Below are 137,288 nucleotides of genomic sequence, written 5' to 3'. Positions count from 1 at the left end.
AACCACTCCAGGTGCTGAAGCCGCTGCTCCCTCGGAAGGGTGGACACGGAGGGGACAAGGGTGGGGGGGTGGCAGTGGGCACCTGTCCCTTGTGGCCCTGGGTGCTAGTGAAGGAAGGAGGTGGCCGGCGGAAGCAGCGCCTGCGGGGGAGGGCGGGGAGGGTGGGGTGTGGGGGGACCCAGGCTGACGGCAGTCTGGCACACACAGGCTGTGCTGAGGGCTGGCTCTCAGCAAGCGAGTGGGCAGAGGCCTGTTTCCACAGGAGTGTCACAGAAATCCCCACACATGGAGGACACAAATGGGGCAATCAGCCCGGTGAAGATGGGGCACAGGAATGGTTGCCGTGGTGGCAAGGGGACACACTGAGCTGGAAGGAGCTGAGAGGCCCCAGCGAGAGCCACATGGCTGTGTCTTTCCTCTTAGAAAACAGGACAGCAGGAGGGAAGGAGGGAGAAGAGGCCTGACCGGGGACTGAGCAGGGCAGCTCTGGCCTGACAAGGGGGGGGGGACTGAGCGGGGCAGCTCTGGCCTGGCCGAGGGGGGGGGGGCTGAGCGGGGCAGCTCTGGCCTGGCCGGAGGACTGAGCGGGGCAGCTCTGGCCTGGCCGAGGGGGGGGGCTGAGTGGGCAGCTCTGGCCTGGCCGGAGGACTGAGCGGGGCAGCTCTGGCCTGGCCGAGGGGGGGGGGCTGAGCGGGGCAGCTCTGGCCTGGCCGAGGGGGGGGGCTGAGCGGGGCAGCTCTGGCCTGGCCGAGGGGGGGGGCTGAGCGGGGGAGCTCTGGCCTGGCGGGGGGGGGGACTGAGCGGGCAGCTCTGGCGTGGCCGAGGGGGGGGGGGCTGAGCGGGGCAGCTCTGGCCTGGCGGGGGGGGGGGACTGAGCGGGCAGCTCTGGCGTGGCCGAGGGGGGGGGGGCTGAGCGGGGCAGCTCTGGCCTGGCGGGGGGGGGGGCTGAGCGGGGCAGCTCTGGCCTGGCCGAGGGGGGGGGGGCTGAGCGGGGCAGCTCTGGCCTGGCCGAGGGGGGGGGGGCTGAGCGGGGGCAGCTCTGGCCTGGCGGGGGGGGGCTGAGCGGGGCAGCTCTGGCCTGGCGGGGGGGGGGGCTGAGCGGGGCAGCTCTGGCCTGGCCGAGGGGGGGGGGGCTGAGCGGGGCAGCTCTGGCCTGGCCAAGGGGGGGGGGGGGCTGAGCGGGGGCAGCTCTGGCCTGGCGGGGGGGGGGCTGAGCGGGGGAGCTCTGGCCTGGCGGGGGGGGGGACTGAGCGGGCAGCTCTGACGTGGCAGTGGTAAGGTGGTGCAGGGACCCTGAGTCCTGCAGGGAGTGAGCAGCACGAGCAGGGCACAGCCCGAGCATCTCTGAGTCCAGAGCAGGCTGCTCACTCCCTGCAGGTGCGGCAGGGCCAGGGTGGAGGGAACTGGAGCCGAGACGACCCTGTCCTCCGTCCTGCGTCTGACTCACGGTGCTTTGTGTCCTCAGAACCTTCCCGGGAGCCAGGGTCGTGCTTTGGAAGGTTCCGAGCTCAAAGAGCCGGAAGACACGGGGGTGCACGGCTTCCGCCTGCACGGCTGCAGAGCCCTGGTCCAGACCAAGGTGAGCCGCCCTGACGGCCACGCTGGCCGCCATCTCCGCGTCTGAGCGCTTCCTTTCCCATTGTTAGAATGTACGCTGCCACCACTGAGGGCAGACAGGAGCGTCACTGTCCCTGCAGTACAAGCAGGTCACCCGCACAGGCCTACAGGGCAGGGCTCCCGGGCTGGCAGGACCAGCGGCTGCCACCACTTCTCTCCACGGGCTGCCGTTCCTGCCGCAGCTGCTGTCACCTGTCACGGGGCTCGCGGCAGGAAGGAGGGGCAGGAGAGGCTTCTTGCAGAATCCCTCTTGTTGGGGTCTCCGCCTGCCCTGGAGCGGGTGGTGAGGAGGGGCACCACGACTGGCCACCAGCTGCGGCCAGAGGGGCCCCTGCCCCTGCCAGGAGCACGTGCTGCCTGGGGCCCCAGAGCACAGTGGGGTTCACTCTGAGAGGGTGGGAGTGACAGGTGGTGAGGGGCGCACCGCAGGGCTGTGCCGTGACAGTGGACATGGAGAGGCTGTAGGAAGGGGCAGTGGCAGTGGGGACAGGCACAGAGGGCTCAGCGAGAACAAGCTGGGTGTGAGGAGGTGCTGCCCGGCAGGCAGGTGGCAGGGGCCACAGGGCATGCAGGAGAGCCCCCTGCAGGGTACCCTGAATGCCAGTCCATCTGCTCTAGGAAAGCACCTCAGGGCAGGAGGTAGAAACTTCTAGAAGTACAGGGCAGAGGCCATCTTAAAGCACGATACAGCTGTCCACAGTGGCTGTCCAGTGGGCCCTGAGGAGCAAGAGCAGGAGGGTAGTGGTGTCCTCCATGGAGGCCAGAGAGAGCACTGGGGTTGTGCGACCCCTGGGGACAGGTCACCAGCTGCATGCTGTGTCCTGGGCACCTCTGGTCACGCTGTGGGGTGCACTTTCTGGCAATGCAGGAGAAATGCCAGCAGCCCCGGCCCTGAGGGCATGTGGCAGGGGATGGGGACAGGCACAGCACTTCTGTCACCTGTGCCCGACTGACCCTGACTGTCCTGTCTCGTCAGCTCTCAGGGACACCGGGCGGCAGGCAGGGGCACCTGACCACATGCAGCCTGTCTCTGCAGACCTCCTCCCCCAGGAACGGGCGGTGTGTCCCCGCGCCACGGAGAAAGGCTTTCCGTCCACGTGACCTGAAAATGACATTGTTTCCTAGTGACGTCGCCTGAGTCAGAGTGATGGTCATCTCCATGAGGAAGGTCACATTCTGTTACTGTTCTGTTGGTGGTGGAGCCCAGAGCTGTTTTGTGGGGGTTTCTCAAACCTCAGATCAGGCCCTGGATCCTCCACGGAGACCTGTCTTGGGCCCACTGCATCCGTTTAGATGGAGGGGCCTTTGGCAGAGCCAGCCTTCACCAGAGGGCCACCCGGGACTCAGGAGCTGCCCCAAATAGGTGCTTCCGGCCCTGGGGGTGTCCTATGAGGAGCCTAGGCCGGACTGCCTGTGTGGGCTGCCTGGTGCACCCCGAGGACCCACCCAGGGCCTCTCATACCCAGATGACATGCTGTCCCTGGTTCTCAGCTGGGGAACCGCCTTCCCACAGAGCCAGCAGTCAGCACAGACTTCTGTAAATTTACTGAATAAAACTGCCCGGGGAAGCCCAGGTTCTTGTGAGTTCATCTGCTGTGTGGGGACTGGTGCCAGACTCCACCAGCAGCCCCTTCCCATCCCCCGGGAGGCCTGGGGTCTGAGGCCGGCAGGGCACTCAGCACGTGTGCCGTGACCCTGGCCATCATGGTCCCACCAAGGCCAGACCTGCGGCCAGGAGACCACGTGCAGGGGCCGGCCTCAGATGTCAGCACCTTGTACCCAGGTATCAGACCCAAATGGTGGCCCAGCAGGGGCCACAGGGACCGGCAGCTGTCACCTGTCACTCACCCCAGGCCACCCTGCCAGGCTGCAAGTGTTTTGGGGTCCTAGGTTAAGGGGTGACTCAGATGTTTCCTTGCCACACGTTTGGGAAAGGTACATGAATTTCCATTTTCAGCCAGAAAGAGGTGGGAGTTGGGGGCTGCTCCTCTACCCCTCTGCTGCACACCACCCGGGGGCCTCCAGGGCCCGCTGTGTCCTGCCTCCCCCAGCCCTGCCACCCAAGCACCACACTGGGATGCTGGCATCGATCTGTCCCCGCAGCTCCTCCCTACCTCCTCGTAGTAAATCACCTCCCCCTAACTCAGCCCAGCAGCAGCTCCAGCTCCAAACTCCACCGCACCCCCAGCAACACCCCTCCACGGTCTCCTCCAGTGAATGCTCCTGCCACCCCCGAGGCCCCCAGGCCGGGGCCACCACGTGCCCCTCACTCCCACCCAAGCAGAGCTGCGTCTGGCTGTGTCCCGATGTCCAGCCAGTCTGATAAGGGGGGGCTTCTGACCTGGGAGGGACCTGGACAGGGAGTGCCCACTGGTCACCTGATTCAGATGCACGTCATGAGAAGCCATCTTCCTCCCCTGACCAGATCAAGTCCTGCCAGCCACAGTCAGGGTGTAGAACCGTGGAGAGCCACGTGGGAAACCCCGCAATGAAGTCGGCAATGGCAGAGGGGCGCGCCGTGTGGCCATGCGTGGACTGCCCTCCGGCCCCGCTTGGTGCAGAAGGCCGAGGCAGTCAGGAGGGGCAGCTGTAGGCAACCCCAGGGTCCGGGCCCCAGGCAGAGGGCGCAGTGCCCATGCTGGTCTGGTTGGAATCCTGAGGCAGGTGGGACCCCTTCACAGGTGTGCCTGGCACTGCCCTGTGCCCGCCTAACCTTCCCACTTGGAAGGTTCAAATCTGCATTCTGCTCGCCCCTGCTTCCAAGGGCTGACCGCAGGGGGCTTCTCCCCAAGAGTATATAAAACTACAAGCACAAAATCAAAGGTTGAGTTAGAACAAGAAGAGAAAAAAACAAAGAATTGCATAAAAGGTAACAGTAATGAGTAGCACAAACTCCACGCAAATAAAAGGACTTGAATTACTTCCTGACTCATCTCCATACTGTTTCCTGTTTCTTGACTGAGATCGTTTCAATCACCCTCTCACACAACAGAAATGTCTCACTGACTGTCTGGAAAGAGCCTGGAGTGTTTATTACTGATGGCTCAGAAGGCCAGGCGGTGACTGTTGTGACCAGGGAACCCTCTGAATCTCCTTTTCTCTAACCCCCCTCCCACCCTCCTCCCAGCATGGTGCCCAGCCTTTTGGGGGGGGGGCAGGCACACCCCAAGTCCTCCTGGCCTAGAACTGGCCGTAATTTAGCCATGCAGGAAGCTGACAGAAAGGTGACCTGCAGTGCTAGGGTCCAACCACCCCTCCCCCACCCAGCACTGCAGAGCTTGGCCAGCAAACCAGGCCAGGGGACTGGAGGGGCAGTGGGTGGGCAGCAGCTGTGCCCAACACACGTCCCCTTGCAGTTCAGAACCCACAACCATGTGCTCACAGGGTCTCGGAGGGCCAGTCCTGGCTTACGGTAGTTCTAACCTGTCCTCAGCACCTGGCACCAGCCTGTTCCTCCCTAGAGGCCCATTAACCAGGACCAGCACCCCAGGGGGCTGCAGGATGAGGGGGAGGCTGGGAAAGAACCAGAAGTCAGACTGGAGAGGTCGCTGCAGGGTGGGGAGGCCAGCAGCAAGGTGGGGCCCTCCCTGAGAAAGCTGGCAGGGAGCTTCCCACAGCTACTCCAAAACTGGACAAATATTTTTTAAAAGATATAAATTCTGTAAAAGACACAACACTGACTTAAGTTTACTGCTTCTAAGACACACTTTAAACCAGTGGTCTTACCCTGCTTACACGTGGGGACTGGTGAAAATAGACTTCGGGGCCTGCTAATCCACATCACCCAGAGCGTGAGCCAACTTGACTGAGGTCACTGGATCTGTAGCCTTCACACATCAGCGGTAACGCCTTTGCAGACTGGCACAGAATTTCTGGCAGACCAGCGGCTGAAAACCACGGCTTTAAACTATCTCCCACCAGAAGAGAGTATTTCAAAATCTGAAAGAAGCAATCATGGTTGCTGAGGGCCACACACCCACCCTGCACGTCCCATGTAGTCACTTCCTGCGCCCAGCCAGGCCCAACCATCCAGCCTGCAACTGGCTCCTGGGGGGGGGGGGAGGACAGGGAGGGGGGCAACTCCAGGGGCACCCCTGCTCCTAGCCTCGCCCCTCTTCCTTGGTCCCCATGTGGTCCCATTGCCCACTTAACACGTCCAGGTGAAATTCCTTCCTCAACCCTAAATGAACCAGGAAAAAGGTCCATTCAAGGAGAGCCGTAGACAATTAACACTCATCCCCATTTTGTTGAATAATTTTTAATAAAGTGAGGTGTTCATCATAGACAACGAAGAATGGCCATACGCCCAAAATAAAACAAACCTTCTGGCCAAGGGCCGGGAAGGAAGAGGCATGAGAGGCAGGCAGCGTGTGAGGAGAGCAGTCTCCCCTGTCAGCTGAAGAGAAGGCGTGAGCGGTCTGGGACCCATGCAGGGTCCCCTGGACCGGCTCCACCCCACCCACTCCACCGTCAACTGCCCTCAAGACTGAGGGGTCAGAAATGACATGTGTCCGTATTTCTTTAATTCTAAACTTAATCTTAACACTGGGTCCCCGCACCAGTCTACTAGAGCAGGCGTGAGCATGGTCCAAGCCTGCGCATGCCAAGCACACGTGCTTGCACACACGCCTGTGCTGGGGCCTCTGAGGGCAGCTGAGACCAGACAAGTATCTCCCCTCCACCCCGATGACATTTACATATAAATACTCATAAATTAAACCCTGCAAAATCCACACTTCGTGCTACACAGATCAGAGGCCGGCTGGACTCCCTCAGCAGCTCTGGTCCTGACTCAGGCGCAAAAGGGGGCCCTCCCACCAGAGGCCCGACGGTGACAGCCCATGGACACGTTCCACGCAGGCCCCAGTGACAGCTCTGGTCCTGACTCAGGCACAAAAGGGGGCCCTCCCACCAGAGGCCCGACGGTGACAGCCCATGGACACGTTCCACGCAGGCCCCAGCGAGAGCCGAGATACACACTGCTGACTGACTCGGGGACTGAACATCACATGAACAAACCTTAAAAAACTAAACACACCAACTGCAAGTGTTCAGGTTATAAAAGTTTCTAATTAGCAGCAGAGGATGTTTATAGAAAAAATATACTTTTAAGAAAATAGCTGAAAAAATCTAAAGAGAAAAGTATAAAAAGTTAAAAAAATATATCTTAAGCCAAAATATTGCCCAAAACATATAAAACTTAATTTTAAAACATTCACCTATCTAAAGTTAAACAAGGCAGATGCAGCTGGCCGCTGCCCACACCCTCTGTGGAGCTGTGGGGGGACTCAGAGTTCAGAGTGGACAAGGCCCAGGGCAGGCGCAGGGTGGTCAGCCTGCAGGAAACGGCCCAGTGCCTGGTCGGGGAGAGCGGCCGGCAGACTGGGCACAGTTCTGAGACGTTCTTGTGATTACGACAGAAACCAGGGCTGACCCTGCGGTCAGCTGCTGCTCCGGGCTGTCTGTGGCCTGACAGCTCACTACAGGGCAGGCTCAAGTCTCCACCAGGATCTCCACCACGTGGTCCAGCTCGCCCAGGTCCCGCTTGCAGCTGGAGCCAGGGGGCGGGGCGCCCACAGAGGCCAAGGCCTCCAGCCCATCGCCAGGACTGGCCTTGCCGCCCACCATGCCTGTCAGCACAGCGTCCAGGTCATAGTAGGGGCTGTCCACCTCCGCAAACAGCCCTTCCACCGAGCTGGGGGCTTTGCTCTCAAGTGTTTCGAATATTTGATCCAGAGACTTCTGAAAGCTTCCTCTGTTTTCCCGAGGGCTGTCCGCTTCCCAAACACAGCTCTGTGCACCCCTCAGCGCCTGCGCACAGGGGGCCGTGGGCAGTTCCGGTACCAGGTCCGGCGCGGAGCTGCCGGCTGCGTCAGGAGCAGGACACACCCCCTGCTGCTCCCAGGCTGCACGACACAGGATGTCCGTGGAGACGAGCCGGTCCAGAGGCCCCCGCCCTGCAGTCTGGGGCGCTGGCACCCGCCACGTCCCATCCTGGGCCATCTCCTCCTGGATCTGCCGGACCGTGTTGGCTATGAGGACTGAGCGGCAGAGGTTGGGCTCGACCAGCATGTGGCACAGCTGCAGCTTGACCAGGGACATGTCCAGCAGTGACTGCCGCTGCAGGCTGTAGGAGGGCACGGCCAGGGTGCCCTCCACCTCCTCGCCGTCAGGGCACTTTCTCTTCAGCCCTCGTGCAAACATCATGTCCTGCGGAAAGTGAGGGAGAGCCCCTTAGCACGTGTCAGAGCCCCTTGCAGACACCGCCGAGGGCCCTGGGAGAGGGGCACCAAGCGTGGTGCCCTTCCTCTGCGCAGCCTTTCACTCACAGCCACTCGGAAGCTGTGACCGTGTGCACGAACCACACACCTCTAAACCAAACCCGTCTTCACTGGCAAAAACAAATAGGTTAAACATGGGAGGAATATGTTTAAGGAGCTGGGGCTGAAAACCTTCAACTCAACCCCAAGTTCTGGTGCTGGAGGGAGGAGGAGGGAAGCGAAATGACCCTCCAGCCCAGAGAGCAAGGGCGGGCTGCCAGGACAGGGTGCAGGCAGAACACACCCGCCCCTCTGACAGCACGCCCGCCACGGACACCGAGTTACAGCGGGTCCTGACCCAAGCCAGTGCTGCACACAGGGGTCTGCGCCACGCCCCCGCACCGGTCCTATGAGGAGCTAGAGAGACCCACAGTGCAGAGGACAATGCCGCATGTCCCCTCAGAGTCCCCTGTGGGGCCCAAGTCCCTGGACGATGTTCACCACCTTCCAGGCGACCAGGGGCGCAGCCACCTGCCTCCACCTGTGGGTCCTGACGCTCTGCCAGGCCCTCCCTGGTCCCCTAGGCTCCCAGATAGACTGGCTGCAGGTCGTGGATGCTCAGGGTGGCATTGCCGGCGGTGAGAAGCAGAAGCACAAAGACCTGTTCTCCAGTGACTCTCAGCTGAGAGGTGTTAGGGTTACAAGGCAAGCACCCCGTGGGCACCTCCCCCCACCCAGGACCACCCTCTCTAGAACAAGTTACACTGCAACGTTAAGTTTTTCTCTTCTCAGGTTTGTTATGTAGCTAAGCGTTTTTATTTCAAATGATTCATTCCAGTTATTCTTAAGGAGGATAAGAAGCTTTTTACGATGTAAATTTTTGGACTTCCTTTTTCAAAATCACCAGTCCTGCAGCTCCCTGTGGGAGTGCTGGAACGGGGGGCGCAGGACAGCCACAAGGATGGGGCTTCTGCACGAAGGGGACCTGGCTGCAGTGCCCCCCAGCACCTCTCAAGGTTCACCAGGGCCAGCCCTGCCCTTAGACAGAAAACAGCCCCGTTCTCTGATTTCAACACTGTAGCTCTCACCTCCTGTGTACTTCACACTGTAAAACATTAAGTGTCCCTGGGCATGTATCCCCGAGGAACGGAAACCCAACATTCCAGCAAAAACATGTACAAGCACGTTCACAGCAGTCACAGCCACACACTGGAAGCAAGCCCGCAGCCACAGGAGGCTGAGGTGCTGTGCCCACCCCGCACTCAGCAGCGGGAGACTGGCCAGCGACATAATGGCATCTTCACGGACCTCACAGGAACTGCTGTGTGGGAAAGCCACCTCACCACTGTGACATTCTGAACAGGGCAAGGAGATGGAGTGGGCGTGGCCGCGCGCGCGCACACACCCCCCCCCACCCCTGATTGAGCTCTGTAGCCACCTGGGGGAATGACACTAGGGACAATTCTTTGCAACTTCCTGTGAATTCATAATTACTTCTAAGTAAAAAAATTTTAAAACTAAGTGACCACAGCTTCTTCTCCCTACAAGACAAAGTTCCCCAGAACGGCAAGCAGGTCTACCCCATCAACACAGCCTGACACCTCCCAGCCCTTCTGTCCAACACCTCACACACCAGTGCACGGACTATTTGTACATAAACCATAGTTTACCACCAAGACATAAAAATATCCCAATTACTTCTGGAAATAAGGATTCAAGTTTTCTGTCTTAGCAGCAAATTCAACTGTCACATCCCATCCCCATCACTCATTTAAAAGTCACTAGCTTAAAATCGCTAAGTACTATACTGAGAATGTGAGATTATGTCAAACCGGCCCTGGCCGGTTGGCGCAGTGGTAGAGTGTTGGCCCAGCATGTGGAAGTCCTGGGTTCGATCCCCAGCCAGGGCACACAGGAGAAGCGCCCATCTGCTTCTCCACCCCTCCCCCTTCTCCGTCTCTCTTTTCTCCTCCCAGGATGCATGTGGGAGTCTGTTTCTCTGCCTTCCCTCCTCTCACTAAAATAAAAAAATTATGTAAAACTATAAAAAGACACCCTGTAGCCCTGGCCGGTTGGCTCAGCAGTAGAGCGTCGGCCTGGCGTGCGGGGGACCCGGGTTCGATTCCCGGCCAGGGCACATAGGAGAAGCGCCCATTTGCTTCTTCACCCCCCCTCCCCCTCCTTCCTCTCTGTCTCTCTCTTCCCCTCCCGCAGCTAAGGCTCCATTGGAGCAAGGATGGCCCGAGCGCTGGGGATGGCTCCTTGGCCTCTGCCCCAGGCACTAGAGTGGCTCTGGTCTCGGCAGAGTGACCCCCGGAGGGGCAGAGCGTCGCCCCTGGTGGGCGTGCCGGGTGGATCCCGGTCGGGCGCATGTGAGAGTCTGTCTGACTGTCTCTCCCCGTTTCCAGCTTCAGAAAAATACAAAAAAAAAAAAAAAAAAAAAAGACACCCTGTGCTAATAAGGAAAAAGATGAAGTTTCAAGGGTTCTTTTGTGGCAAGTCACGTCACCTCTTTGGCTTTTAGTATTTTCAACACTCAAGCAAAGGGTTAGTCTGCTGAAGGCCCACGGTCAAGGCACATATGAGAAAGAAATCAATGAACAACTAAGGTGTCTCAACGAAAAACTGATGATTGATGCTTCTCATCTCTCTCTGTTCCTGTCTGTCTGTCTGTCCCTGTCTATCCCTCTATCTGACTCTCTCTCTGTCCCTGTAAAAAAAAATAAAAAAAATAAAAATTTGGCCTGACCTGCGGTGGTGCAGCAGGTAAAAGCATCAACCTGGAACACTGAGGTCGCTGGTTCAAAACACTGGGCTTCCCTGGTCAAGGCACATATGGAAGTTGATGCTTTCTGCTCCTCCCTCCCTTCTCTCTCCTCTCTCTAAAATGAATAAATAAAATCTTTAAAAAAATGATTTTAAAAAAATGAAAAAAATAAATAAAAATAAAAAAGTATTTTCAACAAAACCTAAAACTATGTTGCCTGATGACTGATTGAATTTAGGATCCAAACCACACTCAACGGAAATAGCGTAATTGGATCCTCGTTCCCTATTAGGAGCCAGGGTCCCCAGAAGGTCAGGATGCCACAGAAGTGGGGGTGGGCGGGGTGGCCTCTATGCCTGTGGTGAGGTTCCCTTACTCCCGCCCTCACTGTGACCAATGGGGCAAGCCCCCTGCCCGCGGGGGCCCTTGTCACCAGGCTGGCTCCCGTGCTCTCTCTAAGCACTTCCTGGTCTGTGGAGTTGAGCTCATCACAGGTTCTGCTTTCCTGCTGACCACACTGCGCACATCAGGTACATGTTCCCGGTCACTTGTGACAGTGCACGTTTACCCCAATGCACAAACACTGTCGTGACCCCACGCACGGCACGGCCCTCACACCGCTCGCCATCTCCCTAGTTTTGGTGACGCGGGTTCTTGCTCAGGCTGCGTTGACAGTCCCAGCCAGAGATCCCTTGGGGCCTCTACCAGGACAAGGGAGCATCTCGGGCACATGGTGACCTTCCCCAGGTTCTTCTGCACTGACCTGCCCTTTAGGACTATCCCAGCACTACCGGTGCCCCCTTTCCCACAAGCCCACTGTGCTCCACAGGCCTCCACCACCAGCTTGTTGCCCAGCAGAAGCCATGGGCACACGATGCCATATTTGACAATGGAACACGACTCGGCAGCCACACCACAATACAGGCAAATGAACTCAAAACATGCTGAATCAAAAAGCAAGGACAAGAAGCAGGTCCCATGGGAGCCCACTTGCACGGCCTGCAGACCAGCAAGCTGACAGGTTGCAGAGCAGCAGAGCGGACCACAGAGCTGGCTGGAACAAAAACACACCTAACAGCACGTGCACTCGTCAACCTGCACACAGCATCCGTTCAGTACCCCGTCCTAATGACACCTGATGACAATCAAGACAGACAGACAATAGTGGGTGAACCCACTATTCACCTCAGTCTAAAGCAGGGGTCCCCAAACTACGGCCTGCGGGCCACATGCAGCCCCCTGAGGCCATTTATCCGGCCCCCGCCGCACTTCTGGAAGGGCACCTCTTTCATTGGTGGTCAGTGAGAGGAGCATAGTTCCCACTGAAATATTGGTCAGTTTGTTGATTTAAATTTACTTGTTCTTTATTTTAAATATTGTATTTGTTCCCGTTTTGTTTTTTTACTTTAAAATAAGATATGTGCAGTGTGCATAGGAATTTGTTCATAGTTTTTTTTTGTTTTGTTTTTTGTTTTTTTCCTGAAGCTGGAAACGGGGAAAGACAGTCAGACAGACTCCCGCATGCGCCCGACTGGGATCCACCCGGCACGCCCACCATGGGGCAACGCTCTGCCCACCAGGGGGCGATGCTCTGCCCCTCCGGGGCGTCTCTCTGCTGCGACCAGAGCCACTCTAGCGCCTGGGCAGAGGCCAAGGAGCCATCCCCAGCGCCCAGGCCATCTTTGCTCCAATGGAATCTTGGCTGCGGGAGGGGAAGAGAGAGACAGAGAGGAAGGAGAGGGTGGGGGTGGAGAAGCAAATGGGTGCTTCTCCTATGTGCCCAGGCCGGGAATCGAACCCGGGTCCCCCGCACGCCAGGCTGACACTCTACCGCTGAGGCAACCGGCCAGGGCTATTCATAGTTTTTTTTATAGTCCGGCCCTCCAACGGTCTAAGGGACAGTGAACTGGCCCCCTGTGTAAAAAGTTTGGGGACCCCTGGTCTAAAGCATCCAGACCTGGCCCCACGTGTCTCAGAGCTGTGACCCCAGCCACACTGGACTGCCGAGGACATGTTCAGTCTTACTAAATCACTCCCCCATGCTCCAAACCCCTCAGCAGCAAAGTGCCTGCAGACTCATTCATTATCACGGGCAGCCGGTCCAACCCCACCAGTGCAGGCGGTCACCCAGAGCCCGGGTTCAGGGAAAGGGGTCAGGCTGAGCCCAGAAGGTAGCCTGTGAGGACCACCTTCAGACACTTGTGTTTGGGACAGAGTCAGCACAGTATGGTTCTGTAGGGACCCTGAGAGGTGCTGGGGCAGAGGTGGGGACGCAGACCCCCCAGGCGGGCCTGGCCCAGCATAACGCTCTGCAAAGTCCTCACCTGAGGGTTCTTATCCTTTCTAATAGGGGGACGGAATCTCCCACACTCCAAGGGCGTACTAACTGCAAAGCCCGACTCTCCACTGAGTTATGAACAACACATTATTACCTTTATCCACCTCCATTACCTCTGCAATCGGCCAGGTCTTGCAGGATGTGTAAATGCCCAAATCCCACTCAAAACCTGCCCATATCACTGTGCTCTACCCTTAGGTCTCCTGCAGACTAAATACTGACCAGACAGACAAAAAGGAGGAACAGACAAATTGAGTTCTCATAGGGGGTGGAGCCACCCAGAGAATCTCCAAGGCAAAGGGAGACCCAGGCCCACCACACCCATCTCACACAGTGATGCCAATACCCCAAGAGGCTGGAAGAAATACAGACCCCCAGATTCTAATAGGAGGGTTGGGACAGGCTCGGCTCTGACCCAACCAGTCACTATGACTGTCAGCCACAGCCAGGCGTGCCTCGGGTTTTTTTTGTTTGTTTTTTTTTTTAATATTTTATTTATTGATTTTTAGAGAGAGGGGAGAGAAAGAGAGAGAAGGGGGAGGAGCAGGAAGCATCAACTCCCATATGTGACTTGACCAGGCAAGCCCAAGTTTTCAAACCGGCAACCTCAGTGTTCCAGGTCAACGCTTTATCCCACTGCACCACCACAGGTCAGGCCCATGCCTCAGGTTTTTAAGGCAACTCAACACTCTCAGTCTGTCACAGGACCAGCTCTGCTGCGAGACACTGCATCAGAGAAAAAACAGGGAGACGCAGCCAGCCGGGTCTGTCTTGAGACCAGTGGTGTCCAAGTCTGGGTATGAGGCCAGCACCCCACACTGTGGGTCTGACATTTCTCACCAGCTGTTGCTATAAAGTGAATTTCAGGCACTTGTTACCTGGAATAAAACACACACTTTCTTTGACTGGAAACATGTTCCAGTAGCAAATTTAGGGAACTTCCCTGCCCTCTCTTTCAGCTAAAACCTGCAAAGGTCATAACCGACATTTTATTTTATTTTTTTTACAGTGAGAGAGTCAGAGAGAGGGCCAAAGACAGACAGGAACGAAGAGAGATGAGAAGCATCAATCATTAGTTTTTCATTGCGCGTTGCAACACCTTAGTTGTTCATTGATTACTTTCTCATATGTGCCTTGACCGTGGGCCTTCAGCAGACCGAGTAACCCCTTGCTGGAGCCAGTAACCTTGGGTTCAAGCTGGTAGGCGTTTTTTTGGGTTTTTTGTTTTTTTTTTTTTTTGCATTTTTCTGAAGCTGGAAACAGGGAGAGACAGTCAGACAGACTCCCGCATGCGCCCGACCGGGATCCACCCGGCACGCCCACCAGGGGGCGATGTTCTGCCCATCCTGGGCATCGCCATGTTGCGACCAGAGCCACTCTAGCGCCTGAGGCAGAGGCCACAGAGCCATCCCCAGCGCCCGGGCCATCTTTGCTCCAATGGAGCCTTGGCTGCGGGAGGGGAAGAGAGAGACAGAGAGGAAGGCGCGGCGGAGGGGTGGAGAAGCAAATGGGCGCTTCTCCTATGTGCCCTGGCCAGGAATCGAACCCGGGTCCTCCGCACGCTAGGCTGACGCTCTACCGCTGAGCCAACTGGTAGGCGGTTTGCTCAAACCAGATGAGCCCGCGCTCAAACCAGATGACCTCGGGTCTCGAACCTGGGTCCTAGGCATCCCAGTCCGACGCTCCCATTGCGCCACCGCCTGGTCAGGCAATAACCTTAACCGACATTTTATTATGAATTTCACCTTTAATTACAAAACATGGCTGGCCCTGGTCAGGTAACACAGTTGGTTAGAGCGTCGTCCTGATCTGCTAAGGTTGCAGGTTCAATCCCTGCTCAGGGCATATATAGTAAGTGCATGGATAGGTCAAACAATAAATTGGTGTTTCTCTCTCTCTAAAAAGGGTAAAAATAAAACATGGCAATACCTGAACATAGAGCAGTTGTATGAAGTTGATATTAAACTTAATATACTGCTCACAAAAAATAGGGGATATTTTATTGCTTCATATTCATTTTGAAATATCCCCTAATTTTTGTGAGCAGTATATTATTTTTGGCCATGGCTAGTGGCTCAGTGGATAGACTGTGAACCCAGTGTATGAACATCCTGGGTTTGATTCCTAGTCAGGGTACACAGGAGTAGCAACCATCTGCTTCTCTCCCCTTGTCTCTCTCTACCCCTCCCATAGCCAGTGTCTTGATTGGTTCCAGTGTGTCCCTGGGTGCTGAGGATAGCTTGATTGGTCCAAGCATGTCAACCTCAGGTGCTAAAAATAGCTTGGTACTCCAGCATTGACCCTAGATGGGGTTGCTTGGTAGATCCCGGTCAGGGCGCATGCAGGAGTCTACCACAGTATCTCTCCTCCTCTCACCTAAAAAATATATATATATTATTCTTGGCTTGTTTTAGTTTTAATTTATTTTTAGAAAAAGACACACAGAGAGAGGGAGAGAGAGAAGAAAAACATCGGTTTGTTGCTCCACTTATTCATGCTGTCATTGGCTGATTCTTGTATGTGCCCTGACCAGGGATCCAACCCACAACTTCAGTATGGGAGGAAAAAGTTCTAACCAAACAGCCATGTGGCCAGGACCCTTGGCTCTTTTAGAAAGAACAGTGAACTGGGTCCCACGTCCTGACCTTGCAGCACACAGGCTGCCAACTCAGCAGAGGAAACCCAGCAGGGAAACCCTCTATTTGACCACAGCTCTCCCTGCAAATTGTTACCTGGGGGCCTCCTTTCCTGGTAATCCCATTTTGGGGACAATGAGCTTTTGAAAATGTAAAGCTAAGCTGGCCTCCAAGATGTGGAAGCGAGTTCCTGGTACTTTTCCGAGTCACAGCATGTCGCCTCCCGGGCTGACTGTGCAGTGCGGCGGGGCAGGCACCAGGAGCCCACCGCAGACAGTTCTCGTGCCAGCCAGGGTCTGGGACTGTGGTGTCGCCTCCTGCCCACGCCCCTCCCCGTCGGTCTCCACTGGACTGGGAAGCTTAAACGAGATTGTACCAGAAGCCAGGCAGAGCGCCAGCTCTGAGGACGGCATCATCCTCGCCGGCCCTCACCGACCGTTAAGAGCCAAGTCGAGCAGGGAAACCATTGCAAAATATCCTTAGCATCCCTTGACAAAGCAACTAAAACCCAGAGACAAAGTGGAAAGCCTCTCAAATCGAACACTGCGGGAGGCCACCCTGCCCTTTAGGGCTCCAGAGAAATGTGCCCCTGACTGGGTCGTCTTGGAAGACATTATGCGGTCTGCAAACTGCGTTTTGCTACAAGGACCTAAGATGAAATTCACGTGTTCCATTGCTAATACCCACCACCCACTCCTCGTTTTACAAGGCCCGGAGATTAAGAAGGAAACCTAGAGTCACCGCCAGGATAGATCACAATGGGTGTGGGGCAGGGCAGGTGGATGGACAACAGGAAGGATGTACGGGTGACTGACTACGTGGCTGCCTGGGTGGATGGGAGGGAGGGTAGGAGAGAGGATGGAAGAAGGAATGGGTGAGTTGGTGGATGGGTGGGTGAGTACGTAGACGGATGGGTGGATGCGTGGGTGGGTGAGTACGTAGACGGATGGGTGGATGCGTGGGTGGGTGGGTACGTAGACGGATGGGTGGATGCGTGGGTGGGTGGGTACGTAGACGGATGGGTGGATGCGTGGGTGGGTGGGTACGTAGACGGATGGGTGGATGCGTGGGTGGGTGAGTACGTAGACGGATGGGTGGATGCGTGGGTGGGTGGGTACGTAGACGGGTGGGTGGATGCGTGGGTGGGTGGGTGAGTACGTAGACGGATGGGTGGATGCGTGGGTGGGTTCATAGACAGATGGGTTGCTGGGTAGGTGGGTGGCCGAGTGGATGAGAGAGAGGGGCAGCCACGGGGCGCTCTGGTCAGAGATGTAAACTGAACACAGAGGGTTAAGAGGCTGCCCAGAGTCTCCCCAGGTCTTCAAGGAGGGTCCCTGGGGTCAGGAGGAGGAGGAGCCTGCCCTGACCTTTTCCAAGTCACGCGGAAGAAGGGTGGGGGCTTCCCTACGGACACCATCACGTCACAAACAGCCCGGTAAACCATTTTAAGCGCTTCTCCTATCAAAAAAGAGCTCCCAATTTGGTTCCAGCCACGAAGTTGTTGTTCCTTTGGGGTTCAAATGGGGCAGGGCAGCGAAAGTTGAGGCTGCGGCCGCACCAGAGGGAATCCCAGGCGGCTGACGACTCGACGGGCCGGGCGGGGGACGGGGGGCCACGGTTAACAGGGTCGCGCCTGCTCCTCCGAACCCCCGCCACCCCCGGACCCCCGGCGGGCCCCCCGTGTTTCCTCCCCGCTGCCCCCGACCCGGGAGACCCACCGCCCCCGCGCCCCGCCGCTCCCCGGGCGGCGAGGGCCGCCCGCGAGTGCCTACGCGCCCTCCGGGGGCCGCCGAGGCGGAGGAACCGGGAGCCGAGAACGAACGCTCACCTGGCCGTCCGCCGTCCTCGCCGCCGCCATCCGCCGCCGAGCGAGGGGCGGGGCCACTCAACGCCCACAAAGGGGTCGCCCGGCGCCGGGCTCCCCTCCCGCTGATTGGCTGAGATCAGGGGCGGGGCCTCTGATTCAAACCGGGGGTGGGGCCTGCCGCTAGTGTTCCCGCGCGGCCGCGTTGGCCGTTGGGCCCACGCCTTCGCTGCCCCGCCCCCGCCGGCTCCCAGGTCTCCGCGCGCGGCCCTAGTGCGCTTGCGCAAACCACCTGGGGGCGGGGAAAAGGATGTGGGTGGAAGACGACTGGGAGGGGGAGAGCGGAAGCGAGCTAGGGGCGGGGCGTTAGGGAAAGGGAGGAGCAGAAGGAGGGGCGAGGTGTGGCGAGAAGTAAGGGGAAGGAAGGGAAGGAGACCGGAAAAGAGGGAGGAGGCGCGGGGGGCGGGGCAGGGGAGCAGCTCCCTGGACAGCCGGAGTCACTACAGGGGCTTCCAAGTTTACATGTAACATATGAAATTATAAAAGTGGAAAGAAGGGGAGGTTTTTGTGGGGGTTTTTTCCTTATTGTTTAAAGCCTTAAATAGGATAGAAAATCATAAATGCGGCCCTGGCCGGGTGGTTCAGTAGATAGAGCGTCATCCAGGTCAGGGCAGGTACCAGGAGCAACCAGTGAGTACACAATGAAATGGAACAACTAAGTGGAACAATGACTTGATGCCTCTCTCTCTCTCTCCCTGTTTCTCAAATCAATAGAAAATTTTTAAAAAGAAAGAAAAAAATCCTGAAGGCGTTAATCCAAGTAACATTTCTGAGTCCAGGGGAAGGTGCAGATTGTCCTGTGTTCTGTGCTGGGGGCTGAGGACCTGACCGTGCAGGACACACGGACCTCCGGGATGAGGAGGCATCGAGAAGACCCCCACGGGAGGGGAGGGAGAGAATTCCAGGCAGAAGGACGGCTGGGACAGGTGAGGCAGGACCAAGACTGGTGCAGTTTCAGCGGGGTGAGGGGTCAGAGCTTTCCTCCAGGTGCGGCTGAGCCCGACAGCGCTGGTCAGAAGAGGGGCCAGTCCTGAGTTGGGCTTGAAAAGAATCACTGTTGAGAATAGATTGTAGGGGTTGGGGGGCCCGGTGGAAAGTCCAACGAGATCGCAGTCCTGGAGTGAAAGGCTAAACTGTGACAATACTCGAATTTAAAAGGTGCGCGTGTCGCGGTCCCGCGGCCCGCCTCCTCTACCCCGGGGTGCCCGAGGAAAGGTAGCAGGGATGCTGGTCCTGGCCAGCGAACCGGAGCGGGATGACGGTCTCACAGGGTCCGGACGGTAACCACAGCTGCAACTGCACTTGGAGGGTGTCTGCAGAACTTGAAGTGGGCAAACTATATACATCTGAGTTGACTGCGCACGGCCCTGGTTGGACTCCCACGAGGAGCATGCAACGATGTGGTTTGGAATGAAACTCTTTGTTCACTGATATTTTGAATTTTGATGACCCACTGGATATTGAAGCTGCAAGAACATCACTTGAGGGACAAGGAGGACTTCCCGAATAAAGGGGGGAGGGCTACATTAAGCGGTACGCCAGATGATAGGAGGGAGATGGCGATCGCAGACTGTGCTAGAGGGCCATCTCCCACTCCCCGCCCCCCGGGGCCTCCACCTCAGTCTTCCGCTGCTGCTCCCACAGCCCCACTGGCCCTGCCGGGTGCTTGTGACCTGTCCTGCGGAGGGACCTCTTCACGACTGCCCATTGTAGATAGAGACTTCCACATAAATATAGCAAGAAGACGTTTGGGCTCTGTAGACTTATGTCTGCTCGCCGTAACTTGCGTACTGTTTTGAGACGGTTCTGTATAGGCCGAGGAGATTCTCGAGACTTTATAATGAACTCGGGATCGAAAGAGAGCTTGCTTCTTCCTGTGCCAGCAAATCACGTCCTGGCAAGGATGCTAATCACGTGCAGGTGTGACTGGCAGGTGGGAGGCGAGCCCGCTCTAAACGGTGATTGGATGAGCAGCCGCTTAGCTCCTCCCACGAGCTGGCGGGGACCCCCCCCCCCCTCCGTGTTGTGAGCTTCCCAGAATGCAGCCATTCATTCACTGGAGATCTCTTACTGAAATGCGTATTTTATTGGATGTAAGTGTATTTTTGAACGGATTTGTAGTTTGTACGACTTAATGCTTTAATTCTGATCTCCCTTAGTTTGTATTTTCATTGCACAGAGCAGACAGAAAGAGGTTGGGTCAAGCAACTATTGAGAAATACAAAGAAAATACAGAAGACTAGATAGATTAGATAGATAGATAGATGATAGATAGATAGATAGATAGATAGATAGATGATAGATAGATAATAGAAAGAGATGCGCATGTGTGGAAACATGAGGGAGAATTAATTCTAATCTCCCTTAGTTTGTATTTTCATTGCACAGAGCAGACAGAAAGAGGTTGGGTCAAGCAACTATTGAGAAATACAAAGAAAATACAGAAGACAAGATAAATAAATAAATAATAAAAAGAGATGCGCATGTGTGGAAACATGAGAGAGAATTTTTTTTCCTAACCATGTGCCATACAAAAGATTAAATTCCTTAATACACAGATATTCTGCAAATGAAAACAAGATCAATGAACCAGTAGAGGGTGAGCAAAGGATAGTAACACAGTTCAGAGCAGAGAAGAAAATGCCCTTGAGCTGGTAGGAAGGTGTCTGGCCTCCATATAAGAGCAGAGCAGGGCTGACCTGGTGGTTGCACAGTGGATAGAGTGTGGGACTGGGATGCGGAGGACCCAGGTTCAAGACCCCGGGCTCGCCAGCTTGAGCGCAGGTTCATCTGCTTTGAACCAGGCTCACCAGCTTGAGCCCAAGGTCGCTGGCTTGAGCAAGGGGTCACTCGTTTTGCTGTAGCCCCCCTGGTCAAGGCACATATAAAAAAGCAATCAATGAACAACTAAGGTGCCACAAAGAATTGATGCTTCTCATCTCTCCCTATCTGCCCCCCCCGTCACTAAATAAATAAAATAATAATTAAAGAAAAGAGCAAAGCAGGTTAGAACTACCCTGGAGGAGGGCTTACAGTATCAGACTAGCAACACCAACAATGCTGTCTCAGGTAAGGTGATACCTTTCAAAGCCACCATTCTTTTTCATCCGTGATATCCAGCGTAAAAAAAAAAAAAAAAGGATTAACAACCATGCCAGGACACAAGAACAAAAATCCCCCCCAAAAAAAGCCAAGGGGGGAAAAAACCACAAATAGAAATAGACTTAGAAGTGGCCCTGATATTTGAGTTAAAAGTTTTTTAGAAACAGTAACCATTGATCAAGAAAGTTAACAACAGGAGAACTGGAATTTGTTTAAAAGATCAGAATGGGACAAACAGCATTACCCTGGCCAGGTAGCTCAGTTGGTTAAAGCATCATCCAGATACAACAAGGTTGAGGGTTCAATCCCTGCTCAGGACATATACAATATTTAGCTAATGAATGCATAAGTAAGTGGAACAACAAATCAATGTTTCTTTCATGCTCTCTCTCTCTCTTCCTTCCTTCCTCTGTCTCTCTCGCTCTAAAATAAATTTAATTAAAAAAATTTCAAACAAAATCATAGCAAATCAAACTCAGAGATATATAAAAAAAGAAAACACCTCACACAGAGTTAAGTTTATTCCAGGAATGGGAGGTTGGTTTAATATTTCAACCAACAAATGTAATTCACTATAATAATCAAATGAGGTAGAAAATAAATGGAAAATCTCAGTAGGTGGAGAAGAATTATCTGATAAAATTCAACACACATTCGTGATAAAAGGAAACTGAATGCACAGGTGCAAAGTGAGGACCAGTCCACAAAGCACTCTCACTTCTTTTTTTTTTTTTTTTTGTATTTTTCTGAAGTTGGAAACCGGGAGGCAGTCAGACAGACTCCCGCATGCGCCCAACTGGGATCCACCCGGCACGCCCACCAGGGGGCGATGCTCTGCCCATCTGGGGCGTTGCTCTGTTGCAACCAGAGCCATTCTAGCGCCTGAGGCAGAGGCCACAGAGCCATCCTCAGCGCCCGGGCCAACTTTGCTCCAATGAAGCCTTGGCTGCAGGAGGGGAAGAGAGAGACAGAGAGGAAGGAGAGGGGTAGGGGTGGAGAAGCAGATGGGCGCTTCTCCTGTGTGCCCTGGCCAGGAATCGAACCCAGGACTTCCGCACGCTCTACCATCGAGCCAACCGGCCAGGGCCGCACTCCACTTCTGACACTCGCTGCAAGGGGCAGGGTCACCAAAACCCCTGTCAGCGTCCATAATTCCCTAGAAGGACACACAAAACTTACGGAAAACCGATGCACACACTGTTATGGTTCATTCCCATGAAAGTACAGAGATTAAAGTCAGCAAGGGGAAGAGGCGTGTGGGGCAGCACCCCGGAGTGTTCCATGCACGGGGCTTCCATACTGGAAGGTCTGAGGCTCTCACTCGAAATCACATCTTCGGCTGTGTGGTGTGGCCCCAGTCTGCCGGCAAACAGACACTCCTAGCAGGCAGGATGTCCCAAGGGTTTCGAGATCAACTCCCAAGACCCCAAGGGCAAAGAGCAGACCTGTCCTCGGCGGGGATTGCTTCTTGACTGCTCAATAGGGGCACTCTATTCGCTTGAGTAAAGTGTATTTACAAAAGGCTTGCAGGAAATCCTAGAATGTGTGGATGAAAAGGCCACATACCGAACCTGACAAGCTCAGGAGAGTGCTAGCATAGCAGGCCTCACAAACTCAAAGACCAAAGTAACCACATGGGATGGTCTGAACACAAAAATTCCTAACTCCACGCGGGCCACGGCAGGCGGTCCTGTCCTAGGCCAGTGGCTTCCTAGACAAAGGTCAAGCTTACCTTTCAGTGAGCCTGCCTGTGGTCTTTGTGCATCTGAGATAACATAACTTTTGAGATGTCAGAGTGATCTTCTCCAGACCCCTCAGGGCGCGCCCTCCCACCAGAGCAGAGGCCACAGAGCCCCCCATTGTTGCCTTGTCCCCCAGCACCATCTCCATGCGCCGTAGATGTCCACCGTCCGGCCCCCACCGACGTAAAAGAAGTTATGTGTCTCTCCGTTCTCCTCCTCTCCCAACCCCAGAGATTCCCCCGCTTTGTGTGTGTCCACCTCGCTGGTCCGCCAGCAGAATTCGTGTGACCCCCTTGCTGTCTCCAGCTTTGATTCTGATGTACAGGCTGCAAAACTGTCACTCTCTGGAGCATTTTCTCAGTTTGTTTAGACTTTGCTTCCTGGCTACTGTCATCAGTTTGGCTCAAATAAACTCAGAAAAATTCTCGCAGGCGTGGTTGTCTCTTACGTGGACAAGTGCACAGTGAAGTCGTGGGAGTGTGAGGGCTTCGTCCTGTGATCGGGAACTCGAGGGCAAGGTGTTCGCTCCACCACGCCCTGCCGAGCGGGCGCTAGAGGGCCTAGCGTGGGCCAGGAGGCGAGAGAAAGAGTTAACAGGCAAAGGACTTGAATAAGAACTAAAATCATTCTTCCCAGAGAGAAGGTTTCCAGCGTAGAAATGCAAGGAATCTTGTCTCAGCCGGCTCAGGCGCCGTAGCAGAATACCACAGAGAGCACTTGAAGCCACGGACATCTACCTCTCACAGTTCTGCCTATGTTCGGACTTCCGAGAAGGCTGGGCTCTGCGGAGAGCTCTCTTCCAGGGTTGCAGACAGATAGCGATTCCTCTTCTTCTTCTTTTTTTTCAAATTTCTTCATTGATTGCGGGGGGGGGGGGGGGGGAGCATCAACTCACTGTTCCACTTGGTTGTTCCATTTAGTTGTGCACTCATTGCTTGCTTCTCGTATGTGCCCTGACTGGGGGTCGAACCCATGACCTTGGTGTGGTGGGATGATGATGCTTTATCCACTGGGTCACCCGGCCAGGGCTGCTCTTCCTCTTCTTATAACGGTACTAGTCCTATCAGATTAGCATCCCACCCTTATAGCCTCATTTGAACTTAACTACCTCCTAAAAGCTCTGGCCTCAAAAATAGTCACATTGGGGGCTAGGGCTTCAACATGACTTTGAGTGGGGCCCAGCTCAGTACATAGCAAATCTCCAGATAACCATGACCCACCAGATAACCAGTTAATACAGAAAAATCAATCATAGCCCTGGCCGGATAGCCCAGTTGGTTAGAGCATCGTCCTGAAGCATAGCAGTTGCTGGTTTGATCCCTGGTCAGGGCACATACAAGAACAGATCTATGTTCCTCTCTCTCTCTCTCTCTTCCTTCCTCTCTCACTAAAATCAATAAATAAAAATTAAAAAAATAAAATTAATTATATTTATATAAATAATTAACCATTTTTTATTTTTAAAGTTTTTTTTAAATATATATTTTATTTTTTAATTTTTTTGATTTTAGAGCAAGAGCAAGAGCCTGCCCTGTGGTGGCGCAGTGGATAAAGCGTCAACCTGGAACGCTGAGGTCGCCGGTTTGAAACCCTGGGCTTGCCTGGTCAAGGCACATATGGGAGTTGATGCTTCCTGCTCCTCCTCCCCTTCTCTCTCTCTCTCTCTCTTTCTCTCTCCCTCTCCTTTCTAAAATGAATAAATAAAATCTTTTAAAAATTTTTAGAGAGAGAGAGAGGAAGGGAGAGAGAAAAACATCAATTTGTTGTTCCACTTATTTATTCATTCACTGATTGATTCGTGTATGTGCCCTGACAGGAGCACAGCCTGCAACCTTGGCGTCTCGGTACGATGCTCTAACCAACTGAGCTACCTGGCCAGGGCAGTAGAGAGTTTTCCACGAGACCGTTTGCAAAGCATCAAAAACGTCAGCACCCAAGGATAAATCTAACAGCAAATATGCAAGAAAGAACTGAACCTGGAAAAGTGCAAGTCAGTGCCGAGAGAAATGAATGACTCTCTACATAGGAGGAGTATTCCAGGTCCTCAGATCAGAAGACTCCCCATGGTAAAGGTGTCAGTTCTCTTCAAACTTATCTTTAGAGTCAACACAATCCCCATCAAAACTCCAGTCTGTTTGTGTGGAAATCAACTAGTTGATTCTAAAATTTATATGGAAATTCATGCCTGACCGGTGGTGGCACAAATGGATAAGGTGTTGACCTGGGATGCTGAGGTCCCAGGTTCAAGCCTCAAGGTGACCGGCTTGAGCACTAGCTCACCAGCTTGATGGCAGGGTTGCTCGCTTAAGCGTGAGATCATAGACATGACCCCATGGTCGCTGGCTTGAAGCCCAAGGTTGCTGGCTTGAGCAAGGGGTCATTGGCTTGGCTGGAGCCCCTGCCCCACCCTATCAAGGCACCTATGAGAAGCATTCAATGAACAACTAAAAGTGCCACAACCATGAGTTGATGCTTCTCAGCTCTCTTCCTTCCTGTCTCTCTGTCTCTCTCTCGTTAATAATCAAGTAAAATAAAATTGATATGGAAATACAAAGAGCCAAGACAGTCTTGAAGAAGATCAGCAAAGCCTGACATTGTTGGGGGAGCTCTGGAGACCAGGGTGGCAGGAGCACACAGCCTGTGACTCAGCGATTCTGCTCCCAGGGATGTGCCCATACCAGTGTCTACATATGATACATTTCCAAAAGATCTGGACAGGAAGGTTTACAGCAGGGCCATCCATTATAGTCCCAAACTGAAATCAACCCAGATGCCCCCCAAACAGGACAATGGGCAGCCCCTGCAGGGCTCTGGGGCTGCAGTCTGGACAGAGGGGTCTGATATGCCTTGTTTTTGTTTTTTTAAACAGCTGCACTGAGATGTAATCACACACCATACAACTCCCCCTTTCAAGTGTACAGGTCACCCCAGAAAGAGCCCTGTGCCCCTCCACTCCCAGCCCCCGGCAACCACAAATCACTTTGTGTCTCTATAGACTTCCCTCTGCCAGACATCTTATAGAGGACGCGTCACAGTGATGCGGCCTCCTGTGTCCAGGGTCTGTCACGTAGCATGGCGTTTTGGGGGGCCGATCCACATCGTGGGGTCTCAGTGCTGTTGATGCATTCACAGGTGGGTTGGCATGCAGGCGGTCTCCCCTTCTGCGCTGCTGTGAGCATGGGCGCTGTGTCTGTGTGGGCTGGTGCTTCCCTCTCCTGGGTGGGTCCCAGGAGGGGGACCGCTGGGTCATGGGCCACGTGTGATCATTTGGGGAGCCTTGGACCGCTTTCCACAGCAGCTGCCAAACCTTCCGTCTGCACAGAGTGGTGGCCCAGGGGTCACAGTGTCTGAATTTCTGACTGTGGCCATCCGAGGGGGTGCAGAGGCAGAGGGTCCCGTGAGAAGCACCCGGGCGCCTGGGTGACGGGTGGCAGGTAGCAGGTGTGAGCTCCGTACTCCCCTAGGAGGGTGGGCTGCCCCTGCCCCCTGGTTCCAATCCCACCCAGCAGAGGACTCTGGGCTCCGGGCTCCCTCTCCGAGCTTACGCCCTCAACCCGGTCCTGATGCCCACCCTGCCCTGCGCGCGGGTCCTGCGAGTTGGCACTGAAGCTCGGCTCTGGCCGGTTCTGTCACCAGGAGCTCGGGGTTCTCATATTCTCAGACGTGGCTCATTGTGCCGGCCCGGGGCCAGCGCTCTGGGGGTGGGGGGGAATGCTGCCCCCCGGTGGCCGCACCCGACACTTACGGGCTCTCCCAACCGCGTGGCGCCCTCTAGGGGCTGCCACTGGGACACACGGCCTTTGAAGTGACAGTCCTGGGACCCCGGGCAAAACCACGCCGGGGAAGCTGAACAAGGGTCTGACTTCACTTGAGAGCATCCCTATGTGTCCCACAGGGCGTAAGCTCAGGACACGCATGATCTGAATGAGTGCCTCCCACACACACAGCCCTGCGGGCAGGTGCAGCGGCCATTCCCAAATTACAGGCAAAGAAACTAAACCACGGAGGGGTGAGATGTCCACGGGGTCCCGTCCTAGGGCGGTGTGGGAGTAACAGCAGGCAGCTGGTTTCTTCCCCACTAGGACTGAGCGCTGCCACTGGCTTCCACACCCCGTGGACGCACAGCCACCCACCAGTGTGCTCAGCACCCCAGGGCGCCTGGCATGGGCAGAACCCAGGGCCCCTTCCCTGGAATGTCCCTTCCGCTGCTGGGCCAGGCCACCCCTGGAGACCAACCCAGATGATGGGAACCCAGAATCCCCCAGCAAACCATTTCGAGCCCACCTCCCTGGGTGGGCTGCCTCTGCCCCCCACCCCCGGGGATCCCCCAGGTGTGTGACCTGTGGTCCCCAGCCCACCTGCAGTGCCAGGTGGAGGGGGGGTGCCGCCAAGCAGGGGCCGCACCACCCCAGATGTGCAGGTGTCCTCTGCAGGTGGGGAGCTGGGGGCGCATCTGGTTGAGAGTTCCCTAGTTGGCTGACAGCTTATTAAATGTGGGGACGTGTGTGAATGCTAAAAACATCATGGGAGCCTGGGTGGGTCTCCGGCTGGCATCATCTGTCCCCATATCGTGACCCGGGGAACATCAAGGGGCCACTCAGTGAACAAATCGCAGATGTTCCGCACCCAGGGGACCCCTGGGGACCCTGTGGGAAGAGCCAGGAGTATAGGTAGCGTGCTCCGGTGCTGGGGCCACCTGGAGGTTCTCAGGGCTCCCTCATCGGTTCCCACCTCCCTGCACAGACCTCACAGCTGCGAGGGTGGAGCTCACAGTGCCCACCTCCTTCCCACCTCCAGGCACCATGGGGAGACAACAGACTTCAGACGGAGGAGGGAGTGGACTAGGGAGCCAGTGAGTGAGAGAGTAAATAAACGAATATGGCTGTGAGAGAGAAAGGGAGAGAGAGAGTGTGTGTGTGAAGGAGTGAGGGAGAAAGGGAGGCAGGGAGGGAGGGAGACAGGGAGGGAAGATCTCATAGGTGGGCCATCCAGGGGGCTCTCACCTGGGAACGCCGCCTGCCAAGTTTCCATAAGCAACGTCAGTCAGGTGAAAAGGCAAAAGATTTGTGGTCAGTGGCTGTGATACAGTCACGAAAAGGTCATCATTGCTCACCGTGGGCGGTGTGGGCAGGGGCGTGGTGTGCACATCACGGGGATACGCAGACCATGTCTTAGGGAACTGTGCACTTGAAACTTACCATCTTATTAACCAGTGTCATCCCCGAAAACTTAAATAAACAGGTGAAGGAACAGAAGAGACGGGCGCACAGAGGAGGAGGCCACGTGAGGACGGAGGCAGAGCTGGGAGCCAGCAGGCCACGGCTGGCCGGCAGCCCTGGAGCGGGCAGAGGCCTGGCACAGGCTCCCCCTGAACCTCCAGGAGGAACCAGCCCTCCAGCACCTCGATCTGGGGCTTCCTGCCCCAGAACTCTGGGAGGAGAAGCCACAGGTGATTCGTTGGAGCTGCCCCAGGAAACGCATCCACAATTCACCCTCAGAGCATCCCGTGGGCCCCCGCGCCGCCTCGACTCTCCCCCAGACAGTTTTATCACACCCCCATCCCGCCCCAAGAGAGCCCTAGGGGGAAATGTTTGCCGGAAAAGGCAAAATGACATCATTTTCATTTAAAGAGGAAGTTGGGACGGGCATGCGTGTGTTGCGTTTTTATTTCTACACGTATTTTTTATATGTGTCTTCTCCACGCCTCTCATGGCGCAGACGGATGCCTCGCCCGCTGCCTTATGGAAATGAGAGTGTGACTGAGCTACATGGGCCGCCCAGCCTCCTGGGAAAGGAACCCCCAAAAGGGGCCTGGGGAGCCCGGACCCACTCCTGGCTGCTGCCACTTCTGTCTTCGCGCTGCGAGCGTGTGTGAGTCCCCGGGGCAGAGGGAGTGGGGCAGCCCCCTTCGCTGACCCGGTGAGGCAGGTGTCGCCGGCCCTCTTGCAGATGGGGAAACTGAGGCAGCGGCGTAACCTGACCCAGAAGAGGCTTGCTGGGGCCGGGCCTGGATCTGACGCTAAGCTGTGCGTTGTCCCGGGAGCTCACTCTCTCTCGGCCACACGGCGAATCTGGACCCGCGCTCGCTCCGTCTGTGCCTTGCGGAGGGGCTGGAGGCCAAGGGCCGTCACCGGCTTGCTCCTGATTCGTCCCTGTCCTGGCTTCTCCCCCGGCTTGCTCCTGATTCGTCCCTGTCCTGGCTTCCCCGGCTTGCCCCTGATTCGTCCCTGTCCTGGCTTCTCCCCCGGCTTGCCCCTGATTCGTCCCTGTCCTGGCTCCCCCGGCTTGCCCCTGATTCGTCCCTGTCCTGGCTTCCCCGGCTTGCCCCTGATTCGTCCCTGTCCTGGCTTCTCCCCCGGCTTGCCCCTGATTCGTCCCTGTCCTGGCTTCTCCCCCGGCTTGCTCCTGATTCGTCCCTGTCCTGGCTTCTCCCCCGGCGATGAATCCAGGGAAGTCTCAGAGTGAAGGAATTCCAACCGTGTCTGAGCCTCGCTGGCACAGTCGCCACTGTTCCTGGGGGCCACCGGCCTTTCCAGCTGACACGAGCACCTGGGGCTCCCTACGGGGGACGGTTGGCACCTGCCCCCAGCTCTGTGGAGGGGGCCGCGGCAGCCTTCGGCGGCAGACCTGCTCGGCACAGAGCCAATGCCAGCCGAGGGCCCCCGGTGCCCCACAGTGACCAGGCACTGTGTGAGGGCGCTCACTTGGCATGGCCGACAGATACTATCATGGTCATCCAAGCAATGCCCACAGGAAACAGAAATAAAGGCATCACGGCGGATGCTGACTGGGCACCTGCTCCGTGCTTGGCACGCGCCAGCTGCCAGCAGCACCGGGTAGGCACGTGGCCTCTGCCAACAGCCCTGCTGTTTGCTAACAGCCGAGCGAGCCAGCCGGAACAAGCCGTGGATGAAGAGGCCCTCCTGCCTGCCACATGCTGTCTGAGCTCTTGTGCCTGGGACCATCGCCCTGACCCCGGGCATAACTTCACCTGCCCAGCGGGAAAGCCTGGGGGGCAGAGGCCTGTGGAGGGCATGGCTCCAGGAATAAGAAGTGGGTGGCATGTCTTCCAGAGGGGGCTTCAAGGCCTGTGCCGTGGACACTGGCTGGAGGGCTCAGTGGATGGGGATACCACGCAGCTGGCCCTGGACTCCTGCGCTAGCTGACCTGCCCTGCAGGCCACTGAGCTCAGCAGGGCTCCTGGCTCAGCCTCTCCAGAGTGCCCAGCGGGGTCCACGTGCCCGGCTGTGACCCGGGGGGCTGGACAGGCCTGGGAAACGCGCAGCTGTTCGTAAGTGACATGGGCGGTCGCACCTCCTCCGAGTCCTTCGACCACGTGAGTTTGACCGCCTCCGTCTTGGTGGACCAGTTTTTCCACTTCCGACGGATTCTGGACACCTCTTGCCGCGAATGGTCCGTGGCCAAGACGTAGATGATGGGGTCGGCCACGCTGTTCACGGTGGTCAGGCAGAGGAACACCACGGAGACCGTGCACAGGCTGACCTCGAAGGCGCAGGTGGAGCCGCCGTGGCCGCTGTAGTAGGAGAAGGCGGCGGCCTTGGTGAGCAGCACCAGGTGGTAGGGGGCGAAGCAAGCCAGGAAGATGACCACGACCGCGATGGCCGTGTGCCTGACCCTGGCCTTCCGGGCCGCGCTCAGGCCCTCGCTGCGCTTGATGCTCTGGAAGATGCGGTGGTTGGTGAAGGCGATGACGGACAGCGGGAGGGCGAACCCCACGGTGAACCGCGCGTAGTAGTAGCGGGCGGTCCTGTCGTCCAGGGGCACCTTCTCGAAGCAGGTGCCCTCGTCCTCCATCTCGAAGACCGGGGAGTGGACCAGCCCGACCAGCAGGAACACGGACAGCGAGATGAGGACGGCCGTCCTCCGGCGCCGGCGGCCCCGGCTCTCCAGGGCGTAGACCACGGCCACGAAGCGGTCGCAGGAGATGCAGCACAGGAAGAGGATGCTGACGTAGAGGTTGCAGAAGAAGACGTAGCCGGTCACCTTGCAGGCCCACGGCCCCAGGGCCCAGCGGTGCTGGTTCTGCACGTACAGGACCCACAGCGGCAGGGTGCTGGCGTAGAGCAGCTCGCAGAGCGCCAGGCAGAACAGGTAGACGGCCAGCACGCTGCCCTGCAGCGCCTGCAGCAGCGTCAGCCAGGCCGTCAGGCAGTTGGCCGGCAGCCCCAGCACGCACACGGCGCTGTAGACCACCACCACCAGCACCCGGCTCGCCTCGTAGGACGCGCTGCAGTTGGCCACGCTGCAGGCCAGCGACGCGTTGCAGGGGGCCGCGGCTGCACCGCCAGGGGGGAGCAGCACCATCAGGGGGGCGTTGGCCGCGGGGGCGGCGTTTCCTGCGGGACAGAGACAGCCGTGAGGACAGGTGAGAGGGATGCAGGTCCCCAGGCACTCAGAAGCGGCCAGGTGTGTGGCAACTGCACACTAGACACACTGGGAGCTTCTTATTTCCAAATGGGGTTCTTCTCCAAGTGACACTGAGGTCCTCGATCTGCACCCCGAGGACATCGCGGGCAGAGGTCGCCGGCTGTGCCGGGCCAAGGCCTGCGGCTCACCCGGGTGACCTTTCAGAAGGGTTGTTTGTATGGAAAAGAAAATTATTCTCTAATTGCTGACAGAGCCCTCTGCTAAGCACCAACTCCGTGGGGGCTTGTAGTAGGTGAGAGCGGGGACACCTGTCTCTGCCCGAGCTATCCCCACCTGCACACGGCTCTCCCAAAGCCCCCACCCTGCCATGCCAGGCCTCCTTGGAGCCTGTGTCCAGCCTCGTGCCTGGGTCCCCCTCCCCAGCATGGCCCTGTCTGCATCCTCCGCTGCCCATCTCACCAGCTGCAGGGTACTCACACATCTCACCGGGGGGCAGAGCAGGAGCAGGGAGAAAATCCAAAACCCAGATGCAGGCTCCGCCATCCACCTCTGGGAACAGCCTGGTCCCCTCTCTGCTCCCCGCTGCCCTGCTAGCACTGCCCACCTCTGGAGTGGCCACTGGACTCGGTGCAGTTCAGTCCCATGACACTGGCTTGGGGCCACACATGGCCAGCCACTTGAACCTCCGGTCTTCACTGTCCCACGCCAAGTCCCTTCTCCGTGCCCAATCTGGTGACCCGCCCTGGGTGTGTGGATGAGAGCCTGCCCACTCACTCCTACCACAAGTGACCTCCTGGGAAAAGAGTTTTTCTGGGTAGGGACAGACGAGCCCCCAGAGAACAGGTGGGAGCCTCCTCTGGGGCCTCGTGACAGCTCTGTGGCTCAGCAGCGGGTCTGTCACAGGAAATGGGCACCATGTGAGGCCCAAACAGACCGGGCGCCTCCGTTGTCCCCTGACACCTGGTCCTGATTTTTCTAATTCTTCCCAAGGACAGGAAGTGGGCTCCTTCCAAACATCTCTAGCATTTTCATTTCTGAGCGAGGCTGAATCTCTTTGTGTGCTCATTGTTTGACACAATTATCCCCGTTCTGAGAAAAGGTGCTTTGTGGAGACATTCTTACACGTTCCCTCCTAAATGTTTAAAGTCAGAGGAGGCGTGGGGGTTTCTCACCTGGCATATTTGCCGGTTCTAGTGTCAGGGTGGCTCTAAACAGCTTTCTAATGCACGTCAAGTCTTGTTGGTCCTGCTGAGAAGGTCATGCAGAGTTTAAAATGACCTGGAGAAAAAAAAAACAGGTTGAAATCACTTTAGGGAAATCAGATTTTATCTCAGGTGACGTCATTCGACAATTGGTTAGCCAGCAGTCATTAAGAGCCAAGTTCTGTATTTATCCTGTGGATTCAACAGCCTGTCCTTAATATATAGAGAGCTCTCACAAATCAACAACAACAAGAAATGTCAAAGCTAATGGGCAGATAATTCACAGAAGAAACAAACATAGCTCCTAGAAATAAAAAATGCTCAATATACAATTAAAGAAATAGGAACAAACTTTTCAAAGAGTAGTTTTTTTTTTGTTGTTGTTGTTTTGTTTTGCTTCTAAAGAAAGAACTTTAATTTTTGATGATGGAGAGAGTGGGAGGCAGTGACACCTTCACTGTGCCATTGTCAGCATGAACTGGCACAACGTGGCAGCGTGTTTCCAAAACTCTTCGGCTACCCAAGATGCACAGCACATGTGACCTGGAAGCATGTCCTGCCCAGCACATCCCCCTGTGCAAGGAACCCAGACCCCCCGGAGAACACCCATGACCCCTCAGCCTTCCCCTGGCTCCTTCCCTAACCACAGGTGCCCCCATACAGGCTCCATCGTGATTAGTCAGACTGACGCGTCAGACAGGGGCTGGGGGATGGGAAGCACTCCTCACTCCTCCTTAGGTGACCCCGAGCCCTGAGGAGCACGGGGTCCCTCTCTGGTCTGTGGGGCAGGCCCCCTGTCTCTCGGTCATGCAGCCAGAGCCACAGAGGGTGGGCCGGGAGGGGTGACCACTGGCTCTAATCCCCAGCCCGCTCACCTGGTGCTGTGCCAGCCGGACCGCAGGGCCCCCAGCCACACTCCAGACCAGCCTCCCAGCCCTCCTTTTCACAGGTATTTCTACCAGCCAAAAACAACAGGAAGCCCAGGTATTTACCTGAAACCACAGCCAGTTCCCTGACTAAGACGTTTTCAGTATGACCCGGAAGTGCACGCAGAGGTAGATGCTGAGACCAAACCACAACCCAGAAATGCCACCTCCAAGTGACAGCTTTTGAGACTGACGTTCCCCCCCCACCGCCACCCCCATCACAGGCCAGGGGGTTCGCAGGGCCTTGCCCATTCTGCCCCCACCCCTGGGTCAGGTGTGGGTCAGACCCCTGCCAGCTGCAGCTCGGCACATGGGCCCCCCCCCCCCCCGGGGACTTGCTGTAGCTGAGGACCACCTGCCAGACCCTGTCCTCTAAGGAGGCGATGGTTCGAGGCCCAGGGGGCCCCAGAGCCCAGTGAGAGATGCAGCCTCTAACACAGAGACCCAGCTGGCTCAGGGGTGAGGGAGGGAGAGTAGTAACTATGGGGACTAGGACCCCCAGGGGAGCCAGCCAGATGCTCTGGGCTCTGGAGCATGGGGGCACCACCAGCCTCACTCCACCTCCCGGTGAGCTGCCCCCGGGGTGGGGGTGGGGGCTCCCAGAAGGGAAGGAAAGGGGCTCAGGGAGGGCTGTCCCGGACCTGGCCTCACTGCCTTGCTATCCCTTCCCAGTGGCACACAGGAGGGGGGGGCGTTTCTAGGAACTACTTCTGCAAACGCCAGAGGAAGTGGTGACCCAACCGACAAGGCCCCTCCCTCGGAGCCCACCCACAGCGCCGCCTCTCCGAGGGCACAGGCTGGTGAGGCAGGGGTCCTGGGAAGGTCTGCTCACACGGCCTGTGTCGTGCCAGGCAATGATATCCAGACGTGGGGCCACATCCCTGCCCATCAGGCCCCAGCAGTCTGGCTGGACACGCAGGGAAGCAGAAAGGAACCACATTGAGAGAACCAGTGACCCCCCCCCCCCCAGCCCGCTGGCACCAGGTCCAGGACGGAGCAGCAGGGTGCCAGGGCAGCCTGAGGGTGGACGCTAGCCCCCAGGATGCCGACACCAGCGCTCAGGTCCTGCCCCTCATCATAGCTGGCGGCCTGCCCAGTCCCTGAGCAATGCTCCTCAGAGCTTGTCCCTGTCTTCAGGACACATGGCTCCAGGTCTCCGTGTTCGGGCGACTTCCTGGACCAAGTGACCATGTTCCTGGTACCTCCTGCTCCCCCCGTCACCCCTCCACTCTCTGCTCCCTCTCAAGCCCATGCTCCCCGAGGGTCCCCTCCCTCCAGCCCCTCATGCCTGCCCAGCCTCAATGGGCCCTGGTGTTCTCCTGAGCTAACCACTGGGACACCAGGCAGCGGCCAGGGTGGCAGCGAATGGCTCCCTCCTAGCATCCCTACCCTGCCAGTCCCAGAGTGCCCGTGGCCCATCCTGGTGGGTGGCTGGGGTCGCCCACTTCAGGCCCCAGGCTCCCCACTGGGCCCGGGGCCTGTCCTGGCCCCTCTCCGGTTGGGTGTTGAGTGGGAGGACAAGGTCTGGCAGGCGTGGCCCCTGCGTTCTCTCACGCAGGAGCTACCCTCCCTGGCGGCACGTAGCCCACTCTTTCCTCATGTCACCCTGTGTCCCAGCTGCCTTTAGGGACCCATGGAGGTGGGTCTTGGCTATAGAGTGACAGACCCCCATGGGATGGCCCTGACTCAGTGGGAGGCTGCCCCCAGCCCTGGACCTCGCGGAAGGGACACGTCAGCCTAGGCTCGCGTGCTGGGGAACTGTGACAGCCACCTGTCTGTGGATGAGTGGCCGGTCAGCTCAAAGCTGCTTCACACCTGCCCCGGGGCTTCAGCCACCTCTCTGTCCCCACCTCCACTGGCCCTAGGCACTGCGGAGGGCCTCAGCGTCCAGCAAGGGCCCATGAAATCCACCTCCTCCCAGCCCCAGCCCTCTGCCACCCCCCCCTCCCGTACCCCCAGGGCGCTCACCTGCCCTACTCTGCCAGATCCCTGCGCAGTGATCCGCCCGTTTCTGGCTGAGAACGGTCCAGGCGGTGGAGTGAGGACCCCGCGGCAGGATAGGAGCGGCCTCACCCCTGGGTGCAGCGTCCTGTGTCTGTGTCCCCGTAGTCTTTTTAAACACGTGTGGTTTTTTTTAAACTAGGAACTTCTTAGACAGACGCTGATGCTGTCACCTTCTCTCCCACATCACACCGTGGTGAGCCCCGGCGCCTGCGGCTGCGTCCTGTCGGACTCACTGTGCTTTCCCCCGGACACCCCAGGCCCGCCCCACCCTCTCTACGTGCGCACGCGGACCTCGCCTCGCTCTGTCTGCGTGTCTGGGCTCCCAGCCCCCGCCGCACATCGCCCACGGGCGGGGCTGAGCTGGCCTCTGCCTCACCACCCACCCCCAACATGGGGACCCACTTTCTGTTTCACCCCTGTTCATAGACTTTGGATGCAGCTCTTAAAAAAACACCGCTTTAAAAAAAGTGCTCTTCCCCTGTTCATAGATTTTGAATGCAGCTTTTAAAAACATGGCTTTAAAAAAAATGCTTTTTACATTTCCTTGATCCCTGATAAGGTTGAGCCCCCTCCCTGCCGACACACACACACACACACACACACACAGATCTTTCTCATTTTAGTCCATCTTCCCTGAGGTGGCCCCTGGCGGAGTGACCCTTGCCAAGCCTTTTGGCCCAGGCGGCCCCTACAGACAAGGGAGCTGGCTGCTTTGTACCCTCCCAGCACCCAGAGAACCCGGGACGAGCACCGGGCACCCGGGAGGTCCCTGAGGGCCTGCAGGCACTAGGAGACGCTCCAGGCAGGGACCTGCCCTGAGCTGCTGACTCACCAGGACCAGTGGCCAGGTGAGAACTTGCAGGAGACAGTCACAGGGTAGAGAGGCTCTGAAGGAGCCTCCTGCCGACACAGAGCTGTGGGCACTGGGGCCCTGGGTTCCCTGGTAGAGGACTGACCCCAGGCTAAGACTTCCTCACCAACAAGCCTACCTTTATGCCAACAAATCACCTTTGCTGTCAGGACCCCCCCACACACACACCTCACCTGTCCCCCCATCCCAGCATGTGGACACTCACTCAGGCCTGTCCTGGTGTCTGGGCCCTCTCTGCAGGCCCAGTGGGGGGGGGCTTTCCAAGAGCAGCAGGGGTACTGACCAGCTCTCTCTCAAACTCTCGACCACAGAGGGCCGGGGCTGGCCCACCGAGTGGGAAGCCAGCTCTCTGGTGGCGGCTCCGTGGCCTGTCACTGTCCCGGGGACAGACAGCAGGAAATGAGCCCAGAGCTACTTCCCCTCTGACTACCCCAGAGACGAAGGCGGGAAGCACATCAGAGTCCACACAAGACCTTCTGCGCTGGCTCAGGAGGACCGAGGCCAGCTCGCCTGACACGGCGGGACACATGGGGTGGGACCCTCAGGAGGCGGACCCCCCCTCCTGACCTGGTGAGCCTCCAGGGCCGGCTGAGCACCAGTGGGCCGGCCTCCAGGAACTCCAGGGCCGGCTGAGCACCAGTGGGCCGGCCTCCAGGAACTCCAGGGCCGGCTGAGCACCAGTGGGGCGGCCTCCAGGAACTCCAGGGCAGGCTGAGCACCAGTGGGGCGGCCTCCAGGAACTCCAGGGCAGGCTGAGCACCAGTGGGGCCGGCCTCCAGGAAGCCTCACCCTCCCAGGAGCACCGTGGGCTCTGGGGGGACCTCGCAGCCATCTGTCACTGGTCACGAATGGCCCCAGGACAGCTTCTGACACCCAGCACCTGGCCGCCCCCACCAGCTCGGCCTAGGCCCAGCTCTTGACGCCATGCCCTCCCTCCCAATTCTATCCTGGGGAGATTCCTGCCGGAGGCCAGGGGCCCGTACATACCACCCTTGGCTCTGACGCACTCCCACCCTGCCCCCAGCGACAATCCCAGCCGGACCCTGTGGCCTCTTCTGGTGGGGTCTCCCAGACCCAGCATCCTTCTCTGAGGCACTGCCCGTCCCGGCGCCCAGGACACCAGGCTATACAGCCTGCTTCCAAGCGCGTGGCCCAGGCCCCTCGGAAATACCACAAGCTGCAGGCAGCCCAGTGCCCTCCCCCAACCACCCTCGGCCCGCTGGGCTGCTTCCAGGTTTCGGGGTGGGAAGGGCCGTGCGATCCCCTTCCCTGACTCAGGTAGGGTCAGGTCACCACCGTTCCTGGGCCTCTGTGCCCAGCACAGCAGCAGGACAAGTACCTGGTGGTGCACGCACGGCAGCCACAGCCCTGCGTGTCCCAGGGGCCGGGAGAGCCCCAGGAGGGCACCCCCACGCCGCGCTCTCCTGCAGGGACGTGCCGGTCACAACCGCCCTGGTACCTAGAGAGCTGAGCCTGGAGTGTGTGTGGGCCTGAGCACAGGGTTCACCTCAGCCTTCTGAAACACTCGCCCAAGGGGCTGTGGTGTCATGGGCCACTGCCCAAGAGTGTCACCCACCTCCCAGGGGCGCAGGCCCAGGGGCAGCCCTTCCCACACGAGCAGGTGGGGCTGCGGCTCTGGGCGCCCAGACCCCCTGTCCCTCGGCAGCAGCCTCGAGAGGCCCCGGATCCAGGGGAAATTAAGCCTCAGCCGGGGCGGAGACCTCGCCTGGCCCACGCGGCCAGGCATCCCTAGGGATGGCAAAGCAGTTATTTCGTGTGGGGACCTGCTCCCTTCTGCATCCCCACTTAGGGGCTCCCTGCACCCCAGTTGGTGGGAAGCACAGATACAACCCCCACGCCATGCCGGTCGGTCAGTTTGCATAATGTCAGCCAAGTAGTTCTCTCCCCTTGGGTCCCCAGTGAGGTCTGGCGGACAGGAGCTGAGGGGTGCGCCACAGTGGCAGCGGCGTCCACCGCCACCCCCAGGATCCATATTGCCCCTCCCCATGCACAAATTCCTGACCCGGGCAGGAGGGGTGCTAGAGAAGGATTCTGGAGGAGGAGAGGACTGAGGGGCACTTGTGGGACAGAAGTGGGGAGAAGCAGGGTTCTGGGTGCTTCTCCTGAGGACTGAGTATCTTCCAGACAGGGGAAGGTGGTCCGCAACCTCCCGGGACCACACCCCCAGGCCCCCCAGAAAGAGGCCCCGCCCCGACTTCCGCTGGGCAGGTGCCCGTGAACCTGGAAGGGCTTCCTCACATCTCCTGTCTGTAATGGGCAGTGTCCTTTTCATCATTTCATGCTGGGGAAAATTATTCACCACTGTAAATAGGTCATCTGAGGTCAGATCCACATTTCAGAAGATTCAGGGGGGAGGGCGGGGCATCCTGCTTCTGACACCCGCCCAGCCCCACGTGACCACCCTCCTGGGGGGGGGTAAAGGTTTTGTGAAGAAAAACAGGAGAGTGTGAACCCTGCGGAACCACCACCTGGAGTCAACCCACGCCCGTGTTCTTAGAAGGGCGACCTCAGGAAACAGGGCGTGCGTCTGTGAACGCAATCCTCGGGACTCAGCACCCGACGGCCGCATGCTTCACCACCACCTCTGGAACCGAGAACGTGCCCTGCGTGACCTCAGACCCCTCCCCTCTTACCGAAGCAGGGCCGCCCCCAGCTGCCCCCGCGGCCCCTGTGGGTTTCACCGCCTCACAAGGACCGCTGCTGTTTTGGCTGCAGGTCCCTTTCCCTGGGAAGCAGTGACCCCACCCCCCACCCTTGTCCTGTAGCCCACGACGCTGACTTTTTGAAGTGACCCAGCCCGGTGGTTGTCTCGTAAAGGATCACACATTTCGGGTTTTTCTTGACTGACCCGGTGTCATTCAATGTGTCACCCTCACCGGGGTTTCCCCTATCTGGAAGTTGGTCCAAAAGCCCTTTGGTTTGGGGGAAGCGTTTCTAGTGACGGGTCCTCTGTAGTGCGCGTGACAACATGCAGATGATCGTGGGGGCGAGGTGCATGTGGACATCACTCCCACACCTGGCCACGGCCTGGGTGCTGCACAGTCCCACCAAGTCACCATGCTGTTTGTGGCCAAGCAGTGGCTCCTGGTATAGACGTTCCTTGGGGACCGGCTGGCGGTCTGTCAAGAAAGAGCGTCCCCCCAACATCGCCGGGATCAGCGGTGTCTTCTGGCCCCAGCCAATGACTTGGGCTCTCTCTGAGTGTCATTCAGGACTCATAGGTCTTTTTATTGTGGTAAATTTTACAGAACTTAAAATTTTCATTGTAACCACTTTTAAGTGTGCAGCTTAGTTAGATAGATGCGCATGACAGTGCCATCACTGCCACCATTTCCTCCAGAACTTTCTCACCTTCCCAAACTGAACCTTGGACCCCTTACACGCAAACCCCTCTCCCCAGCCCTGGGGACCACCATCTACTCTCTGTCTCCATGGGTCTGACTCCTCCAGGGACCTCGAATTGGCGGAACCACATAGTGTTGGTCCTTCTGTGACTGGCTCGTTTCACTCAGCATGACACCCTCCAGGACTCAGGGGTCTCAAACTCGCGGCCCACGGGCCGCATGCGGCCCGCCGAACAATTTTGTGCGGCCCGCAGACTGTTTTCAACTGCAGTGAGGAAAGTGTTGCGTAACAGTTGCCTTTTGTAGACCTAGTGCGGCCCGCCAAACGGCTGTGATCTTGCTCTGGGGCCCACATGCTGAGTTGAGTTTGAGACCCCTGCTCCAGGTCCATCCGTGTCGTAGCAGGTGTCTGCATGTTTGTCCTTTGTAAGGCTAACGTTCCCTGTCGTGGACGGACCACATCTTGTTCATCCAGTGGTGGAGCCCGAGCTGCTGTTCCCTCTGACTGTGGGTAATGCAGCTGTGAGCGTAGACGTGCAGACCTCAGGGATTTTTTATCTTCTTCAAAGGGTTTCAGTCAACCACAGACGCTGTCCCACAGTTGACAGACTGTGCGCGCTGCCTCTTTAGATTTGTTACACAATGCGTGTGTCTGGTGTGAGTCTGCATTCTGTGTCCTGTGTCGGTCTGACCACGGGACGCCTGAGCCTGTCCTCCAGGGGGTCACGGTCTGTTCCCTCTGCCTTTCCTGGCGCAGGACTGGGGACCTGCCCCTCCCATTCTGGGGCCTTAGGGATGCTGAATCAGGGGCCCGGACAGGGCGAGACAGGGGTCTCCCGGGGGTTCCCCTGGGACTCAGCTGTCCTCACAACAGCAGGCATTTCCCAAGCATTGGCAGGGAAGGGGTTTTCAGGGCAGTTCCCAGAAGCCGGCCTTAGAGAGCAGGGCCTGGGGGGCGAAAGGGGACTTCTGAGACGCATCACCCTGAGAGCCGGGTGATTCTGAAACCCTCGCTGTCGGCCCGTGTTCCTCTGACTGGGGCACACCTTGCGTGTGAACCAGGAGTAGCGGTTTCAACAGAGTCGTAGCGTGTTCTAGTTCAGGCATGGGCAGGGCGCCCGTCACCCCAGAAACCCCAGATAACCTTGCTTGAACACACGGGCTCTTCTCTCCCTCGGGCTGGCCTGGCAGCCTCCAAGGCCGTGGGAAACTGAGTGCCTTCTCATGGTCCGGAATGGCACCTTGAACTCCAGCCCTCACATCTGCATTCCAGGTGGGCCCTCCCCTTTAAGAGATATCCCGGAATTTACCCTGTTCAGGACTCAGAAAGCAACCAGGCAGAACCAACCTCTTTTTGGGATGGCATGGGGCCACAGGGCCACAGGAGGAGGCCACCTTTTGCTTGGTCAACAGCTGTTTTGTTAAGTGCCTGCTGGGAGCTACAGCCCAAAGCAGGGGTAAATATCCTCCCCGCCCCCCGGGAAGGCGCCCCCTGCCCCTCCTCAGCCCCGCTGCTCTCCTAGACCATCGTCCCCAGCTCCGCCCAGGAGTGTGGCACTCTCGGTGGCTTTCGGAACTGTAATTCTGCTGCTACTTAAAATGCAGAAGTGATCTGGGAAGGGGAACCGCCAGGGGTGGGGCCATCGAGGGTGGTACCCTGATGCTCCCTTCCCCCCAACCCACTCCCCATGACACCTCCCCGGCAGCAGACAGCCCCCCACGTGGAAACACGCCTGCTGACGTCTGGCCCACTGCTCACACCGGAACAACCTGGTTTCCTCAGCGGGGGGGCAGGCTGTCACACCCCAGCTCCCAGCATCCTGGGTCAACCTCAACCACACATTGACTGAGCACCTGCTCTGTGCACCACCCTGGGCAGCTTCTGGAGGGGGGGGTCTCCCTGCCAGAGGCCCACAGCCCAAGGAGGGGGCCCCTCATGTCAGCAGGCACCCTGGGAGTGGGGCCACAGTCCTGGAGTGTGGTCAGTCAGAGCATTCACTGCAGTGGGACCCGGGGCCCGAGCTGAGTGAGCTGAGGCTCAGAGGGGCTTCCTGGGACAGAAGGGTCAGCAGAGGGGCAGAGCTGCCGCGGGGAGGGGGGAGAACTTTGCAGCTTGTCTTCCAGACTGACAGGGTCGCCTGCTACTCTGCAGGTGTCAGGTGAAGTCAGAGGCCAGACGTGAGAAAGTGGGGACGCCTGGGCAGTGTCCAGGGCCAAGACAGGCAAAATAAAGGGGGTCAGGGGCTGGGACCCAAAGGAGATGTGGGGGAGAGGAGGTGCAGGGGATCTAGACACTACTAAGTGGAAGGACAGGCCCCAGTGGGGGGGGCAGAGGGCACAGAGAGGGTGCCCACAGGAGACTCTGGTGGTGCCAGGGCCTCAAGAGGCCAAGCAAAGCTGGCATCACCCAGTCACCTGCCCGGTGAGGTGGGAGGTGAACTTAGAGGTTCTGCTCAGGGTGCAGAGAGGGAAGCTGGGGGGACACAGGGAAGGGGTGTATGTGCATGCACAGTGGGGGTGTGGGGGTGTGGGTGTGCATGTGCTTGTTTTTTTGTTTTAATTCAGTGAGAGGAGGGGAGGCAGAGGCAGACTCCTACATGTGCCCCCGACCAGGATCCACCTGGCAAACCCACTAGGGGCGATGCTCTGCCCATCTGGGGCTGCTCTGTTGCTCAGCAACTGAGCTCTTCTTAGCACCTGAGGTAGAGGCCATGGAGCCACCCTCAGCACCCAGGGCCAATTTGCTCCAATTGAGCCATGGCTGCAGGAGGGAGACAGAGAGAGAAGAGAGGCGGAGGGGTAAAGAAACAGATGGGTACTTCTCCTGTGTGCACTAACCGGGAATCAAACCCAGGACTTCCACACACCGGGCTGACGCTCTACCACTGAGCAAACTGGTCAGGGCTGCACATATGTTTGTGAAGCCCTCTCTACCCACTCAGTCTGAGGGGCTCCCACCTCACAGAAAATCCAGGTCACAGCAGAAGAGCTGTCCCCACTTCCTGCCCCTCACCTGCAGGCTCCACACCCTCTGCCTGTCACCTGCCCTGCTGAGGCTTCCTTCCTGGGGCGCGGGAGAAGCCCAAACCCACCTGCATCAGTCTGCCTCCTCCTCCACCCCGGCCAGCCCCCACGAGCTTCCTCACCCACCCGTCGCTCATCTTTACACAAGTACACTTGCACACACATGAAAGAACACATTTACACACACACGGGCACACACGTGCACACACCTGCACACAGACAAGTCAGGCATGGGCTCCAACTCGCAGGCAAACCAGGAGGCATGTGGCAGTGATCAAAACTCCCAGGCCCGCTTTCCCTTCTGGTGGGACCTGGCAGGCTCCCCGGGGGTGAGATGGGGGTGCAGGCAGGACCCCAGGCGGTGAGATGTCCTCGGCAAAGCTGCTCAGCAGTGCTGGTGGGACAGACAGGGCAGGGGCTGTGCTGAGCTGCGACGTCAGGGTCCAGCCTTGCCTAGCATGGCTTCCTTCCTGCACAGGTACACACGCACGGCCTGTCTCTCTCAGGCCTCTCCGCCCCTTCACCCCCTCTCTCCGGGGCCAGGGGAGGGTGCAGGGGAAGGCGCCCGCCTCCATATCACTAGTGTTAATTCGCTCCATTATTCAGGGTCCGCGGAGACTCCGTGTGAATTGTAGGATAGATGCCTCTCTTTCTGCAAAGCGCATGGCAGGGATCCTGAGAGGTTATCGCAGGGAGTCTAGATGGCTCCGGGCAGTGCCCACAAGCCTCCGCCCCCGCACGCACGTGGCTGTGTTGCCATTTGCTGTGTCTTCTCTAAATGCTTTCATGGGCTCCACCCCTTTCACTGTACGCGTCCTCCACCCCGGAGCACGCTCATCCCTACGTGTTATATTCTCCCCGACGCACAGAGAGGGGAAACGACTGATTCGGGTGCTCTCAGTCTGCTCGCTGTTTGCAAGCAGGAACGCCGCTGGCTCCCACAGGTTGACGCTGTGCCCTGCTGCTTGGCGGACTTGGTTCCTGCGTTCTAACAGGTTATACATGTTATATCCGGTCACCTGTAAACAGAGGTAGTTTTGCTTGTGCCTCTCCAAGTCGGATCTGCCCAGAAGACCCGCGTCCTCTGTTCGCATCGGCATGACCCTTCGTAGGAAATGAACCCCAACCTTATTCTGCAGAAAGCCAACCAGCTCCACCACAAACTACCGTTGCTATCAGTGTATGGGGTGGGGGGTGGGGTTCCCCGGTTCCTGGTGCCAGCTGTCCAGCCCTGGGGCTTTCCTGGGGGAATGGTGATAGGGTCATTCAAGAAGGCCAAGCCCATTTTGCACCCTCATTCTCTGCAGGGTCCTTGATGTCACGGCAGGCTAAGATCACACCATCTGTGGTCTCAGGCTGAGCCTCAGGAACCACACACAGGTCAGTGGAGGGAGGGGGTGGCGGAGCAGTGGCCAGGCTTCTGTCTCTAGACTTCCATCTCCAGCCACAGCCCTGGGTTCTGGCTTCAGCTAAGCGCCGAGCTCCCCTTGACTCCTGTCTGCCCGCCGGAGCCAAACAGTGCCCGTCCCTCTGGGTCAGGAGAGCTGACCCTACACAGGCTCTAGGCTCCTGCCTGGAGCCCTCGTTTTCTGTCTGTCCAGCCCCAAGTTGTCCCCATGACAACTCTTAAATCTTGCTTCAATCAATCTGCTAGTTGTGGGACCAGTCGAGCTTTTTATTTCTTCTGGACATGTCTCTTTCCTGAAGAATCTGTCCATGTTGTCTGTTTTCAGAAATGTTGACATGATTGTCTTTTTTTGGAGTTAATTTTTTGGCTTTTTTTTTTTTTTAATTAAGTGCAGTAAATCTTGTGGTGTGATTGATAGGTAAAATGGCTACTCAGCCACCATCTTAAGAACAATGCAGGCCTGAAGGAGGAAGAAGGACTTGTTTACTCAGTAATCCGGTTCAGACCTCTGTTGCAGCTGGATGCTGATAAGAAACAACTGGATTAGGGTGCAGACAATTTTGAGGAACTGTGGTGCCACTCACAACCACAGACAGAAGAAGTGATCTTGCAGCTGCCTTTGCCCAAAAGCCCTCTGACGAATCCATGCAAACCCTGCCCCATCCCTCTCTCAGGTCTCAGCCTTGGCTGGTCTCAGCCTGCCTGCACCCAGGCATTCATTTGTTTGTTTGTTTTTGTTTTGACAGAGACAGAGAGAGTCAGAGAGAGGGACAGATAGGGACAGACAGGCAGGAAGGGGGAGAGATGAGAAGCATCAATTCTTGGTTGCAGCTCCTTAGTTGTTCAGTGATTGCTTTCTCATATGTGTCTTGGGGGGGGGGCTATAGCAGAGTGAGTGACCCCTTGCTCAAGCCAGCGACCTTGGGCTCAAGCCAGTGACCTTGGGGTCATGTCGATGATCCCATGCTCAAGTTAGCGACCCCTCGCTCAAGCTGGTGAGCCCGCGCTCAAGCCAGCGACCTTGGGGTTTCGAACCTGGGTCTACCGTGTTCCAGTCCGACAGTCTATCCACTGCGCCACCACCTGGTCAGGCCGCCAGTACGCAGGCATTTTTAAAATAAACTTTCCTTTTGGAACACACTAGCCTCGTGGTTTTGGTTCAGTACGTTTCTGCTTTTCAGTGATGTTCCGTTCTGTGGGTTTAGACAACTGCAAACAGATGCGTATCTTCCAGCGCAGTCCATCACCCCAGTCTCCTCCGCTGCCCCTCCCCCCACCCCCGCCCCCGCCCGGCCCAGCAACCACAGGTCTGTTTCCCTCTCCCTAGTCTTGCCTTTTCCAGAATGTCACATGAACGGAATTGGGCAGCCTTTTAAATCCGAAATTCACCCCTGAAGATGTAAAAGGTAATAAGGAGCTTACAGAAGCTTACAGAAAATGGCGCACGTGGACAGCACCTTCCTCTCTTTAAGTGACCCGTCCTGCCTGTCACGGACCAGCCAGCTGGAGAGCACCTGCCTAGTTACCAGCGTTGGGTGATCACAGACAGAGCTGCTCTGGGATTCATGCGCAGGTCTTTGCGTGAACGGAAGTGCGTCGTTCTCCCGAGTGAATAGCTGGGAGTGGGACTCCTGGGTCACCACGTGGAGAGAAACAGCCACGCCCTCCCCGCAGCGGCTGCCCCACTTTGTGCTCTCCCACGGGCGCCGCGGGAGACTTCTGCCTTTGTCAGCCACCTGGTGATTTAAATCTTTTCCGCAGGTCTCGTGGGTGAGCAGATGCGGCGCCCAGTGGTTTTGACGTGCATTTCCCCAATGACAGATAACGTGGAGCATCTCTGCACGGTCCTATTTGCTGTCTGCATACCTTCCTTCCACTGTACTCAGATCTTTGACCCATTTAAAACTGGGTTGTTTCTTTCTTTTCTTTTCTTTTTTTAGGCGAGAGAAAGGGAGATAAAGGGGAGATAGTGAGGCAGACTCCTGCATGTGCCCCCACCGAGATCCATCCAGCAACCCCCATCTGGGACTGATGCTTGAGTACCAAGCTACTTTTAGCACCTGACGCTGATGCGTTGGGACCAACTGAGCTATCCTCAGCGCCCAGGGCCACGCTCAAAGCTATCGAGCCACTGGCTGTAGGAGGGGAAGAGGGAGAGAAGGGGAAGAGGGAAGGGTGGAGAAGCAGATGGTCACTTTTTTTATGTGCCCTGACTGAGGATTGAACCTGGGACATCCATATGCTGGGCTGATGCTCTATCCAAGCCACAGTCTGGGTTGTTTCTTTACTTTTGAGTTCTGAGAGTCCATTATATATTTTGAATACAAGTCCATTCTATGCTAAATGGTTTGCAAACATTTTCTGTAAGCTTCTGTAAGCTCCTTATTACCTTTTACATCTTCAGTTATATCCTCTTTTTGATCCGTGTTGTCTTTTCTTTCCTTTTTTCGTTTATTGTTCCCATAAGTTGGTCTGTTTCGGTGGCTGCTTAATTTCTTTCTCATAGAACTACCTTCTGTCCTCACTGACCTTCTCTACAACACCTTGTTTCTCGTCTCACTGACTCCCAATGTTACTTTTAACCTTTTTTTTTTTTTGTATTTTTCTGAAGTTGGAAACGGGGAGGCAGTCAGACAGACTCCCACATGCGCCCGACCGGGATCCACCCGGCACGCCCACCAGGGGGCGATGCTCTGCCCATCTGGGGCGTCGCTCTGTTGCAACCAGAGCCTCTAGTGCCTGAGGCAGAGGCCACAGAGCCATCCTCAGCGCCTGGGCCAACTTTGCTCCAATGGAGCCTTGGCTGCAGGAGGGGAAGAGAGAGACAGAGAGGAAGGAGAGGGGGAGGGGTGGAGAAGCAGATGGGCGCTTCTCCTGTGTGCCCTGGCCGGAAATTGAACCCAGGACTCCTGCACGCCAGGCTCTACCACTGAGCCAACCGGCCAGGGCCACTTTTAACCTGTTTTCCAGCTATCTTTGGGCTTTTCTGTTTATTTTTCCCCCCAAGTTATTTTTTTTTTTTTTTACAAAGCTCAGGGACAACTTACACACAGTGCAATTTACCTCCTTTAGGTGCTCAGTCCTGGATTTTCACAAATGCACGCCATTGTCTAACTATTAGTACAACTGAATAGAAAATAGCACCCCCCAAATTCTCTTGTGCTTTTTTGCAGCCCCCCCCCCCCATGCCAGCCCCGCTTCCCCAGGCCGGGACACAGCGGGCAACCCTGCACTTCCCCCCCGCCCAGCGGGTCTGCGGATCCCCGGGAAGCACCATCTGTGCTGCCCCCACATGTCTGGACACACAGTGTTTTTATCATTCAGTTCCAGGTGTTTCGAAACTTCTATTATCACCTCTTCTTCAGCTCATTCATCTTGGAGAGAGACAGAGAGAGAGAGAGAGAGAGAGTGTGTGTGTGTGTGTGTGTGTGTGTGTTCCAGCGCCTGTCTATAAGCTTCCTCAACATTGTATTCTATCTTCAAACACTCAGCACAGTTAAAAGGATTGTACAGTGAAACCCACGTATCCACACTTGCATCCTACGGTTAATAACTTAATTCCCGTTCATACATCTCTTCATCCACCCACCCATCCACTCACCTTCCCATCCATCCACCTACCCCCCATCCATTGACACCTCTGTCCATTTATCCACTCATCTATCATCCATTCATCCATCGATCCATCCACCATCCATCATACTTCCACTCATCATCCACTCATCACCCATCCATTCATCCATCCATCCCTCTATTCCTCCCTCTGGCTATCTCTCCACTATCCCCACAGCTGCCAGACCTGCCGCGCTCTGGGCCTCATGTCCCACACGTCTGGTCCCCACCTGGCCCTGGAGTCCACCCGAGAGCACCAGCAGGAGAGGACAGGAGGGGCCAGAATTGACCAGTATCAACACCGGAGCCCCCGGGCCCTGCCCTCTGCACCCCTCCCCCATTCCGTTGCTGTGAACACTGGAGGGCACTGCTGCTGCTGGACAGCTCACTGACCTGCTGTGTTCCTTTCTGGTGAGGACAGGACTCCGGGCAATGCCGTGGCTGGCAGAGGCAACTCCAGTGGGGCCTGCTCCTCCTCCCCAAAGCTGGGCCCTGGGAGGGTGGGCGTCTGGAGAAGGGTCCCCGGGGTTGGAAGCTGGCAGCACCCACGGGAGGGCAAGCCTGCTTTAGTGTCTCCCTGCTGGTGCCTGTGCTGAGCTTTGCTGCGGGATCAAGGCACTGCTTTTGGCTTGACTCACTCAAACCCCCCACCACACACACCCTCACCCCCGTCCTTCTGTTCCCCAGACAGTGAATGACGCAGAAGCCCCTGCTGGAAATTCTCGTGGTTCAGAGAATCCCCCTAGCCGCCCTCAGAGGAAAGTCTCCCAAGTCCCTTCTAGGCAGGGACAGAAGTTCCCTAACCACTCAGCAGGCAGGACTGCGGGGTCAGCGCCTCCCACCTGGTTTCCCGGGTGGGCAGGAGAACAGAGCCCTGTGCTAGCGTTCCCTAGCGCGGCCCCGTGGGCGCAGCCCCACCGACCACCGCGATCCCGGCGCTGCCCCGCCGCCCGGTGGCCGCTGTGCGCACTGCGCGCGCCGGCCTCTCTCGGGGGCACCCCTGCAAGGGTGGTGGGTGCGGAGTCTTAGTGAACCCGCCCACACACACACACATTGCGGACACCATGTTAGTAGCTGTGGACAAAACACACAAGACGGCTCACACAGCTGCCTGTCTGTCAGAACTCCGCGCTAACTTCCAGGTGGCCATTTCCGCGATTATCCAAAAGACAGACTAGCCAAGCTGCCACCACGCCCGAGAGCCTCCGCTTCCTATTGACGCGCGAACTTTCCGGACTTGCCCACAACCTTTCCAAGGGAGTAAACGCTTCTTCCTTGGGTTCTGCGCCCACCCAGAGCTGCCCGCTTTGCCTGCCCGCCTTCCTCCAACCGTTAATGCAAATGCTTTCAGAACTCCTGGCACCTCTCGCCACGGGCCTGGTGGAACCCTGGACAGTCTTTCCCACCACTGTTCACTTCTGATTTCTTTTCCACTGCTGCCAGTGTGGTTCAGACGCCGAGCCCAGGACCTGGTCTTTCTGGTTAGCAAAGGCCCAGTAAACCTCTTCTTTGAGAAAGACTTTCAGCCGTGGAACTTAAAATTTGTAACACCTGCTTCCTCCCCTCCATCCCAGCACGGTGCACACTACCCTCTCTCTCCCACCCCCAGGGGCCTGACTGCTGGACTTATGGACAGGCCGCAGCAAAGCCATGCTGGGCAGAGTGGGGGAGACAGCAGTCTGGGTGCACAGAGGGGTGCTTTCGGCTTCCCCACCACAGCGGGCCAGGAGGGCTGAGCTACTCCCAACAGTGTCATCTCTTTCCTGGTGCCTGGCCCGGGAGGGCTTGACCCTCACCTAGTGTCCTGGGGTCCCCACGTTGTCCTTGTGCCCGGGCACGTGGTGGGCAGCTTGTGCCTGGCTTCTCTCTGCTGCACAGTCCCCACCCTTCTGTGCCCTCCGTTTCCACATCTGGGCTTCTCCCTGAACCCCCTCCCCTGGCTTCTTCCTCCCCTGAGCCGATGGGAACCACCCTTCTGAAGTCAGACCCTCGGAGGAACCCAAATGCCAAGCCCTCGTTTCTTACGGCCCCTGAACTGAAGCTGAGTGGTGAGCCAGAGTTGGGGATTTCCTCCACAGTAACAGGATCCCCACGGGTCTGCTGAGACTGCGAGGTGGTCGGTCACTCACACCTACCCACCTGGCTCCTCTCACTTCCCTCAGGACTGGCCGGCGCTGGGCCCACACGCAGGAAAACCACTCCTCCGGGGACAGTGGAGAAGCCTCAGGAGTCACAGCCCGTGAACACGGCACCGCCAGCGCGCCTTGTGACAGGGTTGGGCTCTGAGGCGCCAGGAAATTCTCTTGGCAATTCCTGGGGCTTTCACAGGCAGACTACAGAGTACGGTTCAGGCTGGGACCCAGAAGCCCAGGGCAACCGCACGCAGGACACTGAAGCCAACTCCAAACTGTCTTTAGGGAGGACTCCTGTCCTGCTTTGAACGCCGCTGCGTCCACCAGGGCAGCCTTGGTTCTGTGTTCACTGTGGGCTGAGCCGGGGTCTTTCTGTTGCAGTTAAAGGGGCCAGACTGAGCTAACTGAGCAGAGCTGCCTGCCCACAGCCCTGGTGATTCGACTAAAAGCAAGATGACTAAAATCCTTGATCTTCACTTAAATAAACAGAGGCCCCTAAACAAACTCACAGCCCCCGGTCGCTGCCATTAGTGCAAAATGCCAGGACGTTGGAAGAAAAAACAGCGGGACTCTGAGTCCCAGATCTTCCCCTTCATGGACTTGGGCAGACCACTCTGCAGAGGGGACGAATCCTCCTCTGTCCTTGTCCTTACTGCGCTGCCACCCTGGGCTCCACCGCAGGCCTCTGAGGTCCAGACGGCCGGGACCCTCAAAGGCTCCCCGGGGTCCTGTCTCTGAACTTGTCCCTTTTGTTTGGGCCCTTTGAGAGGTATCCACCCTTTTCTCCTTAGTTCCTCCACCTTATTCATTTACTGGGTTGAGATTTCTTAGACAAATTCTAGCCCTGGCCGGTTGCCTCAGTGGTAGAGCATCGGCCCGGCGTGTGGAAGTCTTGGGTTCGATTCCCAGTCAGGGCACACAGGAAAAGCGCCCATCTGCTTCTCCACCCCTTCCCCTCTCACTCCTCTCTCTCTCTCTCTCACTCTTTTCCTCCCGCAGCCATGGCTCAACTGGAGTGAGTTGGCCCTGGGCGCTGAGGATGGCTCCATGGCCTCTGCCTCAGGCACTAAAAAATGGCTCCGGCTACAACAGAACAGCACCCCAGGTGGGCAGAGCATTGCCCCCTGGTGGGCATGCCGGGCGGATCCCAGTCGGGGGTGGGAGGGAGCATGCCGGAGTCTATCTCTGCTCCCTTTGTCTCACTAAATAAAAAGGAAAGAAAAGAAAAGAAAAATCCTGAGATGGAACTTGTTTCTCCTGAAAAAGGGAAATAACTCTAGAAATTAACAGCAGTGGCTAGGCGGATCGGATGACCCTTCAACATCTTTTCTGTGTCCCGTCTTTGATGGCATTGGAGCTGGTCCGAGGGACATTGGTCATTTGTCCTCGTGGGATGAGCGACCGCCCTCCCACGAGCAGGCGGCAGAATCCACCGCGCAGCTCCTCCTGGGGTCCAGGTGGGTCCCTCAAAGCCGCCCTCAGAATTAATCGCTGCCCATACCTGTGGAGGCTGCCGGCCTCCTTAGCCCTGCACTGGCCCCTCCTTAGCCCTGCACTGGCCCCTCCTTAGCCCTGCACTGGCCCCTCCTTAGCCCTGCACTGGCCCCTCCTTAGCCCTGCACGGGCCCCTCCTTAGCCCTGCACGGGCCCCTCCTTAGCCCTGCACTGGCCCCTCCTTAGCCCTGCACTGGCCCCTCCTTAGGTCTGCACTGGCCCCTCCTTAGCCCTGCACGGGCCCCTCCTTAGCCCTGCACTGGCCCCTCCTTAGCCCTGCACTGGCCCCTCCTTAGCCCTGCACGGGCCCCTCCTTAGCCCTGCACTGGCCCCTCCTTAGGTCTGCACTGGCCCCTCCTTAGCCCTGCACTGGCCCCTCCTTAGCCCTGCACTGGCCCCTCCTTAGGTCTGCACTGGCCCCTCCTTAGCCCTGCACTGGCCCCTCCTTAGCCCTGCACTGGCCCCTGAGACGCCTGTTTTGCCTGTGAGGAAACCAGATAGGGGCTGATGGAGACTGGCCAGGACTTCTGAGCCATAAACAAAGTTGTTACCCTTGTCACCCTGTCCTTCTCAGTCTCACACTTTGTTGTCCTCCACCCTCACGGACAGCCACGTTTATGTGGTAATCCGTATGTACCCCCTCCTGGCCGTGCCGGCGGACCACGCCAGCCAGTATCCCCCGCCTTCCCTTGGAGAGGACGGACGGACGGTGGCACACCTGCACGGGGGTGCCCGGGGTCTGACAAACCTTGAAAGCCGATGTAGGTGACAAAATTTCCTGCAGGTTCAGCCTTTTTAAAAACAATTCTAAATTTACTTTTAGAGAGAGAAACATTGGTTTGTGGTTCCACTTCCTGATGCATTCACTGGTTGATTCTTGTATGTGCCCTCACTGGGGATTGAACCCACAACCGTGGTAGATCGGGATGATGCTCTAACCAACAGTGACCTGGCCAGGGTGTAAAGGCTCTCCCTTTTACTACATGCAGATGACTTGCTTCTCTGCCCCCTTCCCCAAGCCTCTTCCTGGGACGCCATCCACCTGGGAAAGCCTTCAGGCCCAAAGGGCATAAACTTTCTAAGTAAAAACAGCGATCTCAACTCGGGTTCATCATGGAGGGCGCCCGATCTCAGGACTGAGGGGCAGGCGGCTTGGTGGCATCCTGAACTTCCTCCAAACTAAAGCAAAGTACCAACGGTGAGTGAGGGCTCGGGCTCGTTGGCTGCTGACACAACTGGGTGCCACGCTTCTCTTACGGCCCAGCCTCTAACTGTGTTACTAAAAAAACCAATGAGCCCTGGCCGGTTGGCTCAGCGGTAGAGCCTCGGCCTACCGTGCGGAGGACCCGGGTTCGATTCCCGGCCAGGGCACATAGGAGAAGCGCCCGTTTGCTTCTCCACCCCTCCGCCGCGCTTTCCTCTCTGTCTCTCTCTTCCCCTCCCGCAGCCAAGGCTCCACTGGAGCAAAGATGGCCCGGGCACTGGGGATGGCTCTGTGGCCTCTGCCCCAGGCGCTAGAGTGGCTCTGGTCGCAACATGGCGACGCCCAGCATGGGCAGAGCATCGCCCCCTGGTGGGCAGAGCGTCGCCCCATGGTGGGCGTGCCGGGTGGATCCCGGTCGGGCGCATGCGGGAGTCTGTCTGACTGTCTCTCCCTGTTTCCAGCTTCAGAAAAACGCAAAAAAAAACAAAAAAAAACAAACCAATGAACCGGACCCTGTTTTGGGGGAAGATCAGGATGCTCTGGATGACCATGAGTCCCCCCCTGCCCCAGGCCCCTCGGCGCCCAGACGCCACATCTCACGGACTTGGCCCAGAAGGGGCGGCACAGGGGCAGTGCCACAGCAGACTGGAGCCCCTCATTCATTCATCATTCATTCATCATTCATTCGTGTCTCCAAGCCAGTTTTGTGACGGCTACCCCAGGGGATGTGCCAGGGTCAGGGTGGGCCTTCGAGGGTGGAGGAGCTGGGGGGAGTCCTCCAAGGCAGCCTGACCCTCTGGTCTGAAGTGGCGGTGGGCTCAACGTTCTCCTGAGGCCTCAGGGAGCCTCCACGTCCCCAGCCCAGGGGTCCTGAAGCCTCAGATTACCGTGCTTCACCTCTGAGCACCCCGGTGGCCTGGGAGGTCATCTGCCCAGGGCTGCCCTCTTCTCATAGGTCGGCCCTGCTCCCTTGCGGCCATCCTCCAGGGCACAATGTCCCTGCGCTCTACATAGCTTTCAGCTGCCCAGAGGACCTGCTCCAAGCTCCGGTCCCGCGTCTGCAGCCTCCTCTTACAGATGCCCCAGGAGACCCATGTCTTCCAGGGCCCTCCGGGTATAGATCCGCCCCAGAGACTCTGCTCCAGCCCCGCGGCCCTTCTGCCTGTGCCTCCCCCCAATCGCACCCTCCCCCCTAGGCCTGCCCCCTCTTACGTGCTCACCCACCTACCTATTCAATCACCAAGGGCGGAGGACAGGCGGCTTCACTCCACAGGCAGCCACCAGGGGGCGCCGCGCCTTGGATGGGAGTTAGGATGCATCTGTGCCCCTGAGCTGGGAGCTGGGAGCTGGGAGCTGGGAGCTGGGAGCTGGCAGTGAGGGGGAGGCCTGGGGACAGAAGAGACTGGTGTTTTCTGGGCTTCTTGGGAACTATGCTAGGTGGTTACTGTGAGCCCACCTCCCAGGTGAGGAAGCTGAGGTCAGAGAAGGGCGTGCCACCCACCCTGGCTCTCAGAGTGTAAGGTCTGGGACTCCCAAGTTTTCTCTAAGTCCTCCTTGAATCTGCCTCCACCTTGCTGTGTGACTTTTGGAAAGTCACCTGACCTCTCTGGGCCTCAGATGCCCCACCTGTAAAGTGTAGGGGGTGGGGGGTGGGAAGGCTTTGCACGGCTGGGCAAGGCCGACTGCTGGACAGAGCGCTGGTCCCTGGCTCCAGCCTGTGCCTGGTGGGTCTCTGTGCCCTCGGAGCAGGGCTTTACCCACACCCAGCACCAGCTGCCTCTGAAGGCTGCTGCCTCAGCAGGCCAGTGGCCGTGGTGCATGGCGTTGGGGTCTGCAGGGCCTGTTCAGCCAGGCTCCAGCCAGCGGGGACAAACCCTCCGGGGAGTTTCTGGAGCTGCGGCCAGGACCGGAGCCTGCCTTCCTGCCAGAGCGCAAGTTGCCACAGGCTGGCTGTGTGCGCACATGTGCTCACACCTCAGCGTGTCAGGATCCTGTTGCTCTGTGTGACCCCTACCAGGGACAGCCCACCCGTCCTCTCTTCCTCCTCTCTCCCTCCTGAGATCCCTGTTGTCCCAGAATGCCCCGTAGGGGGATCAGGGCTGAGTCACCCTTGGGTATTGAGCCCCTTGCTGTGAGTGGCAGGAACCCAGGACCCACCCTCCTCAGAGACCCCGCCTCCTGGGGATGTGGACCCCTTTTGACCCCACCCAGGCCCTCAACGGAGGGCAGAAGAGGCCAGGCAGAGGGTGCAGTCTGCCTGGGTGCTGGCAGGAGTGTGTTCCCACGCTCCGTGGTGCCAGTCTTGGCATTCAAGCCTTGCCCCACCCTTGCCTTGTGGCGACCGGGGCACCTGGAATGTGGCTGTGGACTCCATCCCCTGGGGCCACGGATTCCTGTCTCCGTGGGCGAGGTGGAGGATGGCTTTCCGCCCTTTGATCCCTGCCAGCTCCAGGGAGCCATGCTCGTCCAGACATTGCCAGCTAGGCCACAGGGGAGGCTGGGAGGAAAGCCCAGGTGGGGGCGGGTCTCACTGCTCGGCTCCCCAGGCTCTGAACCCCAGCTCCCAGGGCCTGGCTCTCCTTCCCGGAAACCCCAACAGTTCTCCTGCCTGCTGGGCAGTGGTCTGGCCCCTCACCAGGGGGCCTATAGCTGCCCCCACCTTCATTCAGCTTGTGACAGCAGCACTAGCCCCACACACCCCCAACCCAATCCCAGGGTCCAGAGACCCCATTCCTCTCGGCTAGCGGGTCCTCGCCCTGCTTGCCCACTGCCACAGCTGACCTGCCCTGAGACCACTGAGGTGCCTGGTGCTAGTCAGGCGTTGGGTCACTGGGAATCAGGAAGGACCTCGGATGTCCTGGGCCTCACTCTCCCTGACCACAGGGAACCCAACCCTGCACTGGATGCAACCCTCCCACGGATCCAAGGCCCCTCACCCTTGAATGGGCTTGTTTCCTGCCCCCAACCCCCAGCCAATGAGCCTCCCACTGATAGTACACGAGGATCACCAACCCCTGTTCAAACACCACTGAGCACCCTCAACCCGGGACAAGGGGCACGCTCGGAGCCTGGTTTGGGGACACTGTCTCAAAATGCCAAGCAGGAGGGGGGTCTCGGGGGTCTCCTCGGAGCTCCTGAAGGGCAGGAGGGCCCAGGGGTGTGGCACCGCTCTGCTCTGCCACCCCAGCAGCCAAGGAGAAGGGGTTGAAGAAGGCCCCGCCTGAGGAAGGGAGGCTCCGGCCTCACACCCGCCCAGGAACTCTGCGGCAGGTTTCTCGAGTAAGGCTCCGGTTCTGCTCTCCTGCCCATCTAATGGAGAGGCACTGTCCCCAACCGGGCAGTCTTTACCCCCAAACTACAGCCTGACCACGGGACTGCTGGAGACCCGAGGTGCCCTTTCCCAATGGGGCGCCTCCCTCTAGGAACATGGGGGAGGGGCGGGGCCGGGTCTTCAGGTTCAGCACACGGGGAGGGGGGAGGGGGAGGGGGGAGGGGGAGGGGAGGGGAGGGGGGAGGGGGAGGGGGGAGGGAGGAAGGGCTTTCCTCCCAGCCTCCCCTGTGGCCTAGCTGGCAATGTCTCATCCTTGTTGATGAGAAGGATGCTTCGGGGAGGAGGTGGCGCAGATCGGTCCCTTAGGTGCGGGGACGCATTCCTGAGCAAAGCCTCCGTGCAAAGTGGAAAGATAGCGTGCGGCCGGGCCCACGGAAGTCCGGTGCGGTGCACGCGGCCCAACTCCCCACCCCCACCCCCTCCCCCGCCAGGGCAGCCGGGCGACGGCGGATTCCTGCGCGCCGTCGGACAAGCCCGCGCCTGCGCGCCTTTGGCCGGGCCCCTGGCCCGCGTGGGGATGCGGACAGGAGGACAAGGCGCGGAGCGTCGACCCCCGACTCTGCCCCACTCCCGTCCGCCTGCTCCGGCCGGGGGAGGCCAGGACAGAGCCCCGCGGCCGGACCCAGCGGCGCGGGGAGGGGCGGCGGAACGCGACTTTGTGCGCGGCGTCCCGAGCGAGCGTGTCGCGGCGGGCCCGAAGCCCGGCTCCGCTCCAGCGCCCGCCCCCGGCCCGCGCCCGGCCCCGCGAACATTCCTGCCGAGGCCGACGCTACGGGCGGGGTCCGCGGGCGGGCAGAGGACACCCCACCCCCCGGGAAGGGGCCAGTCCCAACTGGAGCCCTCCGCCGGCGGTGACCCGAGGCCGTGCCCACCTCCTGTGTGCTCGGGGTGCCAGGCGTGGACCCCGGGCACACTGAAGGTGGACCTAATGGCACCGGTCCAGGAAGGGACGCGAGAGCTCCGGCTGGTCCGCAAAGGGGTGGGTGCACCGGGCCAGGTCGTTGCCCGGGGCGAGGGACGCGGGTGGCGCTGCTGAGCAAGATAAGAGCCAAGAGGCGGTGGCGCGGCGGCCTGTGTGGTCCGAGAAGCCGCGAGTTCGCGCTGTGGAGTTGCCGGGCTTGGGGTGGGAAGTGGAGCGGGCCCGGGTTGAGAGGGCGAGGGAGGTGGACCGAAGCTGTGTCGCCTGGGAGCTCCGTCCCTTAGCCCTGCCTCCATTCATTCATTGAACACGGACCTCCTGGTGCCCGCTTCCTGCTATGTGCTGGGCCAACACGTGGATGACAAACCATGCTCGCCCTCTCCCGCTGCATGAGGCCTGGAATCTCGGCCGAGGTCCGCAGGGGCCAACAGGAGAGCATCCTGGGATCGTGGTGGAAAAAGGGCAGGGCCCACCAGAGAGCCCAGGCCTCGGGATCAGCCGGAGAGCAGGCTGGGCTCCCACCAGGGGGCAGGGCCCACTCACATGCTCTGGGTCTCCACACTTTTCCCGCATGCTCAGCTCACCTGCAGTGACACCCCTGCCTTAGGCCCAGCTGGACACTGGACACTGGACACACCCACAACCCCCGAGAGGCCTGATAACAAGAGGTGCTAGACAGAGGGGAGAGAGGCAGGCAGTGCTCAGAGGTCAGGGGGAAGTCAAGGGGAGTCTTGAGAGATGCAGGAAGGAGCCCCAAGGAGCAAAGGCAGAGGAGGCAGAGAGGAGCCTGGTGTGTTGTGTGCAAAGCAGAGGTGTGGAACATGGCCAGGAGAGCCGTGGGGAGCCATGGGAGGTGTTTGAGCTGGGGAGGGGCATGGTCAGCACTGAGTTTTGGAAAGTTGACCCTGACGGGCGCTGTGAAAGCCTGAGGTATCGGGCTGTAGCATAATCCATCTTTCAGGCGGGACCAAGGCTTCCTTAATAATCGCCCTCGTGCTGGATATGAAGGTGGTTCCAGAATGCTGGTTGGAGACAGTTTTGCAATGAAAACCCATTGTTTGCCTTTTGAGTCATGAAGACAGATTTCTAGAACTGAGTTGACTCTTGGTCTTCAGTCAAGTTGTGCCGACTTAACATTCCCCCCAGCTGGACCACGACAGGCACACAGACTCCCCCACCCCCCTGGTCTCTGTCACCGGGACCTGATGACACTTCCGCCCGGGTGACTTCTTGCAGCCCCCAGCTCTGGTCCCCGTTTTGTGCCAGAGCCTCTGAACTCTCTCCCTGGCCTGACTCTTCTGATCGCTGATGGGGCCACTGGACCCTTCCCTGACCTCATCCACAGCCCTGCTCTCAGGGATGCAAGCCAGGGAGGGCTGAGCGGAGAACAGCAACACACACACACACACACACCACACACACACACACACACCTTGTCATTCCGCAACCCTGCTTTCTCCACAAGCCACCCCTCTGCCTGGCTGCTCAGGCTGCACCAGGTGGGAGTCACCCCTTCCTCTCCCCCACCCCCACCCCCACCTCTTAAACCTCAGCTCACCCTGCGTGCTGCCCCCTCCTCCCCCTAGTCCAGCACCCCCCCACTCCCCTTTGTCCTGGCTGCCAGGAGATATCTCAAACACGCGTCTGACCCTCCCGCCCCGGCTGTAAATCCCACCACAGGGACAGAAATCCTGCCTTGGGACGGGCAGTGGCTGCTCGCTGGCCAGGCTGCGTCTGGATCACAGAGAGAGCCGTGCCTCCCTGGCTTCCCAGGGACAACAGCATCCTCACACCCCACCCCTGCGCCCAGGCCAGGCCGTGCCCCCCGGCTGTAGCAGGCAGACGCCTCACTCGCCTCATCAAGGGTTTCCAGAACGAAACCCTTGGCCAAGGTCAGAGCCCTTGGCTGGCACGCAGCATCCCAGAGAGGTATTGTGACTGACTTGGTGTCTGGCAGGAAGTCCAGGGCCCAGCTGGCTGAGGAGAAGGGAGCATCCCCTGGCCTGCCCTCTCCAAGTCCGCCCCACCCCAGAAGGTCAAGCTCCCCAGCCCTGCTCTCCAGGCTCAAAGAAGAGCTAAGTCCAGGTCTGCTGCCGAGTCCAGCCCAGCCCACCCCCACCCCCCGCCCCTGCAAACACACACACAACACACCGAGCAGCTCGGCTGAGCCAGGCTGCAGACAGGCATGCTCCGGCACGCCCTGGCATTCCTGGCCCGATGGGCTGGGAAGAACCCAGGCAGGCCTGGTCACCACCCCAGTGTCTCTCTCAGGAACGCGAGCCGTGGAGGGCTGAGCAGAGAACGAGGACACAGCCCACTGACCTGTGACCGACTGTGGAGTAGCGAGGCCTGGCGTCCTGTCCCCGGAGCCGCAAAGCCCAGCATGGGAGGCGCAGCCTTGAGGAAGGCCGGGACCCAGCACCGCAGACTGTGGGGGCCGGGGGCTGGCCCGTGGACACTGGCCCGTGGATGCTGGGGCTGGGAATCGGGCCAGCTCAGTCCGGCTTGGGGCCAGCAGCTGGGGTCCAAGGTAGACCCAGAGGGGCAGCAGTGTCAGAAGAGCAGAGACCCGCCCCCCTGCTGAGACCCTCCAACAGGCCTCCAAACCCACAAGAATTTGGGTACCAGAAACAGCCAGCACGACCTAGGCAGCAGAGGGCTGGGTGCACCGGCGTACCCCTGGCAACCTGGCCCCCACCCACGGGCAGGACAGAAAGAGGTCATCTATTGCAGTCCTCTGTTAAGGCCTAGGAAGATATTTCAGAGTTTCCCCCCACCCCCGCCTCATAAAGGACTTGTGAGTTCCAAGATTAATTCCAGAATATTTTATAAATTTGGTCCTTTCTTTTTTTGTTTTTTTTTTTTTTTTACAGAGGCAGAGATAGACAGGGACAGACAGGAACGGAGAGAGATGAGAAGCATCAATCATCAGTTTCTCGTTGCGCGTTTCGACTTCTTAGTTGTTCATTGATTGCTTTCTCACATGTGCCTTGACCGCGGGCCTTCAGCAGACTGAGTAACCTCCTCCTGGAGCCAGCGACCTGGGGTCTAAGCTGGTGAGCTCTTTGCTCAAACCAGATGAGCCCGCGCTCAAGCTGGCGACTTCGGGGTCTCGAACCTGGGTCCTTCCGCATCCCAGTCCGACGCTCTATCCACTGCGCCACCACCTGGTCAGGCCCTTTCTTTTTTTGAAATAACATCTTCTCTGTTCTCTCTCTCTCTCTCTCTCTCTCTTTTTTGTATTTTTGTTAAGTGAGAAGCCGGGAGGCAGGGACACAGAGTACCGCATGCACCGACTGGGACCCACCGGCATGCCCACTAGGAGACGATGCTCTGCTCTCCATTGCAACTGGAGCCATTCTAGCAGTTGAGGCAGAGGCCATGGAGCATCCTCAGTGCCCGGGGCCAACTTTGCTCCAATGGAGCCTTGGCTGCGGGAGGAGAAGAGAGAGACAGAGAGGAAGGAGAGAGGGAAGGGTGGAGAAGCAGATGGGAGCTTCTCCTATGTGCCCTGGCCGGGAATCAAACCCGAGACTTCTACACACCAGGCTGACGCTCTCTACCACTGAGCAAACCGACCAAGGCCTGTTCTTTCTCTTTTGAGGGACTTCAGGGATTGCTCTTGACTTTGGTATGTGACCACCATGTTGAAAATGAACTCTGATCGTGCTAATAGTTCATCTGTTGATTTTGGGGGGCCTTTCAGTGTTAAGTTATCATGTTATCTGGAAATACATGATAATACAAGGGCTGATTCCTTTTTCATCTAGTACTTCAACTGCCAGTTCCTTGTTCTTGTCCTATTGCATGGGCCAGGACTTCCGGATAACACTGAGCAGTCCATATGATGGGGATGCACATTGTGGTGTTCTCCCCGACCTTGTGGGAAGGGTCTCTGTTCCTCTTGAGGAAGGTCTGAGAGACGTGTTCCTTTATCAGTTAGGAAAATTTCCTCTAGTCCTTAATTTTCCAAGTTCTTTTTTAAAAAAAATCATGGGTATAGATTAAACCTGATGAAGTGCTTTAATCAGTGTCAGTGTAACGGTTTTTTTTTCTTCTTTAACCTGGTGAGTTACTGCGTTAAAATTCCTGACTTGAGCCTTGGCTGGATAGCTCGTTTGGTTAGAACATTGTCCTGAAGCATGGAGGTTGCGGGTTGAATCCCGGTCAGGGCACATGCAGGAACACATCGATGACACTGTCTCTCTCTCTCCCTCCCTCCCTCTCTCTCTAAAATCAATAAAATAAACATTTTTTAAAAAATTCCTGACTTGGGCCCTGGCCGGTTGACTCAGTGGTAGAGCGTCGGCCTGGCGTGCAGGAGTCCTGGGTTCGATTCCCGGCCAGGGCACACAGGAGAAGCGCCCATCTGCTTCTCCACCCCGCCCCCTCTCCTTCCTCTCTGTCTCTCTCTTCCCCTCCCGCAGCCAAGGCTCCATGGGAGCAAAGTTGGCCTGGGCGCTGGGGATGGCTCTATGGCCTCTGCCTCAGGCGCTAGAATGGCTCTGCTCACAACAGAGCGACATTCCAGATAGGCAGAGCATCGCCCCCTGGTGGGTATGCCGGATGGATCCCGGTCGGGCGCATGCGGGAGTCTGTCTGACTGCCTCCCAGTTTCCAACTTCAGAAAAGAAAAAAAAAAATTCCTGACTTGGCCTGACCTGCGGTGGCGCAATGGATAAAGTGTTAACCTGGAATGCTAAGGTCGCTGGTTCGAAGTCCCAGGCTTGCCCGGTCAAGGCACGTATGGGAGTTGATGCTTCCTGCTCCTCACCCCCCTTCTCTCTCTCTCTCTCTCTCTTCTCATTAAAATAAAATAAAAGTTTTTTTAAAACTCCTGATTTGAACTATCTTTGTGTTCCTGAGATAAACTCTATGTGACCTTAATGTACGGTTCTGTTTTAGTTAGCTAACACATTAACATTTTTAAAAGTCATGCTCATGAAATAAAAACTGGTTTAGACATCACTTACCTTAAGCGTTCCTTGCTGTCTTCTCTACTAGATTTATAAAGAATAGGTTGGGCCACTCCCCCCTATTTCTCTTTTTCTAGAACAATTTTATACATTCTATACATTATTTGTTCCCCAGGGTTTGGTAGATCTAACCTGTGTGCCCTCTGGGCTTGGGGCTTTGGGGAGTGTGTGTGTGTGTGTGTGTGTGTGTGTGTGTGTGTGTGTGTGGTGAGAGAGGTTTAGTTTCTACTTTTTTTTTTAATGATTAAATTCTTGTGGTTTTCTGTTTCTTCTTGACCTGATTTCAGTTCTACTGATTTTCTGTGAATTTATGTATTTTTGCCCAGGTTTTCAATTTATTGGTGATCCTTTTTGAAATACGTCTCCCATATTTAAAATAATGTCCCTGTGGCTATGTTTCCTCCCCTGATTTGTTCAGTTTCTTCTTCTTCCTTTATGTTTAGTCAGCCTTGAAATAAGCTTTTCCGCTTTGATTTCGTTCACCATTTCCACGTTGTGGTTTTGTTCTGTCTTGATCTATGTTTCTATTATTCCTTCCTTCTACTTTATCTCTTTGGCTTTTTTTTTTCTTTGTTTTTTTTTTTTCCTTTGGATTTTTTTAAAGGATTTTATTTATTGATTTTTTTGTTATTGTTTTTTAGAGACAGGGGAGAGAGAAAGGGTGTGGGGAGGCAGGAAGCATCAACTCATAGTCCTTGTTTCCTGTGTGTTCCTTGACCAGGCAAGCCCAGGGTTTCGAACTGGCGACCTCAGCGTTCCAGGTCGACACTCTATCCACTTCGCCACCACAGGTCAGGCATCTCTCTGGATTTTATTTCACTCTCTTTTTACAGATTCTTTTTTTTTTCCTCCAAAGCCAGAAACGGGGAGGCAGTCAGACAGACTCCCACATGCGCCCGACCGGGATCCACCCAGCATGCCCACCAGGGGGCAATGCTCTGCCCATCCGGGGTGTCTCTCTGTTGTGAGCAGAGCCATTCTAGCACCTGAGGCAGAGGCCACAGAGCCATCCTCAGCGCCAGGGCAAACTTTGCTCCAATGGAGCCTTGGCTGCGGGAGGGGAAGAGAGAGACAGAGAGGAAGGAGAGGGGGAGGGGTGGAGAAGCAGATGGGTGCTCCTTCTGTGTGCCCTGGCCGGGAATCGAACCCGGGACTCCTGCACACCAGGTCGATGCTCTACCACTGAGCCAACCGGCCAGGGCCTCTTTTTACAGATTCTTTTTTTTTTTTTTTTTTTTTTTTCTTTTCTGAAGCTGGAAACAGGGAGAGACAGTCTGACAGACTCCCACATGCGCCCGACCGGGATCCACCCGGCACGCCCACCAGGGGCGAGGCTCTGCCCACCAGGGAGCGATGCTCTGCCCATCCTGGGCATCTCCATGTTGCAACCAGAGCCACTCTAGCGCCTGAGGCAGAGGCCACAGAGCCATCCCCAGCGCCCGGGCCATTTTTGCTCCAATGGAGCCTTGGCTGCAGGAGGGGAAGAGAGAGACAGAGAGGAAAGCGCGGCGGAGGGGTGGAGAAGCAAATGGGCGCTTCTCCTGTGTGTCCTGGCCGGGAATCGAACCCGGGTCCTCCGCACGCTAGGCCGACGCTCTACCGCTGAGCCAACCGGCCAGGGCTACAGATTCTTGAGTTGCCTTGTTTTCAGTCTTTATTGTTTTCAGACGAACAGATTGGACACTATACAGTTGTTTCTAATCCTGCTTGAAACGTGTCCCACACCTTTTTACCTGGAGAGATGTCATTATTGTTAAATGCCTATTTCCTAATTTGCCTTGTGAATTCTTCTTCAATCCAAAGGTTATTTTAGTACTTTAAAAAAAAAAAAAAGAAGGTTTTCTGAATACGGCATTTTAAAAGCCAATGCTTTTTTGTTACTGGCTTCTTTTAGGAAAATTACATTTTTTAAATTTCTCGTGTGGATCATAAGTGCAGAAAGGACCAGATGCACAGAGTAGAGTAAAGCAGCCCCCTCCACCCAACTGCTTACCCTTCCAGAGTCACTAGAGCCGCCATTCCCTCCTGTGTTCTTTGGATGACATTCTAGGTGTGGCCAGTGTCCCCAGCAGGCAGGCCAGCCAGCCGGCCGTGCTGTCTGGTCACTGTTAGGCCCTCCATTGCCCGGCTCCCTCCCAGCTCGGAGCACATGGACCCAGCCTGGCCCAGGAGGTGAGAGCAACACCTGTGCTGGGCAGACGGCAGACGGCAGATGTGTGCTCGTCCAGTAAGATGTGGGACAGACGTGACTGCATTGCTGTCCCCTCCTTCCATTTTTTCTCGACCCAAGGACTTCCATGACTTCTGGAGATGGGGCAGCAAGGCTGAGGGAGAAGGCCAGCCCTCTACAGAGGGCAGCAGAAGAGAGGAAGACTAAGCTGGCATCATGGGGCGGCTGTGCCAGGGCCAGGATGCTTCCTATGGGCCTTTTTTTTTCAAGCGAGAGGAGAGGAGATAGTAAGACACACCTCCGCATGCGTTCCAACCGGGATCCACCTGGCAACCCTGTCTGGGGCCGATGCTCAAATCAACCGAGCCATTTTTAGTGCCTGAGGCTGACATGCTTGGACCAACCAAGCTATCCTCATCTTGAACCAATTGAGCCACTGGCTGTGGGAGGGAAAGAAGGAGAGAAAGGGGAGAGGGAGGGGAGAAGAGCAGATGGTTTCTTCTCATGTGTGCCCCTGACCGGGGATTGAACCTGGGATGTCCATACGCCAGGCAGATGCCCTACCACTGAGTCAACTGGCCAGGGCCTCATGGGCCCCTTGAGAGGAGAAGAAGCCCCTATCTGTGTACATCATTCTGAGTTAGGTTTTCTTGTACTTAGAGCCAACCGTTCTGAACATGCCAACCACACACACACTGATGTTTCACGCACGACCAGGCCAGCACCTTGACGTGTTCCACGAGAACCACCGATCCTGGCGTTCGCCCTGCATCGAAGCCCAGAGAGCGGCCCGTCCTCGTTCTTGTTCACGGCGGGTGCCAGCCCTGCCCGCGCACCGTGCGCTGTTTAACCCGCCCCGCTGGCTTCCCGAGAAGGGTCCCACCTCTCTCTGTCACAGAACGACGCTCTAAGGCACAGCCCGGCACATGCTTCATGTTTCACTACCCCTCCTGCTAACAGGTTGTTGTTTTTGTGTGTGTGTCGTCCCAGGCTAATGCTCATGTTACCTTTGTCCCGGCCACAGTCCTGGACTGTTGTTTGTCGTAGACTTTGAATCGATCCTCCAGAATCATCCGGGGAATTCATCAGGTGATCTGCGGATAAGTGGGTATTGCATTTCCTTCCTCGTTTTGTTCTCATCTTCGTTGCCATCACAGTACATCCTCCATGACGACGGATGACAAGCTCCCCGGGCTGTGACTTCATAGCTCTGCCTCTCGGGAACTCCCCCGTCTGAGAAGGGTGGCATGGGGCTTCTAACAGAGGTATGGTGTCCGTATCCAGAATGTTTGGTCGAAAATGCATGTGGGTGCCCAGCACCAGGGGCACAGTGGATAGAGCATCACCCCAGAGCGACAAGGTCGCTGGTTCAACCCCAGGGTTGCTGGCTTGATCCCAAGGGCGCCAGCTCAACTCTGAGGTCACCAGTTCGAGCCCCGGTCAGGGTACGTATGAGAAGCAATCAATGGGTGCGCACATAAGTGGAACAAGTTGGTGCTTCTCTCTCTCTCTCTCCTCCTTCCCCTTTATCTCTCTCTCTCTCTTTCCCTCTTCCTCTCTCTCTCTAAAAAAGAAGCATTTAATGAAAAAAAAAAAAAAAGAATGCATGTGGGTTCTGGCCATGACATTGTAAGTGGGCTCATACTTACCTCCTGTCACAGCTATAAAATGGGACCGGCGTCTGAGGCAATTTCCTCCAGAACAATGAGGCAGAGTCGGTCTGTGGCCCCTGAGAGGAGGGAATGAGTGAGGTGAGCCCCAGGTCCGCCCTGGATTTTCAGCCCGGGTTTCTTTCTGAGGGACAGGGAGATGGACGTGAGGCAGGGGTGGGCAGACCTCCGCTCACTGGCCACGGACGCGGAAGTCAGAGGTCGGGGCACCGGAGGGGCACAGCGGGCAGGGCGCAGGACTGGACAGGAGGAAGCTACGGCCACCAGCTCACTTCCACGCAGGTGTTTCCCCCCCACCAAGGCAAGTCCTCCCACACCAAGCTCGGCGTGCCAGGACGCAGCTCAGTTCCGACACCACCCACCCGGAGTCCGCATCTGAAGCACAGGGCTCGGTCCCCGAAGAACGCTCCCCCGCACCCCCACACCCCCTCGGACACCAGCCTCAAGCCCTGGTTGTTACCTGTACTTTCAGCATCCGAAGCACAGGGCTCGGTCCCCGAAGAACGCTCCCCCACACCCCCGCACCCCCCGAAGAACGCTCCCCCGCACCCCCACCCCCCCTCGGACACCAGCCTCAAGCCCTGGTTGTTACCTGTACTTTCAGCATCCGAAGCACAGGGCTCGGTCCCCAAAGAACGCTCCCCCGCACCCCCACCCCCCCTCGGACACCAGCCTCAAGCCCTGGTTGTTACCTGTACTTTCAGCATCCGAAGCACAGGGCTCGGTCCCCGAAGAACGCTCCCCCACACCCCCACACCCCCTCGGACACCAGCCTCAAGCCCTGGTTGTTACCTGTACTTTCAGCATCCGAAGCACAGGGCTCGGTCCCTGAAGAATGCTCCCCCGCACCCCCTCGGACACCAGCCTCAAGCCCTGGTTGTTACCTGTACTTTCAGCATCCGAAGCACAGGGCTCGGTCCCCGAAGAACGCTCCCCCACACCCCCGCTCCCCCACACCCCCTCGGACACCAGCCTCAAGCCCTGGTTGTTACCTGTACTTTCAGCATCCGAAGCACAGGGCTCGGTCCCCGAAGAACGCTCCCCTGCACCCCCACCCCCCCTCGGACACCAGCCTCAAGCCCTGGTTGTTACCTGTACTTTCAGCATCCGAAGCACAGGGCTCCATCCCCGAAGAACGCTCCCCCACACCCCCGCTCCCCCACACCCCCTCGGACACCAGCCTCAAGCCCTGGTTGTTACCTGTACTTTCAGCATCCGAAGCACAGGGCTCGGTCCCCGAAGAACGCTCCCCCACACCCCCGCACCCCCCCGCACCCCCTCGGACACCAGCCTCAAGCCCTGGTTGTTACCTGCACTTCTGACCAACGGGCTGTCTGTCAATCAGAGGCTGCCACGACCCCTCCTTGGGTTCAGGGAGTTTGCTAGAGTGACTCGCGGAGCTCAGGACAGCCACCTCCTCACACCCCTCTACCACAAAGGCCGTGGAAGGGTTTGCGTCAACAGCCCGACGAAGAGAAGCCGGGGTGAAAGAAGGTGTCGTGTCCCGGGAACTTGGGGCGCCGCGCGGTGGTGGCTCCTGGAAGCGGCTGGTTCCCCCCGTCATTTGACTTGTTTATGGAGGTTTGATGACAATTAGTGTGATTGATTAAACCCCTGGCCACTGACCACTGATTCAGCCCCTTGGCCCTCCTTAGAGGAGGTAGGGAAGTTAAGGCTGAATGTTCCAACCTTCTAATCACAAGGTAGACTCCCCTGGTGACCGATCCCTATCTTTAAGAGTATTCCCGGCCCTGGCTGGGTAGCTCAGTCGGTTAGAGCATCGTCCCAACACACCAAGGCTGCAGGTTGGACTGCCGGTCAGGCACACACTGGAAGGCACAGCTGAGTGCAGCAACAAATGAATTATTCTGTCTCTCTCTATCTCTGTCTCTCTCTCTCTCCTTTTCTCTGTCTCTCTAAAATCAATCAATTAAAAAAAATTTTCCCCCAAAGCCACCTCATTAACGTAACAAAAGACACCCTTGATTGCTCTCTGCACAGGAAATTCCAAGGGTCTCAAGAGTTCTGTGAAGACTATGAAATGCAGGAATCCACACTCATATATCAAGGAGGACGCGTTTTTTCTTTTTAAGAGCAACGAGATATTTACATGTTTCACGATGCCTCCTCACAAGATCCCCGTGGTCACGAAGGGGAAAACTGTAAGCGCAACTTCGTGTCCTAAGAATGAATGGTCAGTGCGGTCCACCCAGCGGTCACAGGACAAGGTCAGATCGGGTGCGGCCGCCAGCAGGGAACGCAGAATCGCCTGAAGGACGCCCCACAGGACCACCTGCGTCCTGATCTACTGGCGAGAACACCTCAGGCCGGTGGAGCGCCTTCTCCTCGCTGACCAGGCTGTGAGTTTCAGAAGCGTCCGGACACGGACTCCCAGAAACACGAAGGACCGGCCCGGATTAAAGGGGACGAAAAGAGAAGGGACGGGAGGCAACGTGCACGTCTAGACGAGGCCCTTTTCCCGTGAGGACAAGGGGTGACAGAGTCTGAATGGGTTGGGGCGGACCCCGTGGCAGGACCGTATCCGTGTGCGGGTCCCGGCTCTGATTCCGGAGGGCAATATCCTTGCTGCACGAGAAAGCCTTCCGCCGTGATGGGTTATCAGGGAGAAGGGCCAAGCTTTTTGGTAGGTTGAAGGTTGAAAAATAAATTAATGAATTAACAGCCTGTCCATTGGACTCTATGTAACTTTTTCCTCAACGAAAGAAAATATGTAAAATTCTGTCACATGCTTTTCCAAGCATCTAAGGAGACGTCAGCCTGACTTCTATCTTGTGATTTGTTGATAAAATGGTTTCTCTTAGCCCTGGCCAGTGGCGCAGTGACAGGACGTCATCCCAGAGCGCCATCTCAGAGCGCCGAGGTCACCGGAGTTGATCCTGGGGTTGCAGGTTCGATCCTGAGGGCGATGGCTCGACCCTGAGGTCGCCAGTTCAAGCCCTGGTCAGGGCACATATGAGAAGCAATCAATGCTTGCACAACTAAGTGGAACAACGAGTTGATGCTTCTCTCCCTTACCGACCCCTTCCTCTCTCTCAAATCAAAGGAAAAGTAAACAAAATAAAATATTTTTTTATTAAGTGAGAGGAGGGGAGGCAGAGACAGACTCCCGCATGCGTCCCAACGGGGATCCACCCAGCAAGCCCCCTACCAGGCGATGCTCTGCCTGGCTGGGTCGCAGCTCCATTGCTCAACAACTGAGCTATTTTAGTGCCTGAGGCCAAGGCCGTGGAGCCATCCTCAGCACCTGGGGTCAACTTTTTGCTCAAACCATTCGAGCCCTGCCATGGCTGCAGTAGAGGATGAGAGAGAGAGAGAGAGAGAGAGAGAGAGAGAGAGAGAAGAGTGAGAGGGGGAGGGGTGGAGAAACAGATGGTCGCTTCTCCTGTGTTCCCTGACCGGGAACCGAACCCAGGACATCCACATGCCAAGTCAACACTCTACCATTGAGCCAACTGGCCAGGGTCTAATGCTTTCTCTTAATGAACCATCCTTGAGTTCTATGAACAAATCCCACCTGGTTATAAAGTATGACTCTAATGTGCTGCTGGGTCCTGTTTGCTAATATTTTAGCATTGTTAATGAGATTGTAACTTTACATTATTGTGCTCCAATTTTAGAGTTTTGATACCAATATGATTTTTTTTTTTTGCATTTTTCCGAAGCTGGAAACGGGGAGGCAGTCAGACAGACTCCCGCATGCGCCCAACTGGGATCCACCTGGCATGCCCACCAGGGGGCGATGCTCTGCCCATCTGGGGTGTCACTCTGTTGCAACCAGAGCCACTCTAGGGACTGAGGCAGAGGCCACAGAGCCATCCTCAGCGCCTGGGCCAACTTTGCTCCAATGGAGCCCTGGCTGCGGGAGGGGAAGAGAGAGACAGAGAGGAAGGAGAGGGGTAGGGGTGGAGAAGCAGATGGGCGCTTCTCCTGTGTGCCCTGGCCGGGAATCGAACCCGGGACTCCTGCACAACAGGCCGACGCTCTACTACTGAGCCAACCGGCCAGGGCTGATACCAATATGATTTAAGAAATCTTTTTTTTTTCAATTTTTTTAAATGAGTTTATTCATTGATTCTACAGAGAGAGGAGGAGGGATGAGAAGTATGAACTCATAGCTGCTTCACTTTAGTTGTTCATTGATTGCTTGTTGTATGTGCCTTGACCGGGCAAGGCCAGGGTTATGAACCAGTGACCTCAGTGTTCTAGGTGGATGCTTTATCCACGGCACCACCACAGGTCAGACACAAGAAATATGTTAAGGCAGGAAATTTTCCTTAGTTTCCGGTGTTCTGGAACGGTTTATATATCAATAGTATCATGTAGTAGGCGATTTCCCTACAGGGCTATCTTATGAATCTGGTCAGGATGAGGACTGTGGTGAGGAGGTTCTCTGGAGAACAGTCTTCCTGTGTTCTCCGATCTAAACTCCTTGGGGATCCGTTTACAGCACTGTCATAATTATTGATTACAATATTTTCTTAGAAAAGCATCTATCCCAACCGGGCTTGACCGGCTCAGCCTCAGAGAGTTCTCTTACGATGCAGGTTTTTCTCCATCTGTGATTGGCTCCTCTTTCTTCTTCTGCATCATTTAACCTTTTCCCGTTCTCGAGTACATTATTAGCTCTGACCATCCTCTGGCTTTCAAATCCATTCCTTCTCTGCCATGCAGTCAGTCACCGGAAGAGGAATGCCCGGAGCCGCCCCAGAATGCCAGTGCAAGGGCCGTGTGCTTGGGGTCCTCCTGGGAGCGAGGCTGGGAACGAGCGGTGCTCCCTGCCTCCCATGCTCCGCCCGCCACCCCCCCCCCCCCCATCTACAGCCCACTGAGGCCTCTCTGATGTCCCAGCCTCGGCCAGTGCGGCCAGTGATTTGGGTTCAGGTTTCAGTCAACTAACCAGCAACAGAGCGAGGCTACACTTCCACCTTCTTGACCTAAACTTACTGAATTCCGAATCCCCTGTGACACACAATCTTTGATAGATTCGCCCCAGCTATGCCGCGGTCTAGACTCGCTGACCGCCCCCTTCCCCGCCCCAACCTTCCGTCTGTCCTCCGCCCCAGTCTGGGGCCTACAGAACCTCCCCCCCCCCCCCCGCAGTGTCTGACAGTACAAACGACAAATCTTGCAAACCTTTTGATGCGTAAGCCTTCTTTTCCCCAATTAGGTTTGTGTTCATTCCAACCCCCCCCCCCCCCCCCCCCCCGGACGGACGTGCCTGGGATCCGATGCTACCCCCCCCCGCCCCCGCCCCCGCCCCGGACGGACGCGCCTGGGATCCGATGCTACCCCCCCCCGCCCCCGCCCCGGACGGACGTGCCTGGGATCCGATGCTACCACCCCCGCCCCCGCCCCGGACGGAGGAGCCTGGGATCCGATGCTAATTGCAGGTCTGGCAGTGGTGAGGGGGGGGGACTCGGCGTGTGATGACATCGGCACCTGCTTGCAAAGCAACCACATCAGGTGAGGTCATTGCTGGGTCTTCAAACCAGGCAGGACCAGACCCATGGCGGAGGTTCCTGGGGGGGAGGGAGATGCGGGGGGGGGGGGGGATGCTGTATCTGCCCAGCATGGTTCCCATGGGATTCTGGCTGCCTCTGTCTCCCCCCCCCCCTTAATTCTGGTGTCCAACTCTGTCCTAACCAGGGCCCTACCCGGGAAGGGGAGGGAGACCCAGGGAGCGTCTTTAGGACTCTGCCGCCTCCCACAATGCTCTGTCTCATTTAAGAGCACGTCAGCCCCACAGCTTGAGAGATCAGGGATCCTTTCAGGGACTGTGGAAACCGTCTTGTTCGTGGACTTGCCTCAAGCCCGGCCTTGGGAGCCGCTGGGGACATCTCTGTGTGCCTAGACTTCCAGCGCCCTTCGGAGCAGCCAGCAGAAGGGTCTGTGAGACGAACATGGCTGCTGCGACCTGTCTGTGTATTTTCATTCCTAGAGGAGCCTCACCCACTCACGTTGTGGGGAACTCTCTCCCCCGTCCGGTGGGCTTTCCACGGAGCACTGCCTCCGCCAGCACAGCCTGGTGGCCCCAACCTTTCAGACGTGTTCGCTCTTGACATGGCACCCCCGAGCCACCCCCAAGGAACCCCTGTGTGCAGGCGGGTCAGCAGCAGCAGCTAGAGATGTTAGTCTTAACTGCAGCCTTGAGGGGACCCCCAGCTACAGCCCCATGGGGCTAAGCCTTTCCCAGATTTCTGAGCCACAGAAACAAAGATGATAGAGGTTGGCTATTTTTAGCAGCTGCATGCGGGGTAACTGGTGCCGCAGCCGCAGACAGCGCTGCTCGTGCCGAGAAGTTCAAGGACATGTGTGATAGTCAGCAGGAGAAGGCTGCTGTATAACAAACACCCCCAAATCTCGGTGTTGACCCACAAAACGCGGACGACGTCCCACTTACACTGAAGTGCTCCGTGGGTCGTCCAGGTGGCCCTGCAGGCTGGCTCAGCATCCCAGGCCTGATTGGCGGTCCCATTCCTACACTGCCCCCCTCAGGGAGCAAGAGCCAGTGCAGACCGGACGCCTGCTCGTCTGTTAAAGCTTCGCCCAGGGTGTCACGGGGACTCGGTGCAGACCTCCCCTGCAGGACAGGTGGGGAGAAGGTGACTGGAAACGGTCGTGAGCCCCAGCCATGCCCACCCCACGTTGGGTCCATGTTTTCCTTGCACAGGTCTGGTACATCTCCATGGGTGTTTGTAACGCTGCCTCTTTTCTGAGAGCTTGCACTTGTCTCAGACTCACCACTTCGGGAGCCTCCCTGGGGTACAGCCGGGGGCGTGCAGCCCTCTGTGGGCAGCCTGGGTCTTTATTTAGCTCAGAGAAGAGTGTGCTTCCATGTGAATGACTGCTCTGCCTGTCTGTCCTGCACTGTCCACTGTCACACCTCAGGTCCCCAGTTCCCTACCCCATGCACTTTCTCTTTCCCTTGGCGACCTTCAAAGGCACTGACGGGGGTCGGGGGGGGTCTCAGCACTGACCCCCTGTCTCTTCAAGTCACTGCCGAATTCATTACTGGTCTGGCTCCAGAGAATCATTCTGTGGCATCTTTGACAATCAGCTCTGTGGGTATTTCTCCTACCTCTCGGTCTCACAGGGAGAGACTGGGGGTCCTGATGGGTTTCTCTGGCTACAGAGACCCCTGAGGGCTGCCGTCCATTCTGTCTGGCTCTGGGGTGCCTGGTCTCCAAAGCCTATAGGAGTGGAGGACCCAGAAGCCCCCGTTCCCGGGTAGGGGTGAGGGTAACACAGCCTGAAGAGTCTAGAGAGACGCAGGCAGCACGGGGGGGGGGCATTGTCACTGGGCCACCCGTCCCTCTCCCAAGTGCCAGCACACAAATGAGTGGGCCCACATGCAGAGCTGCAAGAGGCTCCTGGCCAGACACAGCCAACTCACCCCTGCCCAATGAGTGTCCCTCCCACCAAGGGGCCACCTTCTCCACAGCCCGGCCAGCAGGGGTTAACGGGCCTGGCCCCCCGAGGACATGCTCAGAAACTCCTCCCTGCACCCTGGGGGCCACTTCTTCGTTTCTTTGGAGACTCAGCAGTCGGAGCGGTCTCCAAGCAGAGCTGGCAGCGCGGCTCCCCGGGGCCAAACGCAGGGCCGCTGTGGGTGGTGGCGCGTGAAGGCAGCACGGTCCCTCCGCACTGCTCAGCGCCGGAGCAGGCCACCCGCCGGGTCACGGGGTCAGCCCGGTGGGTGGACACATCTCTTGCCCAGGGCTGGGCAGGGAGAGGGCACCGCTCTAACCACATGGAGGAGGGGACGGCAGGTGTCCCCAGTGGAGTGCAGGGATGCTGGCTCCGCCCTGGCCGTGGAGCCACCCGGTGACGGTGGCAGGACCTCCGGCAGACCTGGCCGCCACGGTGCAGGGGCCAGAGGGCCTGCAGGAGGCCGCACCTGGTGCGTGCACAGCAGCTCGCACGCGCCCAGAGAACCCACCGTGATGAGGGAAGGAGCTTCATGACCAGCGTCCAGGGTGATCCGCAGTGACCAGGCAACTGCAAACCCGCTCACCGCCCACGCCCAGGCTGCGGCTGGGCTTTCTTTTTTCTTCCAGACTCTGTTCCCAGGGTTGTTCCTTGACTCAGCGACCACCTGCCCCTCAGGAGAGCAGATGACCTGAGTATAAATGCCCAGCTGCGGGTCAGCCTTCGTCAGCCGGCCCAAGGCCACCTCGCCAAGACTGCTTGGCTGACCAGCAAGGTAGAGTTTATATAGTCTTTGGGACTTCATTCTCCCAAGTCTTTCCCTGTAATGCCTTAAAACCTTGATAGCTCTTCATGGCTAAGTCAACTTGAAACTATTTCGTAAACTTATCCTCATTGTTGTTGGGAGGGTGTGGGCACAAAGCACTTCTCCTCCACCCCCAGGAGGGCTTTCGAGGAGCCCATGTCCGCCACGTGGGACCCTCGTGCACTCGAGTCACAGCCGTCCCCGGGGGCTCTGGATCCTCAGGACCACCGCACGGCTCACAGCCACCGTGCCCGAGATCCTGCCCACACACAGCCCAGCCACCTTGCGCCTGGCTCTCCGCGGGGAGACCCGGCCCTGCCCCCACTCCACGTAACAAAGGAGCAGCACCCAAGAACAAGGGAGGCCAAAACGTTTAAGTTATTAAATCAAATATACAGAGTGATTCATTTAATATGTACATATTTACAAAAAGAATGCACTTCCACGAGGGGCGGGGAGGCGGGGGCCGGCAGGTGGGCTGCGGCCTGGTGCCACGGCACACGGTGACAGCTGCGAGGGGACTCTGTGTGAAGGCACTTGTCACAAGCTTCAGGACTGCCACCGTCCCGGGGAGAACAGAGCAGCCGGAAAGGGCACTTCAGAAAGCACAGTTGAGAGATCTCTAGAGCACGCTCTGGACAGGAGCAAGCAGGGACGGCGGACAGGAGGGTGACCGACCCGTGAGCCGGAGAGAGGCTGCCCATGGCCTCGGGCGAAGCCAACCACCACGGGCCCCGCCGATAACCACAGGCGCCACCAACGGCTACGGACCACGCTGTCGGTCACGAGTGGTCCCACCAACAGCCATTGGGCCACACCGACATCCACGGGTGGTCCCAGCGACAGCCACAGGTGGTCCCATCAACAGCCATGGGCCATGCTGCTAGCCACGGGTCCCATAAACACCGTGGGCCACGGGTCCCACTGGCTCTTTGGCCTGGAGCCACTGAGAACCCCAAGTGAGGAATAGAAGGGAAGATTCTGTAAACAGGGCACTACCTCTGGGAACAAGAAGTTCGGTGAGAACATGACATCCTTTCCTGCCACACAGCGGGCGCAGCGCACGGCCACGTTACAAAAATAGCAACTATCCGAGAAGACTCCCTTGTTTTCCGCCTGACTGTTATCGAATAATTTATACAAGGTTGAAGAAACGTAGAAAATAAACATTTGTTTTTGGTTTTTGGTGGGTTTTTCTTTTTTTTTTACACAAAATAAAGAAACTATGCACACAGCCCCAGCCTCCTGCGGGCGGTGGGGGCGTGGCATCAGCGACGGACGTCCTGGGTCCTCGCCGCGGCTGGCGGCCGGCCCTAGTCCTGGCCGGGGCGGTGCGCCTCGTTGATGTTCCTGACCGCACGGTTGTCCACTTTGGGGCCTGAGGCCCAGCGGGCCGGCCTCCCGGGGGAGCACCCGGGCTCTTTGGTGAGTTTGTGCGAGAGGAACTTCTCCGCCTCCAGGGAGTCCTCCTCGCCGCGGCCGGGCTCCTCCTCCTCCTCGTCCTCCCCGCCGCCCCCGCGGCCCGCGGGCCCGGGCAGCGTCTCGCCCGCCCTGCGCGGCGGCGGGGTGAAGTTCTTGCACTGGTACAGCACGTCCTTGTGGCCCCCGGGCCGCTCGATGGGGTTCCGGATGGGGTTGAGCGGGGCCCACTGGTTGTTGGCGCTCTCCTCCCGCGGCAGCCGGCTCCGCTCCCGCTCTTTCCTCCGCTTGCGGGTCCACCACACACAGACGCCCACGCAGGCCAGACACAGCACGCTGAACACGCCGCACAGCACGGGCACCAGCACACCTGGAGGGGCGGGGGCGGGGTGTCCAGCCCAGGTTCGGCCCAGCCCCAGCCCGGGGCCCACAGCTGCCCGTCCGCCCCCGCTCACCTGTCGAGGCCCCGCCCATGACGACCGTCTCCACCGGCACCCACAGCTGCCCATCCGCCCCCGCTCACCTGTCGAGGCCCCGCCCATGACGACCGTCTCCACCTTGACCTCGGTGACAGCCAGCAGCAGAGAGCTGTTGCCCCGCTGGGTGATGGCAGCGACGATGGCGTGAGCAGTGCTCTGGATCAGGCTGCTGTCGGGCAGGTCCCACGCCGGGCTGAAGGACTGTGGGCGGAGGACAGCGATGAGAGGCGTCCCCCGGCCTGTACCTCTGGCCTGCTCCCCCACCCCCACCCTCACCCCCACCCCCAGCAGAGCCTGGGACCGCGTCAATGCTGAAGGTGCCATCCAGCTGCACAGACGGGCACAAATGCAGCTTTGGGGTCCGTGAGCAAAGCTGCATTCGAGGGCTGGAGGCTTGGGAGCCTGGGTAACCTAGGGCTTCTTGAGGGGAAGCCCCCCTACTAGACAGTTCACAGTGCCCTCAAAGACAGAGCTGCCCGGGACATGCCACTGCCCACGTAGCTGCTGCCATCCCGATGCTGGTACCTGCCAGCACCCTGAGACACTGCTCTGCCTCCTCCTTCCTCTCCTCACACCCCCCCAGCGTGAGCCCCTACTCCGTGATTCCTGGCTTACACCCGATACCCATCCAGGTGCAGAACAGGGCCTGGAGAAGACCCCCTCAGCCATGGGCCAAGGCCCGGGACACACCCTAGAGATGGCCTGAGCCCATGGGCACCCCGCTCTACTGTGGACACTGGGGGACACGGCTCAGGCAGAACAAGGACCAGTGAGGACGAGGCTACAGACAGGACTTCACCAACTACAACCCTACCCGCCTGTCCAGCTGAGCAGGACCCTGGCCGTGGCACCTGGCGCCCCAGCCACCGCCCACCTCTCAGACTCAGCCCCACGACCCCCAGTCAGGGCCCCAGATGAGGACTCCCCACCCCCCATGACCCCAACCCTCAGCCCACGTTCCCAGGGGGCCCGCCCCCTCACTCCCTGGTCCCTGCCCTGGAAGGGACACTCCAGCCACACCCCAGCGCTGTCCACCTAGGCCCGCAGCAGCTCTCTCCCCCTCTGGGTGCTGCCTCTGCACCTCAACTGCTGCTGCCGCTGAGGCCGCCCACTGCCCCAGGGAGGCTGGCCCACAGCCCCAACATCTACAGCTTCAGACACCAGGCACAAGACGGGAACAAGCTGGACCCAGGGGCCCGCCACGATTCTGCTCATGCTGCCCCTAAACTTCCCAACAGAGCCTGCCTGGCCACTGACCTGCTGACCCAGCTCCTACATACCTCCCCTGGCACTGCCACCCACACTCTCCTCCACAACACGGGGCCACCAGCCTCTAGACCCTCCGCTACAGCAGACAGGACGAGTGACACTCTCAATACCCTTGTCCATGTCCCTTGAAAAGCTGTCCCTGCTGACTACTAATGATCACCTTCCTGGGCCCCGGGCCACGCCCAGCCCTTCATGTCCTCTTGGACCTGCGCCCCGCCCCCCCCAACTCTGCCTTGCCCCAGCTGCTAGCCGGCGCTGAGCCCACCTCCAGCCTGGCCAGACGCACTGTCCCGACACGCCCTTCCTTTCACCCTGGGAAGGGCGAAACCCCTCACCCAGGCCCAGCCGGGCTGCAACAGTCAAGGGGGCACCCACAGTCCACCCCACACAACCGAGTGGGGTGGACTCCCGCGTCTGCGGGTCACTGTCTCCTCGAGCACCCAGGGACCAGCCTGGCCCGGGCCCTGTGCCCCCTGCACGTCCCAAGAGCACATATACAGAGCAGGACCCCAAGAGGGTGGCATCCTGCCCCCACGCCCCAGCGCTCACCATGGCCACCTCCACAGCACTGGCCTCTGAGTACGGGCGGTCACAGAGCAGCACGAGCAGGCGGTCCCGGGCCACCGCCCTGGTGGCTGGCAGGGCGCGAATCCCCGAGCAGATGGCGCCCACAGTGGTACCCTGGGCAGAGACGGGCAGCACATGAGCACAAGGCCTGCTCGACCCCTGGCTGCCACAGGAGACACATGGCAGGACACGCTCCACAGCCCATCTGGGGACATAGTGGGGGAGCTGGTTCCCCACACCAGACCACATCCTCACCCAGGACACAGCCCACAACCATTCGAGTCAGGTCCTGGCCTTCGGGTGGGAGCAGCCGCACCTGCAGGCCCGAGGGAGTGGGGTCTCACACGCCCTGAGCCCCTCCCTACCGGGTTCCAAATGCTTATCTGCAGAGCTGCCCCCCAGCTGCAGGCTGGCCCGGTCCTGCCCTGGAAGGCTGAGGGCCCAGCCCGGGGGCCGTCGGTCCAGACGTCTGGAATGACCAGGCCGACAGGCATCCTGGCTGGGCCTGCCCCTCCCGGCCTTCCCTGCCACCCCCACAGGGTACCCAGGGCTCAGGGCCCCCTCTCTACTGACCCCACGAGGACAGGCTCCCTGAGTGGCCATGTGACCAACCCCGTCTGCCTAACCTCACAAGGGCTGAGCCACACAGCGGAGGGCAGCTGAACGCAGGCCCTGACGCCCGAGCGCTGGGCTCCGCGGACCTGCGGGGTGGCGCACCTGCTGGCACGCTCACCTGGGGCACTTGGTCGCGGTTGAAATGCAGGGTGAGGCGCGCACAGTTGTTGTCCAAGTGGCCAGAGCGTGGCAGGCATGGGGTGCTGGGCAGCAGGGGCTCCTCGGGGCCGCACTCCCCCCAGGCGGCGCAGGGCGGCTGCAGGCACTGGCCCGGGGCCTTCTGTCCGCACTGCTGACCCGGCGGGCACTGGGCACTCAGGCTGTCGGGCCGGCTAGCCAGGAGGCAAGGCTTCCGCCCGCACCACACCTGGGCCAGGCACGCACGTGGAAGGACAGACACCGTCACGTGTGGACAAGGACCCGCGGATCCCACACAAGGAGACAGACGGGGTCTGGGGCCAGCAAGTTCCAAGGCCGTGCCCATCCCACCACCCAGGGCTCCTAGGCTGAGACTAGTGCCAGAAAGGACCCCCACCCCAGAGCAGGGACAGCCCCGAGGAGGGGTGCTGGGGGCACGCAGGACTCGGGCCTCAGTTCTCCAACTCGCCCACGAGGAGAGGGGCCCGGGTGTACCAGTGGGCCTTTATCCCTGGACATCCAGCAGCTCCCAGGTCTCACAAAGTGTCGGGGTCAGAGACGAGAGACAGGGCTCCCTTGGCCCCAGGGTGTCAGATCCAGGGCAGGGAAGAGCCGGCCAGGGAGGTTCTCGGGCAGGGGCCCCTGGGCATCTACCTTGCTGCAGTCCCGGCGGCCATCCAGGCAGTGGCAGCTGTTACAGTCCTCCGCCCAGGAGCTCCCGTGCGGGAAGGGCACGCCTTGGGACCAGCAGGACCTCCCGAACACGATCACTGTGGGGACAGGAGGTGCGGTCAGCAGTGGGCACGGAGCCCGGCATGGGCCCCACCCACCCAGTGTGCTCCCCACCTACCCTCCTGGCACCGTGGGCCGGCCCGGCCCGGCGGGCAGCTGCAGCGGTAGCCGTTGATCTCGTCCACACACGTGGCCCCGTACGCGCAGGGCGAGGACTGGCACTCGTCGATGTCTGCGGAGAAGCGGCCTGGCTGAGCACAGGGCACGGAGGCCAGTGCCCACGCTCGGGCCCATGAGATGGCACAGAGCGGAGAGGCCTGTGCCAGTGAGGAGCAGCCCCAGGTCGGCATGGGCCTGCATGTGGCCCATGGCGCCTCTGAGCCAGGCCTGGTGCAGTCCGTCACCAGCCCCACCGTCTCCACCCACTTCCAGAGCAGGGTGGGCAGGATCTCTGGGGAAGGGACACCTCAGCCCAGCTGCTGTCCACCCCTAAGCAGGCAGCCCAGACCCTGGGGGCAGGGGGAGCCCAGGGGTGTGTCGGCAGGGAAGGGCAGGGCAGGGGCAGGAGGCGGCTGTGTCCACACTGTCCTTCAGGGTGTGTGGACTCTCATGACCCCTGACTGCAGATACATGGGCTGGGAAGAGCCCCCACAGCTGGGGCCCCGCAGCCCCGCCCCCTTTAGCCCCCCCACCGCCCCCCCACCCCCCGCCCCCGCAGGCGCCTCACTGATGCGGCAGTCGGGACCCGCAAAGCCGGGGGCGCACTCGCAGCGGAACCAGTTGACGCCATCAACGCAGACGCCGCCGTTATAGCTGCAGAGAGAAGGCGGGTCTCAGAGGGGGCCCCGTGGTACGGCAAGCCCCCACATCCCACCCTGGTCCTCCGGCCCCCAGAGCTGCCACTCACCAAGGCAGAGGGTTGCAATCGTTGGTATCTGTGTTTCAGAAGAGAGAAACAGAGGTCAGCGTGGCATCTGCCACCCAGAACCACTCTGTGCCAGGCGTGGCTGCCCAGACACAGCAGCCCACCGTGCCCACGCTGGGAGGCCGGGCGGTCAGGGTCAGGGGCGGCTGCAGGAGGAGGTGGCCCCGTGAGGGCAGTCACAGAGGGGCCCATCGTGGAGGCTGCCCGTGGTTGAAGTGGGGTGTGGGTGGCACAGGCAGGAGCCTGGCTGCAGCCAGGGTGAGGGGTCGGTAGGAGGTCGGTGGAAGCCGGGACACACAGGGAGGGGACGAGGTGGCCCTGTGGTGGGGTCTGGGTAGCACAACAGGTCTCTGGGTACATCCATGCTTTGGGGGGACAGGCGCAATGAACAGGTACATGGGTGGGATCAGAAGGGGGCAGGCCTGGGAAGCCCCCCCTCAGCACCCTGCCCCCACGCCTCCCTCCAAGGCCCCCCCAGCTCACTGTGGGTGCAGGTGCGGCCCTCCCAGCCATCCCGGCAGATGCAGGAGAAGGAGTCCCCGCTGCCCACGCAGGTGCCCCCATTCAGACAGGGGTTGGGCAGGCAGCTGTTGTTCTTGGCTGCGGGGTTCAGAGGAGGAAGGGGGGTATGTTCGCTCGGCCCCGGACAGACGGGCATCCATCCCATGCCCCGCAGCCCAGCCAGAGGCCGAGAGAGCCAGGCACCAACACCGGCACCGGCACCGGTGCACGGGTCCGAGGGTCGGGGCCGCCTCACCGATGTTGCAGGTGCTGCCCTTCCAGCCGGGGGGGCAGGCGCAGCGGAAGGTGTCGCCGCTGTCGTAGCAGGTGCCGCCGTTGCTGCAGGTGTAGACGTCACACTGGAACTCGCCTGCGGGCACACGGCTGCTCAGGGGGCACGCCCAGAGCAGCGCGCCGAGGCCCAGCGGGGCAGGGGCCCGGGCAGGCACTCACGTGAGTGGCAGGTCTTGCCCTTCCAACCATCGTCACACGCACAGTAAAAGTCGTTGACCAGGTCTTGGCAGCGGCCGCGGCTGTGGCAGGGATCAGGAAGGCAGTCGTTGGGATCTGGGGGTGAGGATGCCGGTCAGCAGGGGGTCACCGGCATTCAGGGAAGGCTTCCCGGGGGCAGTGGCACCTGGAACTGAGCCGTGACAGACAGAGAGGGGCGGGGAAAGCCACCGGCAGCTGAGCCAGGACCAGGCCGGAGGGACTGGCGGGAGCCCGCAGGCTTGGTGGCGTGCCGTGCCCGAGATCGGCACACCGCCGTCGTGGCCAGGGGTGGCGGGGCAGCCTGGCAGGCCCACTCACTGGTGTCACAGAGCTCGCCCTCCCAGCCGCTGGGGCAGAAGCAGCGGAAGGAGTCCACCTCGTCAATGCATGTGCCTCCATTGCGGCACGGCTGGCTCAGGCAGTCGTCAATATCTGCGGGAGGCAGGTGTGAGCAGGGTCCCCGGACTGGCCAGCCGGCCCCACCTGGTCCACAGATCAGAGCCACTCACTCTCGTGGCAGTAGGTGCCCGTGAAGCCGCTGTCGCAGACACAGGAGAAGTTGCCCCCGGGCTGGCTGAGGCAGTGTCCGTGGGGGCCGCACACGCTGGACGGTGCCCTGCCGGCCGCCCTGGGTCCTGCCTCAAACCCGCAGCCGTCGATCACTGCGGCGAAGGAGAAGGGGTCAGCTGGCCCCCCTCCCACCGTCCCTGCCCCACCCCCACCTCTGCGGGCCGCACGCCGGCACCCCACCTCTGCAGGCCCCGCCGGGACACGGCTCCCTGGGCACGGAGCAGTTCTTGCCGCCCATGTCCTCAGGGCACGCACAGTAGTAGTCGCCCTGCAGGTTGTAGCAGCGGGCGCCGTTCAGGCAGGGGCTCGGCTCACAGAAGTCGATGTCCACCTGTGGGGTGGGGGTATCATGAGGGCCCGGCGCTCCTGGGGGTCCTGGTAGACTAGCCAGACATCGTGTCCACTCACAGACTCCCCGAGACCCAGGCCCTGCGTGGCCTGGACACCTGGGCCTCCACAGCCAGAGCCTGAAGCACCTCCCACCCAAGACGGCCCAGGCCGCTCAGCTGGACGGAAACACCTGCGGGCGCCAGGCCCCTCCCACCCGCCTCACTGCACCACGGCCGGCTTCCTCTGCCTCCCCAGGCGGCATCCGGCCTTCACCCCGCTGCCGGCAGGAAGGCCGGCTCCTGACCCTCTTCTGCAACACCACGGCGGCCTTGAGCCCAGTCTGCGGGTTCTCCCTGGACAGAGCAGCCCCAGGCTCCACGGACCCAGGTGGGACCTCTACTGTGGGCTCCAGGAAGCCTGATGGCCAGGAGCCCTGCCCTGTGCACCCCGACAAAAGTCAGGGCCGGTCAGAGGGAAGCAGGCACGAGCCACCTGACCAAAGAGCGTCAGCCACCCCTACCCAGGACCCACACCCGGCACATGCAGCCCCTCACCCCCTCAGGCACCCTGACCCCACCCTCAGTCTCTCTTTCAGACTACTGCATGCTACGACCCAGCAGAGCCACAGGCCCCCCGGTCACAGTGTGGGGTAGACAGGGCCCCTGCCAGGGCTTGGCGTGACAAGCAGAAACCCTCAGACCTGCCCTCTACCCTCTGACCAGCCAGGCACCTGGACTTTGGGGCCTGAGTCTCAGTCTAGGATGGAGCCCAAGGCACCCTGTCGGGTCAGCCTGGCCCACGGCGCTTTCTGGTCCCGACCAGGGTGGCCCCCGGCCAGCGGAGGGGCTGAGAGGGGGGCGTGGCAGGATCCAGACTCACCTGACAGAGGGGCCCGGAGAAGCCCCGGGGGCAGTGGCAGCGGAAGCCGTCCACCAGGTCCTCGCAGAAGCCGCCACGGCAGGGGTTGCTGGCGCACTCGTCCAGCGGGAGCTCACAGTGGCGGCCCCCGAAGCCCCGCGGGCACACGCACTGGTAGCCATTCACCAGGTCCTGGGACGGGCAGGGCACTGTGAGCCTTGGACAGCGGCCCCCCGGCAGGGACCTGCAGCCCAGCCCCCCACCGGGCCTGCTCCCCACAGTCCCGGGGCTCAGGGAACCGGGGCAAACACCCCTCACACACGTCGGGGGGCCGGGCAGCTGGCCGTGCCATACCTTGCAGGTGCCGCCGTGCTGGCACTGCCCGCGACAGTCGTTGATGTCTGCGGGGGACAGAGGGGAGGGGTCACGGGCAGGGTCCTGGAGCTGTCCCAGCCCCACCCGCCCGCCTGCGGGGTGCCAGTGCCACCCATACTGACTGATGTGGCAGTTGAGGCCCTTCCAGCCAGGGATGCAATCACAGTAATAGCCACCAATCAGGTTTTTGCAAGAAAAAGCGTTAAGGCACGGCTTCCCTTCACACTCATTGGCGTCTGTGAACGAGACAAGAGGGCGCGTGGGGCCCGGGCCCCCGCTGCCCTGCGCCCGGCGCCCGCAGCCCAGCACACCAGCAGCAGCAGCAGCAGCAGCAGCCTAGTCCGCAGCCACATCCATGCACGCATGTGCCCGCGGGCCCTTACCCAGCCGGCAGGTGGCTCCTACCCACTGCTCGGGGCAGATGCACTCAAAGCCGTCCACCTGGTCCACACAGGTGCCCCCGGCTGCGCACGGGTTGGAGGCGCACTCGTCGATGTCTGCAGAAGGACGGGGAGGGGTACGGTCTGTGGGCGGCGCAGGGGGTTGGTCCACGGAAACACGGACGCCACGCAGCCACACGTGTGGACGTGACGACAACGGCAGCCCCCTCTCCACAGAGCGCCGCCCCCCCCCTCCCGATGACCCCTCAGGTGCCTGGGCTGGAAGCCCCTCCACACTCAAGTGGGCACTCACCCAGGGCGCAGGTGGGCCCGCTCCAGCCAGACGGGCAATGGCACTCGAAGCCGGAGGGCACCTCATGGCAAGAGCCCCCGTTGGCACACGGGTTGGAGGAGCAGGCGTGCTCTGCTGCATTGGGAAACGGAGGCGGCGGTGGGAGGGTGAGCGGCACAGGCCCCTCCTCCTCCACCTGCCCCCCACTGTCCTGGGCACAGAGAAACCAGGGCCCAGCCAGGCTCCGGAGCAGCGGCTGGGCGCCAGGCCTGGGACGCCCCAACGTACCCCGCTCACAGTTCTTGCCAGAGTAGCCGGTGGGGCAGACGCAGTGGTACTGGTCGGGCTCCGCGTTGATGCATGTGCCCCCGTTGGTGCAGGGGTGGTGGCTGCCGCAGTAGTTCAGGTCTGGGGGCAGGGAGGGGACACGCTCTGGGAGGGGCCGCCCCCCCCCCCTGTGGCCCCACCTTCCCCCAGCCACCAGCCACCAGCCACCAGGCCTCAGGCCTCAGGCCGGTCCTCCCCTCACACGTCACACGTCCCGTCACGCCGCGGCGGCTACCTTTGTTGCAGAGCAGGCCTCCCCAGTTGGTCTCACAGTTGCACTGCCAGGGCTCCACACAGCTGCCATGCACACAGCCAGGGTACGGGACACACTCGTCACAGAACCTGCCCTGCCAGCCGTAGCTGCACCTGCGGGAGACGTCCAGGGGCACGGGGTCCGGTGGGTGGGGCGGGCCCCCGGGAGGCGCAGGGACGCTGGCAGTCACGTGCCCCCCCCCCCCCCGCTCCGGGGCCAGGCGGGGGTGACGGCCGGCCAGCTGCCCCCGCCGTCACAGGCACTGCCCAGCCGCTGGCCCAGGACAGTGGGCCGCAGCTGTCCGGTCGCTCCTCCCCGGGCTATTTTGGGACTTACCCCTGAGCGGGGCCCCAAGAGCAGGCGCCGGAGCAGGGAAGCCCTGTCGGGACCCCAGGAACAGGAGCACCAGCCCGGACGCACGGGCGCTGGCGGCCAGCACACTGCGGCACCCGGTCTGAGCTGGCCGGCCGGCTGGCAGGCCACCGGGAGAGGCTCCTGACCAGGCCTCAGCAGCTTTCTGACCTTGGGCACAGCTCTCGTGACCTCACCTGATACTCAAGGGCAGTAATTCTCTCTCCCCCCACAAAGCCTGGTCAAGGGCCCATCGCACAGGAGGGGATACCGAGGTTCACAGGCTGTGCCTGCTGGCCCTGCTGGGGGCCAGACTCGGGGCAGTGTCTGACCCAAGAGTAGTCACCTGCTCCCTGGCAAATGGCCTATAGAGAGACCTCAGCCCCGAGGCCATGACCCTGAGGCCTGGCCCTGCCCGTGCTGTGGGCCACCATCCCCTCCAGGAAGTCCTGCAGGAGGAGGGCAGGCAGCCAGGGCAGAACAGACCCCCACCCCAGGCCCAGAGCTCAGTGTGACTCCGGACACTGCTGTCAGGGACAGAGCCCATCGCCCTGCAGCGGGCACCGCGAGGCCCTCCAGGCCCCGAGCAGGACCCCAGGGTCCCCTTTCCTAGAACTGAAAAGGCCCCGCGGGAAGGGAGTGACATCCAGGCCGTGTCATTTCCATACCGGCACCGCCGTGTAAATTTATTTTTGTACAAGGAAGGAGCCACGGCCCTTCCTGGGCTGCCCCCGAGCCCCGCAGCCAGCGAGAGAGGGGACACCGGCCTGCTCGGTGGGCACAGGATGGGGAGGCAGAGGCTGGTGAGAAGGGGCTCCACCACACTACCCATGGGCACAGAAGGGGGGTCCCTGTGGGTGTGAGCCATGAACCCCCATAACACAAACCCCCCAGGTGGCCTGGGAGACCAGGCTTGAGCAGGGCCGTGACCCACTCTGGGTCATCAGCGAGGGTCCCGGGGGTGTGCCGACAGCCCTGGGTGGGGCAGCCTCTCAGCAGGCCCCCAGCTCCCGGCTTCCCTGGCCTAGGGCTCCAGAAGCCGGGGAGGAGGCGGCAGGAAGGCAGGGCCATCTCCGCAGCATCCGGTGGGGTGGGGGGTGGGGGGTGTCCTGCGCTGAAACCTGAGCCCTGAGCCACTGTGGCAGCTGGGCCTCACCCACAGGGCCAGAGAGAGCAGGGTGGGGGCTCCCCTGCCCCCCACAACCCTCGGGCCTCTGTCCCCCGCAGTCCTGCCCCCGGCTTCCTGCACAGCCCATGCCCCGCAGGGGAAGAGCAGGGGCAGAGACCAGCTCCCCTTCCCACCTCCGCACCCCGGTCCCCGCCCGGCCACCCAGGGCCATCGCCACTTTCGCATCCAGGGTGTGTCACGGCCCACGGGGCAGGGGCGGGGCGGAGCCAGGGTGTGCAGGACTGAGTGCCTCCGGCCCTACTATCCTCATCCCCCACTACCACCCTCGTCCCCCACTACCACCCTCGTCCCCCACTACCATCCTCGTCCCCCACTACCATCCTCATCACCCACTACCATCCTCGTCCCCCACTACTACTATCCTCATCCCCCACTACTACCCTCCTCACCCACTACTATCCTCATCCCCCACTACTACCCTCCTCCCCCACTACTATCCTCATCACCCACTACCATCCTCATCACCCACTACCATCCTCGTCCCCCACTACTACCCTCCTCCCCCACTACCATCCTCGTCCCCCACTACCACCCTCATCACCCACTACCGCCCTCGTCCCCCACTACTACCCTCCTCACCCACTACTACCCTCCTCCCCCACTACTACCACCCTCATCCCCCACTACCATCCTCATCACCCACTACCATCCTCATCACCCACTACTACCCTCCTCACCCACTACTACCACCCTCATCCCCCACTACCATCCTCATCACCCACTACCATCCTCATCACCCACTACTACCCTCCTCCCCCACTACTACCACCCTCATCCCCCACTACCATCCTCATCACCCACTACCATCCTCATCACCCACTACTACCCTCGTCCCCCACTACCACCCTCATCACCCACTACCGCCCTCGTCCCCCACTACTACCCTCCTCACCCACTACTACCCTCCTCCCCCACTACTACCACCCTCATCCCCCACTACCATCCTCATCACCCACTACCATCCTCATCACCCACTACTACCCTCCTCACCCACTACTACCACCCTCATCCCCCACTACCATCCTCATCACCCACTACCATCCTCATCACCCACTACTACCCTCCTCACCCACTACTACCCTCGTCCCCCACTACCATCCTCGTCCCCCACTACTACCACCCTCATCCCCCACTACCATCCTCGTCCCCCACTACTACCACCCTCATCCCCCACTACCATCCTCGTCCCCCACTACTACCACCCTCATCCCCCACTACCATCCTCATCACCCACTACCATCCTCATCACCCACTACTACCCTCCTCACCCACTACTACCCTCGTCCCCCACTACCATCCTCGTCCCCCACTACTACCCTCGTCACCCACTACCATCCTCGTCCCCCACTACCACCCTCATCACCCACTACCATCCTCGTCACCCACTACCATCCTCGTCCCCCACTACCACCCTCGTCACCCACTACCATCCTCGTCCCCCACTACCACCCTCATCACCCACTACCATCCTCGTCACCCACTACCATCCTCGTCCCCCACTACCATCCTCGTCCCCCACTACTACCCTCCTCACCCACTACCATCCTCCTCACCCACTACCATCCTCGTCCCCCACTACTACCCTCGTCCCCCACTACTATCCTCGTCCCCCACTACTATCCTCGTCACCCACTACTACCCTCCTCCCCCACTACCATCCTCGTCCCCCACTACCACCCTCATCACCCACTACCACCCTCGTCACCCACTACCATCCTCGTCCCCCACTACCATCCTCGTCCCCCACTACCACCCTCGTCACCCACTACCATCCTCGTCACCCACTACCATCCTCGTCACCCACTACCATCCTCGTCCCCCACTACCACCCTCCTCACCCACTACCACCCTCGTCCCCCACTACCATCCTCGTCACCCACTACCATCCTCGTCCCCCACTACCACCCTCCTCCCCCACTACCACCCTCCTCCCCCACTACCACCCTCGTCAACCACTACCATCCTCGTCACCCACTACCATCCTCGTCCCCCACTACCACCCTCCTCACCCACTACCACCCTCCTCCCCCACTACCACCCTCGTCCCCCACTACCACCCTCGTCACCCACTACCACCCTCGTCCCCCACTACCACCCTCGTCCCCCACTACCACCCTCCTCACCCACTACCACCCTCGTCCCCCACTACCACCCTCGTCACCCACTACCATCCTCGTCACCCACTACCATCCTCGTCACCCACTACCACCCTCGTCCCCCACTACCACCCTCCTCCCCCACTACCATCCTCCTCACCCACTACCACCCTCGTCACCCACTACCACCCTCCTCACCCACTACCATCCTCCTCCCCCACTACCATCCTCGTCCCCCACTACCATCCTCGTCACCCACTACCATCCTCGTCCCCCACTACCATCCTCGTCCCCCACTACCATCCTCGTCCCCCACTACCACCCTCGTCCCCCACTACCACCCTCGTCACCCACTACCACCCTCATCACCCACTACCATCCTCCTCCCCCACTACTACTATCCTCATCACCCACTACTACCCTCCTCACCCACTACCATCCACCCTCATCCCCCACTACCATCCTCCTCCCCCACTACTACTATCCTCATCACCCACTACCACCCTCATCCCCCACTACTACTATCCTCATCTCCCACTACTATCCATCCTCATCCCCCACTACTGTCCTCCTCCCCCACTACTGTCCTCCTCCCCCACTACTGTCCTCATCACCCACTACTGTCCTCATCACCCACGGACCTGTGTCCCCAAGAACCCTCATCACCCACGGACCTGTGTCCCAGAGAACCCTGGATGGCACCCATCACACACGTTGGCAGGCAGGCCCTCTCCCGGTACAGATAGACAGACAGCTAGCCTCACGCCCACCTCTCCCAACCCTCAGTCAGACTCCCCACCCGGAGGCCCACTGCACTTGCTGGGATCCAGCGGTGCGAGGGGTAGCTCCCCTGCCCTGCCCTGGGTCTAAAGCCACCACAGGACAAGCAGAGGGGCCACCTGGACCCCTCCCTTCCTGGCTCCCAAACCTTGCTCTTCTGTCCAAACACTCATTCCTGTGGGACCCTGGGGAAGAGACTTCAGGTCTCTTTGCTCGGTGTCCCTGTCTGAAGAGGGCACGAGGAAGCAAAGCCACCCCGACAGGCAGGTCCTGGGATGAGGAAGATGCCAGGCCGGGGCACAGGGCCCCACTCCCCTCCCCAGGATGGAGAGCCTCCGCCAGGCTGTCCTCCGGCACCCGGGCTGCACACCTGCTTGCCCACTGAACGAGCACCTGGCTCTAAGGCACTAGCCCGCAGCCCCTCAAGCTGCTCCGCCTCCCGCTTCTCTGCACCACAAACTGCCCCCTTCACCCACTGGGGTCTCTCCCCCCACCCCCCAGCCCCATCAAGAGCTCCAAGGGCCTCCACTGTCTGCACCTATCTGCCAGGACCCTTGCTCTCCTGGCTTCTTCCACCCCCCAGCCCCATCAAGAGCTCCAAGGGCCTCCACTGTCTGCGCCTATCTGCCAGGACCCTTGCTCTCCTGGCTTCCTCCACCCCCCACCCCCATCAAGAGCTCCAAGGGCCTCCACTGTCTGCGCCTATCTGCCAGGACCCTTGCTCTCCTGGCTTCTTCCACCCCCCAGCCCCATCAAGAGCTCCAAGGGCCTCCACTGTCTGCGCCTATCTGCCAGGACCCTTGCTCTCCTGGCCTCCTCCACCCCCCAGCCCCCATGGAGGCCCAGACGGGTTCCCTGGCCTCCTCTCTCCATCCGCTCCCAGCCCAAGGCTTTCAACACCACCTGTACGCCACAGGTGCCCACGTGTGTCTCTGAGGGCCAGAAGACTGTCCCCAAAAATCTCTGCTTTGGAGACGTCTCCTGGGTCAGGGCAGACACTCTCCCCCTCCCCAAATGATCTGCCCCTCCTCCCCCCGCCATCCCGCCTGCCACGTTCCCGGCAGCTCCACCGCTCAGTGGCAGAGGCTGGGAGGCTTGGGGTCCTCCTTGGCCTCCCACTCTTCCTCTCCTCCCAACATCAAATCCACTCCAGGATGTCTGTAGGACCTGCTCCCCTTTGCACCTCCTGCTGGGTCATCCCCCTCAACCCCAGCCCTGCAGCGCCTCCCCACCTGGTTCTTCTCACAGCAGCTGCCCTGGGCCTCCCTTCCATTCACCTTGCCCAGCTCTAAGCTGTCCAGTGGTCCCCCTTCCCCTGCTGGGTGCCGCCCCACGCTCACTGGCATCTCCCTGTCCCCCAGCCAGGAGCCTGAGCCCCCAGATTGTCTGCCTGCTGCCCTGTGCCGAGGGCACCCATCCTCAGGGGGCTCTCGGGCTCCCGGCCTGTGCCCCTTGGACGTGACTGTCCTGGCCATGTCACATGAAGTGGCCGTGACCGCCCTCCCTGGTCCCCCGCCACCCTGTCCTCGTGGGGCTGTTGCACATCCCAGGCTCCGAGGACACACGTCTCCCCTGCACTGATTATAAGCTGCCCAGGAGCAGAGCCCGTGTCTCCGATGTCCAGCACTGCGCCCCTCAAACAGGAGGCGCCCCACCACCCCCTGCCGTGGCAGGCGTGCCCGCCAACAGCTGTCTCCGCATCTGAGGAGAGGGCAGAGAAGGGGCGGTGCCACACTCACTTGCACTCCCCGGGCACGGAGCATCCCCCGTGGAGCAGGTTGCATCCTTGTTTACACACGGCTGCAAGGGAAAGGGGCAGGGACCTGCTACAGCCCGCAGCACGGACCCCCCCCCGGCCCCGCCCCCGGCCCCGCCCCGCGCCCGGCCCCGGCCCCGGCCCCGCCCCGCGCCCGGCCCCCGGGGGGCGCACCTTCCTTGCACTCCTTGCCCATCCAGCCGTCCATGCAGGCCTTGTGGCCGTACTGGTCGCAGGTGTGGTGGCCGAAGAAGTCGTTGCGGGGCCGGCAGAACTTGTTGCAGGTGGGGCTGTAGTAGTTCTCGGCGCAGCGCACGCGGATCTGCAGCTCCAGGTGCGCCACGTGCCCGCTGAAGTGCAGGCTCTTCCAGCGGTCCTCAGGGTTGATCATGCCCGCGTGCGACACCCGCTCGATCAGCAGCTCCTCTTGGGGAGGCGGCAGGGTCAGCCTGGCAGCGGCCACCCTGTCCCCCACCCCACCCTGGGGCCCGGCGGGCGGCAGGGTCAGCCTGGCGGCGGCCACCCTGTCCCCCCACCCCACCCCGGGGCCCGGCGGGCGGCAGGGTCAGCCTGGCGGCGGCCACCCTGTCCCCCCACCCCATCCCGGGGCTCGGCGGGCAGCAGAGCCGGGAAGGCAGGGACACTGGCCAGGCCGCTGCAGGAAGCTCAGGGCCCTGGACAGGCTCCTGGTCCACACCCCACATGCAGACGGACACCAGGAAGATGGGGCGCCCCACCCCGGCCCATGCCCCACAGCTGATGGCCTGGCTCCTAGGCCAGTGTCCCCACTAGGCAGGCCTCCGCCCCCTTGCCGGCACAGGACTGTCACTGTGCTGTCCTGTCTCTCCTGCTCCTGACGCCCTTCCTCTCGGGCTCTGCCCTCGGCAGACATGTCATCACTGCCCATCCTGAAGCCCACCTTTCCTCAGACCCCGCAACCTGACAGCGGGGCCTCCCCTTTCCTGACCCCACAACCTGACAGCGGGGCCTCCCCTTTCCTGACCCCACAACCTGACAGCGGGGCCTCCCCGCAAACCAAGCCACTGCATGGGGGGTGAGCGGGGTGCCAGCTGGCCACTACGGGCACACGGGGACCGTGAAACCGTTCCCTCCGCCTCTGAACAGTTTGAGGTTTTCCACAGCACACAGCTAAGGAATCCCACCCCACACCCCATGCCCCCTCCGCTGCCCCCCGGCCTCTGGCAGGGCCTCATGCCCCACCAAGCCGGCCCTCCTTGTGGTGGTGCCCGCTGCCCGTCCCATGGCCTCTCCTCCAGAAACACTCCAGCCCTGCATGACCTGTTCCCATGCCCACCTGGTCTGTGAGTGCCACTCCCAGCCAGGCCCCTTCGTGTCTGCCCCCCCCCACGCGCAGCATCATCTCCTGTGGGACCCAGGGCTCAAAGCCTCCATGAGCTGAGCCCTACTTCACTGACCTCATCACTTCCCCTCCGCTGTGCAGGCCCCATGCTGCTCCCTAAACACGCTGGGCTCACTCTGACCTCAGGGCCTTTGCACATGCCACTGCTGCTGCCCCCTGTGGTGTGCTATTCCCACTTGTCCAGGGAACACCTCTCTGCCCGACCACCACAGGGCCCTGCAGACCCCGAGCAGAGGCTGGCTAGCCAGCAGGTGAGTCTTGGGGAGAGGGCCACCCAGCCCCATGTTCCAGGGCAGACAGGAAGAGAGGGTGCCATGGAGCCCCGTGTTCCAGGGCAGACAGGAAGAGAGGGTGCCACGGAGCCGGAGAGAGCCTCCTGGGGGTGCCCACTCCACTACGCCACTGACACGGCCTCAAGAGGAGAACACAGGTGAAGCCAAGAGGGGCAGGAATACGGTGCAGACACAATGCTGCAAACTCCAAATGCGGCCGAGCTTCCCGGCAGCCAGGGTGAAAAGGGACAGAGTGCACAAAATCCTCCGTCGGGAAAGCAGCTTTCCTGACATTTGGGCCTCTGTCCCCAGCTGGCAGAGGACAAGGAACCTAGCTAGCTACATGCCTCTCCAGCTGAGAGGCCACCTCCTGGTGCCCTGAGGCAGGCCCTGCCACAACCCACCCAGGCCAGGGTCAACTCACCATCCGGCATGGTTTGGTTATCCCAGTCCCAGGCTTCCACGATGAGGGTGAAGGAGCGCTACAGACACAGGGAGGGAGGGGCCAGTCAGGGACCCGAGGCCCCCACCTGCCTGCCCCTGCACAGGTGAGGACCCGCCCTGCCATACCCCCAGCCCCGAGCGCCCCGACTCGACCCCGGGTACGTCTGGGCTTCCCCCACCCCTCAGCTCGGAGGAGCAGCCTCCAGCGCGTCTCAGCAGTTGCCCAGACCACCTGCTCACAGGGGGGAGGTTGCCCCGCAGGTCAGCCAGGTACAGGGGGGGCTGAGGCTCCCGGCTCCTGCGGGCTGCAGCCTGCACAGCTGGGGAGACCGAGTGACCCAGGTGGAGCAAGCAGCAGGGGAGACCCGTTCGCTGGAGCGGCCAGAAGCAGGGACCCCGTGGCCTGGGACTAAAGGGTGCCAAGTGGGAGCACCGCTCAGGAGGAGCACGAGGCCCTGCGGTTAAGCCCACCAAGGGAGAAGACACCAGGGTCCCCCAGGGGCTCCTCCCCCGGGCACGTGGGGAGCGCACGCCGTGAGGCGCTGGACAGGCCTGCACTCTGGAACTCCCCCTCCCAGGACACGGTCAGTGCCCTGTGAACAGCACACCACAAACCCGCCTCACCCTGAGACGAGGAAAAGGGGCAGCAGGGGACCCCTGCCGCACAGGCGGGGGAGCTGAGGCCCAGGGACGCCTGGTACAGCCTCAGCTGTCGTTACCATCTCCACCCCCAGGACCATCTGGCCCCGGAGCCCCGGGCTAATGTGACGGGGTGATGTCACTTGAGCAACCTGAGGACCCGTCCCCTCTGCAAGGTACACCGGAGCCAACGTGCAGCCCTGGTCACTCACAGGCGCAAGCCCCCCCGGGAGGGGCCAGGCCTGGCCTCCCTGCCCAGGACCCTTCCGGGTCTCCCTGTCCACGCTACCTAACCTTCTCTTTTGCCCAGCCGTGAATGTGCTGACCACCCCTGCATGGGACACTGGCTCCACTCAGGTTGGGGGCCCACAGGACAGGGCCACCTCTGAGGCCACAAGCCACCCAAGGACACCCTGTCCTCAGTGATCCCGTCAACCAGCCCCTGCGGTCTGGCTGTGCAGGGGAACCACAAGGCGTTACCACCAAGGACCCCCATCTAGGCCGTTCCCGCCACTCCGACGGCCTCCCACTGACACCCCCAAACCAAGCTTGCCAGTGCTCCCCAGACACACCCCAGCACCCACCCCACCCGGCCCTACTCCCTACCTACGGGATGCCTACCACAGCCAACCACAGCCACCACCTCTGGACGCCCAGAGCCTGGCCCTTGGGAACTTTCTCCTCCCCAACTCCCTCCCTTACCCACACTGCTGCCCCTGCCCGGAGCCCAGCCACCAGCACCTCCCTCCAAAACACCCAGGTGACCCACAGGACCTCACACCCACCAGCCACCATCCTGGGGCTGCACCCACACAGGAGCACGGATTGAAACTGGAGAGCCATCCTCTACTCTCCAGAGCCCTTCCTGTTCCTTCATGGGGCACTCCTCAAGCTGTCAGTCCCACCTCTTAAATCTGCCTTCAAGTTATTTACCCCCCCCCCCGCTCCGGCCAGTACCCTCCACCAGGCCAGGAGGCCTGAACCTGGCCCACCCGTCCCCTCCAAGGGCTGCCTGTCGTTCCCATCCACCAGGCCAGGAGGCCTGAACCTGGCCCACCCGTCCCCTCCAAGGGCTGCCTGTCGTTCCCATCCACCAGGCCAGGAGGCCTGAACCTGGCCCACCCGTCCCCTCCAAGGGCTGCCTGTCGTTCCCATCCACAGGAGCCCCCTCAGAGCCCAGGCTCTGTCCACATCACCCGCACATGCAGAGCCCTCTTGGGACTCCCCACAGCTCCTGCCCTGCTCACAGCCGCCCTGGCATGCCCACCCTGTCCCGGGCCTTAGCACACACACGGCACCCTCCCTTGGCCCAGAACGCCACCCTCAGGCCAGCCTTCTCCCAGCCATCCCGCTGCTGGTGACAGCGGGAGCCCCGGCCCCTGACCAGGCTCCAGTGACCTTGTCCGTTCACTTGACCATCATCACTCACTCATTCATTCATTCACTCATCACTATCCACTCGCTCACTGGTTCACTGGTCCATCCCTCCCTCCCTTCCTTCCCCTTCCCTCCCTTTCCTTCCTTTCTTCCTTCCTTCCCTCCCTCCCTCCCGCCCACCCGCCCGCCCCATGCACTGGGTTCACCTCTGCCCTGGCAGACGGGCAACCAGAGGGTCTCTGGGGCACAGGGCAGAGATGCCGTCCTGAGGGGGTCAGGGCAGGGCTCGCAGAGGGTGCCACTGGGATTGAGCCTGCATGGCAGGGCCCCGGGCTGACAGCAGGGACACAGGGACAGAGGCATTGGTCAGACGGCCAGGGCTGCGACGCTGGAACCAACGTAGGCGCCAAAGCTGAGCAAAGTGAGTAGCTGCCAGAGGCGGGAGGGGGGAGCGTCTAAGTGGAGCCTGTGACCACCAGGCAGACGGGCGTGGAGGGCGGGCAGAGGTGGGAGCAGGGAGCCAGGCCAGGTGGGCCTGCGGCCGCCCCTGCAGGTCAACCCCCTCGGCGGGGCAGGAGGACCCAGGCCCCTCCGAGCCACTGGCCGTCGCCCTGCACCTGGGCGCTGGCGAGCAGGGAGTTCCTCCTGGCTCCCAGGAAACCCCATGCCACCCGCTCAGGTAGGATTACCGCCACCTTTGCGGAGCCCAGGGCTCCGGTTACCTGCTCCCGCAGGGACGCGCGCCTGCCCGCCCACCCGCGCGGGCCCCACCGCCCGCCAGCTGGGCTCTCTACACCTGCACGGCAGGAAGTCGTCCAGAGAAAACCTGAGCCTCCCTCGGTGCTGGGCCCCAGCCGCCCTGCCTCCCCCGGGCCGGCCTCCAGGACTCAGTTTCCCCTGTGTGAGTGGCCGCCTGCTGTCCCTGTGCTCCTGCGTCCTGGGCCACAGGTGGACAGGGCTGTCCGCCCCCACTGCCCTGCAGAGCAGGAGAGTCACTGGGTCTGGGCAGAGCCTCGGAGCGGTCCCGCCACCCCCGGGACAGGCTGGGATGGGGGCAGATTCCCCTGGGGGGTGGGCAGAGGAACCCTGGTCCCTCCTCCCGGGCCTGGGAGGCCCATTGGCCAGCTGGCCTGAGTCCCTGAAGGTCTGGCCATGGCCCTTCCTGTAAGAAGCCTGCCCGGACCCATCCACACAGCATGGGAAGACCCCCAACTATATCCAACTGCCACGTCCCTGACTCTGACCCCCAGACAGGGGTGACAGGGCAGCAGCCAGACATGGAAATGGCCCAGGAGAGACACGGGGCCAGAGAGACCACACTCCACAGCTCAGACCAGGGCACCCCACGCCCGGAAGGCCCAGCCCGGCCCCCAGCCCGCGGCCCAGGTCCAGGACTCCGGCCTGGCTTCTTTCCGGCACCATCCCCGAGTCAGCCATCCGGCCCCCCACGGAGCAGAGCCTGGTGTGTGCCAACGCCAAAGCTCTAAGCACAGATACATTTCCTGAAACCCGAGCTTTGGAGAGGCCTGGGCCTCGGAGCCATTGTCACCAGAGGGAGAGGGGGGCGGCTGCCTCCCCGCAAGGCGCTGGGCCTCGGGGCCACGGCACCGAACATGGACCACAGGCCCACCCTACACAGGAACCCAGACGCCCACAATCCACCAGAGCCCAGCCGGGGCCTTGCCAGAGAGGACCCCCCCATCCCCTTAGCCGGGGCCTTGCCAGAGAGGACCCCCCCATCCCCTTAGCCGGGGCCTTGCCAGAGAGGACCCCCCCATCCCCTTAGCCGGGGCCTTGCCAGAGAGGACCCCCCCATCCCCTTAGCCACGGCCTTGCTAGAGAGGACCCCCCCACCCCCTTAGCCGGGGCCTTGCCAGAGAGACCCCCCCATCCCCTTAGCCGGGGCCTTGCCAGAGAGTACCCCCCATCCCCTTAGCCGGGGCCTTGCCAGAGAGACCCCCCCATCCCCTTAGCCGGGGCCTTGCCAGAGAGGACCCCCCCATCCCCTTAGCCGGGGCCTTGCCAGAGAGGACCCCCCCATCCCCTTAGCCGGGGCCTTGCCAGAGAGGACCCCCCCATCCCCTTAGCCGGGGCCTTGCCAGAGAGGACCCCCCCATCCCCTTAGCCGGGGCCTTGCCAGAGAGTACCCCCCATCCCCTTAGCCGGGGCCTTGCCAGAGAGACCCCCCCATCCCCTTAGCCGGGGCCTTGCCAGAGAGGACCCCCCCATCCCCTTAGCCGGGGCCTTGCCAGAGAGTACCCCCTCATCCCCTTAGCCGGGGCCTTGCCAGAGAGACCCCCCCATCCCCTTAGCCGGGGCCTTGCCAGAGAGGACCCCCCCATCCCCTTAGCCGGGGCCTTGCCAGAGAGTACCCCCCATCCCCTTAGCCGGGGCCTTGCCAGAGAGTACCCCCCATCCCCTTAGCCGGGGCCTTGCCAGAGAGTACCCCCCCACCCACCCCCTCGACCTTTGCTGTGAAGAGGGCCAGCAGCCCAGGGTCACCCAGGACCGGGTCAGATGGACCCTGGGAGACCACTGCCACAAACCCAGATTGAGCTGATCCTCCTAATCAACCCCGCTCACTGGGGGAGGAGGATGGGGGTCCCTAGCTCACCTGGGAGCTGAGGGATGTGGAGACCACAGCTCGCCCGGGGTTTAATGATGGGGATCCAGCTTACCTGGGACCTGGGGATAGCAACCTCGGCTCACCCGGGGTCTGAGGTGGAGACCTGGCTCATCCGGGATCTTAAAGATGGGGCCTCAGCTCACCCGGGGTCAGGGAATAGGGGCCCTGCTCCTCTGAGATCTGAGGACCTTGGCTCACCCCCGAGTCAGGGGATGGGGACCCAACTCACCTAGAATCTGAGAGATGAGGACCTTGGCTCAGGCCTGGGGGTTAGAGATGCCTGTCTGCCCACCACCACCACCTCCGGCCCTGGGCTGGCACCCCTGAGAACCTCCTCTTTGGCCCAACCTGCCCCCCACAGACACCATGGAGCCTGAATCGGCCCGAGAGCTACAGTGCCTTCCATGGAGCCCCTTCCTCAAATACTGCAGGGACCTCTCCCCTGTCAGCTGCAGCCTGGCTCCCCGATCCATCCCCCCAAGGTCTAGGAACAAAGCCCCGGGCCCACCTCCAAGCTGTCCCAGGGGCCCCACTTTACCGAGCCCTAACTGAGCAGGACTCCGGTGCCCGCTGGGGAGGTGCAGGAAGGAAGCGGGTGCCCAGGAAGCACAGAGGGGGATGCTCGCACCGCCACGGGCAGCACGGACTGCCCAGGCACAGACTGCAGCCGGGCCCACCTTGGGCTGGGAGTTCATGCAGCCACCAAGCCCCCTGTGACAGCTGGGTGCAGAGAGGCCGGGCCCCGTGCCCATACCCCCCACTATGCCACCCCACTTTGGGACACATGGCTCTGACCAACCAACATGCCCCCCCCACACACACACAGACACCTCCGTAAGCACATCACAGCCCGCTCAGGACTCTGGCTTTCTGCTGGGCGGCCCGTGGGAGACAGGAGACGGGCGAGAAGCAGGGCTGGGGACCGCCTGCAGGGCTGGGGACCATTTCACGGCAGGGAAGAGGGACCCCAGAATCCCTGTGACCCAGGATCTCGGGTTGGTTGTACTGTCAGAAATGGGGTCAGCCTCAGGCCCACCGATATCACATGGGGGGGCCCGGGCCCACCTGGATGCTCCCACTTCAGTTTTCCTCATCACAAGGGACCACGGGGACCTGCACACAGGTGGGAAGGCATGGCCTCCAGCTGGACAGCAGGCAACTCCCTTTGCTCTCTCACTCAGGGTGGGGCCCTGCCGCCACACTGCACCTCCATTGGCCAGCTCCCCCGAGAGAGGGAATGAAGGGCCCCTCTGACCCTCCACCAGCCACCTGGCAGGCCCAGAGAGACCATGTGCACACACACACACGTGCACGACCTCCACCCTGCCAGGCTCTGGGGCCAAAGAGTGTCACAGAACCCCTGGGAGGTCAGTGAAGACATGGGGGGGGGGGTGAGGTAGAGTCAGGAGAGCAGGAGCGACTCTCACATCCAAGACCCTGCGCCAGGCCCTGTCCAGAAGGCTGAGCCTGCTGACAACCTGGAACCAGAGTCAGACAGCAGACACACAGGCCCACCTGACCCAGCTGGGGTCTTGACAGAGGCCAGGGGTGGGAGGGTTAGGGCCGGTCCAGGGCCGCCTGAGGGAATGGAAGAGTGCAGAGCCCGCCCAAACAAGCTCCCTGTCCTCCTGCCTCCAAGGCCCCGGGGGTGGGAGGGGCAGCTCCCTGGACTCCTCCTCAGAGGCCCACATTCCCCCTCTAGCCCCCTCAAGGCCCTCCTCACGTCCCTACCTCAGGGAGCCCAAGAGTCTAAGCTGGCCCTGGGCAGGAGCCCGAGCACCCTCCCAACAAAAGCCCCTGAGGCTGGGCCCAGTCACTGCTTGGTCCCCTGGGAGCCCAGGCACCGTCCCTGCTTGCCCAGTGGAGTGAAGCACCCCGCGGATACCCTGGGGTCCAAACATGCTCCAGCCCACAGGACCGAGTGGGGCCTGCAGCAAGCCAGGCAGCACAGCCCAGAGTGGCTGCGGCCGGGCGGAAATACCAGGGTGCTGGCATCACCACACCACTACCCGCCCAGCAGCCCGGCCGCACTGCCACTGGCAGGGGGAGACCGGAGCAGCCCACCGCACATGCACGACCCCACGGGCCTCGCACCCCACCTGGCACTGGGCCACCTGGCCTGTCCTGGGACATCTGAGGGCTGTCCCAGCTGTGAGAAGGAAGAGGAGAGCTGCCTGAACCCCAGAGCCCCAGAACTGGGGCTGCCTGGGAGGCCAGGGCCTGCCCCATCCCACCCCACACCTGGCCGGCCAGTGGGGCCCGAGAGCCACGAGGGACACGCGCTGGCCCGCCACATTCCTCCAAGGCCTCCCAGCCCCCACGCCGCCGCTGCCAACTCGAGCAGAAAACACATCCTCAGGTAGCGATTCGAAGCCGCCCTGGCAGGGGCCCAAGTACAGATGACAGACTGCGGCCCTGCTCAGACCTGCCTGCCGCACGGCTGTGGGGGCGAAGGGGCGGGCTTATCGGAACTGCCCGGGGCCCTCCCCAGCCTGCCCCTGCCTTCGCCATCTCAGAGACACGTCCTCCTCAGAGGCCTTGGGGTCAAGGAAGACCCCAGAAGCCAGCCAGGCTCAGGGGGGCAGGGCTGTGGCCAGGAAAGGCCAGAGTGAACCTCCCTATCCCACAGTGGTCAGTGAGGGGTGAGGATGATGGATGGAGCAGCGGGTCAAGCCACTTGGCCCAAGCTGAGAAAAAAGTGCCAGCACTGGACGCCCACAAGGTGGTGGTCCTCCTGGTCCAAACTTGGGCCACCTGGCCTCAACTCCCATTCTCTTTGAGAACCGGGCACTAAGTAGATACAGTCCTGGTGCTCCAGCTGGCTGGTCCAGCAGGAAGTCCTTGGTCAGAAGGCTGGGCCCTTCGATCACAGCCTGGCACCCTGCTCCAGGGACTTCCCAATCAGTCCCTCTCTCGGGCCCACTCCAGCTGCTCCTAACCCTTCACACTGGGTTCCCACCTCACAGAGTCCTCTCCATTCCTGCCCCACCCAGTTACAGGGCTGAAGCACAGAGACCCTCGGGTGCTGTGCGGTCAAGCACTGGTTCAGACAGATCGCATCAGGCACCTGAAGGCCTCAGCCTGACTGCCAACACCTCCTCACACGGCCCCCTACCCATTGCCCGAGCCTTCATCCACCACAGCCTGGGGTAGCCCACATCCCTCCCAGCATCCCCAGGTTCAAGGATGATTGCCCAACCTCCAAACCCCCGCCCAAAAAAGTACCAAACCAAAACCCCACAAACAGTGCCACAGATTCAGGGTACCAGGACCCCTGCCTCTTTCCCGCCGGTGTCGGTGGTTGGGGGAGCCTGGGATAGTAGCAGGGGCTGCAGCCAACACACATGCATTAAGCCCTCCCCAGCCCAGCCCAGCCCCCCACTCCCACCCCCACCTCATCCCCGGGCATCCAGGAAACAGCAGGGCAAGCGCAGGCTGGCCGCGGGCCCAGGGCGGCTCCGCCGGGGCCTGCCCCATACCAGCCCCAGCACGCGCAGCGCACATGCCTCCGCGGCCTGCCGGCCCAGGGCGCCTCGCAGCGCCTCCCCACCCAGACAGACACGCGTAGGGCGACGCAGGCACACGCCGCAGGACGCCGCGCGCACGGGCCGCAGCCACCCCACCCCAGCCGCGACCCCCGCGCGCCCACGTGGTGGGGCGCGGACCGGGCCCCACGGAGCACGCGCCCGGGGTCCGCCCGCCGCGCGGCGCCCCCTGCCGGGACCGCCTCGTCTAGGTGCGCGCGGCAGCACGCAGGGTTCGGGCCGCAGGTGCCAGAGGGTCCGTGGCCGGGGCGGGAGCCGGGACGCCGAAAGAGGGGAAGTCTGGGACCCAGGATGGGGGCGCACGTACCGGCCAGGCGAACTGGAAGGGGATGACGACGAGGCCCGGGTCCTGGTCGCCGCCGCCAGCCCGGGCCCGCGCCCGAGCCCGGTCCCCCGCGGCGCCCGCCGGCGGCAGGTAGAAGGAGTTGCCTCCCAGCACGGGTGTGGCACCGTGGCCGTAGCTGCAGGGCCCCGTGGGCGTCACCTTGGCCTGGTACTCCTTGAGGCACACGCGCACGTACGTGTCGCACTCGTCGTGGCCGCAGCCCCCCGCGCGCGTCGTCCGGCCGTCGCCGTCACAGCAGGCGCCGTTCAGCAGCTCCCCGTTCGCGTTCCGCAGCGCGCTCAGCCGCAGCTCGAAATAGCCCATGGGCCGTGCTGCCTAAAAATAAGGCAGAGGGAGAGCGCAGGGAGGCGCGGGCCGGGGTCGGCGAGCTTGGCGCCCCGCCCCCACCCACCCGCCGAGCCCCCGCCGAGCCCCGGCCGCGGCGCGCAGCCTTGAGGGCTCCCAAACGGCGGTGCCCACAGGCGGTGCCGCCCGGCCCCGAGGGACGGCCGAGTGCGCCCCGTCCGCGCCCCCACGCTCACCTGCACGCAGAGCGCCAGCAACAGCAACAGCCGCCGGGGCAGGCGCCCCCGGCCCCGCTCCCGCATCGCCGCCTCGACCCCGCGCGCCGCCGCCGCCGCCGCCCCTGCGCGCCCGGCCCGGCCCGGCCTCCCAGCGCCCGCGCGCCCTCCGAGCGCCGGCAGCGGCGGCGGCGGCGACGGCGGGCGGGGTCGAGGCGGCGCCTCGCGGGCCTGGGCGGTGGCTAGCGCGCAGGAGCTGCGGGCGCGGGCTCGGGTTCGCAGGCGGCTGCGCTCCGACCCGGCCCGGCTCTCTCCCGGCGGCGGCGGCGGCGGCGGCGGAGGCGACGGCGGGTCCCGGCCTCGGCTCTGAGCGCCCGCGCTCCCGGCGCCCGCAGCCAACAAGTTCGGGACGAGACTGACAGCTCGCTCGCCCATTCGTCACTCGCGTACCTGCATATGCATGAGGGGGCGGGGCCGAGCAGTGGGGTGGGGTTGGGGGGGGCCTGGGCGCCGGGTCTTTAAAGGCGGCCTCGGGCGCCTCCTGCCAGCGCCCGGCCAGGCGCGTGCTTCCCGGGACGCCGCGACTGTGGGGGCTTCGCTGACGCTTCAGCCGAACCCGGCTAGCGGGTACCGGAGCCCCAAAGCGGCCTTTGCGTGCTCGAGCCCCGCTAGGTGTCAGGAGCTAGGGGGTGGGGCGCCCCTGAGGTCACTGTCTTGGTCCCCTCCCATCAGTGCCCCGCCGGTGCGCTCCTCTCAGTCCCAGAGGAGAGATGTCGCCTCCTGCACAAATCAGGGCTCGGCCCCCAAGCGGGGCGGGCGCGGCCTGGGACCGGAGCTGGGCCCAACCTACTGCGCGTCCCCCTTCCCAGGGGAGGGTACCCCTCCGCGCCGCTCCCACCTCCTCCACGCTGGCCGCAGGGGGCGCTGCTCCCCGCCGACGCCCGTGCTCTCCCCGCCACACGGCTCTCGGGTCAGGAAGCCAGGCGACAAACGCTCCTAGGCGCACGCTGTATGTCCAGCTCCGCGCTAGCGCAAGGGTCGCCAAAACACACTCTCGAGAGAAATTCCCAAGCCGGGGTCCAGGCTTGGGCGGGGGCAGTAAAGGACGGTGCTGCACGCCCAAAAGGATGAGGTGAGGGCCACCCAAACAGGCTCCTCCTGCTGTCTCGGTCGCCGGTCCCCTCGTCCCACCTTTGTGCCCTACCTTCACGGAGTCAATACCAAGACCTTCTTGTCTCCAAACATTACCTCCCCTCCACCAAGTAGGGCCCCTTCCAGGGCTGGTGATCGCCTTGGCTGTTAGGGACCACGATATATTCCACACGGGTCTTTCAGCCCCACCCCCACAATAACTGGACCCCCCCCCCTCCCCAGCAAATCTGCCCCGGGCCCTAGGTTGCGCGCTGAGAGCGCAGGGCACTGCCTGGAGCTACTCATTGCCACACTTAGGGGCATGGAAGGCTTCCTGGAGGAAGAGAATTTTGAAAAAGACTGGTTCAGGGGCTGGGGCAGGCAGAAGGAACTCAGGACACAGGTACTGACTGTCCTCTATTACAAGGATGATCTTGCCCCATAGAGCCCAGTGCCCTGGGAATGAATGCTACCACCCCCCTACTTTCATTGCCCCAGCCATGAGCAGCCCTGTCCAGGATGCTGGCCTCAGCAGCAGCCAGGGGACCCTGAAGAAATGGTCTGGCTCTGCTCATTCCGAGTGCTCATCCCTACCTGAGCCCGTCTGTAGGCTGGGGCAAGGGGGGGGGGAGGGCAGGACACAGCCAGGCACCTGTACATACAGAGATCCTGCAAGCTGGGTTCAGAGCACCCCTTTCTTCCTGCAGTGGTGGAGGTTCACTGTGGAGGTCCTACTCTTTGCTCTGGCCTGGAGCAAGTACCCAAGTACTATAAGCCCCAGAACGGAAGAGGAACCCCGCAGTTCCAGGGGTTCAGGATTCCATTGCTGCCTGTCCCCGCCCATTGCCTACTGTCCCACTATCTATGGCAGCCCTGGGCACCTCTGCCCCGCAGTCAGCCGAGCACTAACCAAGGCACAGGCCCTGCCCACCCTCAGGGGCTCCTGGTCAGGGGTAAACAAGAGGACTCACACAAATCATGTAGAGTGACAAACCACAACGGTGAGGAAGGTGGGCAACCCAGAAAGGGGTCCACGAAGACAGAGCCAACAAGGGTCAACAACACGAGCAGCTGGGATGGCACATGCAAAGGCCCTGGGGTCAAGGGAGCCTCACCCCAGTGAAGGCCTGTGAGAGAGACACAAAGCAGAAAGAGTGAGAGGCAGAGGTGAGGCCTCGGGGGTGGAGGTGAGGGCACCAGGCTGAGCTGGGCCTCCCTGACTACAGTCTTCCTGCTAAGACCAACGGGAAGTCACAGAAAGCAGCTAGCTGGGTTGGGCTCCACGCTGTGACTTATAGTTTCACAGAGATCCCTGGTTGTGGGGGAGGGGCAGCAGAGGCGAGGCTGGGCAGGGCAGCCACTAACACAGTGCAAGTGTGGGGTCAGTGGCTGGGTGGGGCCTGGAGGTGGACAAGCTGAGGGCTGGGGAATTCCAGTGTAAGAGCACAGTCCCCCACGTGCCCCTCCCTCACCTGCCTCCGGAGCCCTCCGCTCACAGCCAGCTGTGCGAGGGAAGGATGGCTCGGCTGTGCCCCTGTCCTGCAGCTGTTTCAGCTGAGGCTCCTTCTCTCCCAGGAGCCGGCTGGCTGCGAGGCACCAGAGATGGGTGCTCACTGCATCTCAAGATCCAAGCTCAACCTGCTGCCAGGAGACACAGCCTCCCCGGGGCCTGCCCTGCAAAACTAGGGAGACAGTGGCCTGGCCCATCTGCTTCCCTCCAGGCCCTTTGGGAGTGGCACTGGGGTCCCCTTGGTCAGGGCCAACGGGGGAACATTGTTAGAGCAGTGTGGTATCAGCAGACCCAGGACGCCCGTCTGCGAGGCAGGTTCCCTGCACCTACCTCCCTGCTCCCTGCAGGGTACAGAAGCCCTCTCTTGCTCCCTGTCCCCCTTCCTCTCCTGGCTTCCTGGGAGACCGAGCCAGGACCTAGTGGTGCCAAGGTGAGGTTCAAATCAGGAAGGTGCCCTCTTCAGGGAAGGGGTGGGCATTGGAGGCTGCTGAGAGACAGGGACCCTTCCCTCCAGGATGCCCCCTGCAGGGGTTTTTGCAGCCTTGGGCCAGAGGGTTGGAGATCCAGTGGGTGTCAGGGCTCCTTCCTCCACCCTTGCCAGGTCAGGGTGCCTTGCCTCTTCCAGGAAGGCCCCCATCATTGTTCTGAGCGTCAGCATGCCTCAGATCCCAGGTCCACTGGCCTCCTAGCCTGGAGGCTCCCACTCTGAGCTCCCAGCCCCAGGGTCTCTCCCCTCAGCACGGGTGGGCTGGCTGCCACTCAGTCTGGCCAGGGGGCTTCAGGACCAGCTGGGGGTATAGGCTGCCTGGGTTTGGACAGAGCCGGCTGGGCTCAGGAGTGAGCTGTGCTTCCGCCCAGTTCTTTGGTGCTAAATATAGCGGCCAGGGAGGGGAGTTTCCGGTTACAGCCCCCCCCTCACTGTGCCGGGAAATCGATGCCAGTTCCATTAGGCTCCGCAGTTGTGCCTGCTGACCTGTCCCCCAGGCTGCACTGTGAGGGGACTGGACTGCACCCAAGTCCAGGGGCTCTATGCCTCACCACTGCCCTATCCATCCAGAGCCCTGCATATACCCCAGGGCACAGAGAGCCCCCAGGCCCTGCCAGATGCCCCTCTAGGACAGTGTACTGGCAGCCCAGCTGGCCAGTGAGCTCTAGGGGAGGGCATCAGGCATGCTGCAAGGGAGGCAGGCAGCTGAGGCCGGGCCAAGCTCCCACCCTAGGGACGTAATCAGGGGCCCCGGGCAGTCCGCTGGAGCCTCCTCTGGAGAGGGTGGGGCTGTGGAGCTCAGGACCCCCCCGCAGCCCAGCCCTGCTGGCCCTCGGACCCACACCGCAGGCCCAGCAGCATGGCACTCCCCTGGCTGGGCTTCCCGAGGCCCCACCTGGGTCACAGCCGGCATTTGCATACAGGTGCTGCTGCCAGGGTGGGTCAATTGGGCATAGCCTCCTTGGGACAGCCTCGAATGCCCAGGCCCAGGGGTGGTACCACTCTGGCTGGGCTCAGCCACGGGTACTTGAAGGCCCAGAGGAAGGGAGGGATGTGGGTGCTCCTCCACGGATGCTTACAAAAGCCCCTTCCGGGGGTCAGCCTGGGGAAAGGCAGGGTGAGTGGACCGCGGCCCTCGTGAGGCGCCCCCACCCGACACTGGGGTCCTGGCAGGAGCCGGAGGCAGCACGTCCTGCCCCCAGAGTTTTCCAGAGTCACAGCCCAGGGCCCAGTCCCAAGGACACTGGGCTCAGAGTACAACAAAGCCAGGTCCACAGAAGGCTCCTGGCCACTCCAGCTCCCCGGTCCTCACAGCATCCCCAGAAGACTTTGCCCTACCCAGGGCCAGGGGTTGCTGACCCAGGCTTCCCCCACCTGTCCCCCAGGGCAACACCCAAGGGGCTGACCAGAGGGTGGGGGGGGGCTCTAGGAAAGGGCCAGACCAGGTCCTCCCCCTCAGAAAGGGTCAGTGTGTGCCCCGATCTCCAGCTGATGCCTGCAACTACAGTGACCAGCACACATTCCGCACAGTGGGCTCCAGCCTGCTCATGATGGACGGAGCCTTCCCGGGTGCCTGGCTGAGTGGGCAGTGAGCTTTCCTGTGACCCTAAGTGCTCAGGGCAGACAGAGGGCAGCTCACGCAGCCTGACTCTCCCAACGGGCAGCGGGCACGGCGGTCTTCAGGGCCATACCTAGGCCGGCAGGCAGAGGGAGATCACGCCAGACTCCCGTGGCCGAGGGGACGCAGGGGCTTGGCAGGAACACCTGAGCTGGGAAGCTCACTTACCCGGGAACAGGGAGCGTGCCTTCTAGAACGCACAACAGCTCTGTCCCTGCCTCCTCCACACCGAGGCTGGCTCAGCCACCGCCCCTCCAGGCCCTGGGACCCAGTGGGCCCACCCCCAGGCCCACCAAGTGGCTCTCTGGACGGCTGGCCTGGAGCCCCCTCCTGACCTTCCCGACAGCAGAGCCATGGGTTCCGGCTTCCAGCTGCGCAGAGCTGAAGGGCACCCTGGACAGCTCACCATCTCCTGGCCTCCCCCACCCACCCTGGTCGCAGCGTGGAGCCAGTGGACACGGGCTGGAACTATAGGAGCCTTTATTGGGTTGGCAGGGTGGGTGACCAGGACTGGCCTCTGTCCAGCCCCTCTGGAGTATCACTGGAGACCCAGGCCAGGGGCCACACGGCCAAGGAACCAGGAGACACCGAAGATGACGCCGAGGGTCTTGGGGACATCTGGGTTGTCCGAGAAGGCCTGGGCACCGTCCAGGGGCAGGTGCACAACCTCAATGAGCTCCCCCTCCTCGGCCAGGCCCCCGCCCGGGCCACCCCGCTGGGCGTCCGTCACCTCAGCGTAGAACATGGTCTGGTTCGAGCCAGTTAGTCCCACGCCAGACCTGGGGGTCAAGACAGCGTCTGCTGAGTCACCGGGCAGCCCCGTCAGCCCTCTCCTCTCTCTCCGCATCTCCCAGCACTCTGGTGGGCAGCACTCCGGGAGGACCCCGACTCGTGGACACATCGGCCTCGAAGACAGAGCAAGCTGCCAAGCTGTGAAGGGCCATGTGACAGGGCCTGCACCACCGTGAAGAGCTGACCATGGTCCCAGCCGACAGCCAGCCAGGATGCGGGGCTCTGTCACAAGGCCACCGCCATGTGAGCTTGGAAGAGAACCCGAGGCCTAGGGTGGACAGCAGACCCAGCCTCAGCCTGACCACAGCCTGCAGAGACCCCGAGGGGGCGGACCCAAACCGCGACCCACGCGACTGCCACCGGGTGCCTGGCGTGGCTGCAGCCGTTCAATCGCTGACCCGTTGCTCAGAGCACAGCCCCGTCCTGGCCCCTCGGTTCACACCGGGCCCTCAGCCATTCCCTGTGGTGGTTGGAACCGGGAGTCCTTGCCACGCCCCAGGCTGTTGAGGTGCTGGTGCTGGACCCTGGCCCACACCCCCAGGGATCCCGGCTAGCTGCAAGCAGTCACGCCAGCTGCCTGCACGGCCTGGGCCTGAAAGAGCTCTCCACGCGGTCCCCTGCAGGACGTCAGGCTGGGGACAGTAGGTGCCGAGGCAGCCAGGGTGAGGGGCTGGGACTCGTGGTGGGCTGGGGGTGGGGGTGGGATGACAGCAAGGTCCCCAAGACCTAGCCCATGGGTCCTAGGCTGGAGAGGAGGGTGAGAGTTCCCTTCTCAGTGGGTTGTGGCCAGAAGGGGGCTACCGGCCCCCAGGAGGGGGACAAGCACCCAGGCAGAGAGGGCAGTGACCTGGACTAACTGATGGAGGGCAAGAGCGGACAGCCGTGGTGACCGCTGGCTGTAAGGATGGGGCAGGGGGGTCAGTCTGGATTCCAGAATAGGAGAGGAAGGTCCACACGTGATTTGCAGGGAAAGAAGGGAACCAAGGGCGTCTGGGGAGACGTCTGGGAAATAGGGGGACCCCAGGTTAGCACAGGTTAGCGGCAGCCGCCCTCAGAGACACACCCAACGCCCAGGGGAGGGAGCAGCACTGAGGGGCTTCCCCCCTCCCCCCAGGAGGGGCCCCACTCAGACTGACCTTGCCCAGCTGCTTCCTCTGCCCCCCATCCCCTTATCTCCCTCAGACCCTTCCTGATGGCCCGTTTCCGCCGGCGGCACGGCCTGCCCTTTGATGGAAGCCCAGTCTGTGGGGTTTCCAGTCCCAGTTTCCTCCGGCCGGTGAAGAAGCCGGGCGTGGCCACTGACCCTGCCCAGCCAGGCCTGTGCTGCCTCCCAGGCCCCCTCCTCACGCCCTCTCCCCACCTCACCAAGCTGGCTGACGGCAGGTGAGTGTCCAGGCCTTGTCACCTGGGGCTGGCTGGCAGGTGAGTGGCTCGGTTCACCTCCAGGACAAGGGAGAGGGAGCCGTGGGCCCTGCTGCAGGGAAGCAGTGGCTCTGCTTCCAGCCCTCACGGGGCCCACTGCCCCGAGGGCCACTCCAGCCCCCCTCTCATCCTGCCTCTCCACGGTCACCCCTCGACTCCAAAACACCAGCCTGAACAGGCTGCTCACTGTCCACAACCCTCCTTGGCTCCCCTGCACCCCCGGGATCAGACTGTAGCCCAGAGGTCCTGCATATGGAGCCGCGGCAGCCGGGCTGCAGCTGGTCCCCTTCCCCAGAGCCTCTGTGTGCAGCTCCTCCACCAGGACCCCCCACCATAGTCACCCGCTGGGGGTGGGGTGGAGGACAACCCCTCCAGGGTGCTTCCTACCTGCCTTCCTCCTTGCCTGCTTCCTGGCCCAACCACTAGCCTCGGGCAGGCCCCTTGGAGTCTCCCTGTCCCCAGCAGGCTCAGGGAACACTGACCGGCCACACCGAGGACACCTGAGGGCAGAGGGCCCCTCACACCAAGACATCCAACCCTTCGGCCTGGAAATCCTCTGTTTAACACGAAGGATCCTATGACTGGAGGTCAATCCAACCCCCACAACTGTAGGCTGGGGGATACCCCAATGAGGCCCTGGGGGCTGCTGAAGCAGGGGAGCCCTGCATGGCCCCTGCCCTGGGCAGAATGCACGGGGCAGAGCCTCCAGGCCCTCCTCCTGAGGTGCAGGCCCTGTCGTGTGGAGAAGCCCCATGCTCAGCCTGGGCAGGACCCTGTGAGGCCCTCCTCCTGCCCCGGCTTCCGTGGGGTCAGGACCCGTCGCGGTGTCCCCTGGGCAAGACACTGTGAGGCCCTCCTCCTGTCCCGGCTTCCGTGGGGTCAGGACCCATCGCGGTGTCCCCTGGGCAAGACACTGTGAGGCCCTCCTCCTGCCCCGGCTTCCGTGGGGTCAGGACCCGTCGAGGTGTCCCCAGGGCAGGGGGTGGCTTCATCCCAACAACCTGGCAGTGGGCCTCATGGGGCGTGTGCAATGAGAGGCACCTGGGCTTTGGTGGGGCCGGCCCTGGAGTCCGGGGCTCAGGCCACACACACACACACACACACACACTGCCAAGCGCTGCGTTAGGGCCCAGGACACAGCCTTTCCCTCATTCCTGAGCCACTGTCAGGGCAGATCTGTGACTCACCCCCACCCCCAGCGCCCGGTGCTTAATCCCACAGGAAGTGGAGGCATCTGTCAGCAGCAGCTGCCACCAAGCCAGCCCCACAAGACTAGGGGCCACAGGGTGGGGGCCGCAGGGGGGGACTCGGGCCCAGCGTGCCCCAGAACCAGCTCCAGGAGCTCTGGGTTCTGGCCTGGACCACCATCCGAGTGCGTTCCATCCAACCTCCCGCCAACCCCACCCTGACGACAAGGAGGCACTGCCTGGCTTGCACACCCCTGGGGACAGGCCTGGGTCACCATCCGAGTGCGTTCCATCCCACCTCCCGCCAACCCCACCCTGACGACAAGGAGGCACTGCCCGGCTTGCACACCCCTGGGGACAGGCTGCTCAGCGCCTGGACACAGCCCACCCACCCCCTGGGCAGGGCTGACAGCAGGGCCCCCCTGGCCCGGCAGGTGCGCAGCCCCAGCCCCACTCACTTGTAGGTGGCCACCCGGCGCAGGTCGGAAGGGGCCAGGCGGTAGCCGCACTCCTCCCAAGCCTCCTTGCAGGCCACTTCCTCCAGCGACAGTCCAGGCTGGTCCACAAGGCCGGCGCACAGCTCATACATCACCCCCACCGAGCCGGGCAGCGCCCCCGGCAGCACCTGCGGCCTGTCCTGCTCCACGGCTTCCAGGGTCCCTGGGAAGCGGCGCTCCACCTCGCCCACGTACACAGCTGGTTGCGGGGAGGGCAGACCATGGTCACAACCACACGGCAGCCACCTCCTGACAGACCAGACCCCCTCACTGGGCCTCAGACTCCCCTGGGCCCCCTCCTACATCTGCATTCTGACCCTAGGACCTCGGGGGCCTGAAAGCAACTGTGCACACCTCCCCTCCCCCACGCCCCGCCGCGGCGGCCTCACCTGGCCTAAACTGCTTCACCAACACCAGGGTCCTCTGGGAAGAGTTGAACAGGAGAATGGTCACGCTGCAGGGTGGGGGTGGGCTGAGCTCAGCACAGAAGCAACCCTTCACCTCCCCCCCACTACGGGCTCAGCTCAGTTCTCAGCATGCCCGGCCCACCTCCTCTCCCCAGCAGCCCGGGAAAACTGGGTCCCTTGTTCAAAGGGAGAAGGGAGAGAGCGAGACCCAAGCAGGGCCAGAGCGTGCCACGGTCACCTAGTCAGGCTAAGACTCAGCTGTCAGGATGGGGCAGCAGGGTGGGGAAGACACGTTGGGAGTTTGGGGTCCGGGTGACTGACTTGACATGTGGCCCCCGTGGGCCAGCTGAGCGCGGGCCACACTCCTGGAGCCATATCACTGTCTTGCCCACACCCCAATGCTCAGGGGAAAGGGCATCTAGACAGCCTCTCACAAGCCCAACCTGGACCCCAGCTCGGCCCCCAGACCCTGGGATGACCCTCCACGAAGGGGAAAGAAGAGCGGAGATGTTCTTGAGGTGGAGTAGGACTCCATTGCCCCTGGTTCCCAGGGTCCCCATGGGCATCAGAGGAGCCCAGACTGGACCCTCACCTGTCATGTGTCTTCATGAAGTCCCACGACTTCTGGGCGCCATTCTGAAACAGGCAGGACAGCGGTCAGGGTGGGCGGAGGGCTGCGGGCACAGGCGGAGCTGCTCTGGAGAGCGGAGAAGGCCCGGCAGACCCGCCCGCACCAGCTCCAACCAGAGACGCCCATTCGCAGCCTGGGCCCAGGGCTGGGGGCTGCAGCAGGTGGAGGAAGGGAGCGGACGGGACGGGCAGGGAGAGCAGGGGCAGCCTGCTGCTCTGCAGGGTGAGGAAAACCAGGGCGAAGGAAGGACAGGTGTCTCAGGCACTGCATGGGAACAGCTGGCAGTTTCAGCACAGGAGCTGCCCAGAGAGGTATGCTGTCTGTCACCAAGTGTGGTGCCAAGGACCTCAGGCCTGCCATACCCTCACCATCAGGGCAGGGAGGACCCCAAGAGAGCAGAGCAGAGCAGAGACCAGGTTTCCGCTGCTAAAGGTCCCTTAGGCCACCGGACAAAGAAAGGTGGGAGGGCTAGAGAGGCCGGCCGGCCTCCTGAGAGCACCAGCCCCAGGAAGGACTGGAGTGGGCTGGCACCCAAGTGAGGGTCATTGGAAGGCCATGAGATTCAATGATGGTGACACATAGTGCAATAGCCCCTCCCTCGGCCCAGTTTCTGTCCCGAGCTCTCTCTTATGCATCCTGTGGTCCTGCTCCCTCACCCTGGGAACCCTGACCCAGTGGGCTGCCAGGGCTCTGGGCAGCAGTGTATGCAGGAGGCACTGTGGGGCAGGGGCCTGGCTGGGCTCACTAGGGGCAGGCAGGACAGACACCAACGAGGTTCCAACAGGCAGGGGGAAGGAGGTGTCCAGAACACTGCCAGCTGGACACCACTAGGCGAAACGGGCCATTCCACCTGGCCCTGCTCCCTACCCAGGGGTCTCTGTGGATGGGGCTGGACCCCAGGGAGTTGGGGTACTATCCTGCGGCTGCTTGTTGCTAGCCCTTTAGTCATTAGGTCATCCCAGACGCCCTGGTGAGCTGCTGGCTCCACCTCTGGGGTCTGTCCAGGTCACAAAATGGACATGGACCCGAGCACCACACAGAAAAGACAGCCAGGGCTGCAGAAGCAAAAGGAAGCTAAGGGACAGCCTTTCTGAGGACGTCCAGGAGGAGGTGATGCCGCACGGGGCCCCGCGGAAGCCAGGACAGGGACCTCCAGGGAGGGGACCTCCAGGCAGACAGCCACGTGCTGGTCCCAGCAGAGCTGCTTAAACCGGTCTGAGCTTGGCCTGGAGACAGAGGTGTCCTAGAGAGTGGGGTAGCAGCCTTGGTTTCCAAGGAGCAGGGAGAGCCCGTGTCCTGTGGTGTTCAGGCTGGGCTTCCTGGGAGGCCGTTCTCAGGCACTGGCCCCAGAAGCAAGCCCGGGGCCTGCCTGAGATCCGGCCATTCTGGGGCCAGCCACCTACCAGGGCGGGTTCCAAGGAAGGCCTACCCACAGTGTTCCATGTGCCTGCTGGGCCCACTGCCTCCCACAGGGTACATGTCGGACCCCTTGGCTTGAGATCAAAACATTTTTCAGACCTTTCAGACCCTGAGGTCCAGCCAATGTAGGGCACAGGGCAGGGTCTCAGAGGCCTGCTGAGGCCCAGTCAGACCCTCCTTATGGCCCCGGCCAGTTGGTGGTCCCCAGGCTTGGCTCATCTTCCAGGGGCCTGGGAGGGAGGGACAGGACTGGAGTGGACACTGTCCTCTCCCCCTCAGAGCCTTGGGGGTACCCTGCCTCTGGTCCATCTGTCAGCCCACCAGATCTCCCCTGGCCAGGCTAGCTAACAACCAAAGGCTATAGAGATACCCTAGGTGGCATGCACTGCCCAGCCCAGTATCCCTGCCCTCGCTCCACGCTTGTGCCCATCACAGCCCGCTGCCTCATGGCTCAGCTCTGGTCACCAGCACCTATCATTAGGCATGTCCCAGCAGGCTGCCGGGTTAAAGAGGAGTTAGAGAAGAGGGCTGCAGCCATGGCTCAGGAGGTGTGTGCCTCAGCTACCCATCTGCCCAGAGCTCCAGCCCACTGGGGGCTGTGCTGCCACAGTCAGGCATCTCGTCCCATGCCAACGTCAGGGAGGAGGGCAGCAACCTCCATGTTCCCACACTCTGTCCCTTGACAGTCCCACGCTGCTGTCCCAGGCCAGTGGTACCAATGTGGGTCCATCTTGGAACTCACAGGGACCCAGCAACAGGGAAAAGTGGGGGTGCAAAGGGCCTCTCTCAGGCTGGGCCCCAGGGGGCGCAGGGTCAGTGAGAGGAAGGGTCCTAGGGAGAAGCTGCAGGTCTGGGGGCACCAAACACTATTTGAGAGGCACAGAAGGGCAGTCTTCCTCGGAAAGGGGTGCAGGGCTCCAGCAGGAGGCAGCGTGCTGGGGGGGGGGCGGTGAAGCTGGAGAGTGAAGGATGGGCACCCCGAAGTGGACTGAGCAGGTTGTGAAGAAATGTGCAGGAGGAGGTCAACGGCTGGACAAGGGGAGAGGGAGGCAGCACCCACTTGTTCAACACACAAATATTTCTTGTGAACCTACGATGGGCACACTGCCACCGAGGAAGGCAGGGTGGTGCTACTCTCCGAGCCCCACAGGTGGAGACTCCCAGGTGGTGCACTGGGGAGGAAGGCCACCTGGAGAAGTTCTCCAGGGCTCACCCAGCTCCCTCTCCTACTCCTCCTTCCCGGCCTCCTCTCCTCATAAGAGACCACCACTTCCAGGAAGCTTTCCCTGATCCCAGAGGAGCCCAGTAAGTGGCACTGCAAAAATGGCCGGTGCCTAGCAAAGCCTCTTTAGAGGGATGAGCCTTCTTTGGTCCCGACGTGTTTCAAAGATGTCCCGCGCTGACCGGGGCACTCGCGCGGTCTTGGAACCCAAACTCACCCGCCGAGCCCGGGAGCGGGCGGGGCGCCGGGATGTGGGCGGGGCTCGGGGAGGGGCGGGGCCTCTGCGCCGTGGGCGGGGCTCCGGGCCGCGGGAGGCGAGAGCGGAAGCTGAGGGCGGAGTGGGCTTACCTGGCGGTAGTGCAGCGTGAGCGGCCGCAGGTAGGGCGAGGCTGCGCAGCGGCCCACAGCCGCGCCTTCGATGCGCTCCATGGCGGCGCGCGGGGTAGCCGGGGCCCGCCACGGGCGCTGCAAGGTTCCTGCCGGACTCCAACGGGCGGACGCGTGACGCCACTCTGGGCATGCGCAGTGAGCGCGGGCCGGGGAGGGCCGGGCCGTGGCGGGAGGGCGGGGCCGCGCGCGCAGGTAGCGCCTGCAAGTGGCCGCGCGTTCACCCGCCGGTGGTGGGAAGGTCTCCGGTGGGGGTCTCGCGGAGTCTGCGGGTCGGGCAGGGCTGGAGGGGAAGGTCCGAGGAGCGATCGCCGGTGCCCGGGACTTGGGACGTCTTAGGGGAAGAGGGCTTCGTGGGGCGGTTCTACCAGGGAATAGCCAAGCAGGTGGATGGCTCCCCCACGGGGCTCGGCCGTCGCCCCGGGATGCGGCCGTGCGGGGGCGGGGTGGGGGCAGTCCCAGGGAAGGAGAGGCTGGACCCTGCGGAGAGACGTCGGCGGCATGGCTACCTGGCGACTGGAGGAAGGGAGGTCACTGGGGGCTGCGCGCAGGGTTCGCTGCGCCCGCGGCGTGAGGCAGGGTGTGGACACCTCTAGGGAGCCTCGTGGTTGCGAAGAGAGAACGCTCTGGAAAGAGAGCAAGGCGAGAGGGGGCCACGAGTGGGAAAGTTAGAGCCAGGGCCTCCCCTCTAGGTTCCTGGGGTGGGGGAGCTGGCCTGGGTCCGACTGACCGCCATGGCCTGCCGCACATGGGAGGAGCTGCGGGAGTCCCCAGCCTCTGCGGTTCACCCTCCTTTTTCAGGAGCCAGCTGCTGTTCCCTCCCCGCAAGAACCCTCTCCGCTGACAGCACTTCCTGGCTGTGGAAGCGTTCTGCTCTTCCTTGGGTGTAGATCCCAAGGACTCCCCTCCAAATGTGGCCGCTGCCTCTCCAGGGGCAGGTGCAGCTGGTAGAGGGGGGACCAAGCCCTTCACCTGCTTGCTGAACTATGGCCCCAAGAGGGACAGCCCAGGTAGGGCTGGCCATGAGGCCTTGAAATGTACTCCCATGTTATCTATTGCCGTGTGGGAAAGCACCCCAGAACCTCTTGGCTGAGAGCACCCGCCTGTAGGTGGTGGCCCTGGCTCGTGTGGGCAGTTCTCCCTGGTTTCTCTGCAGCAGTGATCAGGGGCTGTTGGGGCTAGAATCTTCTGCAGGCTCCGTGGGCTGCACGTGCAGCACAGCTTCCTTGCCCCGGGTCTGTGCCTCAGTTGCATGACCCGAGCACAGCGGTTGGCTAGCCGGGTCACTGTGTGTGGCCCCTCCAGGGTGTCTAGCTTGGGCTTCCCCGGGTCACTGTGTGCGGCCCCTCCAGGGTGTCTAGCTTGGGCTTCCCCGGGTCACTGTGTGCGGCCCCTGCAGCGTGTCTAGCTTGGGCTTCCTAGCCGGGTCACTGTGTGCGGCCCCTCCAGGGTGTCTAGCTTGGGCTTCCCCGGGTCACTGTGTGCGGCCTCTCCAGGGTGTCTAGCTTGGGCTTCCTAGCCGGGTCACTGTGTGCGGCCTCTCCAGCGTGTCTAGCTTGGGCTTCCTAGCCGGGTCACTGTGCGCGGCCCCTCCAGGGTGTCTAGCTTGGGCTTCCCCGGGTCACTGTGTGTGGCCCCTCCAGGGTGTCTAGCTTGGGCTTCCCCGGGTCACTGTGTGTGGCCCCTGCAGCGTGTCTAGCTTGGGCTTCCCCGGGTCACTGTGTGCGGCCCCTCCAGCGTGTCTAGCTTGGGCTTCCCCGGGTCACTGTGTGCGGCCCCTCCAGGGTGTCTAGCTTGGGCTTCCCCGGGTCACTGTGTGCGGCCCCTCCAGCGTGTCTAGCTTGGGCTTCCCCGGGTCACTGTGTGCGGGTCCTCCAGGGTGTCTAGCTTGGGCTTCCCCTGGTCACTGTGTGCGGGTCCTCCAGGGTGTCTAGCTTGGGCTTCCCCGGGTCACTGTGCGCGGCCCCTCCAGTGTGTCTAGCTTGGGCTTCCCCGGGTCACTGTGCGCGGCCCCTCCAGGGTGTCTAGCTTGGGCTTCCCCGGGTCACTGTGTGTGGCCCCTCCAGGGTGTCTAGCTTGGGCTTCCCCGGGTCACTGTGTGTGGCCTCTCCAGGGTGTCTAGCTTGGGCTTCCCCGGGTCACTGTGTGCGGCCCCTCCAGGGTGTCTAGCTTGGGCTTCCCCGGGTCACTGTGTGCGGCCCCTGCAGCGTGTCTAGCTTGGGCTTCCCCGGGTCACTGTGTGCGGCCCCTCCAGCGTGTCTAGCTTGGGCTTCCCCGGGTCACTGTGTGCGGCCTCTCCAGGGTGTCTAGCTTGGGCTTCCCCGGGTCACTGTGTGCGGCCTCTCCAGGGTGTCTAGCTTGGGCTTCCTAGCCGGGTCACTGTGTGCGGCCCCTCCAGGGTGTCTAGCTTGGGCTTCCCCGGGTCACTGTGTGCGGCCCCTCCAGGGTGTCTAGCTTGGGCTTCCCCGGGTCACTGTGTGCGGCCCCTCCAGCGTGTCTAGCTTGGGCTTCCCCGGGTCACTGTGTGCGGCCTCTCCAGGGTGTCTAGCTTGGGCTTCCCCGGGTCACTGTGTGCGGCCTCTCCAGGGTGTCTAGCTTGGGCTTCCCCGGGTCACTGTGTGCGGCCCCTCCAGGGTGTCTAGCTTGGGCTTCCCCGGGTCACTGTGTGCGGCCCCTCCAGCGTGTCTAGCTTGGGCTTCCCCGGGTCACTGTGCGCGGCCCCTCCCGGGTGTCTAGCTTGGGCTTCCCCGGGTCACTGTGTGCGGGTCCTCCAGGGTGTCTAGCTTGGGCTTCCCCGGGTCACTGTGTGCGGCCCCTGCAGCGTGTCTAGCTTGGGCTTCCCCGGGTCACTGTGTGCGGGTCCTCCAGGGTGTCTAGCTTGGGCTTCCCCGGGTCACTGTGTGCGGTCCCTGCAGCGTGTCTAGCTTGGGCTTCCTAGCCGGGTCACTGTGTGCGGCCCCTCCAGGGTGTCTAGCTTGGGCTTCCTAGCCGGGTCACTGTGTGCGGCCCCTCCAGCGTGTCTAGCTTGGGTTTCCTCGGGTCACTGTGTGCGGCCCCTCCAGCGTGTCTAGCTTGGGCTTCCCCGGGTCACTGTGTGCGGCCCCTCCAGGGTGTCTAGCTTGGGCTTCCTAGCCGGGTCACTGTGTGCGGCCCCTCCAGGGTGTCTAGCTTGGGCTTCCTAGCCGGGTCACTGTGTGCGGCCCCTCCAGCGTGTCTAGCTTGGGCTTCCCCGGGTCACTGTGTGCGGCCCCTCCAGCGTGTCTAGCTTGGGCTTCCTAGCCGGGTCACTGTGTGTGGCCCCTCCAGCGTGTCTAGCTTGGACTTCCCCGGGTCACTGTGTGCGGCCCCTCCAGCGTGTCTAGCTTGGGCTTCCCCGGGTCACTGTGTGCGGCCCCTCCAGGGTGTCTAGCTTGGGCTTCCCCGGGTCACTGTGTGCGGCCCCTCCAGCGTGTCTAGCTTGGGCTTCCTAGCCGGGTCACTGTGTGCGGCCCCTCCAGGGTGTCTAGCTTGGGCTTCCTAGCCGGGTCACTGTGTGCGGCCCCTCCAGCGTGTCTAGCTTGGGTTTCCCCGGGTCACTGTGTGCGGCCCCTCCAGCGTGTCTAGCTTGGGCTTCCCCACAGCAGTGGATTCTTTGTGACGACCACCGCCCTCAGCACACAGCCACTAGGCCGGGCATCTCGTGACCCTGCCGCAGCCTCAGAAGTCAAGCATTGTCATTTCCACCGTGCTCTGTGAGTCCCAGAGAAAGTGCTGGGCCACCCCAGTTTCCAGGAGAGGGGACTTCACAAGGGCGGGAGCACTGGGAGGCATGGTCCATGGAGGTTGGCGTTGGAGACTAGCTGTCGTCTCCCCGACTCCATAGGGGATCGTGCTTCCCAGCCTTGTCCTAGTGTCCCCGGGGACTGAGCGACCACCCACCAGAGAGTCAGTCCCAGAAGCTGCCCCCTGCTGCCAATGGCCAGGCCAGGCAGTCCTCTCCCCCCCCCCCCATGCACGTGGGGCCCAGGGGTGCTCCTGCCTGTTTGTGTGGAAGTGAGGACTGGTCACAGAGTTCGCACAGCGACAGACCCAGGTGGACACACAGGGCCCACGGCCCGGCCCAGGAAGAAGCTTTACAGAGCATGCCTTTCCTTGTGTTTGGGGGAAGTAACATTTTCATAACGCAAGCTGAGAGGCTGTCTGTGTGGAGTGCAGGATGTGGGGCCTGCAGTATACTGGCAAGGGGCCACCCCTGTAGGAGACGGGTGGACAGTTCCTCAGACAGCTCAGCCTACATGCCACTGCTCCGTGTCCCCCCCAAGGAGTGGAAAGTGGACTCAAGACAGATACTGGCACCAAAAGCAGCTCGGGGTTTGCCAGGATCTGGTGTGAGGAGGTTAGGGAAAGGCTGCTTAATGAGGCGGGGTTTCCTTTCAGGGTGAGAATGTTCTGGAACTACCTAGAGGTGGTGGTTGCACACTATTGTGAATGCACTAGATGCTCCTGAACACAGTAACGGCACTCGTGTAATGTGATTTTCAGTTCAATTTTTTTTTTTTTTTTAACAGAGACAGAGAGTGAGTCAGAGAGAGGGATAGATAGGGACAGACAGACAGGAACAGACAGGAATGGAGAGAGATGAGAAGCATCAATCATTAGTTTTTCGTTGCGTGTCACAACACCTTAGTTGTTCATTGATTGCTTTCTCATATGTGCCTTGACCACGGGCCTTCAGCAGACCGAGTAACCCCTTGCTGGAGCCAGCGACCTTGGGTTCAAGCTGGTGGGCTTTTGCTCAAACCAGATGAGCTCGCACTCAAGCTGGCGACCTCAGGGTCTCGAACCTGGGTCCTCCACATCCCAATCCGATGCTCTATCCACTGCGCCGCTGCCTGGTCAGGCTCAATTTTTTTTTTTTCTTAATGTACTGTGAGACTGTTCAGGAGCATTCAATGCTGGCTGAGGCCACGCAGCCGTGTCCCCTCACGCCTGGGCACAGGGATGGCATAGGGGTGAGTTTTTCAACTGAGGCATGAGTCTGGCCGTCCAGTGTAGTGTCTAGTGCAGGGGTCCCCAAACTACGGCCCGCAGGCCACATGCGGCCCCCTGAGGCCATTTATCCGGCCCCCGCCGCACTTCCGGAAGGGGTACCTCTTTCATTGGTGGTCAGTGAGAGACGCAAAGCATGGCATCGCTCACATACAGTACTACTTCCAGTGACGTGGGATGCACGCCTCATAGCTCCGGAAGCATGTCACATCACTTGTTACATCTAGCAGTGACAAATATGGAACCGGACATTGACCATCTCATTAGCCAAAAGCAGGCCCGTAGTTCCCATTGAAATACTGGTCAGGCCCTGGCCGGTTGGCTCAGCGGTAGAGCGTCGGCCTAGCGTGCGGAGGACCCGGGTTCGATTCCCGGCCAGGGCACACAGGAGAAGCGCCCATTTGCTTCTCCACCCCTCCGCCGCGCTTTCCTCTCTGTCTCTCTCTTCCCCTCCCGCAGCCAAGGCTCCATTGGAGCAAAGATGGCCCGGGCGCTGGGGATGGCTCCTTGGCCTCTGCCCCAGGCGCTAGAGTGGCTCTGGTCGCAATATGGCAACGCCCAGGATGGGCAGAGCATCGCCCCCTGGTGGGCAGAGCGCCGCCCCATGGTGGGCGTGCCGGGTGGATCCCGGTCGGGCGCATGCGGGAGTCTGTCTGACTGTCTCTCCCTGTTTCCAGCTTCAGAAAAATGAAAGAAAAAAAAAAAAAAAATACTGGTCAGTTTATTGATTTAAATTTACTTGTTCTTTACTTTAAATATTGTATTTGTTCCTGTTTTGTTTTTTTACTTTAAAATAAGATATGTGCAGTGTGCATAGGGATTTGTTCATAGTTTTTTTTTATAGTCTGGCCCTCCAGTGGTCTGAGGGACAGTGAACTGGCCCCCTGTGTAAAAAGTTTGGGGACCCCTGGTCTAGTGTGTCCTGGAAACTCGGGACCGGGGTCAGAGTGGACCCCGGGCCCTCTGCAAAGCCACACTGGATCTGGTCTGTGAGGGTTTCGGAGACTCCACCAAGCCGCGGTCTGACTGCAGGAGTCTACACAGCCTGCTTGAGTTATCAGTGTCCTTGACTCCAGCACGTCTTTGCCGAAGGCCCTGGGAATCAGGGAGTGGACGCAGGGAGCACAGCCAGACAGACCCATGTCAGATGGGTCCAGACGAGTGGAGGCCCCGGCAGGTTGGAGTCGCAGGAGTGCTGGAAGAACACCCCACGGGGTGGGGGTGGGAGGGGTCAGTGCAGGCAGGACACCCGGGAGGCCCCCCTGGCTGCCACCTCCCATTTCTGTGTAAGTGGCAAGGATGAGGTGGAAGGGGAGGGTGGCTGCACAGGGGTCCCCACAGAGAAGGTGGCCGGGAGTCCAGGTGACCGAGGCTTCCTGGCAGCAGTGGGCTGGAAGTTGCCCTCAGGCAGTGCTCAGAGGCCTGGCTGGGCAGATGGACGGGTGGACATGGGCTTCCTCCAGGGTTCAGCCTTTTCCCTGCAAGTCCGGAGTGGCGAGGATGCCGGTCAGGAGTCTCTGACAGGACAGACCCGGAGACGGAGGAGTCCGTCCGACCAGCCCCTTTGTGGGGCTGCACATTTCAGTACCGGGCCCTTTGAGACGTCTGGCCTGAGCTGCACAAGCGGAGCGTCCGCTGACCCTGCCTCCCGCTCCAAGCTCACGCCCCCCAGAGGCCAGCAGACCTGCGGGGGACCAGGGGTCAGCGTTCAGGCTTCCTCCTCTGTCCCAGCGCCCGGTGATTCCTACTCCGACTTCCACAGCGGTGGCCGCGAGCCTGCACTCTGAGCTGGAGGCCAGCCTGGATCCAAAGGCGGAGACCCCGTCCCCCCCGGACCGTCGGGCAGGCGGACTCTCTCGCGCACTCCACCTTTTGTTCTGTCCCGGCCCCCCTGACGGTGAGCGCGCCCACATCCAACCTCATCCGGATGCCCTCAGTCACCCCCAGAATAGTGTCCCACCCATGTCATGGTGCCTGGGGCCCAGCCCAGCTGACACAAAATGAGCCATCACAGAAGAAAGGGGGGGGAAAGGCAATGGCTGAAAGGAAATCCACGTAGAAGGAAGTGTGAGCAGATGAACCTTTTCTTTTTTTCTTAGCAAGAGACAGTCAGTAAGGGAGAGATGAGGCGCACCAACTCGTAGTGATGGCGTGTTAGTTCTTTATTGGTTGTGTCTCATACGTGCCTTGACTGGGGGGCTCCTTGCTCAAGCCAGCGACCTTGGGCTCCAACCAGCGACCATGGGATCATGTTGATGATCTCACGCTCAAGCTCTCAAGCGGGTGACCCCGGTGCCCAAGCCAGATGAGCCCATGCTCAGGTTGGTGACCTCAAGGTTTCGAACCTGGGACCTCAGTGCCCCAGGTCAATGCTCTATCCGCTGCGCCACTGCCTGGCCAGGCCAGAATGAACTTCTTAAAGTGCCAAAAAGTGTGTACACTCAGAAAGGAAATATACCCAGTCCTGCATGGCTGAGGTACCAAGGGAAAAGGACTGTGCATGCATGTGTGTACAGATACATATATGTGTGTGTGCATGTGCAGAAAAGCGGAACCCTCCAGGGCTGGGAGGCTGGGCGGGGATGCCTCTCCACCATCCACTCCGCTCTCCTCCTCTCCTCTCCTCACAGGCCCAGTGCAGGTTGAGAGTGGTCACTTCCGTTGTGCACGCTCAGGGAAGGCTATGCGTCCCCCACACCTGGCCCAGACCTTGGAAGCAAATGGTCATTGGTCCTTACATTGGGGGCTTCTTGGCCACAGTCTCCTCCCAGTTTGCAGAGAGACACTTCCCCCATTTCCTGATGCCCCTGGGTCTGCAGTCATCTCCCTGGGAAGCCCCGTGCAGGCTGCCCCACGTCCTGCGTTGTTCTGCTGCTGTGGTGACCTGTTCTACCTTCCATCGGGTCCTGGCATGTCGCTGCCAGGGTGACGAGGCACCACCGCCTCTTAGATGCTTAAATATGAAATGTGTCCTACGTGCAGAAGAATATATAGGATGTGCTTCTAATGTACAGTTTGAAGAATAATAGTAAAGCAGGGGCCATGTCACGAAATAGCACATTTCTGGTACCTGGAAGCCACAGGGGTTGGAGGACTGCTCCCACCAAAACCACTCCTCCCTGACCCTGGATCTTCTTTTTTCACATTGCGTGTGTATCCCTAAGCTACACTCCTTTTTGCTTTGACAGACTGCTCAGTTGAGCACCCTAGGAGAAGAGGGGCTGAGGGGCCTGGGGCTGGGGGCTGGCCTCAGCCTCCTTGAGAGTTTTTAGGAACTGTTCTGGGGACATCAGTGGGCAGTGTCACAGACAATCTAGGGACATCCCAGACCCTCACAGTTTGGGCATCTGGCAGGTCTCTACATTTCTGCTTCTAAACCCACCAGGGCTCTCTCTTCATCCTCAGTGTTAAGTCCGGAGCAGGTCAAAGCAGACAACTCCTGGGGAAAGCTGCATCCTCAACTGCCCCAGAGGTGCCATCTCTTGTGTCACAGTGTCTAATCTGGACGGCTGACACGGGCACAGCTGTCCTGCAGACCTCTCCCTGCCCCTTGCCCCCTGTGTTAGATGGCAGGAGTCCACATACCAGGCCTCTCTCTTCCTTGCTTTACACTCTGATTTGAAGGGAGCACATCCTGCAGTAGCTTCTGGAGACAGTGCATGGAAGGTACATTATAACACCTTGCCTGTATGAACACCAGGTCTTTGCTGCACCCTCATGTGGATGCTGGCTGGGCTCGGTATAGAATTCCTGGTCAGGAATCACTTTCTTCAGCACTTTGTAGGCATTGCTTCCGTGTCTGCTTACCTCCAGTGTGGCTGCTTTGCATTTCAAGCCATTATGATGCCTCTTTGGGGACCTACTAACATGTTGATTTGGAGAATGTCCCTTTTGGACTAGAAAAGACTGTGCCTCTTCCTATTTATTGCATTATTTAAACTGTCCATGTCTTTGCTCACAGGTGCTTGAGCTGTTGGAGTCTGAGAGAGGAAGGAGTTGGAGCATTTCTACTAGTTGTTGGGCCAGCAGTCTGTCATCTGTTGCTTTGTGTCTTCTGAGGCTATGTTTGTAATTGTATATATGTTATATTTTTGTTTATCTGCTATTCATGTCAAAAGTATTGATGTCCCTCTGCCCTTCATGATGCTATTATTTTATTTGGTTATTGATTGATTTTAGAGAGACAGAGAGAGGAAGGGAGAGAGAGAAGCATTCATTTCTTCTTCTACTTTAGCGGTTCTCAACCTGTGGGTCGCAACCCCAGTGGGGGTCGAACGACCAAAACACAGGGGTTGCCTAAAGCCATCGGAAAATACATATTTCCGATGGCTTTAGCCACTGAGAAGCTGCGCTACCGTCTGCAGCAGCGCTATTCAGCTTGAACGCATGCCACTGTGGACGTGCGTTCCAAACTGAATGCCTGCGGTCATGCGCAGACGTGATTGCATCATCCGTCCGGGGCCTAAGGGGCGGGGGAAGCGGGGGGGGGGGGGGGGGGAGGGGAGGGAAGGCTCCACAGTCCATAGCAGCGCATTACGTGTGTCCGGCGCTTGCTGACGTCATCAGTGGGCGGGTGCAGCAAGTGCCGGAGGACAGAAGCCTAGGAGGCGGAGAGGCAAGAGGTAGAGAGCCAAGAGAACCTGCGAGACAGCCTGCTGGTGTACAAAAGGTTAATAATGTAAAAACAGTACACACCATACACACAATACTGTGTAAGTGTAAGGTGCTTTGTGTGTAATCATTACACAGTACACAAAGCAGCTTACACTTACACAAAGCACCATACATTTACACAGTGTGAACTACATCGGTCTTATAAGAGACCACTATAAGATGTAGTTGACACTGTTCCCCAATGTATAATTATCTCCCATATCTCCCACTATTTTCCCATATTCTGAATGAGGAAACTGCTGAAATCAGCGGTTTCCGGCATTGAATCCGCCTCCTATTGATTTCATTGGGAGTGCGGTGGATTTTGTGGAAGAGAGCTCCCGAGAATCTCGGGTTACCACACAATCCACTGCAGCCTCCTTTTGATTTCAATAAGAGGCGGAGAGGCCCTGGCCGGTTGGCTCAGTGGTAGAGCGTCGGCCTGGCGTACAGAAGTCCTGGGTTCGATTCCCCGCCAGGGCACACAGGAGAAGTGCCCATCTGCTTCTCCACCCCTCCCCTTCTCCTTCCTCTCTGTCTCCCTCTTCCCCTCCCGCAGCCGAGGCTCCATTGGAGCAAAGATGGCCGGGGTGCTGGGGATGGCTCCTTGGCCTTTGCCCCAGGCGCTAGAGTGGCTCTGGTCGCAACAGAGCGACGCCCCGGAGGGGCAGAGCATCGCCCCCTGGTGGGCAGAGTGTCGCCTCCTGGTGGGCGTGCCGGGTGGATCCCGGTCGGGCGCATGCGGCAGTCTGTCTGACTGTCTCTCCCCGTTTCCAGCTTCAGAAAAATACAAAAAAAAAACAAACAGAGAAATGACAGTTTCCGACAAATTTCTTCATCTCCTATTCAAGTCAATGGGAGGCCGCAGCAGATTCCGCTCAAATATAGAGCATGTTGCTTAATTTTTTGCACGCTAGAACTTTTCCTAGAGCAGAAAAATTCGAAAGGTGGAATCCGCCACCCCCAATAGACTGAAAGAGGCCTCACACTGAGGAATCTGCTGTGCGGATTCTGCAGTGTAAAAGATCTGCCTCCTATAGAAGTCTATTGGGGGTGGTGGATTCCACCTTTGGAATTTTTCTGCTCTAGGAAAAGTTCTAGCGTGCAAAAAATTAAGCAACATGCTCTATATTTGAGCGGAATCTGCTGCGGCCTCCCATTGACTTGAATAGGAGATGAAGAAATTTGTCGGAACTGTGTTTCTGCCGTACAGGTGATCTCTCTTCTGCGGAATCCACGGGTCTCCCATTGAAGTAAATGAGATGTGGATTCCACCGCAGAAACCACTGCTTTATAGTGTGAAAGAGCCCTGAAAGATACCATGCTGTGCAGAAACCGCAGTGTATCCTATGACGTAGTTCACACTGTTCTATATAGAAAACTTGCCACTAATCTGGAAAAAACAGATCCATTAGTTAAGCAGCTATTTACAGAATGGTAGCTCCAATACACTAGGTAAGGAGGTCCATTAGTAATAAATATTTCTCAATATACAATTAAATAGTTTTTGTGATTAATCACTATGTTTAAATTATGTTTGATTTGTAGCAATGAGAATACATAATGCATATCAGATATTTACATTCCGAATCATGACTGTAGCAAAATTACAGTTATGAAGTAGTCACCAAAATTATTTTTTGGTTTGGGGTCACCGCAACATGAGGAACTGTATTGCGGGGTCACGGCATTAGAAAGGTTGAGAACCACTGTTCTACTTACTTGTACATTCATTGGTTGCTTTCCGAATGTACCCTGACCAAGAATCGAACCTGCAACTTTGGTGCTTCAGGGTGATGCTAGAACTAACTGAGCTAACCGGCAGAGGCTAGTGATGCTATTATATATTTTACAATCTATTTTCTTGCTTTTTTTCAAAAAAGATTTTATTTATTGATTTTAGAGAGAGGAGTAGAGGAGGAGAAGGAGTGGAAAGCATCGACTTGTAGTAGTTGCTTCTCACATGTGCCTTGACCAGGCAAGCCCAGGGTTTCGAACCAGCGACCTCAGCATTTCCAGGTCGACGCTTTATCCACTGCGCCACCACCAGTCAGGCACAAACTAGTTTCTCATTTATTAAAATGACTGCCTCAGCTTTCCTTTGGTTAAAAGTTCTCCATCTTTTTTTTTTTTTTTTTTTTCATTTTTCTGAAGCTGGAAACAGGGAGAGACAGTCAGACAGACTCCCGCATGCGCCCGACCGGGATCCACCCGGCACGCCCACCATGGGGCGACGCTCTGCCCACCAGGGGGCGATGTTCTGCCCATCCTGGGTGTCACCATGTTGCGACCAGAGCCACTCTAGCGCCTGAGGCAGAGGCCACAGAGCCATCCCCAGCGCCTGGGCCATCTTTGCTCCAATGGAGCCTCGGCTGCGGGAGGGGAAGAGAGAGACAGAGAGGAAAGCGCAGCAGAGGGGTGGAGAAGCAAATGGGCGCTTCTCCTGTGTGCCCTGGCCAGGAATCGAACCCGGGTCCTCCGCACGCTAGGCATCTTTTTTTTTTAAAGATGCTATTTATATTTCTGTTGAGATATGATTGACATGTAACATTAGTTTTAGGTGTGCAACATAATGATTTGATATATGTGTGTATTAGGAAATGACTACCAACCATTAACCACCTTAAGTTTAGTTAAAACATCCATCGCCCCCATAGTTTACAATTATTTTCTTATGATGGGAACTTTGAAGGTTCCTCTCTTAGCAACTTTCAAAAGTACAGCACAGTGTAGTCACCCTGCCTGCATTATATCCCCAGGACTCTTTTGTCTATAACTGGAAGTTTGTACCCTTTGACTACTTCCACCCTTTCCCCCGCCTCCTCCTAGCCACCTCCCACACCTGCCTCGGGCAACCTCCAGCCGGTGCTCTCTCTGAGTTCCCGTTGTTTTAGATTCCACGTCTACGTGAGCTCACCCAGTATTTGTCTCTGTCTGACTTCATTTCACAGCGCAGGTCCTCGAGGTCCTTCCATGGTGTTGCAGATGGCAGGATTTCCTTCTTTTTTATGACTCAATAATATTCTATTGTATATATGTACCACATTTTCTTTATCCATTCATCCCATGATGAACACTTAGGTTGTTCCCATGTCTTGGCTATTGTAAATATTTCTGCAATGAACACGGAGTGCAGAGAAGTGTTCAAGATAGCGATTTCATTGCCTTCAGATAAACACCAGAGGTGGAATTGCTGGGTCTTATGGTGGTTCTATTTTTAATTTCTTGAGGAACCTCCATGCTGTTCTCCACGGTGGCTGCACCAGCCTGCATTCCCGCCCACGGTGCATGAGGGCTCCCTTCTCTCCACATCCCCGCCAGCACTTGTTCTCCGTGTTTTATTTTCAACTGTTGTGTGTCCTATTATTTTAACTATGTAATTCCACAACATAGTATTGGTTTGGGCTACCTAACCCCCTCCATTGCTCCTGGGGCCTGACATCGGCTGGACTTCCTGCCAGTCCAGCCCAGTCCTCCCAGGGCAGATGGGCCCCTGCAGGCCAGAGCCAAGCTGGGCTGGGGCCGCAGGGCAACTCCAGGCTATTGGCGGGAGTCCCTTGGCCAGGTCTTGCTGGGGAGTTGCAGAGTGGGTTGGGGTAACCTCCTGGGGAGAAGAAGGAAGAGTGGAGTGAGGTGTGGGCCAGGGGCAGGCAGAGAGCTGCCAGTGGTGTGCAGAACCCCAGCTGTGACCTCCCGGGGCCCCAACACAGCAGACCCAGGCTGCTGAGACATGCCCCGCCTCGTGGGCGTGGCTGCCCAGGTCGCCCTGGGGCTGGGGGCTGGACCAAGGCCCCATTCCCAACCTCTCGGCGCCCCTGGGTCTCGAAGGGAAACAGCTCAGCCAGGAGCCCCAGGAACGCTCAAGCCCCATCACCGACCAAGCCCGCCCGGAAAGCGGGAGCCCCGGGAACAATGACCTTCGTGTGACAGACTTTCCCCTCAGTGGGAGAAAATAGAGTTTAATAGAATGGCGATTTCCTGCATTTGTGCCTGTGCCTGAGGAGTGATTCACGCAGAGACCTCTCAGAAAGAGGAGCTGCTAGCCAAGCCAGCTGGGGCCCCAACAGCCCCGCACCCCCTGGGCCCCGGGGCCAGGTGAAGGCCCAGCAGCCCTCCTCCCGCACTTTAGCTCAACCCCAACAGCGTGAACACCTGCGGAGGAATCTGAACTGGACAGGCTGCAACAGCCCCCGGGCGGGCGGAGAGATGGCCCGCAGGCTTCCCAGCCAGACCGCTGGCCACCATGCGGGGACGAGAGGGGAGAGGGCAAGAGAACGCAGAGAGCTTCTCAAGGGGCAGAAGGTCTAGGATCAGAGTGGTCGGCGGGCCTCTGCTCCCTAGAGGCCAGGGACCGGCATGCTCTAGCTTGACCACCCAGGATTTGTGCTGAGGTAGGCCATGGGTACCAGGTTCAAAGGGATGTAGGTAGATGCCCTGCTTGACCTCCTTCCACGTTCAGGGGAGGGGGGTGGCTGGGGGGCTTCCCTGGGCATGGGGAGGCTGAACAGTGATGCCCATTAGGGCCACCATGCAGGGGTCGAGTCAGAAGGTGCCAGGTGCCTGCCGGTGAGTCCTAGGTGTCATGCTGTTCTGAATGGCCTAGATCAGTGGTCGGCAAACTTATTAGTCAACAGAGCCAAATATCAACAGTACAACGATTGAAATTTCTTTTGAGAGCCAAATTTTTTTAACCTAAACTATATAGGTAGGTACATTCCTTATCGAGGTAGCGCCCGCACATGGTATTTTGTGGAAGAGCCACACTCAAGGGGCCAAAGAGCCGCATGTGGGTTGTAAGCCGGGGGGTTGTGATTTGCCCTGGTGGTCGCAGGAGGATCCTGAGGGCATCCCCTGGGGTCTTTTCCTTCTGGAGAAGAGGTGTGAGAGCAGGGCCTCCCGGCAGGAGATTTGACCCCTGATCCCCATTGTGGGTGTGGGAGAGGAAGCCACAGCCAGGGGCTGGGGGCCGCTGCAGTGCCCAGGCTCACACTGAGCTGTCTTTGGGGAAACTTGACAAGGAGGCTGACTTTCTCCATCTACCTCTCTGTGCTGGCTCTTCCTCCCCAGCACTTTGCTGAGAATCCCTCCTGAGGACCCCCCAGCCCACGCAGCCTGTCAGCCAGTCTCTCAACCCCAGTCTTTCTGTAGTCCCTAGGGTGGGGCTGCTCATGTGACCCATGAGTAACGAGCTGCAACCCACAGCCCACTGTCCCATCCTTCAGCCACTCACCCTTGGTCTCTCCTGGGTAAGGCCCCAGCCGACCACCCTCCTGCCTACGTCCTGAGACTTATGCCACCCCAACACCAAAACCTCACCGTGGCCCCTACGTCCTGAGACTTATGCCACCCCCACACCAAACCTCACCGTGGCCCCTACGTCCTGAGACTTATGCCACCCCAACACCAAAACCTCACCGTGGCCCCTACGTCCTGAGACTTATGCCACCCCCACACCAAACCTCACCGTGGCCCCTGCGTCCTGAGACTTATGCCACCCCAACACCAAACCTCACCGTGGCCCCTACGTCCTGAGACTTATGCCACCCCCACACCAAACCTCACCGTGGCCCCTACGTCCTGAGACTTATGCCACCCCAACACCAAACCTCACCGTGGCCCCTACGTCCTGAGACTTATGCCACCCCAACACCAAAACCTCACCGTGGCCCCTACGTCCTGAGACTTATGCCACCCCCACACCAAACCTCACCGTGGCCCCTACGTCCTGAGACTTATGCCACCCCAACACCAAACCTCACCGTGGCCCCTACGTCCTGAGACTTATGCCACCCCCACACCAAACCTCACCGTGGCCCCTACGTCCTGAGACTTATGCCACCCCCACACCAAACCTCACCGTGCAGACCACCCCCTGCAGCTCTGGGGTCTCATCCCTGCTGCAGCTTCCTTCCACCCCCTGCTCTCCCCTCGCCACTTAAAATTTTATTTAAAATTTTTATTTATTGCCTGACCAGGCGGTGGTGCAGTGGATAGAGCGTCACACTGGGATGCGGAAGACCCAGGTTCAAGACCCCAAGGTCACCAGCTTGAACCCAAGGTCGCTGGCTCCAGCAAGGGGTAACTCAGTCTGCTGAAGGCCCACGGTCAAGGCACATATGAGAAAGTAATCAATGAACAACTAAGGTGTTGCAATGTGCAATGAAAAACTAATGATTGATGCTTCTCATCTCTCTCTGTTCCCGTCTGTCCCTGTCTATCCCTCTCTCTGACTCACTCTCTGTCTCTGTAAAAAAATATATATATATATATTTATTGATCTCGGAGAGAAGAAGGGAGAGAGAGAGAGAGACATAGAGACAGGAACATCAATCTGTTCCCGTATGTGCCCTGATCGGGGATTGAACCCACAACCTTAGCATGTCAGGATGATGCTCCAACTAACTGAGCCACCTGGCCGGGCCCCTGCCCTTCCTCTTTTGGCCACACAGCCTGCCAGCTTTGGGGACACACAGGGCCCCTCTCTTGGGGTGTCCCTGAGGTTGGTCCATGTGGCCATCTGACAAGACTTTGCTCCGTTGTCCTGTTGGCAGAGCCTACTTGACAGTGGGCAGCTGCTGCCCTCCAGACCCACAGGGCGGCCTCACCAAGGCCTCGGTGCCCCAGCTGCTCCCAGCCCAGGACGAAGCCAGGGACTGCATGCACGGGCGCAGCTCGCTCAGCCACATCCTGCCCTCCTGCCCCCCGCTTTCCCAGGGCAAGTACCCTGCGAGGGGTCTGGCGCTGCCCCCCTTGAGTCTTCACAGGTGTTTCCCACTAAACCTCTACCGCATCAAGTCCCCACTTGGCCTCTCAGGTGGGTTCAAGTTCAGGCCCCCGACACCTCTCCTGGGCCCTCTGACCTGCAGGTCCACAGGCCAAGACATCAAGATGGCATGGCTCCCCTGCCATCGGTGGGTGCCCAGGCCCTTTGTAAACACTCACTGCTCTTTGCAGCGCGCCTACCGGTGCTGTGCTGGGTGCTCTTTTTCTGACACACCTTGTGTCGTCCGCACAAACCCCTGTTACAGCTCAGGAACTCAGAGGGGGATGGTGGCCACAGCCAGCAGCCCAGCCCTGCGGAGACACAGCCACTGCAGGGTCTGATACAGCCCCCCCTTGCTCCTCTGGCCTCAGGTGCTGGCCTCCTGCCGCCTTTAATTTCTGTGCTCCCCCAGCCTTCCCAAGCCCTTTGTTACCAACTCCAATTAAATCCCTCTGCTTTGTACACCTGTGGTGGTGGTTTTGATTGAGTTGGATTGAGTCAGAGGAGGGCTTTGCAGGGCGGGAGCTGCCAGAGAGTCTAAGGCACAGGGGAGAGGGGCCGGCAGGGGTCTGGCCAATGTCCATGCCACACACGTGGGCAGAGAGCTGTCTTGCTTCAACCAGCTTGAAGAGGCTTGATGCAGACTGTCACCCCCCACTTATTCCCACCTGTGGGTGAGCATGTGGCTGAGGCCCCTCGATCAGAGTGCTCATTGAACTGACCCATGGGCAGAGAAAACTGAGGCCCAAGGGCCCAAGGAGACAGGCTGTGTCCATAGAGGGCAGTATTGCAAGGCAGGGCCCAGCCCCGGGAAGGGGGGACAAAGGGCCTGGCCCAGGTGCGGGAGCACCTGGGGCCCTCTTCCTGTCACTCCCTTCCTATGCCACAGTCCAGCATCCCAGCCTGGAGTCCCGAGTGGGTTCCTCCTCCTCCTTCCGTAGGGAGGCAGTGGGAGTTGGGTTTCCATCCCCTGGAACTTGTCCCGCTTGATTGATGCTGTTGTCAACCTCTTGGAGCCTGTCAGCCCCTGCCAGGAATGAGGGGCAGAGGGCAGACTGGGAGGGGCACCCATCTGCCTGAGGCCCGCCCTCCTCCGCCACCGCCCTCCCTCCGAGCTCTACAGGATCTCCACCACGGATTCCCCGGGAGGAAACACTGCCCGGCCGCCCACTCTGCAGAAGTGAGACCAGAGGGGAGGGCTGAGCTGACCCAGCTTCGCTCCTTGCCCGGCCACAAGCCCCGGGCGCCCCGGGTGGGAGGGGGTGGCCGTCGCCTCCGACCCCAGGCTGGGGCGGCCTCGGCTCGGAGCGTTTCCGCCCGCCAGTCCCAGCCCGGCCCCGCAGGAAGTGGCCGCCTCCTGAACAAAGAGGCCGGCGGACAATGGCCATTGAATTGGGCCGGGGCGCTCGCGCACGGACAGGCCGCCAGCTGCCCGCGCTGATAAGAACCAGCTCCGCTGCGCCCGGCCTCCGCCGGCTCCCCGAGCCCGGGAACCGCCGCTGGAGCGCGCGGCTGGCGGCCAATGGGGACCAATCCGGGAGCAAACTGGCTCGGCCCCGCCCCCGCCCGCCAGGCCCCACCCCAGACCGTCCGCACCCGCGTGGGGCCCCGCCCCCAGGCCGGCCCCGCGCGACAGCGGCGCTGGAATTGGACCCGGACCGCCCGCCTAGCCCCTGCGCAGCGAATGAAGTCACGCGTTAGGGAGAGCGTGATGCACGATATTTTTTCCCAAAAAACGTCACAAGTTCTGCTGGGACACGTTGGCGCCTCGCTCCGCCTCCTTCACCTCGTCTGAATGGAACGGACAGCTCCGGAAGGCATCCCTGCTGATCCCCGCGCCCTCTGGCTTTCTGCGAGGGTCGCAGGAGGCTCGCGGTGCCCCGGAGGGCAGCCTGGACCTCACCCCGGCGGGGGCAGGGCAGGGTTCCAGCAACCTCCGAGCCCCCCCCCCCCCGGAGGCCACTCAAGACCCTATTTCCTCAGGGCCCCACCTTGGGGACTCCCCCCACCTGCGGTTCCTGGCACAGCAGGGAATGTGGGCCCGAGAGCCAGCCGCAGGAGGGCGGTGGGGGTCCCCACCCGGACCGGAGCCTCGCAGCCGAGGTCAGCTGTCAGGTCTGCGCTGGCTCCGGGCCAAGGTGCACCCTCGTCCCCACCCGTATCTAAAGGCTTTATGAGGCAGATGCAGATCTGTAACCAGGGCAGGTGGCAGGGTGTGTGTGTAGTGGGTGGGGTCCCAGTATGTAAGGAGCTCAGCACCCGGCCACCTCTAGATTAGAAAGCCACAGTGGGGAGGGGGGGCTGAGAGGGACAAGGTCTGTATGTTTGGGGGAACTGAGGTAGGCTCTCTTCCTAGGCAGGTAGAGGTGGCCCAGGCCTACTTCTGGTCCTGGCAGGCCCAAGGCAGGGCAGGGCAGGGCAGGGGTCTGGGAAGGGCTCAGATGCTCAGGCCCACAGCAGCCTCCTGTTTCTATCTATCCAGCCCAGACAACTGGTGGTGCCTCCACCAGCCAGCAGGCCTTGCCCTTGACAACCCCTGGCCTGGTGGGAGCCCCCCAACCCCACCAAAGGTGAGCAAAGTCAGGACAGAGGGACACTCACAGGCTGCAGGACCCAGGAGAGGGCTCTGACCCAGCCATGGAGAATTGGTGGGTAAGGAAGGCTTCTTGGAGGAGGTGACACTTGTGTTGAGTTTCTCAGGGGAAGAGGAGAGAGAGCAGACCCGGCAGAAGGAAGGAGCATCCCAGACACAGGTTGGAGTCAGGAAGAAGTCAGATGTTTGCAGAAGCGCCGAGTCCAGGTGTGCAAGTAGACAGCCAGGGGCTGGAGGGTGTGTGCCCAGGCTGGGCAAGGCTTTCACCAGCATGGGGTGGCACTGCCTTACACCAGCTACCTCTTGGCCTGTCCTGCTCACTCTACTCTGCCTTGATGGGGCAGTGACTCTGAAGAAGGTGGCCATTGGAGGCCAGCCCTAGCAGGGAGAGGGCATGTGTGTGACTCTCCCAGTGTCCCAGAGGTTGGGTGGGCAGGTGTGAAGGAGTGTGGCCCCGGTGGTGCGGGACCAGCATGAGAGGCGGTGGTGGTGAGCGCTAACAGTGGTGGCTCTATGGTGGTTTGGCGGGTGGTGACCACAGGCACGCCGAGTGCTGAGGTGCAGAAGGGCTGCCCACATGGGTCAAGGTGACTCAGCAAGGCTGTTGTTCAGTGCTCTGGGATCATGCTCTCCAAGGAGCCAGGGTGCTCCTGTCCCTCCCATGACAAGCACCCCACCTCCAGGGTAAACATGACCCATCTGAGGCCCGAGCAGGTGGACATAGCCTGACCCTCAGATGGACACACACCCACCTTGGCTTGCCCGCCGTGCTTCCCTCCATCTGGTCCTGGCCCTGACCACCTTCTCCACTCCACTTCAACACTGCGGCTGTCCCCCCATGCTGAAACAAGCATGACACCCCAACCTCTGGGGACCCTGCCCCTCCCACACTCAGAGGCCCTCACAGTCCCCACCCCCCTGTCTCACACACCCTCTTGTCACTGGCCTCAGGTCAGCGGCCCTCTTGCCTCTTCTGTGCCAAAATGTGTCTTTGACCAGCTCCTTCTTTGGGACCCAGTGTGGACCCCTCCCTGTCCAGGAAGCCTTCTGGCCTAACCTCGCCTGCCCTGGGACCTCGAGAGGGATGTCCCCATTCCCCTGAGCTCGTCTCAGCTTTACTGAAGCCTCAGCAGGAACCTAGTCTGATGCCCACCAGCAGACCCCACCTCCACCCTCAGTCGTGGCACCCTCGCCCAGTGAGCCTGAGGCCTGCTGGGTAAGGACAAAACTGAAGTTGGGGAGGACACCGAGGCCCAAAGGTTCAACTCAGTCTGATCCTGCAGGGCCTGCCCTGCCCAGCAGACCGACCACCCTGGGAGCCAATCTAAGTGACAGATGAACCGGCTGTCTAGCGGGGCTCCTTCCCAAAGTGCCACTCCTTCGCCAAAGGGGGGATCCTCACAGCACTGACCCCACATGCCCGTGCGTGCGTGCACCCCTTGCTGGAGGCTCCCTGTCTCCTCGGGCCCACCTGGTTGTTCTGCAGCGCCACCTGCTGGCAGGGACCAAGCAACTCCCTGCTGCTTGCAGAGCCTGCAGGGCTGGGAAGGGGTGCTTGGCATGGCTCTGCGCCCGGGTGCGTGGCGCTCCTTAGGGCCCTGTGTCCTGGACTGTGCGACCACCAGGCCCCTCCCTAACAGGGACCCAGGCCAGGGCCAGCGATGGTGGTTCAGAGAATCTGGGAAGAGCAGCCCTGCCCAGGGCCAGTCTGGGACCCGCCAGCCCGTGTGCACCACGGCGGAGCGGGGGCTTGAATACCACCCACAGGCTGCTGGGCCCCAGATCTACACCCCATGCAGCCTCCTGTTGTTCCAAATTGTTCCACCCGCTGCTGGGAACCCACTGCCCCTTGTCCCTAACACAGCCACAGGGCCCACCTGCTCAGGCCCCCATGCTGACGTCAGGAGGGGCCTTGCCGTGAAGAACACCGGGAGCCCGTGGGTGGGGAACACGCTCTCGCCCGAGTCCACTGTGGGTTGAAGGCACTGCTCTAGGAAAGGGCTCTGGTGGTGACGGGAGACAGGAGCTGGGACGGCTTCCCCATCACCACCAGGGTGTGTGCACGTGTCTCCGTGTGTAGGTGCGCACGTGCCCGTGAGGGGACAAGGCCACATGTGTATGCACGTGTGCGCTGACCCTGCCCCAACCTCTAGGCCCCAGAGCCCACCTCCCCCGGCCGGAACCTGTGGCTCCTACAGCCAGGCCCTCCCCTGACACCAGGGCCCAGCCCAAGTCTGGCCCTTGTTGACCATGGCCGCCTGCCCAAAAGGCGTCCCCCCAGCGGCTGGCTCCGCTCCACCTAGCTGCCGAGGCCTCGGGCGGGGTGGGAAAAGGGCCACAGCGGCCAGCCCCTGCGACGTGCCGGGCAGTCATTTTCCCAGGCCCCGCCAAGGCGGGCACCTTGCAGACAATGCCCTTATTCACCAAGACCCTGAATGGGGAAAGTGACTACACTGAGTCTGGCCGAGCACGGGCCCAGTCACCACCAAGGAAGCGAGCCCCCACGTCTGGCACTGCCCCTGCCCCCTGCCCCAGACTCCGCACTCCGGCCGAGTCACAGCAGCCTCTGCAATTTGCTCTTGGGCATGGATGCTGACCCTCCCGGCCCACTGGCCTGCCTACTGCCCTTTAGGGCGCCCCGCCCTCAGACCAGATCAGTGTCTACTGGCTCAGCTGGTCGGCTGGGATGGCCATGAGTGGGTGCTGAGGACAATGTCAGTGGTAGATTAGGGTCAGGGTCAGGTCCCACCAGTCTGGGGCCCCTGTCCTCAGAGGTCCCCAAGGGCCCATTGTGTGGGGACAATGGCTTCCTGAGCCAGGTCCCTCTCCCAGCAGGAAAGCCATAAAGAACCTCCACTCTGCCCTTTGAAGAACCCGGGCAGTCAGAGCCTGAGGCCTGAAGCCTTGGAACCTGCCCCTCGGCCCCCACCCCTTGCCAGCCTGGCAGAGCCAGGCCTCCTCAGGGACCGGCCAACACGCACGCACGTAGGCAGACAGGCGCTGACCAGTCCTGGAAGCTGCTGCCCACACACAGGCACAGCCCCACAGCGCCACAGCTGGGCAACGGCACTGTCTGCAGGTCCCGCTTCAGGCCTCCTCGTGGGTGTCACTAGACACCTCTTATTGTCCCACAAGGGGCCGGGATGCAAGTGTCCAAAAGCTGTGTCCTGCTGAGGTTGCAGGGGCCTGGGTCAGCCCCTGGCAGGCACACCATGGTTGACGTTTGGAACCCAGGACCCAGAGCTGGAAGAAGCCACCAGTCCTGCAGGACAGGAGAGGCCAAGGGCCGGCCCCAGGAACCGAGTACCCGTCCAAGCCCCGCCGGTCCTGGGTGCCCCCGCTGCCGGTCCTGCAGGACAGGGAGAGGCAAGGGGCCGCCCCAAGAACCGAGCACCCGTCCAAGCCCGGCCGGTCCTGGGTGCCCCCGCTGCCGGTCCTGCAGTGGGAGGTGGGGGGCTCTCCCCACATCAGGTCCTCAGTGCCTCACCAGGAAGGGCTCCTGAGACCCAGGGGAGCACAAGGTGTGTGCTCTGGTGGGGATGGCGAGCTGGTGAGCCCACAAGCCGAGCGGTCCTGCAGGCAGGGCGGCCTGGGCAGAGCCGTGCATGTCCCATAAAGACAGGACCTCATGCCAGAAACCCCAGGCCCAGCCCAAGGATGCACACATGCCCGCAGTTGTGCAATTATTGTTTTTATTATTCAGGGAATGGGGTGCCCCTGGTTTCAAGGAACCCCAGTTGGGGTCTGGGAACAGGAGGCTGGTGCGGGACCAGCCTGGGCAGGTTAGTGCCTGTTCCTGTCTTAAGATTGTGCCGAGGTGGCCACCAGGGGGCGGGCAAGTGACCACAGGGTGGGGTGCAGAGTTTCAGACCGTTTCTCCCACAACATGGACAATTTGGTCCCGGTCACCACGTGGGACTTGCAGGAACAGACCCCCGGGTACCGTCCCCACTGTGGGTCCATGAACGGCCACAGTGAGAGTCCCTGAGTTTGTCCAGCAGGGTGTGGGGTGCCCTGCTTATCAGACCCTGGCGACCAGTGGCAGAGCCCCCACCCCCAGACCCAGTCCTGTTGGCCCATCCACCCAGCAGCCCCGGGTCGGGCCTGGCCCCCCGCCCGCTGGACCCAGACTTTCCCCACCACAGCACCAGGCGCAGTGGAGGGGCCGGGGGGGCAGCCCTCAGAGGTGCACTGCAGGCAAGGTCAGGACTCAGTGAGGACTCAGGCTGGGCACCAGAGGACTCTCAGAAGCTGCCCAGCACCCGCCCTCCTCCCCGGAGGTCCTGGTAGCAGGGAACGGCTGTCACCCGAGGCCTGCTTGGAGGCCTGAGCAGTGCAGAAGCCACTGTGGGGCCCCATGCGGGCTCCTGAGGGGAGCAGTCGGGGGTGTGGGCAGGGCCCCCAGCCCTAGACCCAGCCCTATTGGCCTGGGTGTTCACTA

The 137,288-nt window shown here is 60.3% G+C and overlaps 5 protein-coding genes and 2 non-coding genes across 10 annotated transcripts in view; 2 read left to right on the top strand and 5 right to left on the bottom strand.

Moving 5' to 3' along the window:
* The window catches only part of CLBA1 (clathrin binding box of aftiphilin containing 1), an 8,657-nt gene extending 5,065 nt beyond the window's left edge, over window positions 1–3,592 (top strand). The window contains exons 4-5 of one of the 3 annotated variants that reach the window (XM_066343464.1): window positions 1,466–1,579; window positions 2,743–3,592. In XM_066343464.1, coding sequence (XP_066199561.1) covers window positions 1,466–1,579; window positions 2,743–2,745 — 117 coding nt within the window. In that variant the 3' untranslated portion in view covers window positions 2,746–3,592. Of the gene's footprint in view, window positions 1–1,465; window positions 1,580–2,593 lie in introns of all 3 variants that reach the window. The other 2 variants (XM_066343463.1, XM_066343462.1) reach the window with 2 other exon arrangements.
* Window positions 3,593–6,406: 2,814 nt separating this feature from the next.
* On the bottom strand, window positions 6,407–17,527 carry CDCA4 (cell division cycle associated 4). The gene is made up of 2 exons (XM_066343371.1): window positions 17,447–17,527; window positions 6,407–7,827 (listed from the first exon to the last, which is right to left on the bottom strand). The coding sequence occupies exons 1-2, from the start codon at window positions 17,474–17,476 to the stop codon at window positions 7,111–7,113; spliced, it is 747 nt and encodes a 248-aa protein (XP_066199468.1). The 5' UTR covers window positions 17,477–17,527; the 3' UTR covers window positions 6,407–7,110.
* An 11,138-nt stretch (window positions 17,528–28,665) lies between these two features.
* GPR132 (G protein-coupled receptor 132) lies at window positions 28,666–35,271 on the bottom strand. Its single transcript, XM_066341819.1, has 3 exons — window positions 34,811–35,271; window positions 31,887–31,992; window positions 28,666–30,683 (listed from the first exon to the last, which is right to left on the bottom strand). Exons 2-3 carry the CDS (start codon window positions 31,891–31,893, stop codon window positions 29,515–29,517), a joined length of 1,176 nt encoding a protein of 391 aa, XP_066197916.1. The 5' UTR covers window positions 31,894–31,992; window positions 34,811–35,271; the 3' UTR covers window positions 28,666–29,514.
* A 16,776-nt stretch (window positions 35,272–52,047) lies between these two features.
* Window positions 52,048–52,123, top strand: TRNAG-ACC (transfer RNA glycine (anticodon ACC)). Its single transcript has one exon. It is a non-coding gene; the product is annotated as a tRNA-Gly (tRNA).
* Window positions 52,124–68,975: 16,852 nt separating this feature from the next.
* On the bottom strand, window positions 68,976–69,051 carry TRNAN-GUU (transfer RNA asparagine (anticodon GUU)). Its single transcript has one exon. It is a non-coding gene; the product is annotated as a tRNA-Asn (tRNA).
* A 4,610-nt stretch (window positions 69,052–73,661) lies between these two features.
* On the bottom strand, window positions 73,662–101,506 carry JAG2 (jagged canonical Notch ligand 2). Of its 2 annotated transcripts, XM_066342177.1 has the most exons (26): window positions 101,122–101,506; window positions 100,562–100,915; window positions 92,048–92,105; window positions 90,145–90,396; window positions 89,954–90,014; window positions 83,781–83,911; window positions 83,507–83,626; window positions 83,240–83,353; window positions 82,930–83,043; window positions 82,669–82,782; window positions 82,526–82,572; window positions 82,193–82,363; window positions 81,164–81,314; window positions 80,923–81,075; window positions 80,732–80,845; window positions 80,375–80,488; window positions 80,178–80,291; window positions 79,904–80,020; window positions 79,403–79,430; window positions 79,223–79,308; window positions 78,614–78,727; window positions 78,418–78,533; window positions 77,744–77,992; window positions 76,993–77,124; window positions 75,219–75,375; window positions 73,662–75,065 (listed from the first exon to the last, which is right to left on the bottom strand). In XM_066342177.1, exons 1-26 carry the CDS (start codon window positions 101,185–101,187, stop codon window positions 74,590–74,592), a joined length of 3,723 nt encoding a protein of 1,240 aa, XP_066198274.1. In that variant the 5' UTR covers window positions 101,188–101,506; the 3' UTR covers window positions 73,662–74,589. The 2 variants fall into 2 exon arrangements, with proteins under 2 accessions (XP_066198274.1, XP_066198275.1); XM_066342178.1 differs by lacking the exon at window positions 82,669–82,782.
* Window positions 101,507–106,309: 4,803 nt separating this feature from the next.
* On the bottom strand, window positions 106,310–113,950 carry NUDT14 (nudix hydrolase 14). The gene is made up of 5 exons (XM_066341401.1): window positions 113,772–113,950; window positions 110,744–110,787; window positions 110,134–110,198; window positions 109,706–109,943; window positions 106,310–106,625 (listed from the first exon to the last, which is right to left on the bottom strand). The coding sequence occupies exons 1-5, from the start codon at window positions 113,850–113,852 to the stop codon at window positions 106,385–106,387; spliced, it is 669 nt and encodes a 222-aa protein (XP_066197498.1). The 5' UTR covers window positions 113,853–113,950; the 3' UTR covers window positions 106,310–106,384.
* Between the last annotated feature and the right edge of the window lie 23,338 nt (window positions 113,951–137,288).

The sequence above is a fragment of the Saccopteryx leptura genome, chromosome 6 (genome assembly GCF_036850995.1).
Source record: "Saccopteryx leptura isolate mSacLep1 chromosome 6, mSacLep1_pri_phased_curated, whole genome shotgun sequence".
NCBI classification, from domain to species: domain Eukaryota; kingdom Metazoa; phylum Chordata; class Mammalia; order Chiroptera; family Emballonuridae; genus Saccopteryx; species Saccopteryx leptura.
This window is presented reverse-complemented; position numbering and strand designations above follow the sequence as displayed.

What these genes read in the sequence shown, in the direction of transcription:
- NUDT14 (XM_066341401.1), bottom strand. Translation starts at nt 113,852, where the DNA reads ATGGAGCGCATCGAAGGCGCGGCTGTGGGCCGCTGCGCAGCCTCGCCC. An exon ending in TCACGCTGCACTACCGCCAG is followed by an intron (nt 110,788 to 113,771) that starts GTAAGCCCACTC and finishes TGCCTGTTTCAG; the next exon opens with AATGGCGCCCAGAAGTCGTG. An exon ending in GGTGAAGCAGTTTAGGCCAG is followed by an intron (nt 109,944 to 110,133) that starts GTGAGGCCGCCG and finishes CCCCGCAACCAG; the next exon opens with CTGTGTACGTGGGCGAGGTG.
- CDCA4 (XM_066343371.1), bottom strand. Translation starts at nt 17,476, where the DNA reads ATGGCGGCGGCGAGGACGGCGGACGGCCAG. An exon ending in CGAGGACGGCGGACGGCCAG is followed by an intron (nt 7,828 to 17,446) that starts GTGAGCGTTCGT and finishes CACTTTCCGCAG; the next exon opens with GACATGATGTTTGCACGAGG.
- JAG2 (XM_066342177.1), bottom strand. Translation starts at nt 101,187, where the DNA reads ATGCGGGAGCGGGGCCGGGGGCGCCTGCCCCGGCGGCTGTTGCTGTTG. An exon ending in AGGCCTGCTCTGCAACAAAG is followed by an intron (nt 83,627 to 83,780) that starts GTAGCCGCCGCG and finishes CCCTGCCCCCAG; the next exon opens with ACCTGAACTACTGCGGCAGC. An exon ending in GGGCACCTACTGCCACGAGA is followed by an intron (nt 80,846 to 80,922) that starts GTGAGTGGCTCT and finishes TGCCTCCCGCAG; the next exon opens with ATATTGACGACTGCCTGAGC.